This window comes from Lytechinus pictus, chromosome 6 (assembly GCF_037042905.1).
Source record: "Lytechinus pictus isolate F3 Inbred chromosome 6, Lp3.0, whole genome shotgun sequence".
Lineage (NCBI taxonomy): Eukaryota > Metazoa > Echinodermata > Echinoidea > Temnopleuroida > Toxopneustidae > Lytechinus > Lytechinus pictus.
Window position 1 is genome coordinate 16,085,759 of NC_087250.1, and position 144,179 is coordinate 16,229,937.

Consider the following 144,179-nt stretch of genomic DNA (forward strand, 5'->3'; position numbering starts at 1 on the left):
ATATCACTGAGTTGTGCATATACCTGTTTTATGAAAAATAATCAAAAGTTTGAATTATCACAACTTTCTTATTTTCAACCGATTTTGATGAAATTTTCAGCGGTGTGCTTGTTTGATTTTTCTCTATTAACAGACTGATTAAAACCATCATTTTTCTGGTGGTGAACTTGGCATTTAAGTTTTCAGAGCGATTCATTAAAAAAGTATGTATATAGGCCTATACAACCCTTCCTCTTCCTTCCTATTAAATGCTAGGTGCATCCCAAAACAATTGATTTGGAGGAAAAGAAAACGAGTTAACATTCATAACGAGGAAAATTCAAATCAAAAGCCGCTGGAAGGCCTAAAGATCTTAAATAAGGAACTTTTTAAACCTTTTTTTTCTCAATTTCACTCAATATTAATGGACACCTCATGCAGTATATCGACGACGTCGGTCACTCAGGATTTCTTATGTATGAAAAATTGAAAAAAATATTTCAACAAAACATTCTTTGGTTCTTTTAGTCATGTTCGTGGACAGGTGGGATTAATCAAATAATAATAATAATAACAAGTGGAACGCCTCTGGCAGTCTCGCCTGCATTACTCGATTCAATATAGCAGCAGTGCTGACTTTGAAAACAGCTGTAGAATAATTATTCACAAAAGAAAACTCTCATATGATAATTAAATACTATGTCCATTGACCCAATATGACCTTGACCATGATCATGTGACTTAAGACATGTGCAAAACATACTTGATTACCCTTATGTCTATGTTTCATGAACTACATCTGTAGATCCATAAACTTTCTACGTTATGATGCCAATTCAACAAATACCCCCAACACGGCCAAAGATCATTGACCTTAAATGACCTTTGATCTTGTTCATGTGACCTGAAAGGCGCATAGGATATTCAGGAATACATGGTTACTCTTGTATGTCAAAGTTTCATGAACTAGAGCCTATGACAATTAATTCCACAAATACCCCCAACATTATCAAAGTTCGTTGACCCTAAATGACCTTTGATTATGTGACCTGAAACTTGCACAGGATGTCTAAGTCTAAGTTTTATGAACTAGATCCATACATTTTCAAAATTATGATGACAATTCCACAAATACCCCCAAAATGGTCAAAGTTCGTTGACCCTAAGTGACCTTTTACCTGGGTCATGTGACCTAAAACTCGGGCAAGATGTCCAGTGATACACTATTACCCTTATGTCTAAGTTTCATGAACTACGTTCATATACCTTCCAAGTTATGACAACATTTCAAAAACTTAACCTTGGTTAAGATTTCAATATTGATTCCCCCAACATGGTCAAAGTTCGTTGACCCTAAGTGACCTTTGACCTTGGTCTTGAGACCTGAAACTCAGGCAGGATGGTTAGTAATACTTGATTAAACTTATGTCCAAGTTTCATGAACTAGGTCCATATACTTGCTAAGTTCTGATGACATTTAAACAACTTAACCTTGATTAAGATTTAAATGTTGACGACGCCGCCATCGCCGCCGCCGCCGTCGGAAAAGTGGCGCCTATATTATCGCTCTGCTATGCAGGCGAGACAAAAATGATAATAATAATTATAATGATAATAATCATAATAATAATAACAATAATAATATTAATAGTAATAAAAAATATTATAAAATAATAATAATAATAACGGTATATTTACCCAGGGTAGCCACTTCAGTTCCGAAAACTTTTCTCCCATCGGGGCCTGCTATTATTACCACGGCTTTAGCTTGGCTACCTATAGGCGCTCAAGCATTCGAAGAATTTCTTCCTATCGGGTACCTAATCGCCTCTCATGGGTTGAGTGCAGCACAATGTGGGTAAATATCTTGCTGAAGGAAAACACGCCATGGCTATAGTAATCGAACTCACGTCCCCGGATTGGAAGACGAGAGTCATAACCAATAGACCCCACGTTATTCCTTATTGTTAAATCTATTGAGAAAGACCAATCAGTTTAATTCGCAAAATATCAATTAGGGGGTATTTTTAACTAGAGAACAGTTAGAAGCCTCGGTCATGCTTTGGGAGCGCTGCGCCATTTCTTTCCTTTTCACTGTTGTTTGCATATTGGGCGCTTATAAGATAATATAAGTTTGAATGAGAGAAAATACAGTATGAATTGTGTCCGTGGTAGATCTATCTACATTCTCGTTATGATGTTGGGCTCACGTAGTGATAGAAATCACCACCTGCTCGAAACATTAATGGTTCCTCCCCTCCCCCCCCCCTCATGCAATTTGCTAACTTTGATTTTGAAATGGGCGTCGAGGGACGTGCCCTTGCCGTACCCCTTGCCTACCCCCCCCCCCCTCCTGCCCAACCTCCCCCGTGGACATGTCGCATGATTGACTTGCATAGTATAAAGACCATGGATGACGTGAGCTTGAGTTTGTGTGGCGTATCAGGAAAAAAGAGGAGGACGTGGCAAGCGCTCCTTCAAACTTTTCCATTCGGTGCAGGGGTCGCATCCCTTCACAGCAAAAACTGTGGTGTTAACCGGTGTACATAGAGGACCACACCAGTCATTTTACTCCGGTGTTAAATTGATGGTGTTAGTTTAACACCTATAGGTGTTATTACAACACATTTGGTTGTTACACTTACACTCTTTGGTGTTATATTCAATCTCTCGGGTGTAATCTTAACACCTCGGGGTGTGGTCCTCTATTAACACCAACTGGTGTCAGTTTTAACACCACAGTTTTTACAGTGTTCCACGGTTCTTGAGATTATAATTTCGAGCCGGGGGAGGGTGGGAGGGGAGCTAATTTTATCCCCATTTTTTCGACACGTTTACCCTTTTGCGCCCCCTTATAGCGAGCTCCCCCGGGGCATGTGCCCCTTAACAACCTGATATACGGTGAGCTGAACCGAACACGTATATATTATTTACACGTTTATTGTGAAAGGGATACTGGAGGGAGCGTATGTGTATTGAGATTGACCTTCAAAGGTCAACGGACTTTCTTCCATGGTCAAGACACAGACAGGAAAGAAACAAGAAATAGGTGTGCACATCATGTCTCCTCTTATTCTAAAATCACGTGCATCGATTCACAACATTGAACAGACTTGAGCGAGGATATCGGAAAGAAAAATAATCTCAGACAGGGGCCCGCGCAGAACGTACGGCTTTGAAAGTTGGTGGGGGCTGACTGTTCGATCCCCCCCCCCCCCGAATAAAAATAACACACACACAATCCGATCGTCATTTTCATGTTTTTGTACACGTTTATTGAAAAAGTTGGGGACTGAAGCCCTCCGACCCCCCCCCCCCCCGCGCGAAATACAAATAAACTATGCGGTTACGTTTGAATTTCGAGTAATAGGCCTACTGGATTAAAGTTTTTTTTTGTTTGTTTATTTGTATTTATTTCCATATAGAATAATAAAATATGTTCAAATTAAACAAATCGTATAAATCATATAAATATGGAGGATGGCCCGCTTACAGTGGTATATTTATAAAATTTATCATTTTTTTTCCATTGGTCCTTTAAACGTAAATCTTTTTTAAAGTTTGCAGCACTGCAATAATTTAGGCACCGCATATAATTTATATCAACATGTTGAACCATATTTTAAGCTAATCGAGATATAAAGACGATTTGATAGTATAGATACGAAGACAATTAATTAACCAATATGACGTTCAACATAATAAAATGTACAGAAACTTTTTTTAATAGTTTTGTTTTATTGAAAACTGATTAATAAAACAATATATGTTTACAACATCGTCATATATATGGTGTCATCCCGGCTGCTATTGTTTAAAGGAGAATCCCTCCTTATAATAAGCCAGTTCACGGTTAGCTCATGATCAACTTTTCTCAAATGACCTTTGTGATTTTTCATTAGGATAAGCACTATCATTTTCAAATGTAGATGTTGCGTAAGCTTTACCGGTAGAGTATTCAAATTCTAAGAACAAAAGGCATTTTATAGACCAGGTGACTAGAATAACTAGTACATCAGGGATAAAGTTTAGTCTGCCTTTGGCACATTTGACTATTGTTTAGGCTACTGTCAAATACCAGTGATTATGAAGGCTCTATTTATTACTCTTCAGCTTGGATGCATGTGAATGAATATTGTGAAAGGAATACATGAATAATCATCAAATCACAAATGTCTATGTCAGTGAATTTGAAAGCCACCTTCATGGTTTACCTCCAATGACCTTTTTCTGCTCGTGCGCGGATTACAACCGTGAACAGGCTTATAGCTGGCCCCTGCATTTTTACCAAACTCAAATGTTTTACATGCTTTATTTATAATACGGTCTTATACATCTTTTCGATCGTCACAGTCAGTCACACACAAAATGTATTTATTTATATGAATTTGTCATTGATTTATGAATAAAATTCAGAAACTCCTGGGGAAAAAATGTTGATATATAAGATACAACATAATAGCACAGAACAAGACAGAACCCATGTAAAGAATGCAATAGAACACCGCACAACATACAGAAATTATATTGTGAATATTAATATTATATCTACCTGCAAAAAGTGTTCGGTGAGTCTCTCATCCAACTAAATATTTTTTTCTTGGGCTGTAGGCAGCTTGAGTGAGCTGACGGGTCTTCTAAGTTCTATTCCTGTAAATTTGCCCGGTAAATTTGACTCCTTAATTCACTCAATGACAGCATGCAGACCTGAACATCTCTATAACTTCTAGTCATTCAGTCTGCATTTGAATCCAATCTTGCCAAAATACGACATCCTTTTTCCAGTGGAAAAATTCTGGTTCACGACCTACATGTATTGTGTACAAGGATGCACTGGCCGTCGGATAGTTCCTTGGTCGGATTACAGCTCAGTGAGCGATCAGCTGTTTTCTATTCAGAATCCCGCGCCTGTTGACCTCCCCTCGTTTTTTAACAGGTAACAGTACACAGCGTGTGCTGCTGATCTATTATTGTGGGCGGCAATGGCTTTGAATGTTGCAATGAGTGAGGCCCGCGGCGCGCGCTTTATTGAACTCGGTCGTTTTCTGCCAGGGTGAACTGAAATAACGAAAGGCTAGCTTTTGTATTCAGCCCAAATAGCGACATTAGCGAAAAACTCACGATAACAATGATTACTCCCGTGACTTCCTTACATATATTACACTGACATATCTCTTTCTATGTAAGAGAAAATTATCTGTGAGAGTAAATGAGAGAAAATATGATAGAATAGAGTCAATAGACAATTACTCACCGAAAAAAATGACAGTTACAGTCCGCAAATCTAGACTACTGTTTCCAAGGGTCGGAAGTACCGGTATTACGATCAGCTGTGAAGCGGTGAATATCAACTGATATTGCCCTTGGAGTTGTCGTCTATTTCCTCTATGATGTGAAATCAGAAACAATCAAACCCCGCTATTGAATTATATTGGGGAAAATTATATGAGAGCACACGTGTGTAAAAGACGTTTAATTTTAGAGGGGAACCTGCGCGCACTTTGAACATAGCGTATAATATTGCGTAAATACTATAGGCGCTTAAAAGGAACCAATTACCGTGTTTACACTTAATCGGCATTTGGTTCTGAACCAAATGCCGATGCAGAATCGGCATTTGGATTGCGTTTACACGTTGTTACAGCTCGCGGTTCAGAACCGCGAGCCGATGCAAAAACTTGAAATGGTACGCATACCTACAATATACGTCATAATAAAGACAACACTGGATCAGTGCGCTAACAATTACGTCACAATGGTAAAGTAATTGAAATGCGCACAAATTGCCGGTGCAGAATCGGCTTTCTGTTTACACGTAGTAAAAAAGCCGATTCTGCATCGGCTCGCGGTTCAGAACCTACTACTTTGGTGGTGCAAATTGCCGGTTCTGAACCGCGAGCCGATTCAAGTTACTCGCGTTTACACGCTATGAAAAAGCCGATGCTGCATCGGCTCGCGGTTCAGAACCGCGAGCCGATTCAAATGCCGATTAAGTGTAAACACGGTAAATATTACCGGGCGCGGCCGGAGGAATAATGAGGTCATTGCTCATTATTGCATTGAAAATGATTGCAGTTATCAATCCCCCATTCATCTTGAATATGATATTTGATAGACCATAAAATGAACTTTGAAAAAAAAACAGATTAGGTCGGCATTTCAGTTTCCCTGAAATCGGCCAAGCAAGCAATAGGCAGGGGCGGATCCAGCCTTCGCCAATGGGGGGGGGGGGGGCAGTTTATAATCACTCGCGTCGCGTTCTGGTTCGTAATCACTCGCGTTTTGAATTTTTGGCGATTTTTTTTATTTCGGTGCGATTTTTTTTTAACGGTGTCTTCAATGGGACAGACATGCAGGGAAATTTGAGTTTCGTTTTAAGCCGGCAATTAAGTGCCTTAAAATAAAATGTACTCGACTACTGTTCTAAGTACCAAGAATAGAAAACAAGCTTGATCCGCCCCAGACAGCTGGCAGCAGTCTGTTTCGAGGAGTTCTTTTCAAACATTTTAATTTTTTTTTTAATTTCTCTGTATTTGGTGATTGTACAACTCATCCCCCATCTGTATGCTTTGTACTGTTTCTAGTGGAAAGTCCCCTAAAGTACATGTATTTCATACCTTGAATTTAATGTAACTTGCCTGAATGCGATAAGCTTTGTTATTAACGTGTGTGCTCTCAGATTTTAACAAAAGTTATAAGATATTAAAAAAAAATGTTTTCAAGAAATCATTAAATTTCTCTAATGATGAATATCTAGTCTTGTTTATCCATTGCAATGTTCATATGTGTGATATGATAGGTGGTTTACTTTTGCCAGTAACTACTTGCAGTAGGCTGGATACATAAACATAAATAAAACATTGTGATCAACAACAAATATACACTTGTAAATACATTACAATACAAATTACAATACAGTGTAGATTTCTTGTCCTTGATAACCCCCAAATTTTTTCATATTTTTCACCCTGCAACGTCCTGCAAGATTAATGAAAATCCATTTTTAAATTTTGTTCAGTGCACCATCATTATATATAAAAAAAAACTAATTTTGTTGGTCCCTCGGACTTCTTTATAACCAGAGTGCACTTTACTCCCCCTCCTACTTCTCTTTCTTCTCAGTCTTCTTTTTATTCCCATTATTATGTCATCTTATTCTTCTCCCTGTTCTTCTACTTCTCAATTTCTTCCCTTTCTCCTTATTGTTCATCTCCCTTCTCACTTCTTCCTTCTCTCTTCTCAGTCTTCCCCTTATTTTATCTTCTCTTTCTCTTCTTCTACATCCTCCCCTCAATTTTCTCTTTTTTGTTTCATTTTTACCCCCTTATGTCCTCCATCTTCTTTTTTCTTCTTCTACTTCTCCTCCTCCTTCCTTCTTGCTTTTCTTCTTCAGCACTTTTTTCCTCCCTGATTTTTACGTTAGTGTAGAATAATTCACGAAGAAAGGGAGAAGCAAATAAATAGTGATATTATGAAATTGTAGCACCTCACTATGCTTTATAAAGAATACCACAGACTTCAGGAAAATCCTCCAAAGGCAAAGCTAAATCGAGAGTAGCCTTTCCTCCTTTTTCTTCTTTATTCCTTTTCTCCTTTCTTTCTCCTTTTTTCCTTGCTTCTTTCTTTCTGTCTGTCTTTTTTTTTCTTTCTCTTTTCTCCCTCTTTCCCTTCCTTTCTCCCCCCTCTCTCTTTTTTTAGGGGGAGCCCCCCCCCCCCGCTTCCGCCGCCTATGGCTCTAAGATTTAAGATGTGGAATGTGATTATGTTAAAACAGTAGTCAAAATTTGCTTGTTATCTTAAAACAGTGGTCGAGAACGTTTTATTTAAGGCACTTACCAGCTTAAAATAAAACGAAACTCGAATTTCAATTTCATTTTATTTTTCCAGTACGTTTGTCCCATTGAAGACACCGTTAGAAAAAAAATCGCACCGAAAAAAAAAAATCGCCAAAAATCAAAAACGCGTGTGATTACCAACCCGACGCGAGTGATTACGAACGCGAGTGAATATAATAAGCCGGGGGGGGGGGCGGAATTTTTTTCAGCCACATTTTCCCCGATCGGCCGCTCGAAGTAATTTTTTGTTTGTTTCTTTGAAGTTTAAATGGGTCGTCCTAATAGTCACTTTTAAGCTTTATAATATATATATATATATACATAATATCATAAGTCTTATTCAAAAAGTGCTAGCGCGAAGCGCGAGCTTTTTGTTTATTTTATGTATTTTGTCTTTAAATTTAAACATTTTGGGCAATAATTATGATCCTAAACGAGATGTCTATCCAACCAAATAATTACTGCGAGCGCGAAGCGCGAGCAAAAATTTTTAATATACGTTTTGATCTGATAAAAAAAGGATCTGTTAACGGCTGCTTGTTGAATTGAATTGAATTGAATTTATTTTCATACTTCACAAGATAGCAAAATAATAACATAATACATGAAATACATTTGATTACATACAACATAGAAAAGATAATGGCAGTAAATAAAATGAAATATGAAGGAACCTGCATAAAAAGCAGAGCTTGTAATGTCTGCAGGTTCGTAATCAAGGAGAAAATTTGACACTAAAAAAAAAAAACACTGCAAAGGAAAAGCCATGTGAGCCATGAGGAAATTACATATTTTAACTATCAAGTAATGCGAGTACGAAGCGCGAGCTGAAAATGTTACATTTTTCCTGAAGAATTGAAAAGGATAAGTATATAACTAAAATAATTATACAAGCGCGAAGCGCGAGCGAAAAAAAAATTCGAGATTTAAACCTAAAAATGTGACACTCTATTCATACTTTGTAAATCATGAAAAGGATGAGTAATTGGAAATCTTCCTAAATTGATAATGCGAGCGCAAAGCGCGAGCAGAATTTTTTTTATTCATTTTAATATACGTTTTGATCTGATAAAAAAAGGATATGTTTGCTTGTTAGCCATGAAGACGTTACATATTTCAACTATCAAATAGCAAACTTTGACATTTCTCCCTGAAGAATGGAAATCTTAAGCACTTTTTGTAATCGTCAAAATGATAAGTTTTGATGCGTTTTAATCTGATCAAAAAATGATTTGTCTAACAATTGCTTAATAGCCATTCCCATGAAGATGTTACATATTTCAAATACTAAATAATGCGAGCGCGAAGCGCGAGCTTAAAATTTTGACATTTCTAACTGAAAAATGGAATTTATAAGCACTTTTTGTAATCGTGAAAAGGATCAGTATATAACTAAACAATTGATGCGAGCGCGAAGCGAGAGCAGAAGAATTCTGGACACTCTATTCATGTTTTGTAAATCATGAAAAGGATGAGTAATTTGAATTTTTCCTACATTAATAATGCGAACGCAAAGCGCGAGCAGACAATTTTTTATATTGTGATCTGAAACTGGATAATGATTTAAATAGAGAACAAACTGCGTATCTGAATAAACATGCGCCCGTGTGTTTCAGATTTCGACCTAGAACCTTTCTAATCATGAAAATCAAAGAAGCGAGCGCAAAGCGCGAGCTAAATTACATGCTATTCCGATCTGAAAGAGGGTCAATTTAAGCTCTGTATTTTAAGCACTTTGTAGGAATATTGTGAGGTAGATATGGATCACCGTTAAAAAGAGCTGATATGTTTCATTATTATTACTTTGAGTTTTAACAAAGGACTGGGATATGGACATTATGTCATCATATGAAAATGATGAATATCTTCCTATTACTCTTCCAAAGCATGAGAGCGTGAAATCTCTTAATATTATGGCCTGAAAACCGGACATTTAAAGCACTTTTGTAATTATGAATAAGATGCATGAGTTAATATCTTTCAACAATCAATGCGAGCGCAAATCGCGAGCGCAAATTTTTCATAAACTGTCATGAAATGGGGATTTTAAGTAGTTTGTTTTAGAATTAAAAGGATGATCCGGGCTGAAAATATATATATCTAAATACATAGAATAGAATTCACTGAGCAAAATGCCGAAAATTTCATCAAAATCGGATCACAAATAATAAAGTTATTGAAGTTTAAATTTTAGCAATATTTTGTGAAAACAGTCGTCATGAATATACATTAGGTGGGCTGATGATGTCACATCTCCACTTTCCGTTTTCTTATGTTATTACATAAAATCATATTTTTTTCATTATTTCATACTTGTGTGAATAATATGTCTCCCTTTTAATAAAACAAGTTCCAGCAATAAATATCTAATGCACTAAATCAGTTGTCAATCAAATTTTTCTAGTTCTTGGAGGAAAGAAAATGAATAAACCTAATTTCATATAATAAAATACAAAAGAACAAATGGGGATGTGACATCATCAGCCCACCTAATGAATATTCATGATGACTGTTTTCACAAAATATTGCTAAACTTAAAAATTCAATAACTTTGTTATTTGTTAATCGATTTTGATGAAATTTTCGGCATATTGCTCAATGAATTCTACTCTATTTATTAAGCTATAAATACTTTCAGCCCGGACCATCCCTTTAATATTAAGATATACATAACTCACCAATCAATATGCGAGCGTGCAGCGCTAGCTGATACGTTTTGACAATCTGACCTGAATAGGGATATTTTGATAACTTTATCTGATCGTTTATGGAATACAGGAAAATAATAGGTATCTAACAAATCAAATTTTGCGAACGCGCAGCGCGAGTAGAAAATGTTAATATTCGGACCATAAAACGGAAATTTTTACAGAGCACTTTTTAAAAATCAATTTGTAAATCAAACAAAATAATGAAAGTTCAGTTACCGAGCTGAAACATGTTTTGTATGTTGACTTCAAAATTTGATATTTCAAGCTCCATATTGAGCAAGATATGTAAATCACCTTAAAAAGCAAAGCGAGAGCGAAGCGCGAGCAAAAATTTTATATCCCGACATGAAAGATTTTTAACATTATTTTCCAAGTCTTCCCCTCATCTTATTTCATTCACTCGTCTTCTTCCTCTTATGTTTCCCCTTCTTTTTTTCTCCTCTCTTTTCCCTTTTTTTTTCTTTTTTTTGCTCCGCCAATAGGGGGGGGGGGCGGGCCCCTCGCCCCCCTGGATCCGCCTATGATAGGGGAGGGGTTATCAATTCGAAAAATGCTCGAGCCGCTTTTAAAACTTTTTTTCTCAAGCGAATTAAAATATCCTCATCTTTTTTTCATAACCTTTTCTGCGGATATGCGGCATTTTGATTACTTTAGAATGAATAGGGATTTTTAATTCTAATATGCAAAGGACCGTACGGCGAACTACGTTGCAGATCCATTTTCGGATGACTTTGACCGCTTCAGAAAACTAGCAATTTCAAAGTGTTTTTTATTTTGTTCTTTTTTGGAGCAGAATTCGGCGATATATATATCATCTATTTACTTATTTTTATTTTTTTCTTCGGGGTATTTAGGAGTTAGAAAAATAGCAAAACTATTAATAGGCGTATTTCAAAAGTAATAATTAATCTGTGGAATAATGAATTTTTAACTCCACTGGGCGTGAGAAAAGTTGCACCATGAAATGGTTATTGATCATTCTTATCATGGATAATAACAAAAGTGTCATCTAGCCGCCCATAACATAAATAGAGGCTTTACTTCTCATTATGAAGTATTTTCCTAGTTTTGTTTTTCATCAGTTATCGTTTCTTATTCTTGCGATTGTCCGATCAGCGGGTTTCCTATTATGCTCTGGGATTCGGAACATCCATTGTGAAGTTTGTGAGTCAAGGTTATTAAATTCGATTGTATAATAATCGCCTTATCATCTCTATTACTTCCTTTGGAATAAAAACAAAGTGGGCTTTAAACCAATTAAGAACCCAAGACAAAAAAAATATGATTCAATGCTAATCCGTTAAAGCGTTTAAACAATTCTGTTTATTGATGAACCTTACATTAAAATGTAAGGTTCATAGTGCAGCATTTTGAATACATTTCTTAAACAGCGTTTTTAGTGTGTATATTGGGGAATTGCTATATAGCGGCGCCACGGTGTGGGGGCGTGGGGGCAGCGGGCCACCCGCCCCCATGATTTTTGAAGAGTGAAAATAATGAAAGCAAAGGAAGAGTGAAAGAGGTCGAATAAGGAAGAGAGAGGGAGGAAGACAGTGCATACATTGAAGCATGCATGGATCACGCAACATAGTGAACATGACCCAAGCGAAAAGCATACCTCTGTTTGAAAAAAAAGTGATGTATGAATATAATCATTTTTAATGGAACATAATTTTATGCTAATCATTATATCTGTATGTAAATGATTGTGTTGATATACGACTTACGATAGAACGTTTTTAATCTCTCAGACTGAGCGATTATCTTATCCTTCTCCTGTGACAGTTGCCATGGCAATGCATTTCTCGGATAACCTGATATTGAGGACAACTTGGATTAAGTTCATAATCTGAAGATTAGAGTCAAGCTTGTATCATATTTATCGTTGATGTTCGATCTCTGAAAGCTAATTGTGATCAATGGTTTATGAAGTTTATGGAATGAACAGCAGACGGGGGCAATAAAGGAAAAAAAGGAACAAAAGGGAGGAAAAGGAGAAAAGGGAAGCATAAGAAAAGGGAAATAGAAGAAGAAGAAGGAGAAGAAGAAGAAAGGAAAGAAGAAAATAGAAGAAGAAGGAGTAGAAGAAGAAGAAAAAGGAGAAGGAGAAGAAGAAGAAGAAGAAAAAGGAGGAGAAGAAGAAGAAGAAGAAGAAGAAAGGAAGGAAGAAGAGGGAGAAGAAGAAGAAGGGAGAAGAAGAAGAAGAATGAGAAGAAGAAAACAAAAGAAGAAGAAGGAGTAAAATAAGAAAAAGAAGAAGAAACCGAAAAGAAATGGGAGGAAATAAAATGAAGAAGAAAAAGAAAGAGAAGGAAGAGACAGGAACTGAAAAATACAAAAAAAAATATCTCGGGAGAGAAGTCAGATTGCTTGAGTTTATGATTTTAGGATAACAAAAATGACTACATGATCTTATATAGTCCACAAGATTACGGAAATCTTTTAATCTATCATTCCACTTTCTGTCTGTCTGGATTAGTTTGAAAGCCTTATAAATATTATCAAGTAATCTCGCCCACTAAACCGAGGATATGTGGCCTGGTCAATTAGGGACAGGTACAGTTAGAATAGAATAGATGAAGTAAATAAAAACTAACTAAATGAATAAGTAAATAAAACACGTCAATTAATCGATTAATTAATAAAACAAATCGATAAACAAACAAACAAATAGATAAATGAATAAACAAATGAATAAATAGATAGATAAATATATAAATAAATTAATAACAAAACATGAAATTTTCCTTGAAGAATCGAAGCACGGCGGATAAACTGCAAGGGTATGACATCACATCATCATGCTTTATTTAACATCTTCTTAAGACTTCGGAGTATGCATGGATACAGGAACATTGTATACCTCATGTATTATAAGTTTCTCTCCACGTATAGATCGTTTCACTGATACTTCGATAATGTTTGCCCTCCATATTTTCATTGGGGTCGCCCCCTCCCCCGGGCCCCTCCACCAAAGGTCGTTGCCTCTGGCTGGATGGGCCCCCTTTCCCCTTGCTCTTATCTAGTGACTATAGATCAGATGTAACTAATTCAATTACTATCAGGCCTTTTATGATAAACTTGGAAACATAATTATAGGCCTACATGCATATTGTAAATCCTTTCTTTTCAATTTATGAGAGCCCCTCATGGATGGTAGGTGGCGCCCTGTAAGAAAGATGAATGCCCAATAGAAATGATGACTGTTAAGGGCTGTTTGCAGTCAGCCGTGTAGACGATATATATTTCAAAAATCAAATTATGCGAGCACGAAGCGCGAGCTGAAAATGTTTGAAACATCGACCTAAAATGGACATTCTAAGCACTTTTTATAGGTATAGGTATATAACTAAACAATGCGAGCGCGAAGAGAGTTAGACTTAAAAGTCATGGAACACTGGCTATTAATGTTTTGTAAATCATGATGATGGGTAATTGGGTATCTTCCTACATTAATAATGCGAGCGCGAAACGCGCCGCAGAATTTTTTTTATATTCTGATCTGAAGTTGGATAATTTCAGCATATTGTTTTTGATAAAGAACCAGATGAGAATCTCAACAAACATGCGTGCGCGTGTATTAGATTTAGTCCTATAGAATCTGGGCATTCTAAATAATTTTTATCATGAAAATTCATAATGCGAGAGCGAAGCGTACGTGAGCTGAAAATATTTGATATTTCAATCTGAAAAGGGGTTAATATAAGCACTGATTCAAGCACTGTGTTGGAAAATTGTGAAGAGGATATGGATCGCACTTAATGATGCGAGCGCGAGCTGTTTTTTTAATTAGTGTCATTATTATTGCTTTGACCTAGAACCGCGGGACTCTCATCACATGAAAAATGATGACAATTATATTCATCTTCCTTGGCGCGAGATGATACTTGTCGAAATCCCTTTTAAAAAAGGGACAATTTGATTATTAGGAATTCATGAAAAAAATATCTTATTTACTGATGTAATAAACCTAATGAGAGCGCTTAAATTGTTGATATTAAGGCCTGAAAAGCTGAACATATTAAGCGCTTTTTTCTATTATGAATAGGATGCATGGGTTAATATATATTTTAAGAATTAAGGCGAGCACAAATCGCGAGCCGAAATTTTTGATAAAATTGTTATGAAAAGAGAATTTTAATTAGTTTGTTATAAAAATACTATAGAAGTATGCATTACTCAACGATGAAAATGCGAGTGCGCAGCGCTAGCTGATAAGGTTTGACAAGCAACCCTGAAAAGGGGTATTTAGAGAACTTAAAGGTCAAGTCCACCCCAGAAAATTGTTTATTTGAATTGATAGAGAAAAATCAAACAAACATAATGCTGCAAATTTCATCGAAATCGGATGTAAAATAAGAAAGTTATGACATATTTAAGTTTCGCTTATTTTTCACAAAACAGTTAAATGCACAACTCAGCTATATGCAAATGAGTGAGTCGATGATGTCCATCACTCACTATTTCTTATGTTTTTTATTGTTTGAATAATGCAATATTTCAATTTTTACAGATTTGACAATTAGGACCAACTTAACTTATCCATAAACTGTTAAAATATTGGTAATTTCACATGTTCGGGAAGAAATAAAACTTTGTTTCACTTGACAAGGAGGGAAAATTAAGAATATTTCATGTTTCATATAATAAAATACAAAAGAAATAGTTAGTGGGTGACGTCATTTGCATACCGACCAGGATGTGCATGTAACTGTTTTGTGAATTTAAGCGAAACTTTAAAATATCATAACTTTCTTATTTTACATCCGATTTTGATAAAATTTTCAGTGTTTTGCTTGTTAGATTTTCACCTTTTTTTCAAATTAACTTTTTGTTGAGGTGGACTTGTCCTTTAATGGTGTGTACGGAAAGAACAGGTAGGCCTACTTGACAAATCAAATAATGTGATCGCGCATGCAGCCCGAGCTGTAAATGTTGATATATATAAAACGGACATTTTAAAGAGCACTTGTTCAAAATCAATTTGTAAATCAAACAAAATAATGAAAGCTCGAAATAAAAGTTGAAAAATAATTTGTACATTGGCTTAAAATATGATATTTTAAGCTCTATATTAGCCTATTTAGTTGAGCAAGATATGTATCTCATCGAACATGCAATGCGAGCGCGAAGCGCGAGCGAAAATATTGTTCAGTGATATGAAATATATATTTCTTATTTTCTAAGTCTTCCCCTCACCATATTTTTATTCACTCGTCTTCCTCCTCTTTTTCCCTCTTCTTTATTTCTCCTCTCTTTTCCCTTCTTATTCTTTTTTCTTCCCATTTTTTGGGCTCCGCCAATAGGAGGGGGGGGGGGGGGGGGGGGGGGAGGCAACCCCTCGCGCCCCCCTGAATCCACCTATGCATTATTAACAATGATTGTAAGTCTTTGTGAATTGACATACACACCTCTTACTTCTTTATAAACCAATAAGAAAAAGGAGATAAGATTTCAGGATGAGAGCAGCTGTTTGCATGTAACTAACTTCCGAAATCATCATAAAAAGTATGAATGTCGTCATTCTTTGACGACTCTCATCGGTCTTGTTTATTTTCCTACATTTTGTTTCAATCCCCCTACCCTACCCCCACCCCCTCCCCCCAAAAAAAAACGAAAATAAAAAATTAGGAACGCTTCACGATTGTGCGTGTCATCTTTGTGCAAGGGGCCATGCTAATCTTCTCTGTATCGTTCCAATTTTAATATGTGTCAACAATTTCTTGTCGACGTATCTTTTCCTATATCGTTAGGTATTTATAAACATATTCTTTTAAGTCAATCAAAATCTAGTTAGTATTTTTAGCCACCCTATCAAACGTTTGCAAAACGTTCTTGATGACCTTTCTCACTTTCAACGCGAGGTGGCAGCAGCACAAGAGCTGTGGAAAATGACATTCCGACCGTCTAAATTTGTTTCACCGAACTACGGATAAATGCTTCATGATATGGGCAGGAATTTCATAGTTTTCGTTGTTTTTCAATGATCTCAATTAAGGTAAGTGTGAAGTAGATAATTTAAAAGGAGAAATTTATGTTTTGAAGCATCAAGATGTTATTTAAGCTGCGAAATAATGCCTAAAGTATCGCATATTTTTGGAATTAATGTTTGCTCAGTCCTGTTCATTGGAAAAAATGTTGGTTTATCTGCCAGTCAAAACTCGGAATAAGAATTGAGAAGAATAGTCATGACATAGAATCTAACTGTTACTGTTAGATCTACCTGACTGAGGCTGAGCATGAAGGAGAAAAAGGTGGTAAATGGACAAAGGAGAAGGGTGAAACGAGTATTATGAAGGAGAAGGAATGGAAGGAGCAGCAAAATAAAAAAGAGGAGGAAGAGAAGCCAGAAAAAACAAGGCAGAACTTGAACTGTCTTGGTCTTGAAATATAAAGAACTACAGAACAGAACTAAGGACATGAAGGAGGGGGAATTCAATTGGAAGGAGCACGAGCACTGCAGTGCCAGAATAATAAAATTTTGTTTAAATTTGCTAGTGTTCTTTTGTTGGGGTCGGGACAACTCGGACCAAGGGGACATCTCGGACCGCGGGCCGAGTTGTCCCACCCTTTTCGAGATTTTTTTTCTCACAAATTTGCGTCTATTTTTCCCTCATTTTGAAATTTCTTGTAAAGATTTTCTAGAAATATGGTCTGTTGGTAATGTTCTTCACTTTCTATTACTTTTTTTTTCGCTGAAATTAAAAAAAAAGGTGTAATTTTAGGCGTTTTTCGACAGCTCGCGATTCCCATAGGCACGCGTGTATTAACTGTGTTGGTGCTCGGCTCGGCCCCGCTCAACAACTAACTTGATTTTGTGATCATTTCTCCTCAAGTTACCTTTTTTATCGCAGAAGATGGACTTTCTTGTATTCCATTAATTCCATTTTTTCATCACAAGGATAAAATTCGGTGTATACATATGCACGATTCTGTTAAAGTTTTTCACCTTTTCTCTCTGGTCGTAAGAAGCGAACAACCGATGAACGGTCCGCTGCTCTTCATCGCAATTCTACGTAGCTCGGCCGCCGAACTGGCGGGGTGGGATTCAGCCCGAATCCCCAATGGAAGTGGGCGTGCACAGTCAAAGAGCTGAGCTTGACTGAGTGAGAGAGAGTGAACTAGAGCTTGAAGAATGGGGTCGGGACGTGACCTATAGGCTCTGCTCCTTTTTTTGTAAATATATAGGTATGTATTTTTTTATTTTGTCTATATTCATTTTCCCTGGTGTAGAGCTTTAAGATTGTAATAATTTAATATGCTTCAATTTCTTCGACTGATTGTGACTGTGGTGTGGATATTTGAGTAGCACAAAAAATACTTAACGTGGCGCGTGGATGGGGGCTCGGGGCGATTTCACTCCATTCCCCCGAAAAAAATATTCGCGGTGTAGATGTGTGGGCATGCGGGGCTGAGGGTAGCCATCAATAAAAAAAAAATTATTTGGGGGCTTAATTTTTAATCAAATTGATTATTTTTAGGCCTTTTTATTTGTTTTATACATTTTATTTTCATTTTTTATATTGAGTTTCCCTGGTGTAGAGAGCTGAGTTTTAAGTTGCAATAATTAATACCCTTCAATTTCTTTGACTCTGAGTGTGACTGTGGTGTGGATGTTTGAGTCGCACAAAAATATTTTTACCTGGGTGGGGGCTCGGGGCGATTTCACTCCTGCCCCAAAATGTGAAAAAATATTCGCGGTGTAGATGTGTGGGCATGCCGGGCTGAGGGTAGCCATCAATAAAAAATGTTTCCTTTGGGGGCTTGATTTTTAATTAAACTTAATATTTTTAGGCCTATTTATTTTGTATATAAATTTCATTTTTATTTTCTTGAAAGGGATGCTCCTCCCATTCGCCTCATTCTCTCCCATCACCTCCATTCCTCTCATTATCTCCACCCCTCGATCCTACCATCATCTTCATCCCTCCTCTCATGTCCATCTCCTCCCATCCGCCTAATTACCTCCACCCCTCTTCCCATCATCTCGGGCTGAATCCCACCCCGCCAGTTCAATTCATTTCAAATTCAATTAAAAAATGGTCTTTATTGATAATCAAACATGTTAACAATCATACATGAGAAAACAGCAAGAGCTGGAAAAATCATGTTTACAAGTTGGTGTTGGCACATTATTAAATACATAGTAAAAACCACAGTAAAATGCACTCAAAAAGCTATACATTTAAAAGTTAATGCAATTTAAATAAAGCATAAAAGGTAATGAAAGAATGAATGTAATATGATAATTGCATACTTGAAGGAGAGGAGACTGACACTTATTTAAATGACAAAAATAACTGTATGGTGGGGTGGGGATGACCATTTTGCATTGCCTTTCCTAGTCTACACACTCATCTTTTGTTGAGTATGTCAACCAAAAAAGGCAATGGACTGTTTTTAAATCGTGTTGTTCTTATTGGAAATTGTTGGTAGTTGTTTATACGACGAAGATATATGTTTGTATGTTTTTTTTTAGGTAGCCATGTCTTACACAAAGGATGAGTTGAAAGTGATTTTGCAAATTTTTTACACAGTGTCAGTCTTCTCTCCTCAAGTGTTGGTATATTACATACCTGACATGCATTTGTGTATGTGATGTAGTTATGTCCTAAGATAATTTTACAAACTCTCCGTTGTATTCTTTCAATAGTATTATTTTGTTTTGCTGTAAGACTGCTATGAAAAACTGGAGCACAATATTCTAAAATTGGTCGTATATAACCCATATATATTGTCACTAAATCCTTCAAAGGTAAGTTGAACTTTTTCAGTTTCCTTAACATATATAATTTTCTATTGCACCTTTTAACCAAGTCATCGACATGTAAATTCCATTTCAAATTAGATTGTATAATAACTCCAAGAATTTTGATACTTTCTAAATTACATAAGGCAGAGTTATTAATGGCAAGAACCTCAGGAGTGATGGGGTTTTTCATAAAAGTAATATGTAAGGTAAAACACTTTGAAGGATTGAGTGACATATTATTTGATTGTGACCAGGATTGCACTGAATTAAGTACTGGTTGTAATTGCGAAGTGTCGGTTGATTTACGGCTGCCGAGCTACGTAGAATTGCGATAAAGAGCAGCGGACCGTTCATCGGTTGTTCGCTTCTTACGACCAGAGAGAAAAGGTGAAAAACTTTAACAGAATCGTGCATATACACCAAATTTTATCCTTGTGATGAAAAAATGGAATTAATGGAATACAAGAAAGTCCATCTTCTGCGATAAAAGTGGTAACTTGAGGAGAAATGATCACAAAATCAAGTCAGTTGTTGAGCGGGGCCGAGCCGAGCACCAACACAGTTAATACACGCGCGCCTATGGGAATCGCGAGCTGTCGAAAAACTCCAAAAATTACACTTTTTTTTAATTTCAGCGAAAAAAAAGTAATAGAAAGTGAAGAACATTACCAACAGACCATATTTCTAGAAAATCTTTACAAGAAATTTGGAAATGACGGAAAAATAGACTCAAGTTTGTGGAAAAAAAATCACGAAACGGGTGGGACAACTCGGCCCACGGTCTGAGATGTCCCGTGGTCCGAGTTGTCCCTGATTCCTTTTGTTTAGCTTATATATATGTGCAGCTGGTCGTATTTTATCAGTTTTGATTTTAGATGTACATTACCTCGGCCTCGAGCGATGTTCGTGCAGGCTCCACTCCACTTCACTACTGCTACACTACGCTCCACCTGCCCAAACATCGGGACGGTGAACCAGTTCGGATATACCGAGTGACAAAGGTGGGATCAAATGGTGGTTTATTGTAAAAATTATAGATAAAAAATATAACGAGAAAGAAAAATAGTTTTATTTCTTACTCTTCACCTTTATTTCACGCTGTGTCCATCCTCCGGTCATCCTCAAATTTGTGATTTTGGGCCAGTATCTAATTCCTCACATGTAATTATTCACGGCCGATTTCAAAACATCGCGTCGCTGGTCAAACAGCATGAATATTTATATTATATTGGATGGCTCAGAAAATACCAGAAATATTCCAAGAGTTTGGGAAATATTTTACGAATCAGTGGAATATTTTCCCATTTGATCCCACCTTTGTTACTCGGTATATCCGAACTGGTTCACCGTCCCGATGTTCGGGCAGGTGGAGCGTAGTGTAGCAGCCAGTAGTGAAGTGGAGTGGAGCCTGCATGAACATCGCTCGAGGTAGATGTGTATGTATATTTGATTAAGCTCAGGATCTATAAAAACAGTGTATTTAATAATATGAAGTGCCCAAATATCGGACGTGCCCAAATATGAAGTGCCCAAATATCAGCAAAAAGACAATCATTGAATCATATAAAAAATAGAGTGTATTTCCGTAGTACAAACGTTGAATACTAACGTCTTGAAAAAATTAAATTGAAAAATATGGTAAACGGAAATTATTTACTTTTTACCCAAAGCTTGTTTATGCCAAATATGTTGATTGTTGTTTTTCGTTTTGAGCCTGTTTCACGCACTAGTAGTCTTTTCAGTAGACAAATATCGGACGCAGTTTCCAAATGTCTGCCGCGTAGAGTTAACTTGTGCGATTTTGGCGATTTAAATCAGGCTCCAAACCTCAAAATAAATAAGTGCGTGCTCATCAACAGCACGCCTTTCCAATTCAATCGGCCAATGTTTAGGAGAGTGCCATATTTGGAAGGGTTTCGAATTTCCCGCCGTGATAGATCGAACATGTACGATGTCGGTATTTCTGGCGAAAATCACTTCCTGCTTACAAGATTTTTTTTGGTCATCGATCTTTTGGACTGTAATGTTGTAACCCGCACCCGTTGCGGTACGGGTTAACCTGCCGGTATGCCCCCGATCGCGGGTTGCAGGCCGGGCCGAGTTCATTCTCAAACCCGCAGACCGTCATACGAAAAAAAGGGAGAAGTAATGACGCATAATAAAAACATTAACAATGAAAATTGAGTTAGGATCATGTGCTTCTTTACATGGCGGATTCTTTTAGAGACGTAGATATTTCCTTTTAAAAAATGCCGGCGTATTTTTGTCTTGTGAACAGTAAACAGGACTGAGACAGTTCGACATAATACATCGAGTTGCTCTTTCAAAGGAGCGCCAGTGCAGCGCAGTCAGAGAAAGGAATGTTTTACGACTGGGAGAGGGGGAGAGAGAGAAAGAGAGATAGAGAGAGAGGGGATGTGTTCGGAGATTGTAAACAGAAGCCAGAATACATTGCGTAATCATGTCTGGCAAGGAGCGAGTGATAGGCCACGTGGCAGAGAGTGGGGCGAGTCGAGCCTGTTTCCACGGCAACGCTCGCTGTTTGAGCTCGAGGGATTTGCGGTGCACGGCAGTGAGACAGTTGTTTGCCAAATTAGGTCATGACCTGATAGAGCGTGCGGTCAGGTGAGAGTGTTAGCTGCCCTTTTTTGAAGATATGCTAAGCTGGTCTAGTCTAGTGGCTAACTAACCCTCCTTTTCGTTATTTCATACATTTTCTGATGAAAACTTACGCCCCCGCACCCTGAATGCCCAGATCTCTTAATTTTTCCGATGTACAATTGATTGAAAGTCTTTAAGATTTCTGAAGATGTAAAATTGGATTGCAATGGATTGCAAGTTTCTTGCAAATACCTCTCTCTTGACCGATCGATCGAGAGAGATGAAAAATAAATAAAAGCCTAGCTAAGCTAGCTAAGCACTAGTAACATGAGCTGTTTACGAAAGTTCATCGGCGCCCTCGTGCACGTTTGTATTAGTTTACAAATATTTGGAAGAAATACAAAAACAGAAGGAAATAATATGGAGACATACAAGAAGAAAAAATTGACTGTATCATTATCCTGGTATTTATTTCAATTTCGATTACTTTATAGACGAGGTCCCATAGAATTGAATATTGTAATTATGATTGTTGTGAGTCGCTGTGTCGACCGACCTGGACTGAAAAACAACATTGCCGATCTTTGCTGGGCAGCCTGGGCTAGCTAGCGCGCGCTGAGCTGCGGCTCCAATAAGAGGATTTAATTGCGTAATGCTTTCAATTTCGAGATCAGAGCGTACCCATTTCGTGGTACAAAGTCACCCCAAAAAACATTTTCTCTCCGGAATAAAAGGCGAATTTGCAAATTGTAAGTAAATTCACTCTAGGCTAGGTTAGTAGTTAGTATTTTCCTGATTTGAGCCTGTATAGTGTGGGGATTGCAGAAATAATATTTTTCATTTTTCAAAGCTAAATTGACTTGCGGGTTAAAACCCGACGGGTCAGCGGGTCCCGCTTGCAAATTATTGGATTATACGGGACGGTACGGTTCGGGTTTTCACTTGCGGGTTACAACATTTGGAGTCCATAATTAGCAAGGGTCATAGGAATCTTTGGAAGTCAAAATCATGGATTTTACCCCTGGAATATTTTTTTTTAGCAGTAACCTGGATCTACATTGTGTGCAGTTCAATAGCAGGTACATTTTTCACATGCATGCAAGTCCCCCGCCAGTGTGGGTCCCTGTACTTGTCGGGAGGGAGTTTAAGTCATTTTCGTCCGATATTTCGAACGTCCGATGTTAGGGGGTTTTACACTACTCCGTCTACTGATCTTGTGTTCAGTGTTCTGAATAAAGACGAAATCTCTACAGAAAAAAAAAATAAATAAAAAATAAGAAGCCTTGGCTTGAGCCTTGACTTGTCTTGAGAAGGAGGAGAAGAACCCCTTCTCAACACAAGTCAAGCCAAGGCTCCTGTTTTTTTTTCTGTTTTTTTTGTCTGTAGAGTTCCTCTGTCTCTGAGTTCTGTTTCTGACTCTTCTACTGGAATTTTTATTTGGAATAATGAAGAAAACACTTGTAAACAAGGACGATCCTTATTTTCAGACAGACGTGTCTACTGAGAACTGTTGAAAAGAGAGAAGATGACGGAGGAGGAGGAACACGCAAACACTTAACGAGTTCGCCATTGCCATCGGCGGTCTTCAACTTTCAATTACATGTAAACTATACTGAATTGTATGCGAAAAGGTTGATAAACAATTTACCAACAGATTTCATTCAGCATCTCATAATATCTCTTTATACAGTATGCACAGCCTTTGCAACTTCCATTGAAATGGGCCCATTACAGCAAGAGAACATACCGGTACACAAAGCAGTAGGCCCTATAACAAAAAAAAAATATCAGACTCAAGTCCTAAATACATGCTTCTATTAATTGGTTAAGAATTCAGTTGCGTTTGATTTTTGAGTTGGGTTTCATTACAATTCTGTTTGCATTGGACCTACATGTATTGTGCAACCTACATGTATGTGCATGCATGTCAAGTGCATTGTATCTTATCGCAATATTTACACTAATAACAGTATATTTCTTTTATCTTGCAGAATGCCTTGCTCCGTTATGCAATGTTATACAGGATAGAAGATTGCATTTTTATTTGGATCTATTTTCATTGAAATCTGACTAGCAGACATCATGGTAAGTACATTTACATTGTACACACTGTCTAACCTGGGTAACCATAGAATCATATTGAATTTTGACATCTTTCAACCTTCCCAATTTTGTAAATGATAGTGAGATACATTGCAAGACAATAATAATTATAATCATGACTTAACCCCTATCTAGGCCGGGGTGTTTTGGAAGTTCATATGGCGGGGGGTGGGGGGCCTCCCAGTCTAACTAAGCATCGCGGCCGTTGGCCGCGCGATCGCGCCGAAAATTGGCGCGCAGGTTGTCTGGGACATAATCTACAAAATTGTTTAGTAATTTATTTCATGCAAATTGCTATTTAGTGATTAAGTAATTTATGCGTGATTAGTATGCAAAATCATACTTATCAATAAATTTCTATGTATTCTATTGTTTTTTGCAATTTCTTAAATTAAAAGGCAAAACCCCTGCATGATGGTAATGTATTTGTTTGATTTTTTTTTACAGTCAAAGAAGAATGCAGAATCAGTGAAGGTGGTGGTGCGATGTCGACCTTTGAACTCTAAGGAGATATCTCAAGGTCATAGGAGGATCGTTGAAATGGATAATAAGAGAGGTTTGGTAGAGGTCACCAACCCTAAAGGAGCTCCGGGAGAACCGAAGAAATCTTTCACCTTTGATACCGTCTACGATTGGAAGTAAGTGCATTTGATCCCTATTATGTACATATTCATTGAAATTTTGTAGGTCTCTGGGAAAATTTACAATAACAGGGTGCTACATAACTTTCTAGAAGCACTTTCCCAGTTGGGCAAGTAAATTCTTAAATAGTTGGAATATACTTGCCCGAAAAAATCCTTGAAATTTTTTTTTACCTCTTCAAAAGAAAGTATTGTGGATTTATGAACCATTGAACTTCTTTTCTCTCTTTTGACATGAACTGATGTACCTTGTTACTGCATGTCTTTTTCCAAAGTGATTTTATCTTGCCCGCTATGACCAAAATTAGGGTCCATATCATATCAACCCTAATTTTGGTCATTCCACTGTGAGAATTTTGCTTTCTCTATTCGGGCAAGTGGTTTTGGTGTTTACTTCAAAACGCTTGCCCGACTCTAACTTTTACTTGCCCCGGGCAATCGGGCAAGTGCTTATGTAGCACCCTGCAATAATAATATAGGTATTTACCCAGGGAAGCCACGGGGCACTTTAGTTCTGAAAACTGTTCTCCCAGTGGGTCTTGCTATTATTACCCCGGCTTTAGCTGGGCTGCCTACGCGCTCAAGCATTCAAGGAATTTCTTCCTACCGGGTACTCACTCACCTCACCTGGGTTGAGTGCAGCACAATGTGGATAAATTTCTTGCTGAAGGAAATTACGCCATGGCTGGGATTCAAACCCACGACCCTCTGTTTAAAAAACAGAAGACTAATCTACTGGGCCACAACGCTCCACATAGGGGCTCTGGGCAATTTCGCCCCCAAAATGCTTGAAAGAGCCCTTGAAAATACAAAATGAGCCCTCAAAATTCTCTGTTCTCTGCAATGTTTATGCTTATCCATTGTTGCAGATTTTTTTTAGGCAATCAGTTGTGAAAACTAGCTCCTAAAAAAAAAAATATATTTTTTGCCTGGTAGGCGTACATTTATATGCTGGCCTGTTCGTTATTGACGTGTTGAGATGATTAAGAAAAGATGGTGCGAGGATTTGAATTCTAACATTTTGAATGTCTGATCATCTGCGTCTGTTATTGTTTATAAATATGGAGTGGTATCATGCTACTTGCGCAGTGCCCTTAATAATCTCTGCATACACGTATGCATCCACGTATGCATCATGTACATTTATCTGCACAATTCTGATATTAACCCTATAAGTAGACTGTGCTATTTCGATGCCTTAGAAGACTGGGGGGGGGGGGGGGGGGGTGGGGTGCTTGATCTCGGCCATCAGTTGTGTGATCGCGACAAAAATCGGCACACACATTGCCCATGGCATACAGTGTGATCCAAAATTGATCGAGGTTTTTCTCAGTACAAGGAGAATGAAGTTTAGCTAAAAACACTATTTAAATTGGATTTGCACACAAATTCACATTTTTGAGGAATTTTGGGTCTGCATGCACTAATACGAAATGTTGCATAATTTCGGAACCGCATACTCGTGGGTTGCAATTTTGGTCTCAAAAGTTGCACGAGACTACATGTAGAAAGTAAAAAACTCACGGGCGACACGGTGAAAAAAAATTTGCACGGCGTATTTAACATGAAAAATGTTGAGGGGGATGAATCATATTGACACATTTTTTCCTCACAGTTTAATACATTGTACATGTATAATTTTAATGTAACTTTTGAAAAAAACACAGGAAACGTATGCACAGGTAGTATGAAAGTAATACTTGGTTTTGTTTTAAAAATACATTATAAAGTTCAAATGGCACAGGTCAGAGACATTCAGACCATCAATACCATGTATGTGAAGAATCAATGGAAGTATTATTCGGTTTAATTTTATTATAATTCAATAATCAATAACACAGCAGATATACTGTACTGGTAATGCAGGTAAAAAATAGCACACACAATATACATTTTCTTGAAAAAACATTGCAGATTTTGAAGTAATTTCTTGACCATAACCCGAATAAAATTTTGAAAGGTCTGACTCTGTACTGTACAGAAATATGATTATTTTGGTCATAGGGGGACTGTATATATTATGATCACAAATATGAGATTGAAAAAATGTTGATATTTTTCTATTTAACACAATATAACGCTAATACACTGTATACCTTTACACCTAATGTTATTTCTGAGTGCGTATATCTGGATTCATTGTTTGTTTGTATTCATTTCCATATAAAAATAATAAAATATATACATTCAAATTAAAAACATGGAGGATGGCCCATTTCAGCGGTATTAACAAAATACCACGGTTCTTCTATGGGGTCCTTGAGGAATTTCCTTTCAGAAAATATACTTTTACTCCCATATCATAGGGTGTATAGATAGAGACTTTTGAAGTTAAAAAGGCGATGCAAAAGCAGAAATCATCATGTACATGTACATTTAACAAGTACATGTAGGCAATCTCATGACATGTATGTAACCACAGCTGAAATGCTATTGAAACTGTTCAATCTGATTGGATGGTGTTTGTTATTATTGCGCATTTGTTAAATTACAAACTACATGTACATTGTAGATGTACGTGTATCATGGTTCCCAGCCCATCAGGGAAATCAGGGAAATTTCTTTTTCTTTTTACCAGTCACAGAAAAATCAAGGAATTTGATAAAAAAATACCAGACTCTGTTTTGTTGCATATAAAAACAACATCCATTGAATGACTGGTTATGGTATTTCTTTTAGTGTTTTTATTTTACAAGAAATTCACTGGAGCAACTTACATGAGAAACTGGGAATGTATTTAAATAATTATCAGGGAATTTTTAAACTTCATCAGGGAGAAATCAGGGAATTTTGTTTTCTTGAAAAGCTGGGAACCCTGATGTATTTATATCAAACATGACCAGAAGAACATTCATTGTGTTATTGGAATATATGCCCTTTAAATTGTTTTCCCATTTGTACTGTGATATAGAAATAAGCCCTCCAATATGTACAAATGTAGATCTATAGAAAAGTGACATTGCCCTAAAATATCAAAATTTAGGGCCTGTTTCAGTGTACATTAGTTTGACCTAGGAAGGAAAGGTCAATATTGGGTGTATGAATCTAGTCATATTTTAGGTTGAATGTCAGTTGTAATTTGACTGGTAAAGTGAGAAGCACATTTCAAAATTTGCTGTTTAATTTCCAAATTTTTATGAATTTTGATTTTGAGATATATATACATACTATAAAAACACATGTATGCATTGATGAATGCAACTGGATTTGAACTAAATTGACTGTACATAGAAAAATCATACATGTTCTTTGGCTCCCTGGAAAGAAAGTGTTGATTAAGAGAAGCTTCACTATTGTACAATTAGGTGAATCATCTTTTATTTAGGTTTTTATGTCAAAATTTCATGAAGATTGACAAATCCTAAAATCCTGGAATATGCTATTTTATCCATGGTGGTGCTGTGTACCTCTGTGTACCTCTCATTATGGACCGGTGGACATCTTATTAAAAGCTACATGTATGGTCGGGGGTCCTAAAGCTGCGCGGGTCCTAAAGCTACGCACCACTCATAGCGCATGCAGTTTTTATGGCAAATGTGTGTGGAACTGTGACTGCAGAGTGACTAACGATTCCTAATCAATTTTTTCTACAGAGGTTGCAGTAAATCTCTAAATGCAGAGAAAACAAACAACTATTTGGATTTTTGGAGTTATATTCACTTTAATTTCATTTTATCCTATAATAATGTGAATATATTTTAGAAATTGAGGCACAGGAAATACTATTTTTTTGCAAGATAAATCGAGTGCGTAGCTTTAGGACCCCTTCTACATCGGGCGGCGAAATCAAGAGGTGTTCGGAAAACACGGCGGGATTTTCGTGTTAGTGAGTTTCGCGATATTTTCTTCTTGGTTAATGATCTTTATAATGTTTGCCACAAATTAGTGAAAGATAATTTGTTGAAATATTAAAATTGGGATAGTTTTTGTTGTTTGAAAACAGAGTGCGTAGCTTTAGGTCCCCCCATCATAGTAGTTGCAGTAAAACACTGATTTCATGAGAAAGCCTGTAAAACCAATAAGTATTACTATATCATCGTGGATCTAGATCTGGTACAGTTACATAAACTGAACTTTGTGAAATCATAAAATCTAAGCTGAAAAACAATCACACTGAAGATCGCCAACACAGATAGGCACATGTGGGACAGTGTACATGTATATTATTATTGCTGGAATAAAAACCCCATCAGAAGTTCCAGAATCCGCGCTTATTTTGCTTATTTCTCAGCAATTACACAATTTCTTCCAGAATCCTTGGCTTTAGCACATATTTTTGTTTCATACAAACAGGCACTTGGATGGTCATTATATTGGATTCTGTAAAAAATCATTTTGAGATCGTTACCACAACTGGCATTATCTTTAAGATTTTATTATTTGTTTTACTCAATTTGAATTTACTGTACAGTTTACATGTATATGATACAGGGTTCACCTATTTCTAGCAAGCAATGTGTTACATTCAGTTCAGTGATCATGGTAGAACATACATGAGGGTGACGGGGGATATCGCCCCCAAGACAGCCAGAATTGCCCCTAAAATCCCCCCTCCCCTTAAAGCATACTTTATCAAAAACTGCAAGATCTGTCACAAACAATATTCAAATCATAATAGAAAATCAGTATTCTAACTATGCCAGAATGATGGTATTTGCTTTTACTGCATTAATTGCTTGTTACCCCTAAAAGTAGCCCTTAAAATGAAAAAAAAGAAAGAAATTACCCCCAAAATTTCTGTGAGTCGTTCCAATATAGAGACAAAATTCCAGGGCTATGAAATTAAATTTTCTACAGTGTATCCTGTTTAAAGGTCAAGTCCACCCCAGAAAATTGTTGATTTGAATCGATAGAGAAAAATCAAACAGAATAATGCTGCAAATTTCATCGAAATTGGATGTAAAATGAGAAAGTTATGACATTTTAAAGTTTCGCTTATTTTTCACAAAACAGTTCAATGTGCACAACTCAGCGATATATGCAAATGAGAGAGTCGATGATGTCCATCACTCACTATTTCTTTTGTTTTTTATTGTTTGAATAATACAATATTACAATTTTTACAAATTTGACAATAAGGATTAACTTAACTTTAACCATAAACTGTTAAAATAATGGTAATTCCACATGTTCAGGGAGAAATAAAACTTTGTATCACTTGACAAGGAGGAGAAAATTAGGATATAAATTTATATTTCATATAATAAAATACAAAAGAAATAGTGAGTGGGTGACGTCATCAGTCTGCCAATCTGCATACCGACCAGGATGTGCATATAATAACTGATGAAGTTAAGCGAAACTTTAAAATGTCATAACTGTCTTATTTTACATCCGATTTTGATGAAATTTTCAGTGTTTTGCTTGTTGGATTTTTCTCCTTTTTTTCAAATCAACTTTTTGTTGGGGTGGACTTGTCCTTTAATATAGTATGTATGTCATGTCTGTGAAGCAAAAACCAAGAATACCACATGGAAGAAACGAAGAACATGGAGGCCGACGCAATGTCGTCATAGAATCGTGATAGAAATTTTTTTTCGAAAGTGATCGACGCAGAACGTCTTTCCAAACACCCCCTTTTCCGTGTTTCATGTTTCCATGATCCTGCAGAAATGTCTTTAAACGTGTTTCATATCATTTTTCTAGGGAAAAAAAGTGGTGTATGGACGCACCCTTGGATGAATTTCAGTGTGTCTGTACATTAATTTCATTCTATGAAACTTGTTTGAACTCTCCCTGTAATAATTACTCACTGCTACATGATTGATGTGTGAACATACACTAGAGCTGATTGATATTGAGATTTGCTCAGTCTACCAATCGTCTCATTATGTCACAAATGTACAGTGTACTTCATATAATGAGAGATACAATGAGAGAGAGAGAGAGAGTGAGAGGGAGGAGGCGGGGAGGGGGTTAAAGTGAAAATCCAAAATCCAATGTTTAATGACCCAAATTAAAGGGGAAGTTCACCCTGAGGACAAGTTTGTGTTAATAAGGGCATAAAAAATATTAATGATAATGTATCAAGATGAATATTGGTGATGGTTAGATGGAATAAAGAGAGATAATGAAATTTTAAAGATTTAAATTTGTGACATGATAATGCGAGTAGCTCCCCATATACAGTACATGTACTGTACAGCTGCTGTACCAACTACATGTACCATGCCCGGAGGGCCACTTACATTGACGAGTGGATACCATGCGCGACCAAAAAACAAGTAAAAATTATGTCTTTTTCAAGATAGGGCGTGTTACACACAGGTACGTAACGTAATAAGGGTGTAAAAACACTAAAATAATGAAAAAAGGGTATCTATTTCGCTACCTAAGCTACTTGTTTAGGGTCAAATTTTCGGGGGTTTAAAAAAATTAAAATGTTTTATAGAGGTACTTTTTGCAACATCAGTCAAAACTACGTGTTCGGAGTATCGGCTTTGCGCGAGGTGTGGGAGGTGGGCCGTACTTGACCCAATTATGTAGGTAAAAGTAAAGCCGACGACCGATGTCCGTGACATGACAATTAAAATATCGCTGTACTTTAATAGGGTTCAATTCAGGGAATACTTGCCAAGAGTATTGTTTTGTTTCCAATACTTGTGAAGGGTAGGGTTTCACACGTCAATACTTTAGGGGTGCATTTTCAGGATATGGAAAATACTTGTTTAGGGTGCTTTTTGAGACCCCATGGTCGCGCATGGTATCCACCCGTAAATGGAAGTGGCCTACCCCCCCCCCCCACGGCTACCATGTAACATACATGTACAATTCATATCACTTTTTTGTTTGAACAAGTATGAGAAATCTTTTTAAAGGAGGGGGTATTGGAATGATGTGTCTGATCATGGACCTACTAGGTCTCTGATGATATCCAACACTACAGTATATAATACCGAGGTTGTTATACCGAGGTTGTTTTACCTGACTGCTAAAAAAGCATGAATGCCTGTGAGCAAGCAACCAGGGGACCAACGGCTTAAGGTCCTCTCAGAGGGACCTGGTAATGAGGATAAATGCCTTACCAAAGGGCAATAGCGCACCACTTGGGAATCGAACCCGGGTCACCGGAATCCGAAACCCCCGCTCTACCGACTGAGCTATCGCGCCTTCCTAATCACTTTCATTTTTTTTTTAAATTGGCATTTTGGGGAATTTATATCGCACAACATATGGAAGAGCAGCCCATCCGTGACATCAAATCAAAATTGTAAAAAAAGGTCAATTTTCCCCAACCCATTTTCACCAAACCTTCACCGACATTTTTGTCTAATTTTTTCTGCTTTTGTTAAAATCAACTTTCACCAGAACAAACGTCCTACAAAAATGATTTAGATAATTATAAGGTTTTGAAGCAGTTAGGACTATGATCCAATATATTTGTCTCTTCATTTTCCAACCTGAATTCATGTCGAAAGAGCTAGGCCAACACAGTGAATATTAATAGCCTCATCAAATAATGATCGCCTAATGTACACCCCCATAGCACGTACATGTATATATTGTAGTACATGTATGCAACGATGACCCATATCATAGCAGTAAATGTATATTTATAGGCCTTCAAGGACTGATAACCACGAACCAAAACATGCCCCCCTCTTGATTTTGAGCTTGAACGCATCCCATCACATCCCAGCTGATAGCAGCGCTGTATTAAAGTGTAATCATAGCAAGCGTGTGTGTATAAGGTATGACTCACGAAGAAATGCGGGGCCAGAAAACCCATTAAACTCAGAATATTAACCAGCCGGTAAATTAACCTTCCAAACGAAAAAAAAATGTAGGGCAATGAATACCAAGATGAAGAACGGATGTGGGGGGTTTTGGCTGCAGGGGAAAAGATGAAGAGATTTATTGATGGAGAAAGATGAGTAATATTTCGGATTGAATTTGTTTTTGGGAAGATGATACAAAAGGTCTCAATATGAGATGGAAGTGAAGAAACTGTGTCAGACTTTCATAAACATCATGTTGATTAATATACATGTACAGTGTATAAAACAAAATACTGAGTCACTGCATTCACTTCACTTGTAGTGTACAGCTGTACATGTATGCATGTTTTTTAATTGAATAGAATTGAATCCATTTATTTCCATTAAATACAAACAAACATGCAAAATCAAGTATATTACAAACATTATAATATTATAGTATAAAAATGATACATTATGATTATACAAATGACATATAATGTACTTTTAAAAATAAATGCTGAATAGTTCGTTTTACGTATTATTAGGAAAATTGGATGCCCATGGAAGCAGTATGCTTGTAGGGTTGGGTCACCCAGAAAATATATGAATCAGTAAATGATAGAATACATAATACAGTTAACAGATAAAACTTTATCAACGATAATGCTATAAAAACTTTAAAACTAATAACCCGACCCACCCACCCACCATGCATGTACATGTATACATATAAAAGAAGAGTTATTTAATAAGCTTATTTAAAGTTTATTTTATTATACAGTGTAAGTTTCTTTATAATTTGTTTGTTTATCATTGTAGAGACTTTATTGGTATTTCATGCTTCATAACAAAATGATATGAAATGAAGTAAAAAAGAAAGCATATGCTGTAACATTTATTCACCAAAATTTATTAGAATTATATACTGGTTAGAGTAACATGCAATACATCTTATGGTTCCATGACATTTGATCCGGCGACAATTGCTCTGCTGTGAATTCCACACACAAATGTCATTTAAAAAAATTGAAAGATAATTTTACTGTACCTTCAGTATATCAACAAATTATTTCACACCCGCTCCTAAAATAAGAAACAAAATTTAGTTATTATCATGGACCATAAAAAATTGAAATCAGGCTTTTTATATTAAATAAAGGGCAGCTGGTTGTCTATATGACGTCACAAATAAAAATATTTACATTGTTATAACTTTCTTAATCTTTGATGGATTTTCCTCAAACCTTTGCCATATTTTAAAATGATTTTTTCTGCTATTTTTACAATAAACTTGTCAGGGTGAACTTTCTCTTTAATTCCTTGTGAAGTGTGACCCCCCCCCTCCTGGTTTGCTCTGGCCATGGTTGTAGTAGGTCCATGCTCTGGTAGGCAGCTTAGAGATGAAGATGAGGGATTAAGGAGAGGAAAATTACATTCTATAAATAATTATTCTCAATCCTTTCATCTGTCTGTATGTACATTTCACACCCGCTCCTAGAAGAAAAAACAAAATTTAGTTATTATCATGGACCATAAAAAATTGAAATCAGGCTTTTTATATTAAATAAACTAATAAAGGGCAGCTGCTTGTCTATATGACGTCACAAATCAAAATATTGACATTGTTATAACTTCCTCAATATTTGATGGATTTTCCTCAAACCTTCGCCATGTTTTAAAATAATTTTTTCTGCTATTTTTACAATAAACTTGTTGTCAGGGTGAACTTTCTCTTTAATTCCTTGTGAAGTGTGACCCCCCCCCTCTCCTGGTTTGCTCTGGCCATGGTTGTAGTAGGTCCATGCTCTGGCAGGCAGCTTAGAGATGAAGATGAGGGATCAAGGAGAGGAAAATTACATTCTATAAATAATTATTCTCAATCCTTTCATCTGTCTGTATGTACATTTCACACCCGCTCCTAGAAGAAAAAACAAAATTTAGTTATTATCATGGACCATAAAAAATTGAAATCAGGCTTTTTATATTAAATAAAGGGCAGCTGGTTGTCTATATGACGTCACAAATCAAAATATTGACATTGTAATAACTTCCTTAATCTTTGATGGATTTTCCTCAAACCTTCGCCATATTTTAAAATTATTTTTTCTGCTATTTTTACAATAAACTTGTTGTCAGGGTGAACTTTCTCTTTAATTCCTTGTGAAGTGTGACCCCCCCCCCCTCCTGGTTTGCTCTGGCCATGGTTGTAGTAGGTCCATGCTCTGGTAGGCAGCTTAGAGATGAAGATGAGGGATTAAGGAGAGGAAAATTACATTCTATAAATAATTATTCTCAATCCTTTCATCTGTCTGTATGTACATTTCACACCCGCTCCTAGAAGAAAAAACAAAATTTAGTTATTATCATGGACCATAAAAAATTGAAATCAGGCTTTTTATATTAAATAAACTAATAAAGGGCAGCTGCTTGTCTATATGACGTCACAAATCAAAATATTGACATTGTTATAACTTCCTCAATATTTGATGGATTTTCCTCAAACCTTCGCCATGTTTTAAAATAATTTTTTCTGCTATTTTTACAATAAACTTGTTGTCAGGGTGAACTTTCTCTTTAATTCTTTGTGAAGTATGACCCCCCTCTCCTGGTTTGCTCTGGCCATGGTTGTAGTAGGTCCATGCTCTGGTAGGCAGCTTAGAGATGAAGATGAGGGATTATGGAGAGGAAAATTACATTCTATAAATAATTCTTCTCAATCCTTTCATCTGTCTGTACGTACATGTATGCAGCCTGATTATTCATCTATTGGCTCTTTCAGCAACTGATGCTATTCTCCCCAGAGGCCCTGAAAAATAATAGAAATGGGAAAAATATGAGATCCTGCACATGTAAGATTGATCATTATCAGTATTAAATCTTTTGCTTATCATCAAAAACATGCGAAATGGACATACATGTTTATGATTGAATATTAGACAAATAAAGGAATGTTCATGAGTAAATGGAATACGTTCTCATACATACATATGATGTTATGTAGTATGATGAATAATTACTCTATTTTATAAATAATACTAAAAATGTATGCATATATATGAACAATAAAAAGAAGAGCAAAAATATGTAAGTCCCCAGACCAGGGGAAAAAAATCACACACGGATTCTGGTAGATTTCACATCCAAAATGCTCCAAAGAGCCCTGGCAAATGTAAAAAGAGACCTGACAGTCCCAGTCCCTGCAATGTAAAAGGTTAAAGAAAGTACTGTAGTTGCAGCCAACAATTATTTCATGAGAAAGTCTTTAAAATCAATGTTAATTGCTACAATATGAGAGATCTAGATCTCGTACATTGAAATATCACTTTACATTGTATCTTTGTGAAATCATGAAATTTTAGTTGAAAACCAATTCTAGTTTAATATCACTGACACAAAGAGGCATACATACGTGTATGTGGGACAGTGTATTGATATTGTTTGGAAAAAGTACCTGACATTTTATGGAATTCCTTATTTCGCTCATCTCTCAGCAATTACACATATTTTCCCACAGTCACTTGCCACATACATGTATTTTTTTTATTTTTCCATAATTAGGCAATCTTTGGTGGTCATTGTATTCTGCTCCAACTTATTTTGAGACCGTTACCACAACTGGTATTTATAATAATGGGAAAAGGAGAGTTTTTCCATTTGTGTTTGTGGTACTAAAAGACCCAGGTTCGTACTGCAGGATGGTATTGAAAAAGGCAAGAGTGCCTGTTACACTTTTCAACCAAACTTGGATTGTAGATGTACTTTACAGGGGACCTGCATGTTATGCTGCAGTCGCAGGTCACATGGTAAGGTCAAAGGTCATTTTGAGGTCAGGGTTAAAGTTTACATGCAAGACTCTTATGATACATAGCTCCACATCCGTAAGTCACTTTTCAACCAAACTTGGATTGTAGATGTACTTTATAGGGGACCTGCATGTTATGCTGCAGTCGCAGGTCACATGGTAAGGTCAAAGGTCATTTTGAGGTCAGGGTTAAAGTTTACGTTCAGGTCAATGTTAGAGTTTAGGTGCAAGACTGTATGACACATAACTCCGCAACCACAAGTCACGTTCCAGCCAAAACTTGGGTTGTAGATATACAGTGTACTTAGGAGACCTGCATGTTATGATGCAGTTGGAGGTCACATGGTAAAGTTCAAAGGTCATTTTGAGGTCAAAGTTAAAGTTTACATGCAAGACTCTCTTATGACACATAACTCTGCAATCGTAAGTCACTTTTCATCCAAACTTGGGTTTTAGATGTAATAGTAGACCTGCATGTGAATATTGTGTAGTCTTTTCAGTTCAAAACAGAAAGACCTTTACAATGAAACAAAGATCATATTAAAAAAAATAGTCTGTATTCCTTTAAATAATCGTTTGTTTTCTCCTATCTTTTCAGTTCTAAACAGATAGACCTTTACGATGAGACGTTTAGATCATTAGTTGAGTCTGTGCTACAAGGATTCAATGGAACTATATTTGCTTATGGGCAAACAGGAACCGGCAAGACATTCACGATGGAAGGTAAAGATATGGGTTAAGTCTCACAAAGAGCTGTAATTGATCCAATCAAACTTTAAAATGGCCCGTTTTCTCAATAGAGGTTTCATTTGTACATGTACTGGTTCCATGACATTTGCTCCGATGGAAAATCTGCATGTTATTATAAAAGCGAAATATAAAACCTAACCTCCAAAACTAAATAAACCCCAATTCTTATCTTTACATTATTCTGAACAAAAAACTCTATTACAATCCTAACTCTAATCCTATCCCTCAAAGATAATAAGACAGATCCCTCAAAGATAATAAGACAGGAGCAAATGTCGTGTCACCTTTGTACTATGGTACAAAACCATAGACTATCCAGTTTTTGTCTCACCTGCATAGCAGATTGAGACTATAGGCACCGCTTTTCCGACGGCGGCGGCGGCGGCGGCGACAGCGGCGTCGACACCAAATCGTAACCTAAGGTTAAGTTTTTGAAATGACAGCATAACTTAGAAGGTATATGGACCTAGTTCATGAAACTTGGCCATACAGTGTAAGGTTAATCAAGTATTACTTAACATCCTGTCTGAGATTCAGGTCACATGACCAAGGTCAAAGGTCATTTAGGGTCAATGAACTTAGACCATGTTGGGGGAATCAACATACAAAACTAACCTAAGGTTAAGTTTTTGAAATGTCATCATAACTTAGAAAATATATAGACCTAGTTCGTGAAACTTAGACATAAGATTAATCAAGTATTACTGAACATCCTGCTTGAGTTTCACGTCACATGACCAAGGTCAAAGGTCATTTAGGTTCAATGAACTTTGGCCAAATTGGGGTACCTGTTGAATTACCATCATAACTTTGAAAGTTTATGGATATGATTCATGAAACTTGGACATAAGAGTAATCAAGTATCACTGAACATCCTGTGCAAGTTACAGGTCACATGATTAAGGTCAAAGGTCATTTAAGGTCAATGAACTTTGGCCAAGTTGGGGGTAATTATTAGATTGCTGTCATAATTTTCAAAGTTTATAGATATAGTGTATAAAATGTGGATATAGGGGTAATCAAGTTTCACTGACAAGTTTTAGGTCACATGATCAAGGTCAAATGTCGATGAACGTAGTATTGTATCATTATATGAATGGTGTTTTTGTGAATAATGATTTGATAGTAGTTTTTAAAGTCAGCACTGCTGCTATATTGAATCGCGTGATGCAGGTGAGACCGCCAGAGGCATTCCACTTGTTTATTATAGCGCTTCATTGAGACACCCTTTGTTAAAATACCTATTTTTAATTGGACTTTTCTCAGTGTATAAATAAGCATAATTGTGTACTGTTCAGATATACGATGGTGCAATTGAAACCTTTTGAGAATACACTAGGCTTGTGGTTTGTATTTTGTTGGCCTGCTACTTGTAGGAGATGGTCTAATGCTAGTAAATAATAATATAGGATTTGTATAGTGCACATATCCACCTTCCTAGGTGCTCTAGGCGCTCCTATATCACCCTGGCTAAGCTACATGTAGTCTACTGATTCTGGTGCGCACAACTTTTTTGAGGAATTACTTCCTGCCTTTACCCATTTACCTCACCTGGGTCGAGTGCAGCAGTGTGGATAAATTTCTTGCTGAAGGACAACACGCCATGGCTAGGATTCGAACCCACGACCCTCTGTTTGAAAGGCGAGAGTCAGAACCACTAGACCATGACGCGCCCACAGTGTACACCACAGAGGTACAGTGAACACCCACTTGGTCTACTATCACTGTGGTCTAATTACTGTTTGGTCTAACTATCGCTCGGTTTAATACTTACTGGCCCGTATTCTCAAAAGAGATTTCAATTGTACCATGGTACAAACCATAGACTTTGCAGATTTATTTCATTAACGCGCTTCATTTTAAGCACACTTTGTCGAAAGCGCGCATTTAATTGGATTTAACTTTGTGTACGCGATGAAATAAGCGTAATTATGTTGGAAAATCTGCATAGTCCATGGCTTTGTACCATGGTACAATTGAAACCTCTTTTGAGAATACGGGCCACTGTGTCTAATTCATTTTAGTCCAATGTCCAAATGGTACAATTTTCACTTCATCTACATGTACATGTAATTTTTTTTTTTGCACTTTTTCATTACAGGTGTGAGATCCAACCCAGAGCTTAGGGGGGTCATTCCCAATTCATTTGAGCACATCTTCACTCACATAGCAAGGACACAAAACCAGCAGTTCCTTGTTAGGGCTTCATATCTAGAAATTTATCAGGTAAATATTACAAGAAGTAAAAGTAGCAGTAGAAGTAAAAGAAAGAGAAGAAGTAGCAGTAGCAGAAAGAGAAGAAGAAGTAGTAGTAGTAGTAGAAGTAGTAGTATTGTAGTAGGTAGTAGTAGTAGTAGTAGAAGTAGTAGTAGTAGTAGTAGTAGTAGTAGTAGTAGTAGTAGTAGTAGTAGTAGTAGTAGTGGTAATAGTAGTAGTAGTAGTAATAGTAGTAGAAGTAGTAGTAGTAGAAATAGTAGTAGTAGTAGTAGTAGTAGTAGTAGTAGCAGCAGCAGCGGCAGCAGCAGCGGCAGAAGTAGTGGTAGAATGTTATTGATGTTGCTATTATTGATATTATTATTAATATCATTATTATTATTATTGTTCTTCCTTTTATTATTTATTGCTGTTATTGTTGTTGTGCTAAAGGTGAATGGAAAGTTAATAAGAAGGCGAAAAAAGGTTTTGACCAGATTTGGAGGCCCGTTTGATATCTCAGCAGTTGTGATCACAGCTCAGACTCTTCCTCATGCTGTAAATGTATTTCTTAATTTTTTGTTAACAGGAAGAGATCCGTGACCTTCTAGCCAAAGATCAGAACAAGAGACTTGACCTTAAGGAAAGACCAGATACGGGCGTCTATGTCAAGGTAATCATCAGAACATCTTGTAGTTTCCAACTCAAAAGTCTGTTATAAGTTTCTGGTAACTCGTTGAGAGCGCCAGTACATTGCTACATTAAGCCTAAAAGAAATATTGTTATACTAGCAGAGCCCGTGGAAATTCCACGGGTTTTGGGGGTGTGATTAAGTTAAATAGAATTTGTTGTAGATTGACAGGTTTATTCAAGATAGGGAAAGAAATAAACATTTGAATTTTTTAAGAGAACATTTTAGAAGGTTGTGGTTGTGGTTTGAAAGGAATGTGAAAGTTAGGTTTTTATTTGAAGTCGTAATTTGTTTTGAAAAATATATGATTGATTGAAGGTAATAGTGAGAAAGTAAAAAGTGATAAAGAGTATATAGGATTATGGTTAATAAAAGAAATACAGATAAGAGAATTAAAATGCTATTGAAGTTGGACGAATATGATATTTAGTTAAAGTAGCGTTTAAAAATATTGCCCCTCATTTAAACTATAAAAAGGGAAGTTAAAAAAGTATTTGGTTTTGGAGGATTTACATTAACCCTTTTATTTACTTGTTCAACGTATTTCATTGCATTAGCTGATATTCATTTTATCGCCCCCGCGTTTTATATTTTTTTATTTAATTTTTTTTTACTGTTTTTTATTTCTATTGGTCCCAAAAAGTAAAGAAGGAAGAAAACATTTTAAAATGACGCAAGTTTATTTTTTTTTATTTATTATTATTTTTTGTCCCCTTAATCACAAAAAAAAGGATTGAAGAAAGAAAATAATAAGGAAGTATAAAGGAAAGGAAGGACGAAAGAAAAGAAAGAAGAAGTGAAAGGTAAAGAAAGGATAAATAAAAGGGAAAAAAGAAAGAAAGTGAAAGGAGTCAAAGGAAAAAAAATGTAAAATAAAAAGAAAAAGAAAAAAAGTATGAAAGCAATGGGGAAAAAACAAAGAAGCCGTAGTTGCGATATGGACTGAAGTTAGCGATCATAATGATGTGAACCTGCCGCGCGGACACACAGGCAGCACGGCGCAAACTGCCCCATCCTTAGCGAGGCAGGTTCACATTATTATAATCGCTAACTTTAGTCCATATCGTAACTACGGCGAAGGCGAAGTCCAACTGAGAATTCAAACGAAGGCGTCGAGATTGGCTGAAATTCAGGTTATGGATTGATTAGACATTTGGGAATAAAATTATTATATTGTGCCAAAATTAATTGGCGAAAATCGCCCGGTGCGAAAGTGCATTTCAGTTGTGACAGAATGCCAAAATCTCATTTCACGTTCACTTTGAATTCTACACATGATTCAAATAAAAGATCTCGCCATGTTTTATATATTTGTCCTTTTAAACGGTATTCGAATGTGGTTACGCCTTGTTTTTGTTTTCCACAGTAATTATTGCATGTATGAACAGAAGTGAAATATTTGTTGTGAAGCACTGTGTGAATGTTGTGTGATCATGGAGCAATGGTGTGATGGTATTCTAATTAATTCATCATTTTTGTTATAAGACTATAAACCTGGCGGATGTGAGGGAGTGGCCTGGATGAAAGGAAAGTGAACATGTGTCCAATTACTGATTTGCATATGTGCATTCCCTACATTCCATGCAAAGAGTAAAGGAGAAGCCCACCCCACCAAAAAATTAATTTGAATTTAAGGACAAATAAAGTATTGCAGAAAATTTCATAAAAACTATGATTCAAAATTAAAAAAATTACTATTTTGACATTGAGAAATTTGCCTAATTTTACAAAACAATTATATGCTCATCTTGGTCAATGTGCAAATTACAGAACCGATTAAGTCACACACACACTCTAATTTCTTGTGTAATTTTTTTTTGATACATGTACATGACATGTATATTTTAATTTTCTCATTTTCTTTAACAAATTTTGAGAGGGATTTTAATTCCTCCATTAACATTCGTAGTTTCCATGAATGTAACATATTGTGATTCGATGAAGAGTTTTTATATCAAATTTGCTAACATTGATATAATAAAATGCGACCAAAATTTAGAAAGTAATGTGATGTGAGTGACATAATCAACTCTATTTGCATACCATTGTTTTGTGTATATAAATGTTTTGTGTTAAAAAAGGGAAATTTCTCTATTAATTCAAAGATTTTTTGTTGATGTGCACTTGACCTTTAACTCACTTCCCTTCCCACCCCTGCCCAAATAAGTGTAATCAAGAACTTGAAAATGAAAAGTGATTAAGAAGAAGTAAGATTTAATCATAGTTATTAATAGCTCCATGATTTAATAATACAGGCCTAAATAGAAATTCACATGAAAGTAAAAAGAGAATAAAGCTGGGTAGAAACGGGGAAGGAATATGATTGAAAGAAAAAGCAAAAATATATCCACACCACCCCCCGAAAAAAAAAAAAAAAAAAAACACATTCCGGCGGGTTCGATCCAGGGTCCCTGCACCGTCAAAACATTGTGCTTACGTAAGTCGCCACAGATCACTTTCATACTTTTCTCGGGTTTTTAATGCTATATGAAATGTTGTAAGTCTGTGCGCCGCTGTTGACCAATCAGAACGCGGCGTTCGGAGCGAGACGACCCACGTGACGCGTCTGTCGTCTGTAATGGTTGAATGTCGGGCTACAACACGCGTGTCTACGGCAAATTTTGGTGGAAGAATCGGACGACGACTTCGTCGTCATGGGCTGAGAGTGCGGCGAGACCGTGAAGAGTGGCAGGCCCGACACGCGGTGCGATTTTGAAGCCCGGGCGTAGCGGATCCTGGGAGGAGATACGGTACAACCGATCACCCCCCTCCGGGCTTAAGAGTATTCATGTATTAGATTGCCGTCATCCGGCCTTCTGTAAAATGCGAAAAGCAGGGTCGCTGTTAAAAAATAAAAAAATTCAGTGGACCAAAAATATATAATTGCAATGTTTTTGTCAGTTTTGGGCCAAGATTTTTCTCAAATTTGTATTCAGTGGCTTGAAAATGTACTCATGCGTTGTGATTGGCAAAATAAGCAGGGGATTTGTGCGAAATATTGGTTAACCCACATTTGGTTATCTGGGTTTTCAATCTAGAACTTGGTTGTTTTTCTCAGTACATTTCATGATTTTTCACAAATTTAGCTTATGTACATGTAACTCTACCAGGGCCCCATCTTACAAAGAGCTACGATTGATCCAATCAACCGTAACTCTATGGAAATCCATCAGTGTCATTATTTTTTCTACAGGAAATTTGCCAAATGTCCTTTGTAAACAAAGGAGATAACACCAATTTGTCAAGAAATCAATGAATTTATGTATATACATTCATATCTAGAATTTTTTCAAAATAAACATGCATTTTATATGTTGACTTTGCTGGCTTTCCATAGTTGCGATTGATTGGATCAAATGCAACTCTTTGTAAGACGGGGCCTGATCTAGATCTGCGATGAATTTACTTCGGATTTACAGTCGTTCTCATGAAAATCATGTCTGTTAACTGCAAGTACAAGACAAAAGTTAACAAAAAATGTTTGTTTTTTCCCTCTTATTCAAGGATTTGTCTTCGTTTGTGACGAAAAGTGTGAAGGAGATTGAGCACGTCATGACAGTGGGGAATAATAATAGATCAGTAGGGTAAGTGCATCATTCATCAACGATACAAGCAATCTTGTAATTGATATATCAATTTCTATTCCGTGAAAGCCATCTATAAAGTTACAATTGGTTAAAATCTTTACATGTGATTTCATAGGTCTTATCTTAAAAATGAAGGTTACAAGAAATCTAATGAAACATGTAGATATCAATAGCAAAACCTATTGCAAACTATGAACAATAAAGTTACAATTGATTTTGATCTTCTATACTAGAAAGATACAATCAGTGTAATGATCTATTTCAATTCAAAGTTTGTGGCAAACCATGTACTAATGAAGTTATGAGTAATCATGAGACAAATTGTACCCCTGATACAAGTCAAAGAGGAGATGATCCATTCGATGAGGCGTAGCCGAGTTGAATGGATTATTCATTTCATCTTTTACCGAATAGAATTATTCTGTCCATTGCACGAATGAAAATAACACTCATTTGTTTTATACGATACCTAAAAAATAGATCCTTGGCATTTAATCAAAGTTTGAATGCAAAAGTGATTCAGTGTGAACATGCTTTTTTTCATTGTCTCATACATACACACACGCTCACTGTAAAACTTGAGTGTGCTGTAATGTGTACTGCCAGTGGTCTTGGCATGCGGGTGCAATGGACTAAAATCGTATGAATCCAGAATCGCACTATGAATGGATCCAAAATTGCACGGATGATGACGTCATTGTAAAATGGGCTGAATAATCAATATCAAACAACCGATCAAAGGACAGGGATCTATCTAGGTTTCATATAATCAGGGGTCCTTTGCAGAAAGAGTTGTGTTTAAACGCAAGTCAAAAAATGAATCTTAAGTGCCAATTGCGCGCTGTTGATTGGTTGAAAATCAAGTCGCGAATGATTTTTAGAGTGGCGATTGATTGCAACTCTTTCTGCAATGGGCCCCAGGTCTATTAACATGAAATATACAATCTTACGATCAATATTCTTTGTCAGTCCCTGAAAAACTTTGCATGATTATACTTTTTATGCATCCTTACTATCACACTTACGATTGATATCAATAGCAACTTGAAGTAAGTTATAACTGGTGGATGTTTCATAAAGCTGTTCGTAAGTTAAGAGTGACTTAAAGAACGACTGGTGATCCTTTCTTGTGGTAAATGGTATATTCATTGGCAATGGTTAAGAGCATAAAAAAGGATCACCAGTCATTCTTAAAGTCGCTCCTAACTTACTAACAGCTTTATGAAACGGCCCCCTGATCATAACCAATGGCATATCATGCATACATGTACATGTACATGCATCTCACTTTAATCTCCCATTTCACTTTTGTCATAGAGCAACTAATATGAATGAGCACAGCTCAAGATCACACGCAATCTTCATCATCACCATTGAGTGTAGTGAGGTAAGTCAACTAGATAGGTCACCAATACAATTCAGCCATTTTGATGTGTGCAGTTTGAAGTTGTGCTACACCCTTCAGCAATTCTATTTTCAGCAAGCCATCTCATAATGAAATTTTTTATTAAATGACAGACTCAAATTTTTGTTCTTGCCAAATCAAGGTGCTCCATTATAGTAGTTTATATCAGAAGCTTCTAATAATTAAACATCACTTACAAGTTTTTGTACAATGGAGCTAGGTACAGGTAGTTTGAAAAGTCTGTTAGTAGGATTCCTGCTCAGCATTTATTCGCACCCTCCCCCCTTTATTCAGCAATGACAAAATTGGGTGCGATGTGTTGTGATAGAGATGCCCCATTATTAAAAAAAATTACTAAAATCAGCCGAATTCTTGGAATTGAATATTTTGTATGTTGTCCCATACACACATTTCTCTGTGCAGTTCAAGCAATCTGGGTATGAAATGTTGTTGCATTGTTGGAAAGAATCTGTGATTGTTTCAGTAGTTGAGGGCTTGATAATTTAGATTACTTACTTTATATCTGTAGCTTGGTCCTCGTAGATCTAGCATATACAATGGTGCATTCATGGAAGAGAAGGACTTGATATATTTTGCTATGTATTTTATCTCAATAGCTTGGACCTGATGGTGAGAATCATATACGAGTTGGTAAACTGAATCTTGTAGATCTAGCGGGAAGTGAGAGACAAGCTAAGACCGGTGCAACGGTAAGACCTTAAACCATCGATCAGTTTCTGGGTCCCTATTCATAAGATTTTTTATTGTAACCAATGCTCATTTAAATAACAAATTTACTATCAACCGATCGAGTGAAAGATTTCAGCAGCTTTTAATTATTGCACATTTGTTATTATAACAAGTTTTCATGAAATTTTCCCTTATCCAAATATATTTTTTTCCCAATTTGAGTTCAGAGTTTGTGCAGATTAATAGAGTAGCTATTTACAATCCATATACCATTAAACTTTGGATGAATTAAGTATTCACTCAAGTCAAAGCAATTTTTAGATCAATGCCCCCGTAACACAAAGGTAAACGATCAATGGCTAATATGAAAGAACAATTCTGATTGGTTCCTAGTCAATCTACTGAACAAAATATGCATGCAACGATGATCTTGATAGGACATTCCATTTAACAATTAATTGCTAACCTTTGTGTTATGGGGCCCTGATCAAGCAAAACTCTATGTAAGATGGGAGCCTGCTGTGCTTTATGTCTTTGTTAATCACCGCCTTTGATTTTTATCACGTGCTATAATAATGTTCTCATGTATCTGTTACATCTATGATGAAGTATTTTTATGTTATGCAGGGCCCCATACTGTAGTACTGATGGGGCAACCCCTGTTGAATGAAAGCCAAATAGATAAAATAAAAATCATGCAGGTACTCAGTTTTAAGGGGAGTGATCACTCGCTACCGCTCTCCTTAATCCATTTTTGGTAGAGCGATTTATCACTCGCCTCAGCAATTGCTTAACAAGAGTGTCAGTCAATTATCAAACTGTTCGAGTCATCCTTGAAAACTTCATTCGCTGTCAAGGTTGTGTAAATACTACACAATTATATTGTAAGCAATTAAACACACTTGCAAGAATGACATTAAAAAGTTCAATGAGATAAATATTGCATATATCTATATCTGATTGTTTGTCTCCTTTGGTTGTGGGTTGTAACTTAGCGTATGTTCCTCCATCCATTTTGAAATCGGACAAGAGAGCTCCCCTTGTACGTGTATGTCAAAGAAGAGCTTTTTGTAGTGCTCCGCTATTAAATGCTCCCCTTAAAAAGTTTTAGGAGTGCTTTTTATTGCTACCCTCATAATTATGAAACTGAGTCCCTGATCATGAACCCTTTTCTTTGTAGGGTGATCGTTTGAAGGAAGCAACAAAGATCAACCTGTCGTTGTCTGCTCTCGGGAATGTCATCTCAGCATTAGTTGATGGTAGGTTGACAAAAACCCTCATTCTTTAATTCCTTGTCACATTGTTCCGTGAAAGCCTTGCGGGTGAGTTGCTGGTGATTGCCCGCAATTCACCCGCAACAAAGTTTTGAGCATGTTCAAAACTTTCCTGCATGCTAATCAGACCTGCGGGCAACTGAGTGCGAAACACGTGCGAGATACTGTCAATGCGGGCGACTTGCGGGTGACCTGTGGGTTGCAAAAAAAGATAAACCACAAGTCACACGCATGGCTTGCATGGAGCGTTGTGACAGGGCCTTCTTTCTTTTCATTATAATTACAGTATATTTGCTGTGGAGTTAAATACAGTGGCCCGTATTCTGAAGTCGGGTTTAACTTAAACTCAGGTTTAAAGTTGTGGTTTAAGTATGGCGAGCCAATTGTTACATAAATCACTAACAGTAGAGATATCATACTTCAGCTCATTTGGCTCTCAAATCATTCATAATTGTCTAGGAAGTATAAATAGATGATTGTCTTCACCATCGATGAATCAGGAAAGAGCACAGCAAGCATAAGAAACATACAACTTAATAACAAATTTGATACTTTTGGCTTCCCATACTTAAACCACAACTTTAAACCTGAGTTTAACTTAAACCCGACTTCAGAATACGGGCCAGTGTGTCTCACAAAAATGGAGACCATTAAATGAAGTTACTTCATCTGAAAGATTTAGCGATTTGTCAGGCAAAGTTTGTAACGTTAGAGAATTTGATTTATCCTCCATTTTCACTCCAGTTGCAATCTGGATAGCATGGCCAAATTTGGTCTATTTCAAATAACGATGTCAAATTGTTTCGGGCACAGTATGAATTTTAAGGCTGGACAAATTCTGCAATGATTAACCCTAAAAGGACTGGGGTATTTGAAATTATTAAAGGTCAAGTCCACCCCAGGAAAATACTGACTTGAATCAATAGAGAAAAATCAAACTAGCATAGTGCTGAAAATTTCATCAAAATCGGATGTAAAATAAGAAAGTTATGACATTTTAAATTTTGGCTTATTTTTCACAAAACAGTGATATGCACAACTAGGTGAGTCAGTCGATGATGTCCATCACTCACTATTTCTTATGTTTTTTATTGTTTGAATTATACAATACAGTATGTCATTTTTTATAGATTTGACAATAAGGACCAACTTGACTGTACCATATAGTATTAAACAATGCTAATTCCGCATGTTCAGGGAGGAATTAATACAAAAGAAATAGTGAGTGGATGATGTCATCAGTCTCCTCATTTGCATATCGACCAGGATGTGCATATAACTGTTTTGTGAAATTAAGCGAAACTTTAAAATGTCATATCTTTCTTATTTTACATCCGATTTTGATGAAATTTTCAGTGTTATGCTTGTTTGATTTTTCTCTTTTTATTCAAATCAATTTTTTGTTGGGGTGGACTTCTCCTTTAAGGACTTGTGGGGAGATCCTGGGCCGCCTTCTGATCTCAGCTCTTATTGATAAATAATTTGTTTTCAGCCATTGATTTCCACTGTGTTTTCCCTCTCTTGATATTATTCTCCATCCAGGTAGAAGCACTCATATACCATACCGTGATTCTAAACTAACAAGGTTACTACAGGACTCCCTCGGTGGCAACGCAAGGACAGTCATGGTCGCTAACATGGGTCCCGCTAGCTATAACTTTGATGAAACCATTACAACGTTACGGTAAGTTTAGTTCTATCTTTGCAGTGTTCTCGGTTTGTTATAGCACTTCCTCTGTGGCAACGCATGGACAGTCCAGGGGCCCATTTCATAAAGAATTACAACTGATGTAACTTTGCCATTATGGCAACTACCATGGTAACCTTGATTCTGATTGGCTGCTGAGCCTTGTTACCATGGTAGTTGCCATAATGGCAAAGTTACAACAGTTGTAATTCTTTATGAAATGGGCCCCTGGTTACTAACGTTGTTCCGGCTAGCTATAACTTTGTTGAAACCATTGCAAGATTAAGGCGAGTTATTTGCTTATTCCCTTTATCTAACTAGTGCCCCACATATTGAAATCTATGTTCTTAGCATTTTTTATCACTGTCACATACATGTATGTATTGCAATCTATGGTAAGCATTTACCGTAAGTAACGGACTATAAACCGCACCCGTGGATTAACCGCACCCCCAACTTTGGAATTAAAAAAAAAAAAAAATCCTCACATTATATTTGAGGTACGAAGAAACAAAAACTAAGTTAAAGATTTCAAAGTATCCAAAGAGATTACCGGTATGCGAAAATCTGCTGTTCTTGATCAATTCATCTACAATGTTTGCAAGAAAGAAAGGTCCCGACAATATTGGCCACTTACACACTCACTCACCTCACAGTCAGTGTACACACACACAGCACTGCCGTTCTTGTACATTGCAAACTACGATACGGTACCAGTACATCTTATCAAATAATGATCTGTGTCTTTCCCGCCGTAGGAGGAAGAAACATTCACATTTCTTGCATCACAAACTCACAATCACTTTCAGAATTTGTCTAGCATTCGATGTCTTAGCATGAATTTTGGATACGGGATTACAGGAAGGTTCAAGAGATAAAGAAATTGGCATTTTTTACAGTTGTTTTGACGGCTTCGTGCCGTCTCTCTCGTTGCGTGATGTTCATGGTATCTTATGAAAAGCAAACGGGAAAGAAAAAAAAAGCTGGCGCGAAACGGGACTTTGGAGGGGATTGAGGGTTAAAATGAATAGCGCCAGCTTAAGTCGCACTATAACCACAATACAACGCAAGCTAGCTCAGCTAACTCAACTCTCGCGCTCGCTCAGCTGTGACAAAATATTACCGAGTATGCTTGGCTTCTCTTTGAACTTAGCCAGGGAACTTCGCTGCTTTGAACCGAGAATAAAGTCGAAATTAGTGTCATGAAGGTGGGTGCGTTTGTTATAATCGCTTCTCATTACCCGCGGCTCATACCCCTCTAAACGACATTGCCCTGGGCGGCTACGCCCGGCCACTCGATGTGTTGTGAACTGGCAGACGTCTTACACGTTCGGGAGGGGTTACGACGGCCTGGCTCAGACCCGTCACCGTGGATAAACCGCACCCCCGACTTTTGCTTCTATCCCGCCGAGAAAAAGGTGCGGTTAATAAACCGTTACTTACGGTAAACTACTCATTGATCCCCCTTTTGATAATGAAGTCTGAAAACTTATTCAGCCATAGAGAACACATTGTTTGTGTACAAAATGGCACATACCTACCAACTAATTTTCAGACTATTTCATCCGTTTGAGTGGTATCCCTTACTACTGCCCCATATGTTGAAATCTATGTTGTATTTAAAGCATTCTTTAGCTACTGCCTATTATGTACACGTAAATGTACATGGTAATATATGTTTTAAGCATTCTCTAACTAGTGCTCCATATTTAAAATCCACTTCTGTCCATCTTTGTTTTAAGCATTCCCTAACCACTGCCCAATAATATTAAAATCTGTTCTGTAAAAAAAATAAAAAAATCAACCTTTAATTACTGCTCCATTTATTGAAATCCATGTTATAAGTATCCTTTATACGTAATTCTGTGTCGTCATAGGTATGCTAACAGAGCCAAGAAGAAAACACATTTTCAGCCACAGAAAACACATTGTGTACAAAATGGCACATTTTTTCAGACTTTTTCATCTCTTTTGATTGGCATCCCTTACTACTGTCCCATATGATGAAATCCATGCTGTAGGCATTCTTTGTAAGGAATTCTGTGTTGCTGTAGGTACGCTAACAGAGCCAAGAACATCAAGTACAAACCAAAGATCAACGAACCTCTAATTAATTTGTAACTTCCTTGTGTAGCCTAGAATACAGGTGCTCACCACAGTACCCAGATCCCCCAAATTTTAAGTGGCATGCCTGACTACTGCCCCCATATGCAATCATTCTCTAACTGTTACCCCATATATTGAAATCCATGCTGTAGACATTCTTTATATGGAATTCTGTGTTGCTGTAGGTACGCTAACAGAGCCAAGAACATCAAGTACAAACCAAAGATCAATGAACCTCTAATTAATTTGTAACTTCCTTGTGTAGCCTAGAATACAGGTGCTCACCACAGTACCCAGATCCCCCAAATTTTAAGTGGCATGCCTGACTACTGCCCCCATATGCAATCATTCTCTAACTGTTACCCCATATATTGAAATCCATGCTGTAGGCATTCTTTATATGGAATTCTGTGTTGCTGTACAGTGTAGGTACGCTAACAGAGCCAAGAACATCAATTACAAACCAAAGATCAATGAACCTCTAATTAATTTGTAACTTCCCTGTGTAGCCTGGAATACAGGTGCTCACCACAGTACCCAGATCCCTCCAAATTTTAAGTGGCATGCCTGACTTCTGCCCTCTATGTTGAAATTCATGTTGTAATCATTCTCCAATTATTGCCCCATATATTTCATGAAATCCATGCTGTAGGCATTCTTTATATGGATTTCTGTGTTGCTGTAGGTACGCTAACAGAGCCAAGAACATCAAGTACATGTACAAACCAAAGATCAATGAACCTCTAATTAATTTGTAACTTCCTTGTGTAGCCTGGGGGGCGTTTCATGAAAGGACTTGTCAGACAATTTATCCGACAAGTCCTGTTTTATCCGACAGTTACCATAGTAACATTACCTCTCAGCCAATCAACATCAGAGAAAGATGTCAGATCTGACAACTTGTCGGATGAAAATGTTGATGAAACACTCCCCAGGAATACAGGTGCTCACCACAGTACCCAGATCCCCCCAAATTTTAAGTGGCATGCCTGACTGCTGCCCCCATATGTAATCATTCTCTAACTGTTACCCCATATATTGAAATCCATGCTGTAGAAATTCTTTATATGGAATTCTGTGTTGCTGTAGGTACGCTAACAGAGCCAAGAACATCAAGAACAAACCAAAGATCAATGAAGATCCAAAGGATGCCTTGCTGAGGGAATTCCAGGAAGAGATACAGAGGTTGAAACAAGCTTTAGATAAGAAAGGACCGGGAGGAGGAAGGAAGAAGCGAAAGAGAAGAAAACCCGGAGAAGAAGGTATGCTGTTATTGTAATAAATAGAAGAAGAGCTTCCAAGTAGAACAGATCTTCCGTATTTAGTACTGAAAATGAGAAGAATACTGATGGTTTCATGCAATATATTGATTTCTAAAGTTTCAGTGTTATGTGTTGCCCTATGGTATACTGATTTCCTCACCGAAATACTGATTTTCAGCTTTAAAAATTTTCTCATTCCAGTGGTAGCTCGGTAAATAGATGTATTGTCTTTCAATGCGGTCTGCAGGGTATCTTAACATTTCTATTGAAGTTCTTTATTTACATCAATCAGATTCAGATGTATTACTGGTGTCGTAGCCATATTTTTAGGATCCATTTTTCTTCTTATGTTACTGTATCTGGGCAAAGAGTTGCAATTGATCCAACGACAACTATTGAAAGCCAGCAACGTCAACATGATGTGATGTATATTCATTCTGATTGATTGATTGATTGATTGATTGATTGATCGTTTATTCCATTCTCATAAAAACATATTTACACAATTATTACAAACAATGCATATGTATATACAAATATTAAAATCGAAACAATAATGCATAAAGAATGTTCATCATTTACAAAGATTGATAATGGAAAAGGAGAACCTTTGGAAAAGCCTGATATGGCTTTGCAAATTAAAAGTTCTCACAAAAATATGTATAATTTACATTAATATCTTAGGACATAGATTATACATCAGAAAGTTAAAGAGAAAAAAAATACAACAACGAGACCAGAAAAAAAAAAAAAAAAAATCATCATGTATATATATGATGTATATTAATTCATTCATCATTTTCTTGACAATTCAGTGTGCTTTTCTTTGTTGACAACGTACATTGTGCAAATTTCCTGTAGAAAAAAATATGACATTGATGGATTTCCAAATAGGTGATGTTGATCGGAGTAATCGTAATTCTTTCAAGACGAGGCCCTTCTGTATTTCAATTTTTCAACTTAAATTTGTATCAGTTTTTCAGGTAAAGGTAGGGATCCAGTAGAGGGCTGTAGTATCAGACTGCATGTCTCAACATGTGACTGGAATAGTGCATACACTCTGGTTTTGGGCTACATGTACATTATTGAAAACTTTTGTGATGAAATAAAATAAAATAAGATGGAATAAAACAATGGCCTTCTCTAAATTAAGTTAAAATAAAATGTAAGTCATACCTTTTAAATAGTTATACTTCTACGTATTCTTGATGAATAAGCTTGCCTTTTTTATGTTTTTGGTTCTTTATTTTTGTTGTTGGTGTTTATTCAAATTCTTACCAGTTATGTCTTATGTTTCTTGCAATGTAAAAAAGTTAATTGCAAATTTTCAGAAATTAATGTTAATCAGGGAGTTGCCTAGAAAGGCTTATAATTGTCTTTTTGCTACTTCCTCACATCCCATTCATTACCTGGTTTGTTATTTTGTACAAATTTTGCAATTTTTATTGTTATTTTACTCTATCATTATGAAATCATTTGATTGTTTTGATCCCGATGTACTGTATCTTGTTTGTTTGTTGTTAGAGATGTGAAAATAAATGAATATGGAATTAAATTTGTTTCCCTTGATCTCAGGAGGAGATGATGATATCGAAGACGAAACCGAAGAGGAAGGAGATGAGATGGATGAGGAGGAGATGTATAAAGAATCTCAACGGAAACTGGAAGAGGAAAAAGAGAGAATCATGGCTAATCAGAGTATGATTGCTGAGGTAGGTTTGGAGTGAGGTGGTAGGTAGTTGATGATGATGAAGATGCTAATGATACAGGTGGTGGTAGTGATGATGCTGCTGTTTATGATGATGATTATTATGATGGTGATGGTAATGTTCATACTGATTGTGATGATGATGATGATGGTGGTGGTGGTGATAATGGTGATGATGATGGTTATGGTGGTGGTGATAATGGTGATGATGATGGTTATGGTGATGATGATGGTGATGAAGATGCTAAGGATAAGGTGGTGGTAGTAATGATGGTGATGATGATGATGATGGTGATGATGATGATGGTGATGATGATGATGATGGTGATGAAGATGCTAAGGATAAGGTGGTGGTAGTGATGATGGTGATGGTGATGATGATGGTGATGATGATGATGATGAATATGCTAAGTATAAGGTGGTGGTCGTAATGATGATGATGATGGTGCTGCTGCTGCTGATGATGATGTTGATGACCATGATGATGATGGTAATGTTCATGATGATGGTGATGATGATGATGGTGATGATGATGATGCTAATGATAAAGGTGGTGGTAGTGATGATGCTGCTGCTTATGATGATGATGTTGATGATTATGATGGTGATGGTAATGTTTATCCTGATAGTGATGATGATGATGATTGTATTGGTGATTGTGATGATGATGGTGATGATGATGATAATGAGATGCAGATGATGGTTATGGAGATGCTAATGGTAAAGGTGGTGGTAGTAATGATGCTGCTGCTGCTTATGATGATGATATTGATGATGACCATGACGATGATGATAATGTTTGTGCTGATAGTGCTGAATATGATGGTGATGATGATGATTATGATTTTGATGATGACCATGATGATGATGGTGATGATGCTGCCCCTGATGATGATGTTGATGACCATGATGATGATAGTGATGTTCATGGTGATAGTAGTGAAGATGATGATGATGATGATGATGATGATGTTGATGACCATGATGATGACGGTAATGTTCATGCTGATAGTATGATAGTGATGATGATGGTGATGGTAATGTTCATACTGATAGTGATAATGATGATGATTTTGATGATGATGATGATGGTGCTGGTGATGATGATGCTGCAGCCGCTGATAAGGATGATGTTGATGACCATGTTGATAATAGTACTGTTCATGGTGATAGTAGTGAAGATCATCATTACGGCTGCCAAGCTACAGCTGGGGTAATAATATCCAAGTCCATTGGAAGCGCGTAGAGACATTATTCATAATTGTGATATGCGCTATACAAGAACTGTATATTATTATTATTATCATGATGGTGATGATGATTCTGGTGAAGATGGTGATAATGATGATGATGATAATGATGCAGCAGCAGCTGATGATGATGATGATGATTTTTAGTGATGATAATGATGATTATGGAGATGATGATAACAAAAACCTTGTTCTATTAAAAAAATATTGCTCATATATCTGTTGCGTGAGGTTGCAAGTATGAACATATTAGCTGAACATCACCCCCCCTACCCCTACCCCCTATTTGGCATCTCTCAGAAAAGATTTAAAATTAGAATTATTGTAGATTCATAGTATTAACAATATAAGTTACACTGAACTATTCTAACAGGAGAAGCAGAAGCTGTTGAGTGAGGTACAGAGCCGTCAACAAGAAATAAAGAAACAACATCAACAAAAGGAGATGCTTGAAGGGAAGATCAAGGCGATGGAGAGCAAGCTCCTCGTCGGAGGGAAGAGCATCGTTGATCATACCAACGAACAACAGAGAAGGATTGAAGAGCAGAGATTGCTGCTCGCAGAGGAAAAGGTCAGTGAGCCGTTCTGCATGTGATCTTTTTATACAATTCATGAAGTATAAAGAAACGCATGAATGAAAGTGTTTTGAAGTGCATTTGAGGGTAAAGACATGATGAGGAAATCAAAGCCTGGAAATTGAAGCTGTTAATGATTATCATTTTGTTTCTTTGTTTTATGGAGTAAAGAAAATTACAGAAAGAGAGTGAGAGGTTAAAGTACTAATGGGCCATTTTTTATCAGTTCTTGTTTTAGAGAATACATGTAGAGACATATAGATAGTGGAAGGGGGGGGGGGAAGGAATGGGGAGTGATGTAAAGTGTGTTCATTAACATAATTTTAATCAGGACTTTTTATTACAATGGAACTTGGGGAGATATAGATAGATGGATGGGTAGGGAACTAAAGAATTGGTAATGAGCATGTTCATGTTCACTATTTTGATTGTTTCATTCTTTGATGGAATCGTGAGAAGGAGGTAGAGAGGAAACTAAAGAATTGGTGATGAGCATGTTCATGATCGCTATTTTGATTGTTTCTTTCTTTAATAGAATAGTGAGAGGGGAAATAGAGAGAAACCTAACAAATTGGTAATGAGCATGTTCATGTTCACCATTTTGATTGTTTCTTTGATAGAATCGTGAGAGGGAGATAGAGAGAAACCTAACAAATTGGTAATGAGCATGTTCATGTTCACCATTTTGATCGTTTCTTTGATAGAATCGTGAGAGGGAGATAGAGAGAAACCTAACAAATTGGTAATGAGCATATTCATGTTCACCATTTTGATCGTTTCTTTGATAGAATCGTGAGAGGGAGATAGAGAGGAAGCTAACAAATTGGTAATGAGTGTGTTCATGTTCACCATTTTGATCGTTTCTTTGATAGAATCGTGAGAGGGAGATAGAGAGGAAACTAACGAATTGGTAATGAGCATGTTCATGTTCACCATTTGATCGTTTCTTTCTTTCATAGAATCGTGAGAGGGATATGGAGAGGAAATTGAAGGAGCAAGACGATAAGACAGTGGAGATTGAAGGAACGTTTTCATCACTCCAACAAGAAGTGGAAGTCAAGACAAAGAAACTCAAAAAGGTGAGTGAAATAGAGTCTCATCCTGTTATTAAAAACATCCTTGTCAAGGCATTTATCATCATTAGACCATCTTCATCAATGGCACTCACAGCTGATGAATTTGCTATCTTATTTATCGTGATTATGATTGGGTAAATTGTAGATGTGTATAACAATGTGGATAAACGATGATACTGATGGGCCGTCGTCATTTAGCGATTGTTTCAAACATAAGTTACTGGGCCCTTTGTATCCAAATTGGTGTTGTAGGAATGATATTACTTTTATCCTTTGGTAGTTTGATGTTCATGATAATAATTATAATAGTCAGTTCTTGTATAGCGCATAACACATTATGAATAACGTCTCCATGCGCTTCCAAAGGACTTGGATATTATTACCCCGGCTGTAGCTCAAGCAGCTTTTACGCACTCCGCATTTCAAGGAATAAATTTCTGTTTGGTACCCATTCACCTCACCTGGGTTGAGTGCAGCATGATGTGGATTAATTTCTTGCTAATGGAAACTATGCCATGGCTGGGATTTGAACCCACGACCCTCTGTTTCAAAGTCCGGAGAATAATCCACTGGGTCACAACGCTCCACAGCACAGTGTGGATTCCCCACATAGTGAAACTTTATAGTCCGAGTAGTCTCACATGAGCTTTCTTGCATTTTCTCATTGTTGTCTGTGAAGGAAAGATGCTACGTGGGACTTTGCAGATGGACATTACTCAGACTTTAATATTGACTCAATTTTTTTTTTCAAAGGAAGCCTTGATTTTTTTTTTAACCAGAGGTAAACTACCACTTCCTCTGCAAGCTGGATGTACTCGCTGTCTTTCCTAGGTTTCGCTTCGGAACGACAGCTACATCCAGCTTGCCTCCATAGTGTTAGTTTGCCCATCACCTTTACTGATTATTTGATTATTTTTTCAGTTATTTGCCAAGCTTCAGTCATATAAGAGTGATATACAAGATCTACAAGATGAACATGCTAGAGAAAGACAAGAACTAGAACAGACTCAAAATGAACTCATTAGAGAACTCAAACTCAAGTAAGTCATGGTAATTAAGAAGGGAGAGAGAGAGATAGATAGAATAACTAGAACAGACTCAAAATGAACTCATTAGAGAACTCAAACTCAAGTAAGTCGTGGTAATTAAGAAGGGAGAGAGAGAGATAGATAGAATAACTTGAACAGACTAAAAATGAACTCATTAGAAAACTCAAACTTAAGTAAGTCGTGGTAATTAAGAAGGGAGAGAGAGAGATAGATATAATAACTAGAACAGACTCAAAATGAACTCATTAGAGAACTCAAACTCAAGTAAGTCGTGGTAATTAAGAAGGGAGATAGTGAGAGAGAGAATAACTTGAACAGACTAAAAATGAACTCGTCAAAGAACTCAAACTCGGGTAAGGTCACAAGAATTAAGAGAGAGAGAACTAGAATAGACTAAAAATTAAGTCATGGGGGAACTCAAAAAGTCATAGTAATGAAGGAGAGAGAAAGATAATAAGAACACACTCAAAATGAACTCAGAGAACTCAAACTCAAGTAAGTCTTGATCTATGAAAAAGGAGTTAGCGACGAAGAGAACTAGAACAAACTCAGAATGAACTTATTAGAGAACTCAAACTCAAGTAAGTCGTGGTAATTAAGAAGGGAGAGAGAGAGATAGAATAACTTGAACGGACTAAAAATGAACTCGTCAAAGAACTCAAACTCAAAGTCATAAATATTAAGAGAGAGAGAGAAGAACTAGAACAGACTAAAGATCAAGTCATGGGAGAACTCAAAAAGTCATAGTAATTAAGATGGAGAGAGAGAATAAGAACACACTCAAAATAAACTCAGAGAACTCAAACTCAAGTAAGTCTTGATCTATGAAAAAGGAGATAGCGAGGAAGAGAACTAGACCAAACTCAGAATGAACTCATTAGAGAACTCAAGCTCAAGTAAGTCATGGTAATTAAGAAGGGGGGAACTAGAAAAGACTCAAAATGAACTCATTACAGATTTTAAACTCAAGTAAGTAATGGTAATTAAGAGAGTGAAGTAGAGTGAGAGGAAGAGAGAGGGAGATAACTAGAACAAACTTGAGATGAACTCATTAGAGAACTCAAACTCAAGTAAGTCATGGTAATTAAGAAGGTAGAGAGAGAGAGAATAACTTGAACAGACTAAAAATGAACTCGTCATAGAACTCAAACTCGGGTAAGGTCATAAGAATTAAGAGAGAGAGAACTAGAATAGACTGAAATTTAAGTCATGGGAGAACTCAAAAAGTCATGGTAATTAAGATGGAGAGAGATAATAAGAATACACTCAAAATGAACTCAGAGAACTCAAGGAGATAGCGAGGAAGAGAACTAGAACAAACTCAGAATGAACTCATTAGAGAACTCAAACTCAAGTAAGTCATGGTAATTAAGAAGGGGGGAACTAGAAAAGACTCAAAATGAACTCATTACAGATCTTAAACTCAAGTAAGTAATGGTAATTAAGAAAGTAAAGTAGAGTGAGAGGGAGAGAGAGGGAGATAACTAGAACAAACTCGAGATGAACTTGTTAGAGAATTAAAACTCAAGTAAGTCTTGGTAATTAAGAAGGGGGGGGGGGACTAGAACAGACTCAAGATGAACTCATTACAGATCTTAAACTCAAGTAAGTAATGGTAATTAAGAAAGTAAAGTAGAGTGAGAGGGAGAGAGAGGGAGATAACTAGAACAAACTCGAGATGAACTCATTAGAGAACTCAAACTCAAGTACAAATGTAAGTCATGGTAATTAAGAAGGGGGGGGGAACTAGAACAGACTCAAAATGAACTCATTACAGATCTTAAACTTGAGTCATGGTAATACAGAGAGTGAAGTAGAGTGAGAGGGACATAACTAGAACAGACTCGAGATGAACTCATTAGAGAACTCAAACTCAAGTAAGTCATAATAGAGAGTGAGAGGGAGAGAGAGAGAATAACTAGAACAGACTCAAGATGAACCAGTAAGAGAACTTAAACTCAAGTAAGACATCAGAATTAAGGAAGGGGAGAGAAAATGAGAGTGAATGAAAGAGGTATAGAGAGAGAAATAGGGTGGGGGATATTATATTAAGTCAGGAAGCTAAGTAAGTTGATCTTTTTTCATGTACATGTACATGCAAGTGAGGTGTAGGAAAAGATTCCACCACCATTCGGTCTAGAGAGAGAAAAATCTTTACAATAGAAAATGAAAATTGAATAAGAAATGTAGTATTTTTAGATTGCTCTGTTTGAATAATTATTGACAAAAATAAGCTCCGAATGTTGAAAATATGACCGTTCCATCAGTTATTTTCATGATTTTTTTTCTTCTATTTTTTCATGAACAGGAAGCTGATAGCTGATAATTTCATCCCATTAGAAGAGAGAACAAAGATCACAACAAGAGCTGTGTTTGATGAAGAGAGTGAAGAATGGTTACTCACCCCATTAGCAAAGGCCGAAGGGTATGTACTCTTATAGATCTTTATGTTGGAACATTGATAACATTCTTCTTTTACTGACCCCATTAGCAGAAGGCTGAAAGTGTGTATCCTATATGTATCTTTCTGTTTGAAAATTAATAACTTTCTTCTTTTAGACAGTATAGGAATGGTTTCGGACACCACTTGCAAAGGCTGAAGTGTGTGTCATATATATGTATGTTTGAAAATTGATAACATACTTATTTTAGCCGTTGTATAAGAATGGTTAGTATAAAACCAAATAGCAAAGTCTGAAGGGTGCATGTCCTATTCAGATCTTTTGTGTTTAAAAAATGGTAACTGTCTTCTTTGAGGCAGAGTATAGGAATGGTTACTTACCACATTAGGAAAGGCTAAATAAATTGGTAACTGTCTTTTTTTAGACAGAAAATATGAATTGTTACTGACCTCATTAGCAAAGGCTGAATGGTATGTCCTTAAGATCTTTATGTAGAAAATTGGCAACTTTCTTTTTTGTAAAATGGCAGTTTTGTTACTGACCCCTCTCCTGTCGCAAGGATAGGTGTTTGCAATGCAGAAATAACATTTGAAACATAGGTGTGCTAAGTGTTAAATGTCCTTTTTGGTGCCGTAACACAAGGGTTAGCGATTAATCGTATGCTTGATTTTCACAATTGCATGTTTTTTAGTCAATGTAATCAATCGTAAATAAAAACTAAAATGTTATATGATGAATGCTAAGCTTTGTGTTATTGTCCCCTGGAGAGTGTTTCATGAAAGGATCGTTTCAGATGTTTTCCCCAGTTTCATAAAGCTGTTTTTAAGTTAAGAGTGACTTAAAGAACGACAGGTGATCCTTTCTTGAACGCTAAACCATATCGCCAATGAACGATTTGGTGTATACATTTACCACAAGATAAGGATCACCAGTCGTTCTTAAAGTCGCTTTTAACTTACGAATATCTTTATGAAATGGCTCCCAGTTATCATAGTCAGACATATCTCCTTCTCTACCAATCAAACCAAGGGAATTTGTCACATCAGGTGTCCCTCTTACAAAGAGTTAGGTTTGATCCAATCTATCGTAACTCTGGAAATCCATCAGTGTCATAATTTTTTCTACAGAGAATTTTCAACAAAACAATGAATGCATGAATATATACATTATAGTTAGAAAATATTTTGAACAAACATGCATAATAGAAGTTGACGTTGCTGGCCGTCCATAGTTGTGATTGATCGGATCAATCGTAACTCTTTGTAAGACGGGGCCCAGAAAAATGTTATGATAAGGTCATGTTAAGGTTTCCTAGAGCTCTACTGTCAGATGACAAATGTTGATGAAAGCTTGTGATAATACTGCTTAACCTCAATTTGTTTCTCCCATTTTGGTTTCAGACCTCAACAGATGGCAAAGAGGCCAGTATCCGCAGTGGGCAACCGCCGACCCATCGCTGACTACGCTCGTATGGCAGCTCAGATGGGAGGAAATCCAAGATATAAGGTAGGGGGACCTACCTCTTCAACCCAGAACTATTTACTAGATCATGGCTGGGAATCAAATCCATGTCCCTCAGATTGAAAGACGAGAGTCATAACCACTAGACCTTGAGGCCTCCATAATATAGGAAATTCATATCGCATTCAGTATTCAATAATTAGAACTTCATTCCTTGAAATGCCCAGGAAATATTCTAAAGACAGGGGATCTTGTTCACTTCTGTATCCATTTACATGTATACGGGATACCAGCCAAAGCTGTCCTGCAAGAGTTAGCATAACAGAAACAGAAACAGTACTACATTCTGTATGCCTAGGAACGCCCGGAACATATTCTAAATGCTTTTGTATGTCTCTGTATTTAGTTCTAGATTTTACCTCACTCCCAATATATCAGAGGAAACAGAGTTATATGAACTTTATCATGTGGTGCCAATAAGCAGCTAAAACTTATTAAGAAGTAAGTAGCATGTTCGCTTCCACTGCATTTTTGGCTCTTTCCACCAGCGTTTATCTGAAGCAATTAAGAACTGTTTACACTAATTTATGAAAATGTTGTCATGATTTGTGCTATCCTCTCTTTGTAGGCTGAGAACATTCTTGCTGTTGACCTTGACATGCCGAACAGGACGACACGAGACTACGAGGGTCCGTCGGTAGCACCAAGGGTTCAGGCTGCATTGGATGCAGCTCTACAAGATGAAGATGATCTTGATCTAGAAGTACAGTAAGTATTAGATAAGATTAAATGAGAGAAATAGAGAGGGTCCGTCGTTTGCACCGAGGGTACAGGCTGCTTTAGATGCACCTCTACAAGATGAAGATGATCTTGATTTAGAAGTACAGTAAGTATTAGAGAAAGAGAGTGAGAGAGGGGGGTCTATCGGTAGCACCGAGGGTCCAGGCTGCATTGGATGCAGCTCTACAAGATGAAAATGACCTTGATCGAGAAGTAGAGAACGTATTATAGACGATTAGTTGAGAGAGCGGTAGAGGGTCCACTGGTGGCACCGAAGGATCAGGCTGCTTTTGATGCAGCTCTACAAGATGAGGATGATCTTGATCTAGAAGTACAGTAAGTATTAGATAAGATTAAATGAGAGAAATAGGGAGGGTCCGTCGTTTGCACCGAGGGTACAGGCTGCTTTAGATGTACATGTACCTCTACAAGATGAGGATAATCTTGATCTAGAAGTACAGTAAGTATTAGAGAAGATTAAATGAGAGAGAGAGAGGGTCTGTCGGTAGCAACGAGGGTCCTGGCTGCCTTGGATGCAGCTCTGTAATATGAAGACTATCTTGATCTAGAAGTAGAACAAGTATTAGAGAAGATTAATTGAGAGAGAGAGAGTGAGAGGTAGAGGGTCCGCTGGTGGCACCGAAGGGTCAGGATGCTTTTGATGCAGCTCTACAAGATCTAGAAGCACAGTACGTATTAGAGAAGATTAAATGAGAGAGGGAAACAGAAAGAGACAAACAGAGGTAAACATGCAGAGAGATAGACAAAGATAGTGAAAGAAGCTGGCCAATACACTCATTGAAGATTATTGCTACTTTAGATACTGCTTTAAAATAATCTGGATCGAGGAGTACAGTACATAATATTAGAGGAGATTGGGGAGAGAGAGAGAGATAAAGCGACAGAGAGAAACATAGAGATAATGATAATGATTGCAATGTTAATAATGACAACAACAGCATTGTCAATATTTAATTTTCCAATAGCACCGAGGATTATTGCTGCTTTAGCATGTAACAAGAAGATGCAATCCAATTTCGAATTCAATTTATTTATTAGGAAACAATCGCATGAGTAGATATATACTTTGTAAAATGTGAGGATCAAACCCCTTATGAAAGCCAGTTTCTTGAAAAGTAAGAAGATCCATAACATTAAAATATAGCAAATAAATACAGTGAATAAAAAAAAAGCATAAAGATGATCTTGATCTAGACATGCATTCAGTATGACGTTTGCAATCCCTCGCTAAATGACAATAGTCATTCAATTTCATTGTTGTAAGTTAATTATTGTTATGGGGCCCATGTACATTCCATAGACTCCCAACTAGGAATACCATTATATTTCCTAGAAGGTTAAAGTGAGTTTTTTTTTCCTTTTTCTTCCAGACCTGAAGTTTTTAAGGCCAAGACGAAGCTGAAGAAAGACAAAGTCAGATCAAAGTAAGCTATCTTCTTTAATTTGTAAGCACGATATGAATATTCATGGATCTGTGGACTGTTTCTAAATTGGAGCATAGGAGGTGTTTTATTCATGAAATCAAAACATACATGTAGCTGAAAGTCTCAATTGCAATAAATTTCTTTTTTTTATTTAAAGGACAAGTCCACCCCAACAAAAAGTTGATTTGAAGACAAAGAGAAAAATCCAACAAGCATAACACTGAAAATTTCATCAAAATTGGATGTAAAATAAGAAAGTTAAGACACTTAAGTTTCGCTTAATTTCACAAATCAGTTATATGCACATCCTGGTTGGTATGCAAATGAGGAGACTGATGACATCATTCACTCACTATTTCTTATGTATTTTATTATATGAAATGTGAAATATTCTAATTTTCTCATTGTCAAGAGAAACAATGATTTATTCCTCTCTGAACACGTGAAATTTGCATTGTCTAATATTACAGTATATGATTCAGTCAAGTTAGTCCTTATTGTCAAATCTGTAAAAAATGAAATATTGTATAATTCAAACAATAAAAAACAAAATAAATAGTGATTGAGGGACATCACCGACTGTCTCATTTGCGTGTAAGTGATTAGTGCATATCACTGTTTTGTGCAAAATAAGGGAAAATTTAAAATGTACTAATTATGTGATAAACCTGGCCTTTTAATTCATTAATACATAAATAATAATATCAAAACAAAATGAAATAAATTAAAATAAGGCCTATGGATAAACTGTGTATTGATAGGCTGCTCTAGCAAAAGGGTATTGTTTATGAATTTCATGAAATGAATCGGAAGTTCTTGGTAATTCTATTTTCAATTTTTCCTTCAACTGTGATATGCCTTTATTACTGAATTTGTCTTTGATGTTTTTTTATTTTTATTTGCAGGCATAAAGCAGTGAGTAAACCTGGCTCAAATTCCCAGCTGTACCCACAAGCAAGAGGTCTGATCCAGAAATAATACAACCAATAGTGTCTTCATTTCTTATTGAGATACTACCTTATTGTGTCAAGAAAGGCATATCTCTTCATCTTCAAAGCCTTTAATATGAGTTTAGAGTACTGTGGCTTTACATTCATTATTTCATATCAAGACGGTTGTATCTCCTTTCGCTGTATTTTAAGTCTTAAGTAAGTCCTTGTACTATCGGGTCTTCATACTTCACTAGCTGACAAAAGGAAGTGACAAATAAAAAAAGAGTTTTTGATGTGTTGATGTTGTAAAACTTTTTTTTAATTCCAGGCTGAGTCTCATAAAAAAGACACTGATCCTGTTTTAATATATGCCTGGTTAACCACCATGCTATTATATTGTCAGCTACATGTATGCATAGCGATACAAATGACAGACACATTTGCCTTTAACTGGAAATAACAGGAAATTTAACCTTAATGTTACTTCCTTCCTTTTGTCAAAGTAGGGTTATATGGTACATTGCATTCATCTGGTAGATTCATAATGGTGATATCGCACCTGGCTCTCTTTAACACAAAGTTTTCAGGTTTGAATTTAGACCATGGACTAGCACAGATTTAGTCAAATTTTGCTTAAATGTTGGTTATTTTCCATGGTCTTGATTCAAACAATCTTTGTCAATTCCACCGCTTTGTGATTTGAGGTGCGTCTTAATACTGACCATTTGTACAAAAGGTCGAGTCTTTTCTCATAGTCTTCAAACTCTACAACCCCCCCTGAGTTTGGCAAGTGTCTTCATCAGTTCTCATCAAAGATGGGACCTTTTTTAGTCAAGAAGGCCATCTCTTGTATGCCGTCATTATATGCCTACGGTAATTCGTGATTTTAATGATTTTGTATTAGTATACTTTACGTGTGGGTTGCGTCTCCTATCAGTTTTGTGTTTTCTATGTGGATTTTCAAAATCTTTTCCATTATCTGTGATAATTAAGAGGCTACATGTAGCATCTCATTCAATGTGTTTGTATCAAATACGTAATTTATTTTGTGACGAGTATGGGTTTCCATTCAGTATATGAATATAAGAATGACCCAAGTTCACCTCTTGGCTAACTTGAGTGGAACATGTGATATTGATGCATATAGATGAGCAGCTCATGTTTAGTTTACATCACAAAATTCCAACAAGAAGTTTCTCCATTATGATTTGGAAACTGACCAAATTGCCCATTTGACAAAGCAAAAATGATTTCATTTTACTTGATTTGAATTTTTGAAATAAACACTCATGACCCTGGCTCATTGTTATAAACACCGGTGGATCCGGGGGGGGGGGGGGGGGGCACAGCCGGCCTGTGCCCCCCCCCCCCTTGAGAGGCACAATTAAGATATGTAATGTAAAAATGTCGTTCAAACAGAAGTGTGAAGACCTTTGGTTTTTTTTTTTCTGCTTTTTTCGTGGACGAAGTCCACTTAATTTTGGGTTAAAACCCTTGTTTGTTTTTTTTGCTTGTCAAATTTTTCCATGGACAAAATCCCCTTAATTTTTGGTCAAAGCCTTATTTTTGCTTGTCAAATTTTTCCATTAGAAAATGTGCCCCCCTCCCTTCGAAAAATCCTGGATCCGCCCCTGGTTATAAACATATAAATTACATGGAAAGGCTTTTTTTTGTCTTGTCTTTTTTTCTTTCATTTGTTTCCCCAGTTTTCCACTTTCTCTTTGGCTCTTTTCAACAGTATTGCACATGTGTAATTCAAAACAATGCAGGGATGTGTCATAACTCTACAAATCATACAAAGCTTGATTTTCAGCTTACCCGAATCATGCACATTCTGGGTCCCGTCTTACAAAGACTTGAAATTGATCCGATCAATCACAAATGTGGATAGCCAGCAACGTCAACATCTAAAGTACATTTTTGTTCAAAATATTTTCTAGAAATGCCTTGCCGGTATATTCATGCATTTACTGGTTTCTTGACAATTCAGTGTGCTTCTCTTTGTTTTCAAAGGGCATTTAGGAAATTTCCAAAAGAAAACAATGATGACATTGATGGATTTCCATATACTTTAGATTGATGATGGATTTCCATATACTTGTGATTGATCGGATCAATCGTAACTCTTTGTAAGACGGGGCCCATGACTCGCGCTTGATTTTTAAAGTTGCATTTAAACGGAGGTCTTTCAGCTACGGGCTCTAAGAATGTTTATAACTATCTCCCTCCATCTTAGTTCACCTCATTTTTTTCTTCAGTATTTCTGATTCCATCTCTCCTCAATGTTCAAGAAAATTCTCCATAATCTACTCTTGTGTCTCTTTTCAGTGATGCCGATCTTCAGACTTCTGCCTGAGTTCAGGCCCTCACAACATATCATTTCACTCTTTTCAGACTATACATGTATTTTGTACAGCAACAATGGGCCTTTCATTTGTTTTTGCTTCTTTTCAGGCCAAGGGAGTCAAATAAACTGGCATCCCTACCTATTTCACTCTTTCTTTACTTTAACCCGTCTAGAAACAAGTTACTGTGTATCGTTTCTTTGAAACTGAGAATGTCCATTCACTTGTTTGTGTTTCTTTCTATGCAATTTGTATTCTATTATGTATTATTGCAATACTGTATGTATAATCTCTCAACCGCTTCTTGACCCATTTTACCAGTAATTTTCATGAACGACTCGAAGCTTTATTCTAATAATTATGAAAATGGTACACGTATACAATAAGTGATTTAAAAGATGCATTAATTTTGTGAGTCAAGCATGAAATACAGACATTGTACTTAGGTCCGTAGTTTGAAGTCTGGTTTAAGATTATGGGAAGCCAAATGTCAACATTTTCTTTATATTTGTGTTAAGATTATGGGAAGCCAAAAATGTCAACAATTTCTTTACATTGCATGTTCACTCCTACAATTCCAAAGAACACTAATTCAGTCGTCATTCTCAGACGGTTATGAATAATCCGAGTTATAGTTGAGCTGAGAAATATTGAATCTGTCCTGTTGAATATTTGTGTCACAACTGGCTTTCCATAGTTTAACAACTTTGCACCAGAGTTTTAACCAAACCTCAGTTGAGAATACTAGTCTGTTTAATAGGCATTACCATGTGCACTTGATTGGAGTATGACACGCAGATAAATAAAAAGAAGACATGACATAGGGAGAGTACAGTGTATGGTGGTAACAAAATAGAGGGTGCTGATTGGCTAACGAACATGATGAGTTAGACTCTATTACCAGTCTGCTTAAGCAAAATTATAATATTAGAGTGCAACATGAAACTGTTTCTCATTGCTACACACAGTTTGGGAAATAATTATTAGACCACTTACACACTAAGTATACATATGGTTTAAAGGGGAAGTTCACCCTGAAAAAAAGTTTATTGTAAAAATAGCAGAAAAAATAATAAAAAATATTGCCGAAGGTTTGAGAAAAACTCATCAAATAATTAAAAAGCTATTAGAATTTCAATTATTTGATTTGTGACATCATATGCGAGCAGCATTCCTACATAGCGAATGGTAAAAAATCAATGAAATGTCATTTTCTCCGAAAATTGAAAATGGTTTTCACTATACCTTTTGTTAATCAATAGACAAATCATTTCACACCCGATCATGAATAGAAAAAAAATTAAGTCATCAGGAACCATACAAAATTTGAAATTCATGCATTTTATATTACATAACACATGGGGCAGCTGCTCGTCTATGACGTCACAAATCCACAACTTCGAACTCTAATAACTTTCTTACTCTTTAACGGATTTTCCTCAAATCTTCACCAATATTTTTTACTATTTTTTCTGCTATTTTTACAACAAAGTTTTCTTCAGGGTGAACTTCCCCTTTAATAATATTTTCATGGTTTAATAATATTTTCATGGTTTAATAATATTTTCATGATTTAATAATATTTTCATGGCTTAATAATATTTTCATGATTTAATAATATTTTCATGGTTTAATAATATTTTCATGGTTTAATAATATTTTCATGGTTTAATAATATTTTCATGGTTTAATAATATTTTCATGGTTTAATAATATTTTCATGGTTTAATAATATTTTCATGGTTTAATAATATTTTCATGGTTTAATAATATTTTCCAAGACAATTCTTACCCTTGATTTAGCATGGTTACCCTTTTTAGGTGTTCAAGCATTCAAGGAATTCATTCCATCCGGGTAGACATTTACTAAACCTGGGTGGGGGGTGGGAAATGTGAATAAATGCCTTTATAAGGATGCTGCAGTGAACCTTGAATCAGGATCTAGCAGCGTGCACCGTACTTTCCATTTGTCTTGCTCTTGCTTACATCATTTAGTGTGTGCCATTCCCATCGTGTGCACATTGCAATGCATATCCGTGTCTGTATCCTATGCTTGATTTGTTTTTAATCTATTTCTCTGTATATAGGCCAAATGATATTGTACATAATGAAGACATTAAAAAGCTATGTATATATTGTGTGTTGTGTAGCAGAGCAGAGCCATATACTATGAACATTTTAGAACTAAATTATTCAAAGTTTAGTGGAACTGTATTCCCTTTTGAGCCAAATATGTATGGTCAGTATTGTGCAAATGTCAGTATGTAGGTGATCGATGTTTCATGCTTACTCAATTTAACTCTTTGCATGCTACAGACAGGTAATCCCTCCTGTTTCACTTGCATTGCCTATGCTATTACACAAATGATGCATGCACATGAGTTCATTAGGCGATCTATCCTCACACGAGTTGAGGCTCTGTGCAATGGGGTGAACACAGCCTCAACGAGAGTGGATAGGTCGCATTTTGGAGGAATGAAGACATGCATCATTTGGTTTATACAACAATTTTTTTAGATTTTGTTATTTGACAATAGAGAAGAAAAAAAATAACAAAAGCAAATGGGATTGAGACATATTTTGCCTTTGTCCGACAATTCATTTCTCTGAAAATATTATCCGTGTATGAAAGCAGTTAATTGTGTTCTTTCTTTTGTGACGCACTTTGATTCATGAATCTGAGTCGAGGGCGCACAGTCAGCCTTGTTGATGTGCTTACTTTGATGCAAACCTCAAGAAGGGTTCTGCATCAATATCAAAATAACTTTTGATTGTTGGACAACACTTAAGAAAAGCTTTGTTTGTACTCCGAATTATGCAATGCATACATCAACGTTGTGTATTAAAGGAGAATAGACTTAATACACTTAATGTGTATTAATAGGTTGAAGTTGACAGCCCTCCTCTATGCTACTTTAGTCAAAAGGGCAAAGGTTCAATCTGGGGTTGGCCACTAGTCATACGCTTGACTTCATTATTAATTGTACATTATATGACTCCTAGATAGATCCTTGTCATTTGATTGGTTGGTCGATATCGAGAATTCAGCCCATTTTACAATGACGTCATCAACCGTGCAATGTTAGATCCATTCTTTGTGCAATTTTGGATCCATACGATGTTGTCCATTGCACGTGCGCACCCAGACTGCAGGCACCACTCGTGTTTGCGGTGGGCATGTTGTATATGTACGCGATAATCAACAGACCGCGCTCCTCGCACTGCATGAGCATATTTTGCATCGAACTTCACAAATCTCATATGAAAAAGGATCTATTTCTAGGTGTCATATAAACCAAACAATGAATGTTCTTTTTATTCGTGCAATGGACAGAATACTTCATTCGTTGAAAGATGAAATGAATGATCGCCTCGTTGAATGGATCATTTCATCTTTCACCTTATGAAGTATTCTGTCCATTGCACTCATAAACATTCATTAATTGTTCATTGTAGTCAATGCAATAAATCATGAAAAAACAGTTCCATGATGATTGCTGAGGTCATGGCCCCAGAACTCGACTGAATACTGCTTCTGCTTTAATAGTTGATTATCCAACTTAGAGGTTGACCTTTGTAAAAAGGTGTGCACAAAAATGCATGCTCCAGCAGACCTAAATTTGAAAAGAATGATTCCCCGAGCTCATAATACAGATATAAAAATCCAAATATGTCCAATGAAAACAGAATCTGAGGAGTAAATATATTTGCAGCCACTCAATGTATTTCTTTTTTAATCAACAACAGCAGAAGAAAAGTAAGGTATAATCAAACAGACAGAATAAGAATATAAATGATGATCTTTGTATGTTTGCATGGTGAAGTTTATGACGTGGAGAAGGTTTACGGTTCACCATGTGTAATATGAAGAAGGAAAGCAAATATAGCCAGAAAGATTGAAATGGAAAGACGAGAAAGGATCTAAAAAGGAATTAGAAGTATTCGTTTTTTTCTTCATCCTGCTACTACTCAAACCATCGCTACTCGAGCCATATTCAGCTCATCCCATCTGGTTTACATATCCTTTTCAGGACTTAACTCACTTTCAAGAAAATACTTCTAATTTCCTCTTTTCATCGTATCTCGTCTTTCCATTTCAATATTTCTGCCTGTATTTCCTCCCCTTCTTCATATTACACATGGTGAACCGTAAACCTTCTCCACGTAATATAAATTATCTACATGATTGCACACATTCTTACAATAAAATGACAAAATCTAAAATACAATTGTATGGCATGACTAGATCACAACATTTATAAGGTGCTGAAGAAAAATGTTTCTATTAAAGCATTGGCAAAATTTATATAATTGAGACATGAACATGCAATTTTTTTTCAGCCACTCGGTTCACGAACTGAAACATCAAATTCATGCAGCATAATAAGCTCAATTTCATAGAGATTTAATTTTTTTTTACGATCGTATATGAACAAAGTTTAACCTAATGAAATTATACACATGCATTGATTACTCTACATGGATGTTAATCATACAGAAGCTTAAGATATCTACTTGGTAAAATAAGGATATATTTCATCTTGCCATGTCAACTTAATGGCTTTTTAATAAGGTTTCTTTCCCAGTTGACTTGTTAGAATTTATATATTGTCAACATAAGTTGACTTGGAAAGATATAATGTATGTAACCATGTCAAAGTAAGTCAGATTGGAAAGATATAATGTATCTCAACATGCCAACATAAGTCGACTTGGAAAGATATAATGAATCTCACTTTGTCAGCATAAGTCGATTTGGAAAGATATAATGTATGTAACCATGACAACATGAGTCAACCTGGAAAGATATAATGTATCTCAATATGTCAACATAAGTCAACTTGGAAAGATATAATGTATCTCAAAATGTCAACACCAGTCAACTTGGAAAGATAAAATGTATCTGACTTGCCAACATTTGTTGACCTGGAAAGATATAATGTATCTTAATATGTCAACATTAATCGACTTGGAAAGATATAATGTATCTCAAAATGTCAAAACCAGTCAACTTGGAAAGATAAAATGTATCTGACTTGCCAACATTTGTTGACCTGGAAAGATATAATGTATCTTAATAATATGTCAACATTAATCGACTTGGAAAGATATAATGAGTCTCAATATGTCAACATAAGTCGACTTGGAAAGATATAATGTATCTCAATATGTCAACATAAGTCAACCTGGAAAGGTATGATGTATCTCACCATGTCAACACAAGTCAACCTGGAAAGATATAATGTATCTCACCATGTCAACACAAGTCAACCTGGAAAGATATAATGTATCTCACCATGTCAACACAAGTCAACCTGGAAAGATATAATGTATCTCACCATGTCAACACAAGTCAACCTGGAAAGATATAATGTATCTCACCATGACAACACGAGTCAACTTGGAAAGATATGATGAATCTCACTTGCCAACATTTGTTGACCTGGAAAGATGTAACGTAACTCTGTCAACATAAGTCGACTTGGAAAAATAAAATGTATCTCACCATGACAACATGAGTTGATTTGGAAAGGTATGATGTATGTAACCATGTCAACATAGGTCAAATTGGAAAGTTAAAATGTATCTCACCATGTTGACTTAATAAGGCTGTTTCCAATATATCTCATGATCTTCTCCTAAAGTAGATCACCATGTTCCAGCCATGAACATTGGGAAGGAGTCAAATCAATGTATAGGTCTCTCAATATGCCCCTATTCCATTACATACAATGTCTGGTTTACTGCTAATTAGTTTCATTAATTAAAAAAAGAGAAAGGATTTACATTCTTCATTCAATGGCTGAGTAAAATTTGTCATTATGATTCCTAGAAATAGTTTCAAAATTTTTGGTCAATTCTTGTTAAAAGTAACCTACCTAACAATACATAAAAATATCACAATGATTATATGTATAGAGTGTACATAAAATATATAAGGATATGACCACTATTATATTGGACCATGTACTTTGTGATGGTATAAGATAATTGACAAATGAAATTATCAATAGTATTCAATATACAATTATTTTGTAGCAAGTTTTGTGTAAGTCAGTAAAATTACAATTAAAAAATTATCTATTCATTATGAACTTTCTATTTATTTCAACAGTCCCACATGTGCATTCTGATATTCTATCTAATGAACATATTAATAATATTCAATATAAAATTATTTTGTAGCAGTGGCAAATGTGTAAGTCAGTCGATTTACAATCACAGAAAAGTACATCTATTCATTACGAACTTCATTATATCAACAGTCCCAAATGTGGATTTTGATATTTTATGCAATGAACATTATCAGAACATACATGTACCTTATTGAATAGTCCCATGTGGGCACTTGGATGTCCAATACTTACATGATTTGTACATTAAGTTGTACATTGTACATGAAGTTGATATACATTAATTTGTCAGTATACATTTGATTACAGTATATTCTATTTATTTCATCAGTCCCACATTTGAACTAAACATACTTGTATTTCAAGGCACAGTTCCTTGTAGGGATTTGAATGTATTTCCTAGAATAATCCCCTATGTGCATTATGGTATTGTATTAATTTGTCCGTCCAGTGCATTCTACTACATTCCTGTATTATTAATTTATTGATCGGTATGCTGAGCGTATAATTTACCCTTGTGCATACAATCCCATCAAACCTACTGGTACCAATTAGTCTCTGTACAAGCCTAATCAGTAGTCGGCAGGGTAAGACATAGCTGTATCTATTAAAGCTAATATATATTTCAGTACATATTGAAGTTAAAACGTGAATGAAAAATTATTGGGATAATTAAGCATCTTGGCATGATTCTGTTCAGTTTGCATTTTATGATTTTCAAGACCATAATTTTGATAGACCATGATTGATGAAACCTACACACACACTCACACCAAATTTGACTTGGGTAGCTTTGTGTGGTTCATATTCAACTGATTGGAACCAGTCCAATCAACACCATTATCAATGGGGCTATGTACATGTATATAGGTATGTATCCATATTGCATGCCAGCATTAATCCATTCCCACCAAATCTAGGTTAGGCAATCATATATAATTTGAATGCACATCTAGCCCAATCACAGAGCTCAACATTCAGTGTTTCCATCATAGTTTATTGAAAGCTGGCTCCTGATTGGTCAAGTGTATGGAAAGTTGCAATCAAAATATAAAATGTATTCAATATAAATTAATTATATGTATTCAATATGAATTTATTTCATGTTCATGATTTTGCTAATATCTTGATGAAATATGTGTTCATTATAGAATTTGATCTCTTATGTGGCATTAAATTCAATATGTTATGTAATAGATATTACTATTACCCTGTTATTAGATTGACCTTTAACCTTGAATGATATACATGCATAGGATAATTGGTACTATGTACATATCCAATAAGTTTTTGTTTTCCTCTCTGTTTGAGTTACTATTCAGTTTGTTGTACATGTCTAAATAATTTATGAAAATATATAATGATGTTGTATCAATATTATTTGTTTGTCATGAATGTAAAAAAATGGTTTGGATTGGATTATTGTTATTATATTGGTTTACTAAGAATAGCACAGGAAATACCAGCCAAAAGGCTGAATTACATTCAGTTTACAATAGACATGATATATGCAGACATATAAAACATACAGCATAACAATATAATAATCTTGGAAATTCTTACAACTACAAAAGTAGTTATGCAAATGATTCAAAGATAAATTGAATGGTTTTGATTGGCTGAAATAGGTGACGTACTTTGACCACAGAGACAGCCACAGAGCTGCCAACTTTAATATTTACCTATCGGGAAGAATTTACAAAGGAAGGAGGGAGATCTTTTTCAATTACACACAAACCAATAAAAGAAATCAATGCATGAATCAGGGAGATGATGAAAATCTGCAGTTTTTCCTTAAAAAATCAGTCAATATACAAGGATTAACCCTGACAATCGGGGAGACCTGGCAGCCCTGCAATTAAACAATTATGACTTGTAAGCTGTTGATCGGGAAAACCTGCCGGTCTTTCCGATCTTTGATTTTTAGCAGGAATCCGGCGAAAGAGGGCGCTATGCATATTTTCATAGTGGCTTTTCTGCATTTTATTTTCCCATTGGTTTGCCTATGATAAAAGTATAGACTTGGTATTGATAAACCACTTGTGAGTTCCCCACTGAGAAAAAGGCAGCTCCCGCATTTGACAAAATTTTTTATTTCTTGTTGTCTATGAGAGAATTCCAGACATCCTTATGATTAGGGGTAGAGCCTTTGCTAAGATTGTTCATGATGTTGGTGATCTCTGGAGCAGATTTCACTGCTCCTCTCAGGTCCAAAGAATTAAGACCATCAATAAGCGAAGGCATGCTCTGGAAATCAGTGCTGACAGACTGCAATGCATCTCCTGCAGAGGCATCCTGTCTCGGTGGCACCATTGCTCCTGCATCACTATGAGAAGAATTTACAGGAGTGGCCTTTGACAGTTCCTCAAGCACTATGTCCGTGATCTGATCGGTGAGATCTGGGATGAGCTGCATCAGGTATCGCTGTAAAATAGAGGAGCATACCTTGGCGATATGCATCTTGAGCTGTTCACTACCAGGATTAACGACAGAAGCAAAGCCCTTTGGAGGATGGCTTCCTGATTGCTGGAGACTTCTTCCAGAGGTTCCAAGGTTGGATTGAGCTCTCGGTGCTTCTGCTTGATGCTGACGCTGGTTCAAAGCTCCATCTGGAACAGAATCATTCAATAACAAAACCTGTTGGCTAGCTCTTGGAGATGCTGGAATGCTTCCAGCTTCCCTAGTTACAGGTCCCAACCCTGTAACTCCTGATGGGACCGTGCCACCTTGACCTTGATTCTGCGCCCAGAACGCTGCACCTTGCACCGCAGTCTTGTGCTTGCTGCTCTCATAGTGCTGCTTTGCAGAAGACGGTCCTGTAAACTTCTTCTGGCAGATCTTGCATTCCAAGGGGAGGGGTAATCCGTCTCCTGCAGATCGTCCAGATTCTTGAGCCTGGACTGCCTTCCGATGTTGCTTACCAGTGTAATGCTGCTTGGCTGGCTCCAATCCTGACAGATCAACCCTACAAACCTTACAGAAGAACTGATCCTCTCTGCTGATTGTGCCACCTGGCCCTGAAAAACGGGGGAGTGTAAAATTAACACCATGACCAAAGTCTATCGCTTTACCTTTAAGTTTAAATCCTGTTCATGCCTCCTTTCTCTTTTGACTACCCTGCCTCTCTTATGCAGTAATCTTCAAAGGGGTCTGCACCCTATCTCATAATAATGATAATAGTCAGTTCTTGTATAGCGCATAACACATTATGAATAACGTCTCTACGCGCTTCCAAAGGACTTGGATATTATTACCCTGGCTGTAGCTCAAGCAGCTTTTACGCACTCGGCATTTCAAGGAATAAATTCCTGCCAGGTACCCATTCACCTCACCTGGGTTGAGTGCAGCACAATGTGGATTAATTTCTTGCTGAAGGAAACTACGCCATGGCCGGGATTTGAACCCACGACCCTCTGTTTCAAAGTCCAGAGACTTAATCCACTGGGCCACAACGCTCCACGATTGGATCTCCAACGCTCCATTTATTGCATCTCAAAGATGATATTAAACCTGGATGCACTTTATTCAGAATGAAGAAAATATTCTAAGTGGTATTGAAGGAGAATGTGGAAGCTGTCAAGTGAAGATGCTTCTCCTAATTGATTTGGGAGTTTATTGCATTCAGGGACCGATCACCTATATATCTATAACAAAACAAAATATCGACAGGACTAAAAAGCCACTTAAAGGTAAATGCCAGTTGTGGTAACGATATCAAAATGGGTTCGTACAGAATCCAATGAAATGACCACCAAAGTGTCTGTTTGTATAAATAAAAAATATGTGCCAAAGGATTCTGGAAGAAATTGTGTAATTGCTGAGAAATTAGCAAATAAGCACAGGATTCGGGTCAAGCATTGGGCCGACATTCAAAGCAATGATAATAAACTGTCCCACGTGCGCTTATCTGTGTTGGTGATCTTCAGTGTGAACATTTTTCAGCATAGATTTCAAGATTTCACAAAGTTCAGTTTATGTAACTGTACCAGATCTAGATCCTCGATGATATACTGACAATTAAGCCTGGTTTTACAGACTTTCTCATGAAATCAGTGTTTACTGCAACTACTGGCATTTCTCTTTAAGAAAAGTTGGCAATAAAAAAGAACAATGCTACAGCTAGTCCTAACTACATTGAATGTATTGACCACTGGGTGATATGCATTCTTCAGTAAGTTCTTATTTTGTTGAAACACTAGTCTCCCATGAGCACCAGGTTATGCAAGATGAAAATGTTAAAAGAGTTTGCCAATTCAAGAAAACCCTTCTAGAAATTTGACAAGGTGATTTTAAAAAGACTTGGTGGAACCAGTAAAAGTACCATGGCCTTTTACCTCGCCCTTTTGTTTAAACTAAAAAAAAGGGAAATATTTTTTTAAAGTCCTCTACATTTTTTCACTCCTCTGAACTTGATTTTTTAAATTCAGTTTAATTTTTAGTAAGCACTTTTTTTCATGTCTGCCTCTGAACCCAGCATTTGTTATCGCCTGCCACTTTGATGACCCTTATCTATGAATCTTGGTGGGTGTTTCATAAAGCTGTTTGTAAGATATGAATGACTTTATGCATGATCCTGGTGACCCTTTTCTTGTGCTAAATGATATATCCCTGCATATTTGATTTAGTACATAAGGCACATGTTTCAGTCATGCATGACAAATTTTTACCTGTAGGAGACTGGTAAAGAGTGTTTCTGAGTAATCCAAACTGGGATGACGATGATGACGAGGAATCACCGCTTCCTGATGATGATAATGATGGTACTGTCGAAGCTCCACCTACAGCAGGGTCAAAACCAGTAGGAGAGGTACTGCCACCTCCAACATCTGATATGAATAGAAACAATAGAAAGTATGTAATACCAAGTGAGTGAAGAGTATTATTTTTCCTAGCTCAGAATGGAAAAAAACCATCAACAATGGTGACACAACATTCATGACATTTGCTCCGATCTTGATATCAAGGAGAGCATAGGGCGAGATTTAGGATTGAAATAAAGTTTTTGGTTCAGAATAATGTAAAAATAGGATTAGGGTTTATATAGTTTTGGAGGTTAGATCTAATGTTTTACTTAACATGCAGATTTTCCATGGGAGCAATTGTCGCCGGAGCAAATGTCATGGAACCTCAACAATATCTAATGAGTTGGACGTATTCATTATTTATTAAACCCAGTAAGACAGATATGAACACAACCATCAGTGTCTGGTAGGGATAAGTGTAAATAGAATTCATGGGACATGTGGGAAAGGAAGGAATGAAACAAGAACAAGACAGCAACAAAAAGAGGATCAGCAAAAGGATGAAGTATAAGAATAGGAGGAGGAAGACATGATACAGAATTGAATGGAGAATAGTTATTAGTATAACAGCTAACAGATGGCAAAACAGAAGAAAATGGGGTAAAGAAAGGGAAATGAGATATAGGTGGATAACAATAAACAAGATGAGGAGAAAAATAAGTAGAAAAATGAGAACAGAAGAGGAGGAGGAGGAATAAGAAGAATGAGAAGAATATTAATGTGAAAAATAAAACGAAGGGGAGGGAAAGAAAAAAGGGAAACAAAGTAAAAGATAATAAAGAAAACAAGAAGGGGTGAAGGAGAAGAAAAAGAAAAGAGAACAAGAATGAACATGAGACAAAGGGGTAAGACGAAAATGGGAAGAATTGCATGAAAAAAAAATGAGAAGAACATTCAAGAGAGGGAGAGAGAAGAGAGAGACGATAGGGCAAGAGACTAGAGAGAACCTATAAAAAACATGCAGTTCACATTTTACATAATAAAAAGAAGAAAACAATGGAGTTGAAAGAGAGAAAAAAAAAGAGTAGTACTCACTTTCTTGGTTGTTAGATGTTGACATCCAGTGTACGTTGTCACCACTCTTGATGCTATTAAATAAAGCCATTATGGTCGGAGATAAGAATCACACCCTCTCAGAATCCTACAAGAGAATTAGTGGTGCTCAAAAGTTAGTGAACCATAATATTGACATTTTTAAAGTATTCAAGTTCGGCCATGTTTCAGATATAATTTTAATTATGAAGTCAGGTGATGAAATAAAGTTTGTTTCTCTAGGCTCGCAGAACATTATAGTGTTGTTGTTGTCTATATTCAAGACTCAGTATGAATTATGTTACCGTCAGGCTTGAAACTACAAACAAATGTAAAAAAAAGTACGCCTTTATTTTTTCTCTAATAGCTATTAGGGATCTTTTCTACATCGAGGTTTCTCCATTAATAATTCCCAAACTTATTATTTCAGTTAGATTTCTCACTTAGAAAAAAATATATATTGTGTTGTTTGAGAATAGCAATCCCATAGTTCCATACTGCTATATCAAAGGGGAGCAATATTAAATAGGTGACATATGTTAGGCTTGCAAGCAAATATTTTTTTGGGGATGTCAGTCTGTTGAAACTTGCAATTTTTGCAGTGGCCGTTTCAATTTTCATATTAAATTTTCAATAAAATTAATTGACTGTAACAGGTTTACAAACACTTATTGTGCTATTTGTTATTCTTCTAAAAAGAAGACTTATCTATATATTCCATAATAATACCCATGGAAAGTATTTCTTTAAAGAAAATCTAATTCACAGATGTTTATCCTAAAGTAATGCCCTTTATACTATGTACATGAATATAAGTTTTCTGTTATGTTTATGGTCAATAAATGATAATTAAAATTCAATCCAATTAGATTATCCCATTTCAAAAACAATGTAAAAATCATACAGTATATATAAGACTACATATTAACAGTAAGCGTAAAATAATAAATGGCTTATTTAAATAACCCCTATGTGAAATTCAATACAATTAGTAGCATGAAAAAAATGAAATTACATAAATCATTAGAGCGGAATAAAAATACTTGTGGCAAGAAAAACAGGAAAATTTGATTTTAAGAGATAGTATCCAAGCTGGACCATATTTTTCTAATAATAATAACAACATTAATAATAACAACATCAATGATTAACAACATCAATTAATAATGATAATAATGCTAATGATAATAATTTAGAATAGGTCTTTTGCTTCACCATGTAAGCACCATGGGTTCACAAACAACTTGCAAATATATAAACTTTACAGGATTAAATTAATGTAGGATATAGATGTACCTTTGCTAGTATTCCTGGCAACAGTACAGTGGATAGAACTGATCCGGGCAACGGCCGCTAAACTGCTGTGGGGAAGTCCGGTGTGCTGCGTACGCAGAACTCGTTCTTGTATTTGTAATAAGCAGACCGTATTGAATTGGGCCAGGGACTCCGGAGTCTGGAATTGACTTCAAAAGCCTCGAACTCATTCACAGAAGTAGTAATGAAAATGTTTCTTCTCCTTAATTTTTCTACAATGAAGTCTGCTTCCTTCAATCTTGAAATTCTCACAGTCTTCGGCAAGTACCCGTTGTATATTTAGGCGTGTACATATGTTTTGCTTTTTTATTTGCTGTACGGAGTTGTAAGCGCAATTTCACCCAGACTGTTTACAATCTGGGCGGACGCGTCTGGGGATTCCCCGAGTGCTAGTCTAAATACAGTCGCGGAAAACTATTGCGCTTTTTTATTCGTCATTGAGAAACGTAATGCTTTAATTTGAACTTATAGTATTAGTCTGAAAACGTATATAGCCTAATTATCCTACACCGCCTCAAACACGCTCTTTATAATCATGCACACACAAAAGCACCCCCATGCAACCTAGCTCCTTCCCTCTGTTTTCTTTTTTCTTCTCTTAATTTCTTTCACTCCCGAACCCCCACACAGAGTGACTTGAGGACAACTACATAATTTTTACATAATGGACAATGTGAAAACACGATTTCCATGCACATTATAAGTGCCACGGACCTACTGCGACACAGTATATTTTCCCGGTTTATTTCCAATTGGTCCAATTAAAATTTGTCTTATTGCCAAATCGTCTACTATCATTTGATCTATCATCAATTCGTCCACTATCCACATGGTCGAATAGCCATTTCGTCCACTCACCACTTCGTCTAAGAACCAGTTTATTTATTAGTCCATAAACGTACATTTGGTCTAATTGAATCAGCGTTAAATGGCCAAAATCAATTAAAATAAAATGGATATTAGACCGACTGGTTATTAGATGAAATGGTCATAGACGACCTGGTGATATTAGACGAAGTGATTATTGGACCAAATGGTTATTGCACCAAATGGTTGATAGACGGAATGGCACTAGACTAAAAGAAAGTAGACCATGTGATGAGTGGACAAGTAATAGACGAATCGGCATGGTAAACAATTTCCCCCTGGGATTGCCCCGTTCCTCCTAGAAACGATTTTCATTAAAGGAGAATGAAACTCTTGGAGCAAGTTAGCTTTTGTGAAAGCAGAAAAATCAAAGAATAAGATCAACAAAAGTTTGAGTAAAATAGGACTAGCAATAGAATAGTTATGAGCATTTGAATGTCGAGATCACTAATGCTATGAAGATCCTCATATTGGCAATGCGACCAAGATCTATGATGTCACAGATGAACAGCTCTCCCCTTTTGGACACTGAAAATATACCCCAAAACATCTCTTTTTGCTCATTCTAATCATATGACAAACGATTCATCAATGATATAATGTTGTGAAACCTCTGTACTTGTCCTCTCATAAAGAGAACACCTCACCTTGTGATAGACTCTATAAAAGTGAGAATATAAGTGAAATAAGTACTAAAGTAATGAGGGAGTTGTACGTGTGTGACATCACAGATCTTGGTCGCATTGCCAATTGGAGGATCTATATGGCATTAGTGATCTCAATATTCAAATGCTAATAACTTTCTTATTATTCATTCAATCTTCCTCAAACTTTCAACAATATGTTTCTTTGATTTTTCTCTTTGATATGGATTCAGCTGGTTTCAAGGGTTTCATTCTCCTTTAACATTAAAATGAATATCCTAATTTGAGTCAAAGTAGTTCATATCCAATAAACACTAGTGAAGAATTCTGATATGATTATAAGAAACTGTGTTTTATTCATCATCAACAGCAGATTAACGCAGAGATATGAATTATATAGTTTGAGTCAAATAATGCATTGGACAACATGAAAAAAGTAAATAGATTGAGTAAATACTTTCATCAGTTGGTTCGCTATTAATTGTGTGTTAATTTATCACTTAATATTTAAACCAGATCATAATGTCTAAACATAAAACTAAATCTTAGGCCTAAGACAAGAAGACAAGTCTATAGTTTGAAAGTATACACAGTACGACAATTATACGAGATGACTTGCAACATGTTAAAAGTCAAGTCCACCCCAGAAAATTGTTGATTTGAATCGATAGAGAAAAATGAAACAAACATAACGCTACAAATTTCATCGAAATCGAATGTAAAATAAGAAAGTTATGATATTTTAAAGTTTCGCTTATTTTTCACAAAACAGTTAAATGCACAATTCAATGATATGCAAATGAGAGATTCGATGATGTCCATCACTCACTATTTCTTTTGTTTTTTATTGTTTGAATATATTTCAATTTTTACAGATTTGACAAGAAGGACCAACCTAACTTAACCATAAACTGTTAAAATAATGGTAATTCCAAATGTTCAGGGAGAAATAAAACTTTGTTTCACTTGACAAGGAGGAGAAAATTAAAATATTTCATATTTCATATAATAAAATGCAAAAGAAATAGTGAGTGGGTGACGTCATCAGTCTGCCAATTTCCATACCTACCAGGATGTGCATATAACTGTTTTGTGAAATTAAGCGAATCTTTTAAATGTCATAACTTTCTTATTTTACACCCGATGTTGATGAAATTTTCAGTGTTATGCTTTTTGGATTTTTCTCATTTTATTCAAATCAACTTTTTGTTTGGGTGGACTTGTCCTTTAACCATGTTAACTTTTTTAAGAGAGCGCTTTCAATGATGTTCGTGTATGATTTGCACTGATATGTAAATAGGCAGATGAATCAAAGGTTTTATTGAGTAAAAATCACAAAAACAGGCATGTCAGTTTTAAAAACTAAATTGAACCATGAAGTTACATTAAAGGTAGAATACAATTGACAGTATATTAATTATTAGAAAATATGAATTTGAAAAAGATAGGAAACATTCACAAGCCAGGACACACTCATTATTAACATTCATACTCACGCACACCCTCACACACATCATTCATCCCGCGCCCATACACACACACGCCAACACTCACATATTTCCACGGGGGTGCATGACACCGAATCAATATTATTAGTACAGTTGTTATACACTGAGATGGGGAAGGGGGGTGGGCGATAGTTCTTTATAAAAAAAGCAGAACATGGCTGGAATTCAATTCACTTCAAATAAAACATTTATTTTCTTCCATTTCATCACATATTTTTCTTGTAAACATAAGTTCATACATAAATCAATTTGTTATGAAAAAATATAAATATATACATGTTGGGTTTAAGGAAGAAGGCGTATACCCTAAAAGCTGAGGCTTGTGGCGGGATACGCCTATAGACATAAATACAATACAATAAGCAATACAAATGGAAGGGCAGAGAAAAGAAGAAAAGGAAAGGGAACAAGAGAGGGAGACGTGAGCGGGGAGGCGGGCATGAATTACAAAATAAAATAGAATGCTCAACAAAATATCAGTGGGGGGGGGGGGGGGGCAAAATATAAATGCCGCAACAACAATTGTCCATGGTTCGTGTTATCATGTTCAAAGTCAAAAGGAAACGTAAGATGGGAAATATTTATATATAAAACGACAGAAGCAATTTTTTTTTATTCTTAAAGCTGGTTGTCGAGAGAGATTTTTTTATGTAATCCGGAATTTCGTTCCATATTTTGGGGCCAGTATAACGAATGTTATGTTGGAAGATTATTTTTCTATGTTTGGGAATGAATGTTTGATTATTTGAGCGGGTATCAAAATGATGTATGTTGGAAACATATGTAAATGAATCACGAAATTCTTGTGGAATTTGGGAATTTAAACACCTGTAGAGAAAATGACATTGTTGAAGTTTGTTCATGTCTTCTAATTTCAACAATTTTAGGGAATGAAATAAATGGAATAATAACTAAATGCACTGCGTATGATGAAAAGTATCGGCATATTTAACAAACTAATGAAGGATGGGTGAGGAGGCTCATGAATAATTATACAGATAATAAACAACTATATAAACAGTTGAAACACAAACAAAGAAAAATAGGAATCCCAGAAATACTATACACGTTAAAATGTGGATCTAAAATATACATCACAAATAAAGTCATGGTAATAAGACATGAATTTTCAATTTGTAGGCCCCCATCATCATGAACATGTATACATTAATTTTATTCCGAGTTCAACACATTGTCATGAAGGGCACTGGACTTTTTTTGAATCGGTCAGTGCGACACTTAGCTTCTTTAAACCGTTTCGCTTGTCTCTATCAGCAAATCAAATTCAATGATTTCAGTACTTAATAACCTAAGTAGGACATCGATTCATGAAACACTCGCTTAATTACCTGTTCAAAACTGCACTTGTAATTTAAAGTATAATTAATCTTAAAACAGTACTTACGCAAGTATATATATATTTTAAAGCTAAATGTAAATCATAATAAGCACAATAAAATTGATGAAACAGACTATTATTTATCAGTATACATCTATCTTCGAGCAGTTCTCCCTGGGAGAGAACCGTGATTTGCTACAAAATAAAACAAATGTGAAAAGGAAATACAAATAAGAGTAGTGAATTTAAATAATACATGGATCGAGCCTGCGAAAAATCAATTTAACAATTAGTAATATTTTGTAAAAAACAGTTATGTGCACTTTGTCAGGAACCTTGATTAATGATAAAAATCAGAGTAATCAAGTATTACTAGATATATATATATTGCCTGATATTCAGGTTACACGACCAGGGTCAAACTACATTTAAGGTCAGTGAACTTTTGCCATGTTGGGGGAATCGACATATAGAAATCATAACGATGTTAACCAAGGTTAGTTTGTGAAATATCATCATAACTTTGACAGTACATAAGAGAAATCAAGTATCAGTGAAAATCTTGCGTGAGTTTCAGGTGACATAAACATGGCCAAAGTTCATTTAACTTTGGCCATTTTGGGGGTTGTTGAATTGCCATCGTAGAAACTTCATGGACATATTATAGTTTCTGAAAGGTGGACATGAGCATGGGCGTCAATCGGTGGGGGACGGGGGGGAAGTGTCCCCCCCATGATTTTTTCAGGGGGGACACAATATCAAATGTCCCCCCATGTTTTTGTCACAAAAGAAGTGTGACCATCTGGGGGGGAATATGTGCATACCTTCTCAAGGAAATGAGAGTTGATTCCCCTTAAAAAAAAAAAAAAAAAAAAAAAAACTTTCATGTAACTTTTCGATGCAATTAACGGTGGATACATTCGCATTCAAAAGCAGCGCAGCTAGCCGTCTATGAGCCGTTCTTGTACGTATATACGACGCCGGGGTACACGCGAGCACCCACATGGAGACCCGCACGTGCGTGGTGGATTTTTTTCATGTGGGTATGCACGGCATGACAGCATAGGCGGATCCAGGGGGGCCCGAGAGGCCCGCCCCCCCACCTATTGGCGGAGCAAAAAAAAGAAAAAAAGGGAAAGAAAGTAAAAAAGAGAAGAAGAAGGGAAAAGAGAGGAGAAAAAGGGAAACATAAAAGGAGAAAGACGAGTTAACATGAAAAGGGGAAGACTTGGAAAGTAATGATAACAAATCTTTCATGCCGGGATATAAAATTTTTGCTCGCGCTTCGCGCTCGCATCGCCTTTTAGGTGATTTACATATCTTGCTCAATATGGAGCTTAAATATCAAATCTTAAAGTCAATATACAAAACATATTTCAGCTCGAAAATTTAACTTTCCTTATTTTGTTTGATTTGCAAATTTGATTTTTAAAAAGTGTTCTGTAAAAATGTTTGTTTTATGGTCTGAATATTAACATTTTCTGCTTGCGCTGCGCGCTCGCAAAATTGATTTGTCAGGTACCTATTATTTTCGTGTATTCCATAAAGTTATCAAAATATCCCTATTCAGGTCAGATTGTGAAAACGTATCAGCTAGCGATGCATGCTCGCATTTTGATTGGTGAGTTATGTTTATCTCAATATTAATTCTAAAACAAACTACTTAAAATCCCCATTTGATCACATGCAGTTTATCAGAAATTTCGGCTCGCGATTTCCGCTCGCATTGATTGTTGAAATATATCAACTCATGCATCTCATTCATAATTACAAAAATGCTTAAATGTCCAGTTTTCAGGCCATAATATAAAGAGATTTCGCGCTCTCATGCTAGGAAGAGAAATAGGAAGATAGTCATCATTTTCATATGATGACATATAATGTCCCGGTCCTATGTCAAAACTCAAAGTAATAATAATAAAACTTATCAGCTCTTTTTAACTGTGATCCATATCCACCTCACAATTTTCCCACAAAGTGCTTGAAAAACAGAGCTTAAATTGACCCTTTTCAGAGCGGAATATCATATATTTTTAGCTCGCGCTTTGCGCTCGCTTTATTGATTTTCATGATAAGAAATGTATTTAAATTACCCTAATTCTACATGTTCTAGGTCGAAATCTGAAACACGCGTTTATTTAGATACGCAGCTTGTTCTCTATTTAAATCATTATCCAGTTTCAGATCACAATATAAAAAATTGTCTGCTCGCGCTTTGTGCTCGCATTATTAATGTAGGATTACACATTTTCATGATTTACAAATCATGAATAGAGTGTCCAGAATTTTCCCGCTCGCTTCGCGCTCGCATCAATTGTTTAGTTATATAATTATCCTTTTCACGATTACAAAAAGTGCTTAGAATGTCCATTCATTTTCAGCTCGCGCTTCGCATTATTTGATAGTTGAAATATGTAACGTCTTCATGGCGAACAAGCTGCCGGTAACAGATCCTTTTTTATCAGATGAAAACGTATATTAAAAATTTCTGCTCGCGCTTCGCGCTCGCAGCAATTATTTAGTTAGATACACATCTCGTTTAGGATCATAAACATTGCCCAAAATGTTTGAATTTTAAAACAAAATACATAAAATAAACAAAAAGCTTGCACTTTTAAAATAAGGCTTATGATATTATATATCATATATATAAATATATTACCCCTTCAAAGAAACAAACAAAAATTAACTTCGAGCGGCCGATCGGGGGAAATGTGGGTGAATAAAAATTCCGCCCCCCCCCCCTATTGGCGAAGGCTGGATCCGCCCCTGTGACATACGGTACATGTAGCAACGGTGGAGTATGACGAAAGTGTAATGGATCTGGAAAGTATATACCTATAAAAGTGACATGCTTGCATGTTGCTATTGTGTCCCCCCCATGCTCAAGTTTGGATTGACGCCCATGGCTGTAACTGACACCTCAACGACATCTTTGAGTTCTTCAACTTCTTCGTCGACCTCATATGCCAGCAAGTTAACACCGTCACCATCTACCTTGAACAGGGATCGTCTTCATCATAGAGCAATAATAGTCAAGCTCACCTCGTATCGTGCTCGCCAAACCATTCTCCTTTCTCGACGGAAGCTGAAAGCTGAATTCAACGATGGTTTCTTGTCAATAAACTTTTTATTAATTTCGAAAAAACAAATTTTGTTATTTTTAAAACACACAATAAACATATTGATAACAGTGCAATACGAATAACAATTGCCAATAAAGCAATAAAGCAGGTTAATCAAGTAAAATTCTTAGGAGTAATTCTTGATGAAAATATGACATGGAAATATCATATATCATTTGTAAAAAGATTTCTAGAGTAATTGGAGCATTGAACAGAGTAAAAAAAAATTTACCATTACGCATCCTTGTAAATATATATAATCTTGCCACATTTGAATTATTGTCTGATTATCTGGGGCGGCTGTGCCTCATATTTATTCCAAAGGATATATGTGATTAAAAAACGTGCAATAAGGGTAATAACAAATTCATTTTTTAGAGCTCATACACAGATTTTATTTTTTAAGCTAAAAATTTTAAAGCTAAATGAACTTTATGAATCGCAAATTATTTCATTTATGTACAAATATTTCAACTTGAATTCTACTTTTCCATCTAGTTTTAATACTTATTTTATATTTAATAGCAGTATAAATAATTATGTAACGAGAAATTCAAACAAATTGAATATACCGTTCTTTCGTTATACGCTTTCTAAATCTACAATTCGTTATAAAGGACCAAACCTGTGGAATAATTTACCCGATACTTTAAAATTATATGTTACATTCACTGGCGTAAATCCCGGGGGGGATGGGGGGGGGGGATATATCCCCCCCACTTTTCGAGGAGGGGGGGATGGCCTGTACAAACATCCCCCCCCCCCACTTTTTACGAAAGAAATGAAAAAAAATCACAAGAGATAATTGTTTTATTGGTGAAAATTCTTCCTAAAATACCGCTTAACAAATAAAACAATATTATTGAATATGATAAAATGCAAATAAAGAGCCAGTTCACCATTTCCAAACGAAATACTTATGTCCTTATTATAACATTGAAGAGAAACCCCCGTTTCTTCCAATTCATCAATGTTGGGGTCTTTGGGAAGGGATTAAGATGGAATGTCAACAAATTTTTAATGTAATCTCTAATAAAACCATTAAACCATCATGGGGTAAAAACGATACTAATATTGGAGGGGTATTTGCCATATGGACATACAGTGGCGTAACTACGGGGGGCATGGGGGGCACATTCCCCCCCCCCCCATCGGCTGACCAAAAAAAAAAAACGGGGAAAGGGGAAAAGGAGAAAAGAGGGAGAAAGGAAGAGAAACGTAGTGGGAAAGAAGAAAATATTATTCATTATAATGTTATATTATAATTATATTATAATTATGTTATGTTACATTACATAAGAAACATATTTATCATAACTTTATGAAACATAATTTGCCCAGGGCCTACGTCTTCATTGTTCCTGGTGCTCGCATGTCTGTTTAACGTGATGTATAATCCTGTTGTAATAAAACATCCCGTTTTCAAGTCAATATAAACCAAATATATTTCCTAGCATTTGAGTTATCATTGTTTTATTTAGTGATATATGCTTCTTTTTCACGACTCAAAAACTGATTGCCCCATGTTAAGGTCTTTGTATATATGAAACATTTCCTGTCCGTGGTAACGTTCGCATTAGTGGATTGGTGAGATATGTCTGCTTTTCATAAATTCCTAAAATCAGTCCTTAAAATGTCCCTTCTGATCTGTATATCAAAAATTTTCAGCTCGCGCTTCGCGCTCGCATCATTTGGTTAATGAAATACGTATGGTCCTAGTTAATTCTTACAAAAAAACCTTAGAATGCCCCACTTCAGGTCTGAATTATCTAAATTTTCAGCTCGCACTTCGCGCTCGCATTGTTTAGCGAGACAGGTACCTATCATGATTACACAAATTTGATTATAATGTCCCTTTTTAGGTGTGAATATAAAAAAATTTCAGCTCGCGCTTCGCGCTCGCATTATTTGATCGGTGAGATACATATCGGTTTAATGACATTGTCCTTAAAATGTCTCTATTAGGTCAGTATAACTGGCAACTGAGCGCGCTTCGCGCGCTCACTAGCGCACTCACTCAGTGATTCAAAATATTTGCTGGTGCCCCCCCCCCCAATGCCATGACCCACGGTACGCCACTGTGGACATGTCAATGGCAATTCCTTGCATATCTAAAACATGATTGCAAAAAAATGCCAAAATATTTCAGTCATCCCCCCCACCCATCAACACGGATTTACGCCAGTGGTTACATTCTCATCATTGAAACGTAGATTGAAACAAAACCAACTGTCTACTTATAGTTAAAGGAGAATGAAACTCTTGGAGCAAGTTAGCTTTTGTGAAAGCAGAAAAATCAAAGAATAAGATCAACAAAACTTTGAGTAAAATAGGACTAGCAATAAAAGAGTTATGAGCATTTGAATGTCGAGATCACTAATGCTATGGAGATCCTCCCAATGGCAATGCGACCAAGATCTGTGATGTCACACACGTACAACTCTCCCATTCGGACACTGAAAATATACCCCAAAACATCTCTTTTTGCTCATTCTAATCATATGACAAACGATTCATCAATGATATAATGTTGTGAAACCTCTGTACTTGTCATCTCATAAAGAAAATACCTAACCTTGTGATAGACTCTATAAAAGTGAGAATATAAGTGAAATAAGTACTAAAGTAATGAGGGAGTTGTACGTGTGTGATATCACAGATCTTGGTCGCATTGCCGATGGGAGGATCTACATGGCACTAGTGATCTCAATATTCAAATGCTCATAACTTTCTTATTATTCATTCAATCTTCCTCAAACTTTCAACAATATGTTTCTTTGATTTTTCTCTTTGATATGGATTCAGCGAGTTTCAAGGGTTTCATTTTCCTTTAATAATTCCAACTGCCTATCTAATGGGGGGGGGGGGTTGATGTCAATATGTTCGTGTCTCTTTTTTTTTTTTTTTTTTTTTTTTTTTTGCCACTATTCTATTTGTGTTTTTAATCGTATAATGTAGTAATCAAGGGAGTCGGCTTTGACAGGTCAATGGCCTTTCTGACTTCCTACATCCGCTACATTTTATTTTCATTTCTTTTATATTTCTACCATTTTTATTGCTTGTACTGTGATTTAATTTATTTTACTCCTTTGTTATTGTATACTGTACATATATGTTTGTATGTTTTTAAAGGATGTTAAATAAATGAATTGAAATTGAAATTGAAATAAGAAAAAAGTCAAAATGGGGAAAGGCTGACCACAGACCAGCTTGATCTGGTGAAATAACCCCCCCCAAAAAAATGATGAAACTGGACAATATAAGATACAAAAAAAAATAAAACAATAAAAATGAAAAATATAAGGATGATAATCAAAATAATTAGAATGAAATGTTAATTCCGTTGCGAAGAATTATAGGAATAAAGTTTAAGTTAACGTTTGAATTCATTTTAAGAGACACTGTCTTTAACATTATTAGGAAGGGAATTCCAAAATTTAGGATTGTTGAATATGAATGAATCTTTGGCCAGTAAAGTTCTGAAAAGTAGTAATATGTGAAATTCGTCACAGTGTCTCGTAATGTAGCTATGACAAAAATTGTTTTTAGGCAACATGGTATGAAACAATATGGGGAAGTGCGTTATTATTGTTACTATACATGAATTGCCCTAACTGGAACAAATACAGGATTTTGACTTTCAACAGTTTACTTTCATGAAAAAGTGGGTCCGTATGCGAACGGAAAGCTGTACTAATACGAAGTGCTTTCTTTTTTGTGTGCAAATGTAAAAATTTCAGGGTTAAACCAGGGGCGGATCCAGCCTTCGCCAATAAGTGGGGGGGGGGGGGGGGGGCCCGGATTTTTTTTTCAGCCATATTTTTCCCCGATCGACCGCTCGAAGATGATTTTTGTTTGTTCCTTTGAAGGGGTAGTCCTAATAGTCACTTCTTAGCTTTATTCTTATAAAGCAACATATATACATATATTATCATAATCCTTATTCATGTTATGCGAGCGCGAAGCGCGAGCGAATTTTTTGTTATGTATTTTGTCTTAAAATTTGAACATTCTGGGCAATGTTTATTTTCTTGAAAAAGACGTGTATGCAACTAAATATTTACTACGAACGCGAAGGGCGAGCAGAAATTTTGATACATGTTTTAAACTGATCGAATAGGAACCTGTTAAGAACCGCTTGCAGTTAGTCATGAAGACGTGACATATTTTAACAATCAAATAATGCGAGCGCGAAGCGCGAGCTGAACATTTTTGACATTTTTACCTAAAGAATGGAAATTCTAAGCACTTTTGTAACTTAAACAGGATAGTTATATATTTAAAACAATTGATGCGAGCGCGCAGTGCGAGTGGAAAATTTCGAGATTTAGACCTAAACGAGACACTCTATTCATGTTTTGTAAATCATGCAAAGGATGAGTAATTGGGGACCTTCCTTACAATAATAATTTGAGCGCAAAGCGCGAGCACAAAATTTTTATATACATTTTGAACTGATAAAAAAGAAACTTGTTAAGGACTGTTTGCAGTTAGCCATGAAGACGTTACATATTTCAACAATCAAATAATGCGAGCGCGAAGCGCGAGCTGAAAACTGTTGACATTTCTACCTTAAGAATGGAAATTCTAAGCACTTTTTGTAACTTAAACAGAATAGCTATATATATAAACAATTGATGCAAGCGCGTAGCGCGAGCAGAAAATTTCGTGATTTAGACCTAAAACCGAGGCACTCTATTCATGTTTTGTAAATCACGAAAAGGATGACTAATTGAGGATCTTCTTTACAATAATAATTCGAGCGCAAAGCGCGAGCTGAAAATTTTTGACATTTCTCCATAAAGAATGGAAAATTTAATCAATTTTTGTAATCGTGAACAGGATAGCTATATAACCAAACAATTGATGCGAGCGCGAAGCGCGAGCGGAAAAATCGAGATTTAGACCTAAAAACGGGACACTCTATTCATGTTTTGTAAATCATGAAAAAGATTAGTAATAGGGGATCTTCCTACATTAATAATTAATTAATAAAGCACGAGCAGAGTCTTTTTTTATATTGTGATCTGAAACTGGATAATGATACAAATAGAGAAAAAGTTGCGTATCTGAATAAACATGCAAGGAAGTGTTTCAGATTTAGACTTAGAATGTAGGCATTCTAAATACATCTTTTATCATGAAAATCAATAAAGCGAGCGCGAAGCGCGAGTTTAAAATATTTGATATTCCGATCTGAAAAAGGGTTAATTTATGGATCGCTCCTAATAAAGAGCTGGGGTCCGTTTCATAAAGAGTTATAACTGTGTAACTTTGCCGTTATGTCAACTACCATGGCAACATGGCTCAGCAGCCAATCACAATCAATGTTACCATGGTAGTTGCCATAATGGCGAAGTTACAATAGTTGTAACTCTATATGAAATGGGCCCCTGATATTTTTCATTATTATTACTTTGAGTTTTTAAATATAGGACCGGGACATTCTAAGGACATTTTGTCATCATATTTCTATTCTTATTCATAAGCGCGAGATGAAACTTGTCGATATTCCATTCTGAACAAAGGGAAATTTAATTATTAATCAATAACTCATTCATTATTCTAATAAGCATATTGACAACGCGAAATTCGTTAATATTATTGCCTGAAAACTGGACATTTCAAGCATTTTTGAAATTATGAATAGGATGCATGAGTTAATACATATTTTTAACAATTAATGCCAGCGCAAATCGGAGCCGAATTTTTCGATAAACTGTCATGAAATGGGGATTTCAAGTAATTTGTTAAAGAGTTAATATTGAGGTGATTATAAATAACATAAAATGTGAGCGTATAGCGCTAGCTGATAATATTTGACAATCAGACCTGAATGGGGATATTTTGATAACTTTATAGAATACACGCAGGGCCGTAGCCAGAAGCATTTTGTTGGGGGGTGTACCAGCTGAATTTGCCAACTAAATTGGGCATGATCGCACCAGGGGGAGTCTGATGGGGGATTTGACCCCCCCCCCCTACAATAATCACATGCTAAAAGATTTTGAATTTTTAGAATTGAATTAATGGCATTTGGTGAATACTTTAAGGTAAACAAAGATATACAACGATATTTGCACTGTAAAAATAAACATTTTGGATCAAAATAGAAAGGCTAGTGTGCCGTAGTTGCTAACTTGCAGTATAATAATATAGCATATGCATTAATAACATCAAAATTAAAGATTTGTTAATTTTTAATTGACCTTCTGTGCAAGATGTCTCAACTAAAAGAGTGCTACTGCTAACAGAGGCGTACCTTGGGTCACAGTAATGGTTGGGGGCACCAACAAAAATTTTGAGTCATTGTGGGTGCGTGAAGCGCGCTCAATTGCCAGGTATACTGACCTAATAGAGACATTTTAAGGACTGTGCCATTAAACGGATATGTATCTTAGTGATCAAATAATGCGAGCGCGAGCTGAAAATGTTTGATATTCAGTCCTAAAAAGGGACATTATAAGCAAAGTTTTGTAATCATGATACATACCTGTCTCACAAAACAAACAATGCGAGCGCGAAGCGCGAGCTGAATTTTTTTGTATAACTTGACCCTAAAAAGGAACATTTTAAGGACTATCTTTGGGAATTCATGAAGTGCGTACGTATCTCATCATAGTCATCTAATGCGAGCGCCAAGCGCTTGCTTATTTTGTTAGAATAACACCTAAGCACATGAAGCACTTTTTGTGGTCATTGTAATCATAAACATGATACGTATTTCACTAATGAAATATTGCGGCCCAGAAGCGCGAGTAGACAATTTTTGAAATTCAGAGCTGAAGAGGGGCATTCTATGGCTTGTTTGTAGGAATTTACTATTTCACTAATCAAGTGATGCAAGCGCAAAGCGCGAGCTGAAAATTGGTTATAATTAGATCAGAAAATTTTAAGGACTGTCTTTAGGAATTCGTGCACTGCAAAGACGCCGGTGTTGATTTAACACCAGCCCGGTATCTATATCGGTCCACACCAATGCGAACGTAAGCACAGACTGGAAATGTTTTATATTAAGGCCTTAAAAGGGGGCAATCACTTTAAGTATACAGTCATGAAAAAAGCATAATTATGTCACTACATTGGTTGATCTATAAAAGTTCTGCATAAACTTCATATGGCTGAAGGTGCGTTCATCCTTTGCAACACTTATTGGTGCTGTCATGAGAAGCTTGTAAGCATTCCAAGTGAGAGAAAGAATAGACTTCTTGAATTGTCAAATCTTCGGTGACAGAATTTAGTAAAAATAACTTAGTTTGCCAACTGCAAACTTGTAGACAAGTCTACAAGTTGTAGACTTGTCTTCATGAATTTGCCAACTGCAGAGTTACCAGTTAAGTCTTGTGTTCTGTTCTTTTCAGATCTGAAACGGCGCAGTATATACTTGTCCATCACTTTGCTGACTGGTAGAGCGTTTAGTGTTCTGCCACTTTAATAGGCCCACTTTATAATTTGCCAACTATACTTTGGCTTTGATTATACAACTTAAACCTTGGAAATTCATCCCACCCCATATTTCTTTACCTAGTCTTTCCTCTAATTTTACAAAACTAATGTGTTTGTTAAATCGTCAATAATTGTGGTACAATTTGCAAACTCACAAGCTTGTTTATATTTGGGGAGGGCCAGGGGCTTACTTTATGTGGTATTATAGCTCCATCTGTTTTGTCCTTTGTATTTTGCTGACTAGTAGGGCTCTAAGCCTGGCTACATGGACTTGGATTTGCCAATTAACTGGTTGTCTTTACTCTATAAGTCGTAACCTTCTTCGAAGTTAGTACCCCTATTTTTCTTTCCTTTTCTTTCTTTCTTTCTTTCTTTCTTTCTTTCTTTCTTTCTTTCTTTCTTTCTTTCTTTCTTTCTTTCTTTCTTTCTTTCTTTCTTTCTTTCTTTCTTTCTTTCTTTCTTTCTTTCTTTCTTTCTTTCTTTCTTTCTTTCTTTCCTTCTTTCCTTCCTTCCTTCCTTCCTTCCTTCCTTCCTTCCTTCCTTCCTTCCTTCCTTCCTTCCTTCCTTCCTTCCTTCCTTCCTTCCTTCCTTCCTTCCTTCTTTCTTTTCTTTCTTTTCTTTCTTTCCCTCTTTCTTTTTCTCCCCTATCCTCCATTTTGCCAACTGGTACATGATTTTGCCGACTGCCATGAATATTGGGGGGGGGGGGGGTGTCACACCCCCCATACCCCCCCTCTAGCTACGGCCCTGAATACACGAAAATGACAGGTATCTGACAATCAAACAGCGCGAGCAATAAATGTTAATATAACATTTTTACAGAGCACTTAAAAAAAATAAATTTGTAAATCAAACAAAATAATGAAAGTTCGATTTCCGAGGAGAAATATGTTTTGTATAATGACTTCAAAACTTGATATTTTAAGCTCCATATTGAGCAAGATATGTAAATCATCTAACAGACAATGCTAGCGCGAAGCGCGAGCAAAAATCTTATAGTGACATGAATTTTTTTCCCAAGTCTTCCCCTCATCTTATTTTTATCACTTGTTTTCCTCATCTTATCTTTCCTCTTTTTTTTTTCTCCTCTCTTTTCTTTTTCTTTTTTTTTCTTTTTTTTGCTCCGCCAATAGGGGGGCGGGGGGGGGGGGGGGGTGGCAGGGCCCCTCGGGCCTGCCTGGATCCGCCTATGGTTAAACCAGGGTTAAAGTTATGGTCAACAGGTGCAGTCTGAAATTCCTGGCTTGAAACCATCCAGGACTGTCACATTTTAACTGCCCCTTTTTAGGGTTGATAGGCTGATGTTAATTGTACTGATATTGGTATCTACGCTTAAGTGAATTTAGGTAAAGGAGTGATATGTGTATTGTAAGTGTATGGGAGGAGTAGTTTGTGCAGGAAAGGAGTGCATGGGACACACCCAAGTTTCCTTTAAAGGACAAGTCCACCCAAACAAAAAGTTGATTTGAATAAAGAGAGAAAATTCCAACAAGCATAACACTAAAAAATTCATCAAGATCGGATGTAAAATAAGAAAGTTTTGACATTTTAAAATTTTGCTTAATTTCACAAAACAGTTATAAGCACATAAGCACATCCTGGTCAGTATGCAAATGAGGAGACTGATGACGTCATCCACTCACTATTTCTTTTGTATTTTATTTGTATGAAGTATGAAATATTCTAATTATCTACTCATTGTCATGGGGTGGACTCGATTTTTAATGTGCTTAGCCATGAGAGCTGGTCAGTGGAACATGGAATTTGTTTTCTGCCATGCAGCATCGGAATCTCTTGACTCTAGACTACGACATATTTGCAATTGTTAGTCCGGTGCAAATTTTCGGATGCTCTGCTGTCCCAGTCCACCAACTTTCGACAAAAGCCTCTCGGCTCTCAATTGTGGTTGTAATTGCTTTTTCAAAGGAATCGATGCGTTGTAGAGAGTGTCTCCCTAGTAAATGCGAAAATGTCTATTATTGACAGAGAAGAACACAATTCAATTTGTTGATCTGGCACTATGCAAGTTACATTTACGAGGCCGTAATACTCGAACATGTTTTTGAGATAAAAACTCATTAGCCTACATTCAAATCAATGCTTTCAAGTTGTTAGGCCTACGTCATCACCCATCTGTTCTGTATTGTCCAATCAAAGCGTAGATCATCAAAGATAAGATGCTACGCATGCGCACTACAAGAATTTCATCAAGAAGACGTCCACAATGAGAAAGAAGGATATTTGAGAGGTATAGATATGGGTGACTAAGGCAGAGAGAAAGAGAGAGAGAGAGAGAGAGAGAGGGGAGGAGTGGGAGTGGGATAAGTGGTGGTCGAAATAAAAAAAAGCTGGGAAATGGGAACGTACAGTAGTGATTGTATAAAAGCCTGATAGAAATTTGTGGTGTATTATCATTCGACATAAGAATTCAATATGTTCTGTTGCAATCTCAAAGGTTTCATCAATTGAATTAGATTTGTTTCCCTATTGCTGAGAGGACAGCTTTTATCTGAAGAAATTATATGATTATTAAAACTGAATCCTATCTGCGCTAAATCAAGTGAAGTTTTTACCGCTAATTCTACAGAATGAGTGATGTCTGGATGATAGATTCTATTACGATGAATGTGGTGAGTTTTTGCTCTTATATTACTGAGACTAACGGAGTATTTTAATTTCAAATGTTGTTATTTTTTCAATAAAACATATGACGTATATTCTACATATATATGATTTTCCATTCTTAGCAAAAGAAACAATAGATCACTTTCCTCATTTTAATATTCATTTGAAAAAAAAAGTTGTTCTCTTATTGGCAATTGGTAAAATAAAACTAACTCGAAAAAAAAAAACTTTAATTAATCGTATTCATATAGATTGAGAAGTAATATGGTGAAATTATGGGCTACATTTTACTGCGAAAAAAAAATCGGTGGTTGATTTGAAAAGCATAAATATTGATCTAACAAAACCGAACAAAGATATTTTTTCATAACTTTCCTTAATGAATAGAGCTATTGGTGAACATTTTAGACCCATTTCATTTCATGCTTTTGACCTGATTGAAAAGAGTTTTGATTAAAGAATAAGACCCCAAGAAAAAAAAAGAAAACAAGAAGTAGAAAATGAATAAGAAAGAGGAGGAAAAGAAATGACAAAGAAAAAAAAATAGCAAAAGAAAAGGAAGGAGAGGCAGAGGAAGAAGAAGAAGAAGAAATAGAAGAAAAAGAAGAAGAAGAAAAAGAAGGTGAAGAAAAGGAGGAGGAGGAGGATAAGAAGTAGTAATAGTAGAAGATGAAGAAAAAGAAGAAGGAGCAGAAAAAGAAGAAGAAAGGTAAAGAAGACAAAAGAGAAGAAGAAGGAGAAGAGGAAGAGGAGAAGGAGAGGAATAATATTAATGATAATAATAATGATAATAATAATAAGAAGAAGAATGAGAAGAAGAAGAACAAGAACAAGTTCAAGGAGAAGAATCAGAAGAAGAAGAAAAAGAGGAAGAGAGAAGAAAGAAGAAGACGAAAAAAGAAACAAATATTCCTGATGAAAAGACAATTCAAATTAATGATGACAAGTAAAACAGTTATAGGCTAGATGTGTGGGTGTCATGAAGAAGTTGTTAAACTACTGATGGAAAACATGACCCTTGGTGCTGGGGGCGTTGTGTATGCAATACACCACAGGCAACATTTTGTTAATTCGGAACGATTTCTTGTTTTACGATAAAAAAGTGAAATATTAATTGAAAAGGTCAACATTCTTTCACAGTTAGTTGTCCAATGCACCATGTCTGACATTATCAGGGAACATGATAAATGTCACAATGAACTGGTCAATATAAGGCAACATCTAGATGGTCACCACAAGATCAATTTTTCAAAATATAATACTTTGCTTGTCGTGATAAATATCGTTGTTCAGAGCTAATGTGGTTGTCATAGGTGAAAGATTAATAATATATTAATCGCAGGATTCTGTGAAACATCATCAATCATCACCTTCATCAATAATGTAAGCGAGTCTGTAGACCTATGTATGTTACCTCGATAACCTAAATTAAAATCAATTTGAACTAGATCACTCATTGTAATCGAAATGTGAGGAGGATTTGTGTCGTGAATAGCCTCATAGAATTACTCGATATCATAAATTACATGCTCTATTGTCGTAAAATTATTCTAAAAACGAACCTGAGCTAATCTATTCACCCAAAGTATTCGCCTTATTGGTTAAAGAAAGAGAACCTGATGGTTCGGGTGAAAAAGCTAAGTTAATGTTGTTGTTTGGTTTACATATCGTATCTTATATGTAATATAAGAACTCCATGAAAGTTAAATTCGATGAGATCTTGAAAATTAAAATGATTTGTCCATAGAGGGTTTTGGTATCTTTTTTATTTATTTTTCTTATTCAATACTTCCATTAAAAACATGTATATACACACATATAAATGAGAAAAGACATAAGGATAAAGAAAACCTATGAAACAAAGCAGGGGCGGAGATCTCTTCCAAAAGGTAGGGGGGACACAGGGGCGGATCCAGCCTTCGCCAATAGGAGGGGGGGCGGAAATTTGTTTCAGCCATATTTTCCCCGATCGGCAGCTCGAAGATGATTTGTGTTTGTTTCTTTTAAGGGGTAGTCCTCATTAGTCAGTTTTTAGCTTTATTCTTATACATTCATATATAATATCATAATCCTTATTTATATGATGCGAGCGCGAAGCGCGAGCTAATTTTTGGAAATTTTATGTATTTTTTCCTAAAATTTGAACATTCTGGGCAATGTTTGATATCCTGAAAAAAATCTGTATGCAACTTAATAATTACTACAAATGCAAAGCGCGAGCAGAAATGAACTGATGGAAAAGATACCTGTTAAAGACTGCGTGCAGTTAGCATTTAACAATCAAATAATGCGAGCGCGAGCTGTTTTTTTTGTGGACATTTTTACCTAAAGAATGGAAATTCTAAGCACTTTTGTATCTCAAGCAGAATAGGTATATAAGAAGAAAATTGATGCGAGCGCGAAGCGCGAACGGAAAATTTCGAGATTTAGTCCTATAATATTTACTGAACGAGACACTCTATTCATGTTTTGTAAATCATGAAAAAGATGAGTATTAATCATGCGAGCGCATAGCGCGAGCAAAAATTTGTTATATACGTACCTGTTGAAAAGGTACCTGTTAAGGACTGCTTGCACTTAGCCATGAAGGCGTTACATATTTCAACAATCAAAAAATGCGAGCGCGAAGCGCGAGCTGAAAATTTCAAAAGAAAGAATGGAAAATTTTAATCAATTTTTGTAATCGTGAACAGGATAGATATATAATTCAACAATTGATGCGAGCGCGAAGCGCGAGCAGAAAAAAAAATCGAGATTTAGACCTAACAAGTGGAATGCCTCTGGCCGTCTCACCTGCATCACGCGATTCAATATAGCAGCAGTGCTGATTTTGAAAACTACTATAACTCGCACAAGATGTTCAGTGATACTTGGTTACTCTTATTTCCACGTTTTATGAACTAGACCAATACACTTATAGAGATATGATGGCAATTCAAAAAATACCCCCAACGTGGCCAAAGTTCTTTGACCTTACATGACCTTTGACCTTGATCATGTGACCTGAAACTTGCACAGGATGTTCAGTAATACTTGATTACTATTATGTCCAAGTTTCATGAATCAGATCCATAAACTTTCAAAGTTATGAGGGTAATTCAACAGATACCCCCAATTCGGCCAAAGTTCATTGACCCTAAATGACCTTTGACCTTGATCATGTGATCTGAAACTTGCACAGGATGTTCAGTAATACTTGATTACTATTATGTCCAAGTTTCATGAATCAGATCCATAAACTTTCAAAGTTATGATGGTAATTCAACAGATACCCCCAATTCGGCCAAAGTTCATTGACCCTAAATGACCTTTGACCTTGGTCATGTGACGTGAAACTCATGCAGGATGTTCAGTGATACTTGATTAACCTTATGTATAAGTTTCATGAACTAGGTCCATATATTTTCTAAGTTATGATGACATTTCAAAAACTTAACCTTAGGTTAAGATTTTGATGTTGATTCCCCCAACATGGTCTAAGTTCATTGACCCTAAATGACCTTTGACCTTAGTCATGTGACATGAAACTCAGGCAGGATGTTCAGTTATACTTGATTAACCTTATGGCCAAGTTTCATGAACTAGGTCCATATACTTTCTAAGTTATGCTGTCATTTCAAAAACTTAACCTCAGGTTAAGATTTGGTGTTGACGCCGCCGCCGCCGTCGGAAAAGCGGCGCCTATAGTCTCACTCTGCTATGCAGGTGAGACAAAAATGGGCCACTCTGTTCGTGTTTTGTAAACAGCCATAGGCTGATCGAGGGCTTTTTACCGTGTTTAAATAAAATAAATCAATTGAAATTAATGTTTTGTAAATCATGAAAAGGATGAGTAATAGGGGGTCTTCCTACATTAATAATGTGAGCACAAAGCGCGAGCAGAAAAATTTTGATATTGTGATCTGAAACTGGATAATGATTTAAATATAGAACAAGTTGAGTATTTGAATAAACATGCGCGCGCGTGTTTCATATTTAGACCTAGAATCTAGGCATTCTAAATACATCTTTAATCATGAAAATCATGAAACTTTGATATTCCGATCTGAAAAAAGAGTCAATTACCGCTTTATATTTCAAGCACTTTGTAGGAAAATTGTAAGGTGGATATGGATTGCACTTTAAAAAAAAGAGCTAAAATTGTCATTATTATTACTTTGAGTTTTGACATAGGACCGGGACATCCTTACGACATGTTATGAAAATGATGACTATCTTCCTATTCCTCTTGCTAAGTGCGAGATGAAACAAAAGGGACAATTTAATTATTAAATTAATATCATATTTATTAATGCCTAAAGAGGGCGCGAAATCTGATGATATTATGGCATAAAAACTGGAAATTTCACTTTTGTAATTATGAATAGGATGCATCAGTTAATATGATTTATTTTTAACCATTAATGCGAGCGCAAATCGCGAGCAAAAATTTTTGATAAACCGTCATGAAAAGAGGATTTTAAGTAGTTTGTTGTATAATCAATATTGAAACATACATAACTCGCCAATCAAAATGCCAGCGTGCAGCGCTAGCTGATACGTCTTGACAATCAGACCTGAAAAGGGATATTTTGAAAACTTTATGGAATACACGAAAATAATAGGTACCTGATAAATCAAAATTTGCGAGCGCGCAGCGCAAGCAGCAAATGTTGATAAAATTATTCAGACCATAAAACTGACATTTTTACAGAGCACTTTTTAAAAATCAATTTGTAAATCACACAAAATAATGAAAGTTCGATCTCCGAGGTGAAATATGTTTTGTATATTTACTTCTAAACTTGATATTTGAGCTCCATATTGAACAAGATATGTAAATCACCTAACAGGCAATGCGAGCGCGAAGCGCGAGCGAAAATTTTATATAGTGGCACGAAAGATTCTTTTTATTTTCCAAGTCTTCCCTTCATCTTATTTTATGCACTCGTCGCCTTCTCTTCTTTTTCTCCTCTCTTTTCCCTCTTTTTTTCCTTTTTCCTTCTTTCTTTCCCTTTTGTTTTCTCTTGTTGCTCCGCCAATAGGGGGGGGGGGGCTCGGCCTCCGGGATCCGCCTATGGGGACAAGGGGCGGGAAAATTTGAAAAGCAAAAAAAAGGTTATCATCCAAAAAGTACGGTCATCTCGTCCCAACTCGTCCCAAAATACATGTTTTATTTCGATTTAGAATGATGTATTTCTTACCATCATAAAAGACAAAAAATAGTAGGGGGGACATTTGATATTGTGTCCCCCCTACTATTTTGAGTAGGGGGGACACGTCCCCCCTGTCCCCCCTGGGATTTCCGCCCATGAAACAAAGTAATACGAATGACTTTTTGTACAATATAAAGTATTAGGAGAGCCAGAAGGCAGAGCCTTATAATTATTAAAAGCCAATCTCCATAACATTAAGTAAATTTTTGATGTTTAAATTGTTGATTAAAAGTAGTAAAGTAAAGTTATTTAAAATACATACACATATACATTAAAATCAGTACACACACACACACACACACACACACACACACACACACACACACAAACCCACTCAAACCATTTGCTTTCAAACACCCGCATACATATTTTATCTAAAATTCCAGACTGTTACACTGAAAGGTAATTCTGTAGTAAATAAGATTCCATTTTTTTCTTTTAAAACTATTCAGCGTTAGGCTCTGTTTTATTGTGATTGGTAATCCATTCCAAATCAAAGGACTTAAATAAATGAAATAGTATTTTGGTAGGTTGAAGTTTTTGTAAAAAGAAAGTGAAAATTATTGGAATGCCTAGTTTGATTCCATGAACATTTCTGTTCATTTAGAATTATTAAACATTAGAAGTTGGTAATAATATATGGATACATATCTACATGAATATTGCTCATTAGTATACATAATATGTATCTGGTACTTTCAGAGTCTTTAGATAAAAAAACATCAGTCATGTTAGTCTGATGAGAAAACCCTTCACTCGAGTTAAGTGTCTGAATTTGCAGCCTACTTATGTCTTGTGTACTGAAGGCCTCAATTGAAACAGCATGTTTTGTATGTGCTAGTCTTTGCGTGGAGACACACTTGTTGATCAAAGTTTTAATCAGGGTCTGTGCCTGCAGACTAAAAGAATACAGGATTGGCATGGCAAGGTATTGGCTATGGTAAACACTATGAGTCTATTAGTATTTTGCATACTAAAGCATGTCAATGTAAGAATACAGTAATATATTATATGGCAATATTAATGTGTTGTGTAAAATCATTAGAGTTTCTTTGGGAAAAAAAATCAATTAAAAAAATAAACCAATGCGCTTGGCTATCCTATTGCAGATGACACTAGTGTGTTCATTCCATGTTAATTTACTATCAATAGTTACACCTAAACAAGTTTTTCGTTGACTTGATCTATAAAAGAGTCATTAATTCTTAATTTTATCTGGGTTGCATCAATATGTTTTTCTTTTTTTTTAAAAGTCATGTAATAATTTTTTCATATCGCGTACAATTTTACTAAAAAATAATCATGTCATGGTGGGAAATAAAAACACTAGTATGTCATCCGCAAATAATATTTAATATTTAAGTTCGAAATATTGCACATGTCATTTACAAATAAAATAAATAATAATGGGCCTAATAAAGAACCTTGGGGCACTCCGCATCTTACTGCCATCATCTGAGATTCACATTCATCTACTATTACGTATACTATTTACGATTACATAGACAGTTTTTAAACTATTAGAATACATCATCTCTAAATCCATATCTCTCTAACTTATTTAAATAAATTACTATGGTCAAGGGAATCAAGTCCACACTAAGGTCTAAGAACAGCTAATTATCACCTTTTTTCAAAAGGCAATTGATACTTTGTGTATTAACTCAATAATGGAAAAGATGTAACCTGCACAAAACCCGAATGATATTGTCCAATAATGTATATACACGAATATACACAAATTGCTCTAAAATTTTGGAAAAAATAGAAATAGATATAGGTCTGTAATCAGTTGAACTTTCTTTGGATCCCTGTTTATCAACTGGAATGACTTTAGCAATTTTCAATTTATCACACTCTTAAAAATATAAGGCAAAAATGCTCCTCGAGGGTAGTTATGTGTCCAACCAACATTGAGCATTTCTTTTGGGCATTTTATATCCAGTCTGATGAAAATTTTGCCCATTCTAAAGTAATTGCTGCTTATTTTTTTTAACCTTACTGGACAATAAGCTTCCCGCAGTGGGTAAAATATTGCCCCAAAATCGTTGGACACATAATTAACCTCGTGCTGGTTAAAATTTTTCCCAATGTTTTTTTTTTACAATGCAGATACAATACCAGTATTTAGGGATAAATCGATTATCTCACATAAGGGATGGCATCAAATATATAACACTTTTAACCAATTGACCACATACACCATCAAAACCAGGGCTCTCACCATTCTTAAAATTCAAAACAATAGTAATGACTTATTTGTACGTGCATTGAGCAAAAGACTTAGTTGATTCATTTCCATTGACATATTGCATAAAGTACCCAAAATCAGTGAAGGAATAGTGAATAGTGAATGACATACATGTAGCTTTACAAATATATATTGAAGGCATTGCATATTGCACGTGTCTCATTTATAGTTCCATCATTACATTGAATTGCACTTGGTATAACATTCTTTTTCACACCCATTCCTAACACATTATTAATGTCTTTCCATGTATTTTTTAATTTCATCTGGAGCATTTTCAAATTTGCATTTATAATATACTCTTTTTGCCTTTTTGATATCATGCTTTACCATATTTCTGATTTGTTGTATACTTTACAAATCTTTCTTGATTATTTTTTTCTTTTATATACTTTAAATCAAAATTATTATTACATATCTTTCTAAACGATTTACTAAGCCATGGTTTATCTTTGAATCTCCTTTTCACAAACCGTTTTAGTGGAAAACATGATTCGTAAGTGGTTTGGAACTTTAGCAAAACTATATTGTATTCTTCATTGTGATCACGGCCTTCAAGACTCCAATATAGACTACTCATTTTCTGAATAAAAAGATTTTTGTTTTCTACACTGAAAGTACGTTTCTGTAGCTTCAGATTTGAAATGGGAAAAACTAGAAAGTGACCGCTTAAATAATACCAGCAGATATTTCGTCTACATGTAAATCATTGGTAAAAATATTGTCTCACAATGAAGCTGAATGATTAGTTGACCATGTAGGAGTATGAGTCATTGGATATTTTTCATAGGACATGCAATGATCAAGAAATTCTTGAAACTATTGGCAAGTTGTGGCTTCAAATAAATTCAAATTTAAGTTCCACAGTTTAAATGAAATCCTTGTCATTTCCACCAAATTTTGCACGGAGCTTCTTTAACGCCTAAGTATTCCAAATATATAAAACCTAACATGGATTCATACGCTTGATTTTTTGCTATCGAGTCTTGAAGTTCACCCATTTGAAAGGTCTTGAGAAATGAAGAGTTTGGTTGCAAAAAGGGTTAGGTCCACTTTGGACCATTCAGAGAAAAATCACGTTTTTTATTCTCACTTTATTCTTATGAGAAACTATAGTGTCATGATGTACTACAGATAGGACTGCTCACAAACATAACTAAGGAACGTCCTTAAAGCGATACTTAAATAAAATAACTAATTGTCTCTATTAATTTAGAATATTTAAAATTTCATCAAACTATTACATAAAACATTGCACTGGTTGATTTGGTGGACAATATATTACTCCAACAATAATCGTAATTTTTTAAAAATCAATTTCAATTAATAAAGATTCAAAATATGCAGTATTCAAACCTAATTCATCTCTACATTTAAAAGTCAAATCATTTTTAAGATAGAATTCAAATACACCACCTCTTGTAGATTCCCTAAAATAGAGCTAAATATGAATAATTATCATGTCATAAAAAGAATTGGCCTCTTTGAGCAATGTTTCTGTGATGCCCATAACTGAGAATTGTACATATGGAATAAAAAAGTAAAACTATAAAACTTCTTGGTAATACTTATACAATTGAAACATAATACACTAAATGTACATGATATTTTACCATCTAAATTATTACTGTATTCATTAAATTCATCGAGGGCATAAAAAAAGACTGAGTAGGTCCAAAACTGAACATGTGTTCGTTATCATTAATGTCAGGTGACAGGTATTTAGTAACAGTTTATAAATCAATATTACAAAACAAATCATAACATTGTTTCACATACATATTCACACCACACACACAAGAACATCTTAATTATAAAAAAATATGGGTATAAGAAAAGGTACAATTTTTTAAATATGTTAATGCGTCTTTTAAGAAATGCCACTACGTGACTACCCCATATATCATTACAAAAATGAACAATACCCCATCCTACCACCCTATTCCCTTCTTCCAAAAATATAATAGTATAATGATAACAACGTGTATTTGATTACATTTGTTACAGGTCTTTTTCTGGATACTGCTCTCTGTATGCATGGTAATACAAATGACGAATGGTTAGTATACATCTAAAAAAATAGATAATGTTCCTTATATAATTTCATAAATTGTAAAACGTCAACGTTTATACAATTACGGTGCTTCATTAAAACTTAAAAGCATTTAACTAGCAAAGTTTAAACAACAACGTTCGTATTTTTTGGATACGCATTGTTTGAAAACTAGAACATGGTTAATACGTGTAAACAGTTTGATTTAAAGCGATGCCTTATAAGACAGCATCATTAATTATATATGATTTAAGTAGATTGTTTATTGTAGTTTTGGTGTGTTTTAGAATGATGCTCCATGGCATTCAATTGTTATATTTTCCCTTTTCAGGATCCTCATCATCTAACCTGAATGATATATGTCCCTCTGTTCCTCCTGACATGATGGAAGCATGTCCTTATACCTTCTCTGAGCACACACACGATATGATCAAAGAGATTCCTAAGATAGTACCACTAGATCACCCTGACTATCATCAACTCGTACCCCCACAGGCACGGGGAAGGACCAATCTATACTGTGCTCACCCAGGTAATAAGAGAAGCACTGGCATTTTTTTTGCAGGAGGGGGGGGGGGGGGTAAGACGTCCTAAATTGACTCCTTCTCGTCTTTTAAGGAGTTAGACCTCATAAATTATGACCTTTTTTGCAAGTTGTGCCATTTTATTTCCCCTTTCTCCCTTCAGGGTCTTCCCCTTTCTCTCTCCTTTTTTTCAAGTAGATAAAGGACAAGTCCACCCCAACAAAAAGTTGATTTGAATAAAAAGAGAAAAAATCAAACCAGCATAACACTGAAAATGTCATCAAAATCGGATGTAAGATAAGAAAGTTATGACATTTTAAATTTTCACTTAATTTCACAAAACAGTTATTTGCATATCCTGGCAAGTATGCAAATGAGAAACTGATGACGTCGTCTACTCACTATTTCTTTTGTACTATATTATGTGAAATATGAAATTTTCTATTTTTCCTCTCATTGTCAAGTGAAACGACGATTAATTCCCCCCTGAACACGTGGAATTAGCATTGTTTACTACTATACGGTTCAGTCAAGTTGATCCTTATTGTCCAATTGGTAAGAAATGAAATATTGTATAATTCAAACAATAAAAAACAAAAGAAATAGTGAGTGATGGACATCATTGACTGACTCATTTGCATGCCATTGAGTTGTGCATATCACTGTTTTGTAAAAGATAAGCGAACCTTTAAAATGCCATAATTCTCTTATTTTACATCCGATTTTGATGAAACTTTCAGTGTTATGCTAGTTTGATTTTTCTCTATTTATTCAAATCAACACTTTTCTAGAGTGGGGGCGATCTTAAGGGCGGTGTACGTTTATCATTAACAAGTTGATTTAGTTTTTACCAAACGGAAATTGCCTTCACTCTAAAAAGACTACATGATTGAAATATGTTTATCGTTACAGCATGCATACCGAATCCTTGTCTACATGGAGGCTCTTGTCAGGAAACATTTGCTGACTTCGATTGTAACTGTACAGCCTTCTACGTCGGGAAACGGTGTGAAAAGCGTAGGTACCCCTTGCGTTCATACACTTTAGAATTTACCCCTGATTCGGACTTCGATTTGTTTAAGCCTTTAATAATTTAAGAATAAAATCTTACATTCTGATAGGTTTTGAAAATTAAAGAAAAGATAACAACAAAAGAAAAGCCAGACATTAAAATGTATAATCACTTGTATTATAAAGTTAAACTTATTCATATACGAATGGAAGCATGTAAGCGTAAACATGATACTATATTTTAGTGATTCCTCAGTCACAATTGCTCTACCGCGGCTGTACGGCGAGTCGAAAACAGCCGTTTTATTCATTTTTTTTAAACCACCTATATGTAGCCGGTCCAAAAAATGTTGAAGCGGCTTTTTTCGACTCGCCGTACGGCCGCCGTAGAGCAAATGTGACCGAGGTATAACTATGATGCCAAATATGCTGAAGATTTTCAGAATTAAATTCGACTTCAGATTTGAAAAATCGTTCAGATCTTAAAAAAAAAAGGATTTATTTATTTCAACCATAATTTATTTCTGAAAGTACGGAATGAATGTGTTTATTTAAAAAAGACCTAAACATCGATTGGTTGTGTAAAAAAGAGTGACACTTAATTTCTTTTAATGTATATGTGTGCTCTATGTATAAATGTGCTAATTACAAGAAAACCAAACGTGTATAGAAACAATGACGAAACATATAAAAGACGAAGAAATCATCAATCAAATTCTCACTGATGTAAATTCAATGAAATATTAGAATAAAAACTGTCTGTATAGCACCCAACGAGCCATCCCCATCTAATTTTTTTTTTTTTTTACTGTTGGTTGTCACAGGGAACACAATCACTGATGTCAAATTCCTTGATACCGGATCTCGCCAGGGAGTAGTCTCCTTCAAGCCAATTAAAGAAGAATCTCCATGGGAGATTATGAGCTTCTGGGGCTGGGAACCTTCGACTTCTGACCTCATATGCAAATACCTTGGCTTTCCTGGAGCATACTCGACCGTAGATGGCGTCGTATTAAATAGTTTACCAGAGAGCGCCATCCTCGGTGCGAAGGTTATAGTGTGTCCTGGTGATGCAATGAACATCACGGATTGCTGGCTTAGTGATGACGTTCAACTGGAGGGAACCGGAGTGGTCGGCGTAATATGCTGTGAAGGTATAAATGCATATTTTTTTGTATATTTATTGTCCTCCCAAAACGACACTACACGTCATCAAGCATGGATGGTAATTTTTCCTTAGGGATGATGACCTTAAAATTCCTTAAATCCTGAGTGCATATACTTTGTTCAAGTTTAACCTTGATTTGATATCACATGCTTGAATGACAACCTAACTTAGTTCTTACACTCGACAAAGCCTGGAGTTAAAGAGTCGAAGTCGATAAAATACATAAACAAGTAAAGCAAGGTGATAAAAAGAGGGAGATAAAGAGAGACAGACAGAAAGTTGGTGGATGGAAATACGGACTCGGGGAGGATAAATATATATATATTATTATTTATATCTATATTAAAGAAAAATAACGAAGAACAAGTATAAAGAAATAAATTCTTGGTAGTGAGGAAAATATTTCAAAGCAACGCACACTGATCAATTCCTTATTCATGTGAGGAAGCTATGATTATAATAATTTCTCAAATCGAGGACTACCTTTTTCAGGTTGGATACGCATATATATTCTTACAACATTAATTATGATATCATTCATAGATTATGAGTGTACCAGTCCAGGAATTCCCCTTGGCCTTGAGAATGGTGACGTCATAGATACACAGATCACAGCATCCAGTGAGGATCAGACGTACAAGACGGCCACTGCAAGATTACACGGACCACAGTGCTGGCAGCCCTTAATACACGATAAATTGCAGTGGTTACAAGTCGACCTACTCGACGCACACCTTCTTACTGGTCTCTCCGTGCAAGGAAGGGTTGATGAAGATTATTACGTCACAGCTTTTACTTTGAAGTACTCCCTCATTGACACAGTATGGTCAGTTTACAAAGATGAACTTAAACAAGTTAAGGTGATACATTTATCTTCTGTCTACTTTTGATCCTTATATCAGCTGTCCTTATATACCTGGCTACTATGTAGTTATTTTGGCTATGATCATAAAAGCTTTAATGAAGGTTGAAAACCCTCAAACATTCAACAATCAATTAACAATATCCACGCTTTACGTGTTTGGTTGGTGCTTGACTTTAATATTGTTTTTATTAATGAGAATAATTACACACCATTACACAATGTTCGGTATTTCCAACTTCACTCTAGTTACTGCCACAGAGAAATAACCGTGATCTAACAGCTATCGTATCTCTATCAACCAGCTCCGTTTACTCGTATTTCTGTGATATAACGGTGGACGCTATGAAACTATGACGTCATAATCATAAGGTACACTACATAGATGTGCCACACTCCCAATATCACTTCTTCTGTTCTGAATGAAACCCAAGTATTTCCCAGGTAACGTCGATGGCTCCTCTGTGCAGACTCACTCCTTATACCCCGGTGTAGTGACCCGTTACGTTCGTATCCAGCCGTGGGCCTGGGAAGGGCAGATAGCTATCAGACTAGAACTCATCGGTGTTGGACCAATTGCAGTGTGGGATGGTAAGTTGATAGTACTTTTATATTGAGTGTTTTGAATTGACAAGTTACTGTAAAACATGTTAAAAAGAACACCCGCCCTTTATGATTAAACTGGACAGTTCTTAAAAGAGAAATATAATTTGGAAAAGTAGGGAGTGCTCAATAGATGTGTTTGCATGTTTATGGGAGGTAATGAGGATGAGGGGGGTAATATCGAGCGAGAGGGAGAGAGACGGAGAAAGGTACGGGTGAGATTAAATCCATCGAAATAGGCAAACCGAACCAGGCCTTAGAATTAATGAAAGAAAGTATATGTATTCCTCTTTTCAGATGTAATGAAGAGCAACTGCAGCTTTGATATCGATCTTTGTGGCTGGCAACAAGCCTTGGATGACGATTCTGATTGGCTACACCAGGGATCACGTGTGCCATCACATGACTCCTATCCTGCGCATGATCACATGAATTCGTGTGAGTAATGAGCAAGATATAGATCTGTATTCAACTCTACTTCATTTCTGATTAGTATCCCTCGAGAAACAATGTTGTCATTAGACACAGTGGTTCTAATGAATCCCCCCCCCCAAAAAAAAATATATATAGAAAATAAATATAAATTAAAAAGATTGCCCTATTGAAAAAAAAATCCACGTGGAAAAAAGTGGAATACACAGCGAAGTTTGTCATGCCGGAGTCAACACTGGACTCCAATTATCTATTCGATTGCAATCTACATTATATATTATTATTCTATTATTATTTAACAGAGCAATATACCTATATATCTATATCACTTTAGATGGCGCCTACGTCGTTATGACATCTAACCCTTCAATCAACCAAACGGCTAAACTACAGAGTCCACCAATTAAAAGTCGGGAAAGTTCTAACTCAAGTTGTCTTCGATTCTGGACTTACATGAATGGGGGTAGTGTTGGGAACCTCCGTGTTTATGTTTCTAACAACAAGACCGTCGTGACATCAGAGCATTTAGTGTTTGCTAGGTCAGGCAATCAAGGTGATCGCTGGATCTCTGCTGAGGTAAGTAATCTTGAACACTTTGGAAAAGAATTTCAGATGCTGCCTATATTGTGCTTGGGGTCCCTGCATTAGTGAAACACAGATCTTTCATTTCATTGCTTTAACAGTGCTGTTCCCTCATTTTTGTCATTAATTTGTACAGCATGGATATATTACAATATCATATAAAAAAGAACAACTCGCAATGAACATAGGACGATCAGATTGTACGAAAATGAGTTTATTTACCTATGTAGGCCAATAATTGCAGTTTATTGTCAAGATACACATAACAAGTAGGTTAAAATTTACACTATCAATCAATCGAAATTACAATGCGAAAGCTTACAACTATGTGTTTCGCTCTTCATTCTCCGTGTAAATTTATGAGTTTATGATGCAAATTCAAAATCTTGGAAAAAGAGTTTTGTTTACAATTTTCAGTCTAATCGCATTGTTTTTGTTTGATACAAAAAGACTCCTAAATAAATACTGCAACCCCTTAAAGGGGTACACCGGACTAGAAACAACATGGTTTCGAACATATAAAAATCAGACAAACAAAACACTGACAATTTTATGGAAATCGGACTCTATGCAAAACACGGACATGTTTACCTTGATATGAAAAAAAAAATCGAACTTTGAATCTCACAGACGTGAGAAGGATAAAGTAACTTATTCTCTAGAACCTCATTTTCCTGGCCTACGGAACATGATGTTATTGTCTCAAAGTAGAACTACTAGCAAGGAACTGTATTTGCTATTATTAATCAAAAGATAATAATGATAATAAACATGGCGTAAAACCAAACAACATAGATTATTGGTGAATCTTATAACAATTGGCCAGCAACGTTCATTATTGTGTAACTGCCCTTTCACATGGTAAAACAAATCGCAATTTGAATGATTCCAGTGAAAAATAAGGCTAATGACGAATATTTAGCACGTGTAAAACCAAACTAGGACATAATTAGAATCACGAACGCCAATCACAGTTACGATTACAATAGCAACCATCGTTACACCGATGATCCAAGATTCACGTGTGAAAGGCCCTAAGTCTTGTGGGCCGATCACCAAAGCTGTCTTAGGCTGGCATTTGCTATTTTAGATATAAATATATACATATATATATATATACATATATATATATATATATTCAAAATAGATCGTTCTCTCATATCATTCTCGAATTCAGCAGGAATCTGCTCAAATAGGAGTATCCGTATCAAACTACACTCTTAAAACTGTTGGGCATCATACTGTCCACACAGTTAAAACTTTATCCGATTCTGCTAAGTTTGAAACCAATAATGTGTGCTTTGGGTGAAAACTACACATTGTTGGTTAAAAACTGCCCATACTTGGATACATTTTTAAACCAATTGAAGAGTGCAAAGTAAGTGTTGGAGATTAGCAAACTGTCGATATGCCATTGTTCTTTCTAGAAGCATCTAATCCATGAACATGCAATTTTTTGTGAATCCCAGTACAAGACCGATGATTGTGGGGCTTTTATTTAATCTTTCTCATTAGGTTGAATTCATAATGCCCCATGATGCACCATTCTACATCACATTTGAAGGCAGGCTCAAATCATGGGACATTGGCTCTATAGCACTAGATGACGTCACAATCACTCCAGGCAATTGCCCTGCAAGTAAGTGTAATGGGTCTGAAGCATGTATTTAAAAACCTCACAACCAAAACCACAAACACAGCAGCAAGAATCACACAGAGCGTTATAAGTTGCAATGTTTATCAAAATCTAATAAGTTTCTAATGTGTGCGAATCAATAAAAACATTTACACATGTATTAATGATTTTGCTACTTAAACGATGATATCAATTATGCCTGTATAACCTAAAAAATGAAAGAATAAACTTCGCGTTACTTATAATAAGCATCTTAAATATATAACCGATGCATTTATTTTGTTGTTTTATATGGTTATATTGCCAATTTAGGGATTAGATCAATAGAATGTGATTACGATGTCACTGATTGTGGATGGTATCAAGAGGATTCAGATGACACAGATTGGATGTTCATATCAGGAAGCCCTCCTACCAGCTCCAAGATGCCTCAGCACGATCATTCTATGTCACGTGGTAATTTGTTGCTATTGCATAGAAAGATAATCCAACACACACATACACACACCCAGACACACGCGCGCCCCCTCACACACTTCCGTGCACACACACTAGGGAGCGACGCCCATCCGACTAGTCCCCCAACCAAGGGTTTTATATAAGTCACCCCCCCTCGAGGACGGCGTTTGGATATGGTAACTGCATGGTGACACACCCTCGAAAATTTTTACTTGTTTTAATTGAAATAGGTAGGGAGCAAATCTGGGTCTTAATATCAAGGAGATTATGGTTAAAACACATTTTATTTGGTGAATTCACACCTTCTTACCCGCAAGTAACACACAAGGCATCCCCGGGAAGGTGTGACTCGTTATAGTCTGCCCTCCACAAATAAATAAAAGTTTTTAGAGCTGACTAAGTTATAAATAGTGATATTTTGTCCATTCAATTATTATTTCATTTGTTATATAACGAACAACTGAAAAACTACTAGACATGGTTTACCCACTCAATACGAAAAGCTTACACGTGATTGTAAACGCAACACCATGTGATGTGAATCCAATAAGGCCTATCATTTAATGTCAGTTTTGAATTACACATTCATCTTAATTGTAATACATAAGTACTGGCTTCAATATCGCTCTTAAAATCATTAATTGTCACCCAAGACACATTTTACCAGAGTACTTAGTCAAGGGGTTTTATCGTATTCATCTGACTTCTTATTTGTATTCAAATGTAATCTTCACCGAGTCCCTTACAAGATAATCGAAGCAAATACCAAAGTCACTACTACGCCTCTTAACTATCGATTTTTATCATCTAGTGTGAAATATCAAAACTATGAATAATTTGTTACGCTTTTTTTTTTTTTTTTTAACTTGGCAAAATAAAGAAGAAAGGTGTATTGTACATGGATATATTACGGATAATACTGTGTGAAAACTAATATTTTCCTTCCTTCAGTGTACGTATTCGGAAGGGTTTATAGTATTGATTATTGCTGATTTACCCCAAACCAGATGGAAGATACCTGTACATTCTGGGATCGGGGAATGATGAATTTCACGAAGCTCGAATAGCAAGCCCTGTCATAACGATAGACGACTCTCCAGACAAAATCTGCTTCAGTTTCTGGTATTACGCCCTCAGCGATGGAACCAGTGAATTGAGTGTGGAGTTTGTGGAAGACGGGCCTGTCACAAACGTTGCTCTCACAGAAAAGATAACTATTGTATACAACAATGAAAAAGTTTGGCGACAGTCAAGGGTATGAAAATTGCATTTTTTTAATGAACTTTGTATTTTCTCATCATAATGATACATACAGTCAGTTATTGATTGAAACTGATTTGAAAGATTCCACGTGTTGCAACTCTTCGTCCAATGGCCGTTCATTATTTTCTTTTATCCTGAAGTTTGTGCCGGAGCAATGGATAGATAAATGGTTCTTAAGAAACCTTCATTTGATGTTTAGTATCAATGGTGCAATGGGAAAATCAAGATTCGCAGAAAATACATATAGATAGACACCCAAAAGAAATAATTATATTTCCTTGGACATCATTTAGTGTACAGAATGATTTACTTTCCCTTATATTTCTCATGTTAATAAGATACTGGGTGACTTTGCATGTAGCTGATTGGACGTGTCAAAGTGTGTCTCGGGCTGCCGCATTCGGAAATATTGAGTCACTAGAAACTATTCAAATTTATGTAAAATCTATGAAAAAGTAGTAAGTAAAAGTGCGAATTGATTGATTTTTTTTTCGTACATTAGATCACCGTCTACTATCCGCCTCCTACTCCATTTTACATGGTCATAGTAGGCAAGGTCAAAGGTCATCATATTCTAGCTATTGATGACAGCACCCTCTATTACGGTCAATGTCTGGATGGTAAGTAAATAGTAGAGTATTAAAAACGTTCTGATTGCAAAGTTACAAACGGAAATACGAGCGTCTTAAATAATGAATATAAAAAGCCTGCACTGGATTTTCGATGAATTACAAGGATTTTCTAGATTCATTATTTTCTTAGAATTTTAGATTTGCAGGTGCTGATAGTAGTTAAATATTGAATTTAATATTAGTGAAGACAGGGGCGGATCCAGGATTTTCCAAAGGGGGGGGGGCATTTTGCCGAAAAAAAATTGGACAAGCAAAAAAAACAGGATCTCAACAAACAAATAAGGACATTTCGTCCACGAAGAATGTGAAGTCTTCCCTTTCAAGGGGGGGGGGGGGCACACTTCTGTTTAACGGCATTTTTACATTACAAATTTTAATTGTGCCTCTCAAAAAGGAGGCCCGTGCCCCCTCCCCCTTGCTATTCGCCAGTGAGTGCAGAGAATGAAAAAGGCTATATTTGAAAGGAAATAACGTTCAGCATAGTTAAAATTGATTAATTTACCATAAATATCTTCGGGCTTTCATTTTCGTAGTTTCTAGTTGTGTTAAAAGTATTGAAACACAACCGGATGAAAAGAGAGACATAAAATCAGATATGGATACAACTGATTTCAGAAACGTGTATGCATTCTCCTTTTTAATGAATGCATTATAATAGATCAAATAGGGTCATGTGGCCCGGTGGTTAGAGTATTAGACTCCAGATGCCGAGATTTTGAATTCGAATCTCCGCTTTGCCATTGCATCCACTAAAAGACCCGATAGTAATTTCTGTCATCTATAAGGTCAGCCACTATACCTGATTAAATTAGACGTAAGAATATGATAATTATTATCAAGGCCAATTGCAGCGGGTCGTAACTGTTGTATGTAATCATTTATAAATGATATCAATAGCCTGGTAACTTGTATTTATTATATTGTTTAATTAGTAAATGCTTATTTTTCCAATACATAGGTTAGAATATTAGATAAAACAAAAATGGAGTTATTTCACATCTACCTTAGATGAAATACGATCTTTGCTTTAATTCGTTATATCAGACCCGTCATCGCTTCCTCAATCTGGGTACATCGATGGCTATCAAACATTACCAGGTAAGCCGTGACGTCTTAGGTCAAGGGTCATGAATGAGTGGTAAACATATTGTTCAGTTCAGACGTGGGATCAGAATAATGAAGAAATTACATCATTGAAAATAAAGCAGCTTCTGTTCTTCAATTAATTTAACGATTATTACACTTATGCTTATAGAAATGATGATGATAATAATAATAACAACAATAATAATGATAAAAATTATGATGAGGAGGATTTGATGATAAATTACGATAATTCAGTCACTTTTTTACTAGGTCATGACAGACAATAAATGCATATTCAGCTTGTTCATTAAAACAAATTAATTATCAAACACTACATTACGGAAGTTACACGAAAATACAAAACAATTGAACAATATAATTAACCATACCACAACATTGCTTACTTGCACTCGTTAATGATTTTATGCAACGAGGTATGGGAAATTAATGTTCAGTAAACGCGACAAATTTAATATTGAAATAGAGATAGGAAATATAAAACTTTAAGTCATTGTCTAGGTCTGATGTTCATTATTTCTAATCTATCTGATGATTTAAATCCACTACCTTTTAATAGCATCATGCGCTGTCTGGAAGCGACGCGGGCAGACATCAGATGGTCATTACACAATAGATCCTGACGGTCCAGGGAACGGCGTTCATCCATTCAGAGTGTACTGTGATATGACGACTGATGAACATACAGGTAAGGAATTATAGTGGGGAATATAACAAAATATACCATGGTGACCCCTGGCCTAATTCGAGGTTATCCAGTGCATATACTACTGATTTTGGAAAGAATATGGGAAAATAGACACCAAAGGGTCCCGGAATGTTGTCAACCTTATTTATTTTATTTGTATTACTAATCATCATGAAGCAGAAACGATAAGTTTACAATTCATAACATAATTCTTGACATTAATATGCATGCCTATTATTGAAAAAGGTAAATGATAACATCAAATTATAGCTATAGATATGATAGTTGATAATGAAACGAATATGTGATTGATCATACCGAAATGAGAGACAAGTCGGAATTTTTCAAATCCAATTTTTTTAGTGATTATTATTCCCCGTTTCTTTACCTTTAATTTGATATATCACTCGACCCTTAAGAGTAAATATTAGTGGAGATATTAGCCTTAGAATGCAAGAAGAATTGGGATCTTGAAAATAAAAATCAAGAGAAAAACGCCTTCGAAGTTTGACTTCCGTTTTGACCCTGCTCCATGAAAAAAATCTATTTTGCCACCGTCGAGCTAACCGAAATGCCCTAGTAACCGCTTGCCAAAAAAGGCGAAACGATTAACCAATGAGGAGGCTGCATTGAGAACAATAGTCAACTTGCAAGTCACGCGCGACTGCAAGACGAAACAACGTTCCATGTCAATCAATTATCTTCTCCGCATTACTGGTTAAACCGGGGTTTTATAATAATCTTCGTGAAGAATGCCATGATCTCCCTTATTAATGAAATAAAAGGCGGAGATAAAAGGTTGGACCTAAAACCATGGAGGAGGGAGTATTCCAATGATTTTCATTGTGCCATCGGCTTGTTTGAATGTCGATGGCGTTTACTCTCACCCGGACTCTTGACATGTAATCTAGCAAGCGAGTCATTATGACCTGAACTTTAACCGCATGTCAAAAAAAACTATCCCTGATAAAATGGTAAGATGGACCATCAAATTAATTTGTACCTCACCTTTACTAATGGCTTGTGTGCTCATGTTTTATTAATGCTTATGTTAGATTGAGAAAGTGATGACAAAAACGCGAATAATTTGTCCAATATCGTCTATTACCGATCATTTGGGGGGGTATAATTTACAACATTGGAATGATTCAAAATAAAGGTATATTAAAGGTCAAGTCCACCTCAGAAAAATGTTGATTTGAATGAATAGAGAAAAATCAGACAAGCATAATGCTGAAAATTTCATCAAAATCGGATGTAAAATAAGAAAGTTATGACATTTCAAAGTTTTGCTTATTTTTAACAAAATAGTTATATGAACGAGCCAGTTACATCCAGATGAGAGAGTCGATGATGTCACTCACTCACTATTTATTTTGTTTTTTATTGTTTGAATTATACAATATTTCAATTTTTACGAATTTGATGATTAGGACCTCCTTGCCTGAAGAACAAAATGTTAAAATAATGGAATTCCACTTGTTCAGGGAGGAATGAAACTTCATTTCACATGGCAATGACGAGAAAATCAAAATATTTCATATTTCATATAATAAAATACAAAAGAAATAGTGAGTGAGTGACGTCATCGACTCTCTCATCTGGCTCGTTCATATAACTATTTTGTAAAAAATAAGCGAAACTTTAAAATGTCATTACTTTCTTATTTTACATCCGATTTTGATGAAATTTTCAGTGTAATGCTTGTTGATTTTTTCTCTTTTTATTCAAATCAAGTTTTTGTTGGGGTGGACTTGTCCTTTAATGAAAAAGGTAATAGAAAAAGGGTTATAGCGATTCTAAAAGTTATGCAGAAAAACTTGACATAAACGTTTTAATTCTACAACAAAAATAGCGAGGAGGTACCCTGCGTAAAGTCCCGTCGTAATTATTTCCAACAGAGGATAGATTAGGGGAGATACGCTTTTTATTTTTTAAACAAACAAGCGCACACCTAGTTACAAATAATACGTAATGCATTTCCATTTATCTGAATGTAGTATATAAGAGCAAAGGTGTCGTAGCCGCGGAGATCGATCCCGGACTCTCCATGTATAGCCAGGCACCTTAGACCACTCGGCCACGGCACCTTCAATATGAATAATGATTCGGATCGATATCAAGCACAACCAATATTTTATTGATTTGATTTGATTTATTGATTTCCGTTTCACAACATGATAAGTATAACAAAACAAGGTAGAAAATAACGCAAGACGTAATAAAATATATATAACATAATCTTAGATTTAAGGAGCACAATTCAATAAAAAAAAATTACCTAGTATGACAATTGTATTTTAAAGTAAAACGGAGGGTCTTGCCGGAAAAAGCAAAGCTTGTACAAAAGGCAATGCCCTAAATAAACTTAGTTTCATTACAAAAAAAACCCACAGTATTCGAACACAGTAACAGAATAGAATGAGAACATGCAAATGTCCTGTGCAACAAGTCTTTGTAAGATTGGATGATTAAATTTGGAAGAGAGAGAACCTCTCCCCCCCCCCCTCAAAAAAATAGGAAAAAAACATAATAATCATAATAGATTTAAAATCAAACGATGAAATGAAACAAAAATCCGAGACCAAAACATGACAGGACGGTGTCCTGGATGCTACGCTTGATTGTAACATTAATTATCTAGTTAAGTTTAAAATGAGTGTAAAATTAATGTTCTTTTCATTACAAGTTCATATGAGACATACTGAGTTATCAAATAATGATTGATATACATTATTTGATTTTATATTTATTGCGATTTTTTTCTTCCTCGAAATTTATCAAACAAATGATTAAGAAATAGTTTTCTTCATTATAGCTATCATTCTCATACTGGCAATGATCGAGTTAAGCGAAGGATGTGGTTTGTTGAAAGAAAGTTCAAAGGACACAAAACGCCAAAGATCCCCTGTTAGTTATCCCTCGAAAATGGGATAACCCCCTCCCCCCATACACACACAGGTCAGGCCCTGTTTACAATCTCGCCGTTGGAATCGACTTGACCCTCACCTGTTCACTGTCAATAGGCCTACACTGCTTTGCGAAGAATGAAAGGTAAACAACGGGGATTTCTCCCTCTTCTTTCTTTTGTTGCCATAAGAAAGCGCTAGAATGAAAAGAACTATTATTGATTTTTTTTATTTCTTTTAAATGCGTATCCGCCAAGCGACGTTGCCAAGATCGATACAAAGGTGTATCTTATCGATACAAAGGTGTATCCTTAAAAAAAAAATCTTGACTGGCGACTCCGATTCTATCCTCATTTCCCACGAAGAAATGAACTCGAAGAATTTGCTTTTATATTACCAAAGATTTTTGAAATAAATATCAATAAATGAAAGAATTGACACAATGTTTATTGTTGTCAGTTAACTTCATTTCAAGAAAGCTTCTGATAGAAAGATTGATTGAAGAGCCTTTGTATGTCTATTTTTATTGTTATTATTATTACCAAGTTCCATTTTAACCCTAGTTCTCCCGGGGTTGGGGGACAATAATGCTTCCCCCCCCCTCGACAATTTTCTCGATATAAAATTATCTGCTGCTCAAAATGTTTTCACCTCGCCGCTCACTAACTGTTTAATTTCAAGTCTCGCTCAAATTTTGAGACCAGATTTGTGACGCCGGGTACACGGTTACATTGCGCAACATTATGTAAGTGCATGTCAGACCCCAAATTGCTCATAAACGTGATTTGATGTACAAATCCAATGCAAATTGTATATTTAGCCAAAATTCACAAACGAATCATTATTTCTACTTTACTGATTAAACCCAAATTAATTCTGCCTTGTTTATGATCAGAATTAAGTCTGGAACAATTTCCATTGAAAAAAATTTGAAAAAACAAAGAAATACACAAGAAATAAAAAACAATAAAATACATAAGAAATCGGCCTTGGTACCAGATTATTTTTCATTCACAATTGTTAGGAATGCTATAAAGAATATTTCCACCAAAAATAGCATTCTAGGAGCTTTATTTAGTGAATAAGGGTAAAAAGTATGATTTCATGTAAATTAGCATAACTAATTCATATAAAATAAAAATATATGAATTCAGTGAAATTTACCAATGCAACTGCGTAGACTACGTCATTCTCTACCATCATGCAAATTTTCGTTCTGATTGCGCGATCCGCGGCTGAGATCTTAAGGGGGGGTCATAATGCCCCCCCCCCCGGGAATGACAAGAATAAAAATACCCCGGGAGATTTATGGTTAAACCTTAAAACTAGCCGCCATTTTAAATCGAATTGCAGGTATGATTAAAATGTAATGTGTTTATAGTTCTCTGTTTTGTCTTGTCCGTTTTCTTAATTTTCCAATCGAACTTTCGACTCATTCCATTCTACCTTAATTTCCCGCTGTTAATTGTTTGCTATTTTGTCATCGTTGTTGTTAATTTCCCTTTCTTACTAATCACGCTAGCATAGTGTTTTGGAGTGACGTTCTTTCTCACAATGTTCTTCTTTCCTTCCTTTCCCGCTTTGTATGTTTTTATTACTTTTTAATAGGCGGATCCAGCTCTTGACGAAAGGGGGGGGGGGGGGGCATACTGCCGAGCGGCGCTCATAATTTTGTACTTCAACGGCGCCATAAAAGAACATTTAAAAAAAGGGGTAAAGTCTGACCCTGTTAAATGCTCTTTTATTTTATTTTATTTCCTTTATTTGTATTTTTTAAGCAGCGCCTTTTCTTTCTTTTACTTTTCTTTTCTTTTTTTTGAGCGGCGCCTTAGGGGGTTGGGGGCGTGCGCCCCCTCTGCCCCCTGGATCTGCTAGCATAGTATTTTGGAGTGACGTTCTTTCTCACAATGTTCTTCTTTCCTTCCTTTCCCGCTTTGTATGTTTTTATTACTTTTTAACAGGCGGATCCAGCTTTTGACGAAGGGGGGGGGGGGGGCATACTGCCGAGCGGCGCACATAAAAGAACATTTTGAAAAAGGGGGGTAAAGTCTGACCCTGTCAAATGCTCTTTTATTTTATTTGAATGCACGGCCCCCGGGTAGATACGAAAAATGGCACTTGCTAACACATTTAAAAGAGAAGATCAAACTGGGAAAGAATGATAAACCGAAATATGAAGAGGATAAAACAAAGATAAGAACAAGAAGAAAAGGGGAATGGAGGAAAAGGCGGTAGGTGTGGCAAGGAAGAATAAAGAACGGCTGTGATAAAAAAAAATAGAAGATCGAATGGGGAGAACAAGCCTTATATAGAACAAAAAAATAAGAGGGAAAGGAAGAGGAATAAGACGTTGGGATGAGCAAGGGAGAGAGAAAGTAGAAGAAAAAGGAAAAGAAATTAGATTTTAAGAAAAAAATAGAGCAAATCGACGAGGTAGGAGAAAACGAAATGGAGGAGGAGGAATAAGATCGTGGGGATGAGCAGGTGAGAGGAAGAAGGAAAACAGAAGTATAGTAAAGACTGGGAACGAAATTAAAAAAAAAGAATGAGGCGGTGGGTGAGGGAGGGAGAAAAGAGTGAAGGAGAGAAGAAAGAAAACCGGCAAAAAGAGAGGAGATCGAATGGTGAGAAGAACGAAAAACAGAATTATGTAAATAGAAACGAAAAAGAAGAAAAGGGGAGAATAGGTTAAAAAGGTGGAGGGTGAATAAAGGGGGAGAGAAGAAGGAAAGAGGGAGAAAATAATCGACATGGAAAAAAAAGAGAAGATCGAAAGGGGAGAAGAACGGAAAACAAGAGGAATTAACGAATTAGAATTAAAGAAGAAAAAGGGGTCGAGGAAAAACAAGGGGGAAAGAGACAGAATGGCCTGAATGAAAAGAGCGAACGAAAAGGGGGAGAAAGGAAGAAAAGAAGAAATAAAACACAAGAAAGACGAAGGAAGAAGGTAAGAGAATAAGAAAGAGAATAGATCTGGGCACAGTCAAATGAGACAACATGGCAATGACTTATAGGAAATGGAAATTTCAATAGCTGTATTTTAAATGACTTATTTTTTAAATCAATATCGTAAGACCCGTATACCATTATCAAAAAATAAAAATACAGGCCTACTGCATGGTCCTTTCGGGCCATATTTCATTGGGAGCGGATCTAGAATTTTCCCAAAAAAGGTTTTCAACTATAATTATTAAGGATATTTCGTACCCGACAAAAAATTGACAAGCAAGAAAAAAAATAGGTCTTCAGTTTCAAAAGGGGGTACATCCCGGGGTACATCTCGGCTTCAATGGCATTTTTACATTACAATTTTTAATTTTTCTTCTCAAGGGGGGGGGGGGGGTTACCCCCCTGGATCCGCGCCTCAATTGTCGAAGTTAATATTCTACTGTCTCTGAATTCCTGTTATTTCTGACAGTTATTTCTTTCTCTATCGTTCATTCAAACATGATAAAAAATTGAATGTAAAAATAATTGGAAATAATGAATCCCACTACGCTTTTATGATAAACTTTTTTTCTTTTGTTAATGACACTGCAGATCAATTAACCCACATTCGCGAACATACAATACTTTTGTGGATTTTAAACCCTTTCTTTTGAAAATAAAGTTTTATCTTCGAAACATCCCGATCACTTGCAAATAATAGAGATTCTTCAACATGTCCATGTTATGTTTCATGAAATTAATCCTCGCCAACAAACCGTGTTATGATTACTTTGCGTTTATGCATGACTTTTTTCGCGATTATAGACAAGGCCTACACTCTAAATCAGGGAGGCCTATTAATCTATTGCTAACGCCCCCGCCTGGTACCAACTACAATTACCACAAAAATAACCCTTTAGAATTTGAATCCCGTTTGTTAACTTTTGCCAAGAAGCCCCCTTTTCAATTCCAAAATACGTATTGAAAGCGATGCTTTTGATCTTTCTTTTGAAGCTCATTGAACCATGGGTCCATGATTGAACCGACCGATCGATCGAGCGGCCGGTCGGACGCCGCCAGCTGAACACGAGTTTAATGAATAGCCAATCAACAATGGCGTACGTTGCTAGGGGCGGGGCTTAGAATGAAGCGAAATTCGATAAGTCGAGCGTGCCAAGAATCAAAAAAATTTCGAACTGACCGAAAAAAAACACTCGCAGAAAAACTGTTTTTTTATCACTTTCCCGTCATCAAATTCACTCATTATTTTTACAGAGTAATTATGAAACATGGAAGAATCAGAAAATGAAAAAAAAGAAAATCTTCAAAATCTTGACTTTTTTATTAGTTTGTCGAATTTCTAGGAATTTTGATTTGCGACTTGTCTCTCATTTCGGTATGATCAATCACATATATAAAAAAGTGACAGGTTTGACAGAGGAATATCACTAAATATCATCATCTTCTTTAAGGGTCTGTCGCGTCGTTTCGTAAAAGCCTTGAGGATGAGTAGCAGCTGATTGCCAACAACTCAGCCGCAAAAATGTTTTGAGCATGTTCGAAAATTTTCTGAATGGAAATGAGACCTGCGTGCGAGATACACGCGATATATTGTCAATGCAGCCGACCTGCGGGTAGCAAAAATAGTTACACGCAAGGCTTGCACGGAACGATGTGATAGGGCCTTCATATTCTATGCAAGTATATAATGTTTACAGGGGCGTCGATCCATTTTTCAGATGGGGGGTGTTACACCCACAAATGTAATAATCGCCCACACATGTAATAACGCCCACAAATGTAATAACACTTTACCCACAAATGTAATAACGCCCACAAATGTAATAACACTTTACCCACAAATGTAATAATTTTTGATCGCCCACAAATGTAATAATGACTTTACCCACAAATGTAATAAATTTGAAGGGATTTTTGGCGAATCCGTTCTGAAATCCTATAGTAATACGCTCATATAGCACAAAAGTGCAAAGTCTTTATTTCCAGACCCGGTTAATAAAGAAAGTATAATATAATCCAAAGTCTTTTCTTCCAGACCCGGTTGTTTCAATTATTATAATACAAGTTCAAAGTCTTTTTTCCAGACCAAGTTGTTAAAAAAAATTATAATATAAGTCCAAAGTCTTTTTTTCAGACCTGGTTGTTTAAAAAATTATAATATAAGTTCAGTCTTTTTTTCCAGAGACGGTTGTTTAAAAAATTATAATATAAGTCCAAAGTCTTTTTCCAGACCCGGTTGTTTAAAAAATTATAATATAAGTTCAAAGTCTTTTTTCCAGACCCGGATGTTAAAAAAAAGTTATAATATAATATAAGTCAAAAGTCTTTTTTCCAGACCCGGTTATTTCAAAAATTATGATATAAGTCCAAACTAAGATATGATAATGATATTCCAGTGGAATAAAAATGAGAATCGAGCTTAGTCTTTTTCCAGACCCAGTTAAGTAAAACTGGTGGAATTAGTGTCTTTGTTGTTGTTTTCACTTATACGGCGCATATTGTGAATATATGCGCTAAGGGTAAATTGAGAATCAAGCATAGTCTTTTCTCCAGACCCGGTAACTAAAACTAAAACCCTATAGTAATGTGTTCGTATAGCACAAATGTGCAAAGTCTTTTTTCCAGACCCGGTTAATTCAAAAATTATTATAAGTCCAATGTCTTTTTTCCAGACCCGGTTGTTAAAAAAATTATACTGTAAGTTCAAAGTCTTTTTTCCAGACCCGGTTGTTTCAAAAATTATAATATAATTTCAAAGTCTTTTTTCCAGATCCGGTTGCTTTAAAAATTATAATATAAGTCCAAACTAAAACAACAAAACAAAGACCTATGATGTAGTCTTTTCTCCAGACTCAGTTGTTTCAAAATAGGAAATAATAAGAAACAATAAAAAAAAAACTATATCAACTAAGACCCCACAATATCAATGATGTAGAATAACGTTGTTATTGTTATCTTGGGTTTTGAGGTGCGTATCATTCAGATATGAACATTTACGCCTATGATTAATTTGTCGTTTTTGTGGTATGCTTTATCACAGGGTTTTAATAGTTTAGAAGATGCTGGGGTTAAGTCTTAAGATTAAAGTTTCGCTTAATTTGTATTTTTTCAGAAAACTGGGTGTGGGGTACAGACAACACTCTAAACCCAAGCATTTTAACTGGGCTTAATTTTGAAATTTGGTCTTATTTTTTTTTTCTCAATATTTCTTTATTTTTTAAATAACCGGGTCTAGACGAAAGACTATGCATAATACTCGTGTGTTATTCCACAGGAATAAGAATATGACAAAGTCTTGTGTTTTTAAGACTGTTTGAATTATTTTTTAAATGACTGGGTCTGGAATAAAGACAACGCTCTAAACATGTGCTTTTCTACATGGTCTTAATTTGGAGGATTGTTGGTTCTTAGATTCGTTGTTGGGGTTGGGTTTTATTGCTTTTTTATTCTTGAAATAACTGTGTCTGGAGGAAAGTCTACAATCGATCTTCATGTTATTCCACAGTAATTAGATTATTGGGTATTCATTTTAGAATATTTGTAAAAACTATTTTTTTTTTCAAATAATAACCAAGTCTGGAGAAAGGATGTTTGCTTTACCCATGCATTATTACAATGTTTTGTAAGGGTCTTAGTATTATAAAAAAAAAACTGGGTGCGGGGTAAATACATATTTTTACACCCAGTTACACCCAGTAAGGGTGTAACTTTTGAAGATTGGTCTTAGATTTGAACTGTTGAAGTTTTTTTAATTCATTTTTTTTAAATAACCGGGTCTGGTGAAAGGAGTACGTTTTAAAACTCGTGTTATTCCAGAAGAATAAGAATATGATATAGTCTTACGTTAGAAGATTTTTTTGGTAATTTTGTTGATGATTAGGTCTGGAACAAAGACAATGCTCTAAACCTCTTTTTAAAACAGGTTCTTAGGTTGAAGGATTGTTTGGTCTTAGATTTGGAATTTTCTTATTATTACTGTTAGCGTTGTTTTGAAAAAAAAATGGGTCTGGCTGAAAGACTATGCTATATGTCCATGTTATCCAGCATTAATAGGATTATGGGGTCTTTATACTGTTTTGTTGTTGTTGTATTGTTATTTATAATTTTCGAATAACAGGGTTTGGAGAAAAGACTGAGCTCGATTTTTATTTTTATTCCACTGGAATATCATTATGGTATCTTAGTTTGGACTTATATTACAATTTTTGAAATAACTGGGTCTGGAAAAAAGACTTTGGACTTATGTTGTAATGTTTGAAACAACCGGGTCTGGAAAAAGACTTTGGACTTATATTACAATTTTGGAAACAACCGGGTCTTGAAAAAAAACTTAATTTAGACTTATGTCATAAATATTTAATTAACCAGGTCTGGAAAAAAGACTTTACACTTTTGTGCTATATGAATGCATTACTATAGGATTTCAGTTTAGAACGGATTCGCCAAAAATCCCTTCAAATTTATTACATTTGTGGGTAAAGTCATTATTACATTTGTGGGCGATCAAAAATTATTACATTTGTGGGTAAAGTAATGAGTTAGTCAGTAGTGGGTTAGTCATGACTTCGTAGGAGACGGACGTGTTTCAGCGAGCTCCTCAAACTCTACAGTTATGTGAGGAATACACCGAACAATCTTCAATGAATTTTTAGACATGAGCCAAGGAAAAAATAGCTACAACCTACGGAAACAAACTGATCCAAAGAAATCCGCAAAAATCTCAAAATTTTCGAGCAAAATGGAATCAACTCCCACCCCATCGGTCAAGAGAAAGCCCCCAAAGCTCCCATCTTTGACGCCAGACCCGCGAAATAACGATCACGTGACGAATGACCCGCCGAATGCTGACCGATCGCCAATCATCGAAGCCATTGGGGAGCTAAAAACCATGTTCACTGGATTGTCTGTAGAAGTAAACAAAGTGAACGCTAAACTTGATTGTGTGATTGACGAACTTAATGCCATCAAACGTGACCTTTCTTCTACCAAGGAGTCCGTCTCCGAGCTTAAAGTAAGTGTATCTCTTGCTCATGATAAAATAACTGACATTGAAAATGATGCCATTCCATTACTCAAAAGTGAGATCGACAAAAACAAGGAAGACATGGAAACTAAACTGAATTTACTAGAGATACATGATAGAAAACAGAATTTACTGTGCTACGGAATCCCAGAAAGCAAACCTGAAAATATCTTTGCTGTCGTTCAAGACATATTTTGTCATTTTCTAAGGGTATCCCGAGAAGAAGCAGCTAAGATTCCTATCTCAAATGCTCATAGGATACCATCGACGAACCGCCCTAAACAGTTCGGTGGAAACCGCAACGTACCCATGGCCGCTACGCCAGATCCCATCATCATCCGCTTCGTGAGGATACCGGACCGTGATCGCCTCCTCAACGCTTTCGAACGCCAACCAAGACGACCTCGATCAGATCACACCGATATACAGACGCCGGCGGACACCCCGACCGACGCCCATGCCACACCCCCTTTTGGATACGCCGCCGCAGCATCCGCCACCACTCCCGAAGACAACCCTGCCTTCTCCCGCGTCACCATTCGCACAGACCTCCCGCCCAACCTGAAGAGGGAGAGGGGTCGCTTAGCTTCCATAGCCTATAATCTTCGGCGCGAGAAGAATGTTTCGACCAGAATAAGACTTATAGGAGCCAAGCTATTCCTACAAACACGAAAGATAAGCAGAAACGGAAACCCCCATCAAACTACATGGAGCAACTGGTCACCCGCAACGTAAATCAGACTGGGGAGTTATCATAGACAGAGTTATCACAGCAACCGACCAAAAAAACACCTCCCATCACAAGGTCCACCTATATGCGTAAGTTCTACATACAATGAAATATCATGTTTATTATACAGTTTATCTCCCCTCCCTAGAAAGTTAAATATATCTTTATTTGAAGCGGTAACCATTTTACCCCAATAACACATTTCTAATGTCCCCAAATCTGTCTTAAAACCGTTTCAACCATTACAAGTTTAATAAAATAATTCACGAAAGTAAAATGCATTTGTAAATCGGGCTTTTCTGCCCCCCCCCCCGAACCCATCAATACAGGTTGAATTAGCGTATTCTATTGTTAACAGAATGTTTTTGCTACTTGTCATCAAAAGGGGAAATGTGTATTAAGTAACATGTAGTGCGTGCTCTGTTCCAAAATATCTTTTTTTGAAAGAAAAACAATAATTAACAAAAACTGAACAAGAAATGAAACGTCTAAGTGCAGTTTTTATGCCAAAGTTGCTGTAAAATGCAAAGCGTTAATCATTTCGTTGACATAGCAATACGTTCGACCATCCATGGGTATTTTCGTTGTTGACAATACTTAAAATAGATCAAATGGTATAAAGCACGAAATATATGTAAATATTCAAGAAGACCGAATAGAAAAAATGTGCATATTCTCAAAAATTGTGACAGATAATATAGCCATTTTGTGTGGATTAAATCGTTTGTGCGTTAGAGTTTTAACGATGTATTTCCTCAAACAATCTAATTCACCCACCCTTAAAAGGGGAGAAAATCGGTATTTTTCTCGAAAATATTTAAATCAACGATAGAAATACGATTGGAAATAAATTTTGTTGACAACCATGTATGACTTATCTTTCGTCAAAGTTTATTTAATAAGCCAACATGCAAGACACGCATTACATGCATGAAACAGGTCAAGAGCAGAACAGAGAAATATCGTTTTGTTTTTTTGGAAGCATGCTCAATTGACTTACTAGTAATATCTTTTGATTTGATTGAAATCGTTCCTGAATGATAATTGAGCGATTTTACTCAATGTTTTAAAACAGACTGAATTGCTCAAAGAACTAATCGGTATTGTTCTTTTACATTACACCAACGTTGTTTTCAATAGAAAAACGGGTATGCAATTATCTTGACAATCGTGCATGTAATGCTTCCTCCCAAAAGTTTCGTATTTTTCTTATTGTTTCTTTTGCTTTATCGTTGTGAATGAAATCGTTCCCAGCAAAAGTTGAACGATCTTTACTCGAAAAGAGTTAAATTGTCCATGACCTAAAAGGGGCAATCGGCATTTTTTTTTTTTTTTTTTTTTTTCCATTTACTTTTCAAGACAGTGTTGCATTGAAAATAAACACGGCAATCCAAAGATTTGTTAACGATTGTTTGTTTTCCCGCCAACATGCTGTCTGTGTTGTAACAATATGAATCAGGTCAAGAATTATAGTGTTATGTTTTGTTTTTTGTTTTTATTTTTACAATAAGACTATCAGGGTTACGCATTTATCTTTACAACCATGACTGGTAATGCGTGTTATCCCTCTCAAAAAAGGGGGAAATCGGTATTTTCCTGGAAAGTATTTAATTCATCGTTAAGAAATTTATTTTGTTGACAACTATGTATTACTCTGAATTCTCGTCAAAGTTTATTTAATAAGCCAACATGCAGGACACGCATTACATGCATGAAACAGGTCAAGAGCAGATCAGAAAAATATCGTGTTTTTTTTTTTTTCTTTTGGAGCATGCTCAATTGACTTACTGGTAATAACTTTTGGTTTGATTGAAATCGTTCCTGAATGACAATTGAGCGATTTACTCAATGTTTTAAAACAGACTGAATTGCTCACAGAAGTAATCGGTATTGTTCTTTTACATTACGCCAACGTTGCTTTCAATAGAAAAACGGGTATGCAATTATCTGGACAATCGTGCATGTAATCCTTCCTCCCAAAAGTTTCGTATTTTTGTTTGTTTCTTTGCTCTATCGTTGTGAATGAAACCGTTCCCAGCTAGAGTTGAACGATCTTTACCTGCAAAGAGTTAAATTGTTCATTATCAAAAAGAGCCAAACGGTATTTTTTTCCTTTTACTTTTCAAGCAAGTCTTGCATTGATAATTAACACGGCAATCAAAAGATCTATTAGATCGTTTTCGATTGCTTGTTTTCCCGCCAACCGGCTGTCTGTGTTGTAACAATATGAAGAAGGTCAAGAATTGTAGTGCTTTCTTACAATAATACTCAATGTTAATGCTTTGAAAAGAAATCAGGGTTGCACATTAATCTGACAACCATGTCTGGTAATGGGTTTTTTCCCGCCAAAATGTTGTGAATGAAATCGTTCCAGCTATAGAGTTGAACAATCTATACTCGAAAAGAGTTAAGTTGCTCATTACCCTAAAAAGCCCATCGTTATTTTTCCATACAAATTTCAAGCCAGTGTTGCATTGATAATTAACACGGCAATTCAAAGATCCAACTCGTTAATGATTGTTTTTCCCCGCCAAAATGCTTTCTGTGTTGTAACAATATGAATAAGGTCAAGAAGTGTTTTTCTTACAATAAGACTCAATGTTAATGCTTTGAAAAGAAATCAGGGTCGCACATTAATCTGACAACCATGTCTGGTATTGCTTTTTTTTTTTTTCCCGCCAAAATGTTGTGAATGAAATCGTTCCAGCTATAGAGTTGAACAATCTATACTCGAAAAGAGTTAAGTTGCTCATTACCCTAAAAAGCCCATCGTTATTTTTTCCATACAAATTTCAAGCCAGTGTTGCATTGATAATTAACACGGCAATTCAAAGATCCAACTCGTTAATGATTGTTTTTCCCCGCCAAAATGCTTTCTGTGTTGTAACAATATGAATAAGGTCAAGAAGTGTTTTTCTTACAATAAGACTCAATGTTAATGCTTTGAAAAGAAATCAGGGTCGCACATTAATCTGACAACCATGTCTGGTATTGCTTTTTTTTTTCCCGCCAAAATGTTGTGAATGAAATCGTTCCAGCTATAGAGTTGAACGATCTTTACTCGAAAAGAGTTAAATTGCTCATTACCCTAAAAAGCCCATCGTTATTTTTCCATACAAATTTCAAGCCAGTGTTGCATTTATAATTAACACGGCAATTCAAAGATCTAACTCGTTAATGATTGTTTTTCCCCGCCAAAATGATTTCTGTGTTGTAACAATATGAATAAGGTCAATGATTATAGTGTTTTCTTACAATAAGACTCAAATGTTAATGCTTCGTAAAGAAAAAGGGTTACACATTTATCTTGACAATCATGCATGTCTGGTAATGTGTTTTTTTCCCGCCAAAGTGTTGTGAATGAAATCGTTCCAGCTATAGAGTTGACATGGTTGAACGATCTTTACTCGAAAAGAATTTAATTGCACATTACCCAAAAGAGCTAAACGGTATTTTTCCTTTTAAATCTCTTTTGTTCTATTTGATCTCTTCTGTTAATATATATTCTAGGAGCTGAAAAGTAAAACAGTTGATATCAATGCTTTGTTAGTTTGCCCCCCCCCCCATGCATATCTTCGCTTTTTCTCTCTGTTTTTGTCCCCCCCCCCCCCGTTTATTCTTACTTTGGTCTCTAAATTTGATTTGATTGTCTGGTGTCCCTTCACCCGCACGTAGTGAGTATATATACTTTGACACACCGTATAGTTTCCCCTTGAAAAACAAAACTGGTGTATTCTATCATTCTGTAATTTAATCCTTTCTCAACTGCTCGCTGATTGATGCATGGTCACGGCTTTGTCTTATATTCTTTATTTTCTGAGACTCGTTTGAGTTTATTTGAATTATCTTCTGTTTGTTTGTTGATCTTTTGTTTGTTTGTTTGTTTTTCCCCCTTTCAAGTCATTACTCATTGTATGCTTGTATTTGCTTTATCTACGTTGTTTATACGTTTAGTCGTACTGACAAGCTTTCTCCCAGCCCCCACAGCTATTATATCCTTTTCCCCTTAGGTGGCCAATGATTACCCTTTATGGCAAATAATGTCACCCCTGGTACTGACCTAACTAATGACGATTTCTTGAATGTCTTTCAATCATTAATGCATTCCCACTCTAACGATCGCGACAGTGATTTTGTTAATAATATGATCTCTACTCTCAACTCAAATAATTTGGATTTTGTAGCCCCTTTTGATGAAAATGAGCAAGAACAGGTTAACCCTTCCTCTTACTACACTGAAAATCAACTTGTTTCTCACTTTTCAAATCTAGATAAGACTGTATTTTCAATGTTCCACACTAACATTAGGAGTATGAATAGCAATTTCGAGTGCCTACGTAACCTTCTTGACCATAGGCTTAATCTAAATTGTTCTGTGATCGGCTTAACCGAAACTTGGCTTTCAGATACACCACACTCATTATATTCCCTACAAGGTTATGACTTAATAGTGAACAATAGACCTAACAGACAGGGAGGTGGCGTTGCGTTATACATTAAAACTGACTTTAATTATACTAAAAAAAATGTCTTAAACCATGTCAATGACTCCATAGAAACAATTTTCGTAGAAATTGAATTCGTCGGTAGAAAAAATATTGTAATTGGAATAATATATCGACCTCCTAATTCCAGTCATAATGATTTTTTGTTAAATCTCGAAAACATTCTTTCTAATCCAATTTTACGGAGTAAGGATTGCTTTTTAATGGGTGATTTTAATGCTAATCTACTGAAATATGATTCTGATTCCTTTGTTCAGGAGTTCTATGGAACATTCCTTACGTCATCATTTATTCCACTTATATCTAAACCAACTCGTATTTCGGAACACTCCTCCACTCTAATAGACAACATATTTACCAATATGCATCCTTTTCCACACGCTGGAGTGGTCATCTCTGATATCACTGATCACTTCCCAATATTTGCAAATTTCCAAATTTTACAGCAGACTCAACAACCTTCTAAAATATACACACGATTTTTTTCTGAGGGCAATATTAACACATTCAAAGAAAGACTTGATGAACTAGACTGGGGTAATATTTATAATATGACTGACGTAAATAATTGTTTTAACGATTTTATGGATAAATTGACTAATTTATTTAATGAATGTCTCCCGGTAAGACAATCTAATCAGCGTAGTAGGAAAAGAAGCCCCAGATCCCCATGGATCACAACTAGCTTACTCAGATGTATAAATAGGAAGAATAATCTTTATCTGAAACATAAAGCAAAGCCAACTGTGAATAATAAATCAAGATATTTAAATTACAAAAACACACTGACAGGGCTATTACGAAGAGAAAAAAAGAATTATTTTTCTTGCCAGTTCACGAAATGTAAAAGAGATGCAAGAAATACATGGAAAATTATAAATGAAGTATTGAATAAACATGAAAAGAAAAATGCTGTATCTAAGATAAAAATCGATAATAGAATTATTGATAATGTACAAGAAATTTCCGATCACTTTAATAACTTTTTTGTAGAGATTGGCCCAAATTTAGCCAGTAAGATACCAGACAGTAACAAAAGTTTTCATGAATATTTACCTAATCCTAACCCAAATTCTATGTTTTTTGCCCCGGTGGATGAAAGTGAAATTCTTGATATAGTTAATAATTTACATAGCAAACGGAGTTGTGGACATGACGGTTTTGATAATGCCATAACGAAAAATATTATTTCTTGTATTATTGAACCTTTTACTTATATTTGTAATTTGTCTTTGAGAACTGGTGTTTTTCCAAATAGAATGAAATTAGCCAAGATAATACCGATTTTTAAAAAAGGTGATCCTCTTTTAATATCAAACTACAGACCCATATCATTATTATCAACTTTTTCAAAAATATTAGAAAAGATAGTTTTTTCACGTACAATTGACTTTTTGAATAATAACGAAATTCTAACTTGTTGTCAGTTTGGTTTTAGAAAACATCATAATACATCTCATGCTATCTTGTCCCTAATCAACAAAGTAGCTAACTCTTTTGACAAAGGCTCCCATACGATAGGAATGTTTTTAGATTTTTCTAAAGCGTTCGACACAATAGATCACCAAATTCTTTTATATAAACTGTCACATTATGGTATTAGAGGTATTGTGTTAGACTGGTTCCGTAATTATTTACACGAACGCCAACAATATGTTAGCATTGAAAATCATGCGTCACAATTGAGAAATATTAATTGTGGTGTCCCTCAGGGTTCCATACTTGGCCCGCTGCTTTTCATACTTTATATCAACGACTTTAACAGATCCTCGGACTTATTTTCATTTATTATGTATGCAGATGATACCAATCTTTTTCTTTCACACTCAAACATAGAAACTCTTTATCAGATAGTCAACTCCGAATTAAACTTTGTGTCAACATGGGTTAAGGCCAACAAATTATCCCTAAATCTAGAGAAAACTAATTTCATGCTATTTAGCAACACATTTAATGAACTACCTTATCCAATTCTAATAGATAACATACAAATAAAACAGGCAACTACAACAAAATTTTTAGGAACATTCATTGATGACAAACTTTCATGGAAATATCACATTAATAATATATGTAAGGTAATATCTAGAAATGTTGGTGTAATAAATAAGCTCAAATGGGTATTCCCCCCTAACATTCTGAAATCTTTATATTCAACATTAGTTTTACCCCACTTGAATTACGGAATACTCGCCTGGGGAAATAGTGCAACATATATGTTAAATAAAGTATTACTCTTACAAAAAAAAGCTATGCGGATCATAAATCAGGTTGATTTTAGACATCATACAGACGGTCTTTTCCAATCAAACAATACTCTAAAAATTTACGATATTTATCGATTGAATCTTGCGATTCTTATGTATCAGTATAACAACCAAGGGTTACCCTCCATTTTTAACAACATATTTCGAGTAAATAATGAAATTCACCGTTACCCAACTAGACAAATCAATTTGTATCATCTGCCAAGGACTCGTACAGCATTTACACAAAACACTTTTATATTTACTGCCCCCAAATTTTGGAATTCCCTTCCCCTAAATACGAGAGAGAGCTTAAGTATAGGTACATTTAAATTTAAGGTTAAAAAATCACTACTTGCCCCCTACTCACAACAAACCTCAATTACTTGATAATCATACAGATCCCACCTCCCCCCGACCCCTTTCCCCTACTCGCTCTTTCTTATTTGTCTTTTCCTTATCGTTTTTCTTGTCCCCCGTCCATTGTTCTGTTTGTTTTGTTTTGTTTTGTTTGTTTGTTTTTTGTTATATCATCCATGACCATGACCATGCATTTATCTTCCATATGTTCAGCGATTTTCCTACTATTTATGTTCCCTTATTTCGAATGATCATTTACCAAGTTTACATTATATTACGTTATTTACATTATTTACGAATTCGAGAGATCAGCGTCCAACAAGCCTAGCTTCTCAGCTGGTCTCTCTTTTCATTTCACCCCTTTCTTTTTTTTTTAACATACACAAGAATACCCAAGCTTTTAAGAATGTTAAGTTTTATAAAATGAGGATATATAAGTATCGTATTTTGTTCGTATAATTACCAAATCTTTGCAAATGTATAAGGTCGTTACTTATGTTCATTTTTGTAATTGTATTTATGTATTTGTATTTATGTATTTTTGACTTGTATGTGAAAAATGGAAAGAAAAGAAATGAAATAAATCAATAAATCTAAAAAAAAAAAAAAAAAAAAAAAAAAAAAAAAAAAAAAAAAAAAAAAAAAAAAAAGTGTTATTACATTTGTGGGCGTTATTACATTTGTGGGCGTTATTACATTTGTGGGTGCAACAGGGGGGGGGGGCAAAATCATGAATCAATGTTCCAAAGCCGCACTTGAATACACAAAACAAACAAACTCACTCCCACACATACACCCTCACACATATGTATATATACATATATATATGACTCATGAGAAAGGGACACATATCTCACCAACAAATTAATGCGAGCGCGAAGAGCGAGCTGAAATTTTTTAGTATACTGACCTGAAAGCAGGAAACAGGTATCTGTTAACTGTTTGTAGTAACTCATGAGGAGGATACATATCTCACTACACAGATAATTCGAGTGCCGAGAGCGAGCCGAAATTTATTTATGTTCTGAACTGAAAGCTTGATATTCTAAGGATTTTGGTACCAATGATTAAGATGGGTATTTAAAAGAACAATAGATGCGAGCGCGAAGCGCGAGCTGAAAATTTTGATATTTCGATCTGAAAAAACTTGACAGTTTCATGGACTTTTTAATAAAGAACAAGACATATATCCAACAAAAGTTTATTGCAAATCGAAGTGGGATTTATATTGAGGTTTAGAAAACTGGAACGGGACATTCTATTCACCTATTTAATCATGAAAAGTATGGGTTTCTGCCACAGAAATGATGCGAGCGCGAAGCGCGAGCTGAACTTTTTTATATTCCAATCTGAAAAGTGGACATTTTGAGCACGATATTAAATAAAGAACGCTTGCTGATTTCCATGTAACATTACAATCTTATTTTATTTTTGCACATGGAGAATTATTGGGGGCAAAACGACCTGTTTGCCCCCCAATATTTCCATTGGTGAGGCGATCGCAACCCTGCCCCCCAGGATCGACGCCTCTGAATGTTTATATTATCATAATTATATTATGTGCAGGTATATGATGTTCATATGTAGGGATATATTTTTTTATGATATATCATTTATAGTCCATGTAGGGATGTAATTTTTTATATATTATTATATTCCATGCTGTATGCAGGTATAATGGTGTTCACCCATAATTTGAATCCCGAATCGGAGGTCACTGATTACGAGCTTCCATACAGCTACCCATTCATTGTGACGTATGAGAGAGCGTCATTAACACAGATAGCTGCTGCAGCTGACATCAGTGGAGAATGCACGCAATTTATTAAGGTATGACTAGAAGAAAATAATCACCTAACCATTAAATAAATCAGCTGATAATGTAGACAAGATAGCAAAATAAATGAATAAAGATTGATTGAAGAACAAGCTTGACAAATATCTGAGCGTAAATGGTTTGCTTCAAACATTTATTTTACACACGATTATAGGTCTGAATAGTAACTTTACATGTTTCAATTTTGAAGGCCGTGCAGAAAAAATTAAGCAATTAGACTTACTTACACACACGTTCGCAAACAGAATGGCGTCTAGTCATTACAAAGATATATAATAAAGTTGAAAGACATTATTAGATACGAATGAATGGATAAATGATCGAATAAAGGATCAAAACATGAAGAGGAACCAAAGACATAAGATGAGCTAAAATGGGGGAAAAATGTACAAGAACGAAAGACGAAAAAAGAAGATACAATAGAACAGATAGCATAGAAAATAGATGAAGAGTCAGGGGAAAAATGAAGATTTCTAAATTTTTCAATGATAAAATGAATCTCTATATCATATAGGCCTACTGCTTATAAAACTACAACATAATAAATAAGTTAACAAGCCACTATTAACGATTGCACATTCAACACTCGAAATGATTTAAGTACTTTCTCTATTGTACTTACTAATAGCTTGGGTGTACGGAGGTTGCACTGACTGGCTATACAGCATGGTATGACAGGCATGGTGATCAAATGAACTACTGGGGAGGTGCCCCGGAAAACAGCAGCTCGTGTGCCTGTGGGAGCAAGGGTATGATTAACAGACTTTTCTATTTGGTACACTGTAAAAACTGTGGTGTTAAACTGACACCAGTTGGTGTTAATAGAGGACCACATCCTGAGGTGTTGAAATTACACCCTAGAGATTGAACACAACACTAAAGAGTGTAAATGTAACAACCACATGTGTTGTTATAACACATATAGGTGTTAAACTAACAACGTCAATTAACACCGGTGTAAAATAACTGGTGTGGTCCTCTATGTACACCGGTTAACACCACAGTTTTTTGCTGTGTACAATATTAAGTAGAATGGTGAGGTAAGTATGTGACTGGTCATGCGCATTTCTATTACGTAAACTAGGAATTACATGAAATTCATTGATTTGACGATGTAATAAAATAACCACTAACTTGACTACGCTATGAGTAACGTGCTATTAAAGTGCTGCTCCACTACTGTACCAACATTTTATTTCATGAATGACATGATATCGCGATTAGTCTTATATCAATAAAAATATTCAATTAACTGTCACCACATAATTTATTATGTGAAGTGAGCGAGCAAATAATTAACAATGTCAATACAAAAAATGCGATAAATTTGTCATTTTATTTACAATTTCCACATTTTTTTCCAATTGTATTTTGTTTTTCTCTCTCCTGTTGTTGGTCGTGGAACTTTTTTAGGGTCATCGCTCCTGAGCCCCCCATCATCTGTATGCCTTTGTATAATACATAACCCGTATAGCGAAAAGAATTCGATAAATTGTAGGTTTAGATGCTTTATTTGTAAATAATAATGAATAAAGAAATACATATAAAGTGAAAAAAAAATCCCACCGTTGTAGATTGAGAGAGAAAAAAGTAACCATGTTTTTCAGGTTCTTGCATAATCAGCAGTTTGCCCTGTAACTGCGATGGTAAACTCAAGTTTGTACCGTTGGAGGACAGTGGTAATATTACCCAGAAGTCATCATTACCAGTTAGTGAAATACGCGTCGGGGACACGGGAGGTAGTTTTGAAAAGGCTGACGTCACTCTAGGCCCACTGTACTGCAAAGGCGAAGACCCACAATGTAAGTATCTATGGAACGCCAGATGCAACAAAACGCGTGAAACACATAAAGTTTCACAGACTCGTGCCTAAAAGAGTACGCACGAGTAATTCAAAATCTAATTCACCTGTGTGTTTTATCGTAGCCCAGTATTTAGCAGATTTGCAACATCAATGAATATTAAAACACAAAGTAAACAGGTTTTCTTAAAGTTGCTTAATATTATTACGCTTCATGTTGAGAATCAAATGATGCGACGACGCGGATACCAAGTGTTGAGTCATACGAACAAATACGGAGGTAAAACAAATCATACCTTCTTTCATATATCATTTAGCCATCGTAATGGATCAGTTTGAATTCACTATCCTGACCAATACAAGAACTCCTGGACTTTTCATAGCAGAACTCGTAACAGCAAGCGCTCAGTTGTGTGCTGAGGCGTGCATCGCTCAGGATTCCTGCCAATCACTCTCATACAATAAAGACAATGGTACGTGTATTCTAAAGGAACGTGGAGACCCGATTACGTCACGGATTAGAGACGCCGCCTGGAATGAATACCTGCGAATATGTGAGTACATTAAAAAGCACAAAACTCAAATCGACCCGTGTTTTCAAAACTATTTCAACTTATTTATTCATTTATAGAAATACACAATATTGTGTAAACAATTTTTATAAATTTCGTGTAATCAATGCCAATGTATTATGAATCAATAATAAAGAGGGTCAGTAACAAGTCAGGGAACAATGTTCTTATGTCAGCTATTCATGTTTTAAAGAAAGAAGATTCACCGCCCTTTCACACGGTTAAAAAAAAATCGGAATTTGAATGATGATTCCAGAGAAAAATAAGGCTAATGACGATTTTTTTAGCACGTGTGAAACCAAACTCGAATCACGAACGCCAATCAAAATCACGAATTCATTTTCTACTTCGGAGGTGAATTCCAGTTCAGTTTCGATCACTCAAATTACGGTACGAATTTTACGTGTGAAAGGCTTGACCTCCAAAACACCTTTGAGGGGCGGAGCTTACGTGTTCTTTCAAGCACTTCCGTATGTAATACAATTGTCATGCACTCATTGTCGTGCACTGACAAGTCACCATTGTCATGCATTGACTAGTCACCAAGGACACATAGGGCCTACCGCCTTCGCTCTGGAATTCGAATTCAAATCAGTTTTCGAGTGAGCGTGTGAAAGGTCCGATGATTCGAAAGACGAATTGCATTCATCGTTACAATGATGATTCAAGATTCACGTGTGAAAAGACCCTAAGAGCATTTCGATACTGTACATCATATATTATGTTCGAACCTACATGTATCTTAATAAGGGCCCGCCGATGACAGGTCAGTCAACTGTGATTTCGGAAAAGATGGGTGTGGCTGGATTCAAGACTTATCCGACGATGCTGATTGGATAATATCAGACGGTAACCAAGGTAACGTGAGAAGGACTGGCCCTCTTCGTGACCACCGTGACACATCAGGTTAGTTTAACCCCACCCTGTCCCGTTACGAAAAGCGTAGCATTTTATCGTAGGAATGAATATGATATTGGTTGGTCGTAAAAATCAACTGTATAAATTCTATTGCACTATGTCAAAGGCCACATGAAGTGTATTTGCTCGTGAAATTGCTTAAAGACAAATGTTTCTTAAATTAATAGTAGATATGTATGATTTTACAACAAAACAACATGCGAGATAATAGTGTAAATTGCTGTTACATGAAATAAAAGATTATACAGAATTTGCTATTATAATAGCTTACATGGTTTACATAGCATGTAAATGAGTTTCAATTTATCTACTAGAAAACTATTATCTCTCCTTACAGTCAACCAACACAACACCATGTTTTCTTTCAGGCCGCCATTACTCTGGTATCAGATCAGTACGGCTCGTTGACGGACCAACACCGCGCGAAGGACGAGTCGAGATATTCTACAAGGGCCAATGGGCGTCCGTCTGTGGCATCACGTTGTCTCTTCCGCAGGGCAATATTTTGTGCCAATCCCTGGGATTCGGTGACGCGCGTCACGTGACTGCCAATGCATCGTACGTTCAAGGATCGGGTGAGATGGTGGTTGATCTACAGTGTAATGGCGACGAGGGTGATATCAGGGAATGCCCTATGCGAGACATAGGTCATACCGCCTGCCCACACACAGACGAAGCTGGTGTAGTATGTTCCCCAGGAGGTCAGTATGATGGATTTATATCAGTGTTTGGTGTTGACAGCTCGTGCTGAGTGTATTTTACACAAACCTAAACACCGAACTTACAAAAAAAAATATGCTCATGGGAATTTGAATAGGTATAACGGGTGGTGTTGTACCTATTCCTATATAACGGATGGTGTTAACCATATGGATTTTTTCCCCCAGTGTCACAGCTAAAAACTTAAGACGATGCTGATGCATCGTTCAGGGAGGCAGTGTAGCTCAGTCGGTTAGAGCGCCTGTTCCGGATAAGATCGTAGATCTCAACGTGCGTGGGTTCGAGTCCCGCAGCATGCCGGAAGACGTCTAACAAAAAACTGATGCTAGCGTTGTGTGTTAGCGTGCCTCACCGCTGTGTTCAGTGCGGGTGTGAATGCAGTTGGAAAACACTCCGTCCATCGGAAAGGACGCAAATGTTGGTCCCGTGTATAGGAGAGTCACAACCTATGCACGTTAAAACCAATACACTATTCGTCAAAGAGTAGGGTGTTCACCCGGTGTATTGCACCTGCCGGTCCCCGGTACTACAATACTGCAAGAATCTTCAAGATTGAAGGAGGCAGTGTAGCTTGAAGAAGAAGAAGAAGAAGAAGAAGATGCTGGACTGACTTGACCAAACGAAACTAATCAGGGTTATTAATGATAATGCCCCTGTTTAAAAGAATAAACATATACCACCATGATTAAAAAAATTGGACACTGCCTACTATCAGTTTTAAAAATAGAAAATAAATTGAAATTGAAATTGAAAAATATGGAAATTTGTAAACATGAGCGTCTCTGGAAATTCAGAGGTCAGTATGCGCAACAATGATATAATATAAACTTAAATGACACTACCAAGGAGTTTAGAATACACCTTTGCTCTTTCACAGTGAGATTGACCGGGGGTGTCACTCCTAGAGAAGGCACGGTAGAGTTACTATACAACGAATCTTGGGGTTCTATTTGCCACACCAACTGGGATATCGACGATGCCAATGTAATATGTCGAGGCTTAGGATACGACAGAGCCCTCAACGCTGTTGGATCAGCATTCTACACTGAAGGATCTGGTGAGATTCTCATAGATGATGTGTCTTGTACAGGGTCTGAAGAGAGTGTCTTTGACTGCGGACATTCACCAATCGGAGAAACAACATGTGTCCATGATGAAGATGCTGGTGTTGTTTGTTCGTACGAAGGTAAATCCATTATCATGTTAATTTGCAAGTACCTCATACGCTTATAGCGGTTTTGTGGGTCTTTGAGTTAAGAAAGAGAACCCTTGTTCAGTTTACTTTCATTATTAATACTCAAATGGCGAGGTGGAATTATATATATTCAATCTGAGACGACGTGGTTTCATTAAGCGTGGGCATTTCTTTTCTTTTCATACAATAGGACATTGACCTCCTTATTTTTTTTCAATTAGCTTCTTTGCTTCATTGACAGAGGCCTAATGTAGATACCGAGAGCAGTGTCGTGAATCTTTGAGTTGGGAAAGGGTATACCTCAATATTTTGCTGGATCCAGT

General features: G+C 35.9%; 3 protein-coding genes and 1 non-coding gene across 4 annotated transcripts in view; 2 read left to right on the forward strand and 2 right to left on the reverse strand.

Annotated features, from left to right (window-relative positions):
• Positions 1–16,147: 16,147 nt before the first annotated feature.
• LOC129264021 (U6 spliceosomal RNA) lies at positions 16,148–16,256 on the reverse strand. The gene has a single exon (XR_008584827.2). It is a non-coding gene; the product is annotated as a U6 spliceosomal RNA (small nuclear RNA).
• Positions 16,257–16,397: 141 nt separating this feature from the next.
• Positions 16,398–67,227, forward strand: LOC129263255 (kinesin-II 95 kDa subunit). The gene is made up of 21 exons (XM_064101044.1): positions 16,398–16,523; positions 23,870–23,963; positions 24,429–24,619; positions 36,723–36,847; positions 38,976–39,100; positions 39,657–39,740; positions 43,263–43,342; positions 44,663–44,732; positions 45,368–45,460; positions 46,621–46,699; positions 48,257–48,398; positions 51,597–51,769; positions 53,345–53,481; positions 55,101–55,298; positions 56,262–56,381; positions 57,300–57,418; positions 59,736–59,852; positions 61,230–61,335; positions 61,919–62,058; positions 63,462–63,515; positions 64,421–67,227. The coding sequence occupies exons 2-21, from the start codon at positions 23,961–23,963 to the stop codon at positions 64,491–64,493; spliced, it is 2,229 nt and encodes a 742-aa protein (XP_063957114.1). The 5' UTR covers positions 16,398–16,523; positions 23,870–23,960; the 3' UTR covers positions 64,494–67,227.
• A 5,579-nt stretch (positions 67,228–72,806) lies between these two features.
• Positions 72,807–80,462, reverse strand: LOC129263728 (uncharacterized). The gene is made up of 4 exons (XM_064101045.1): positions 80,057–80,462; positions 78,764–78,869; positions 77,594–77,752; positions 72,807–75,943 (listed from the first exon to the last, which is right to left on the reverse strand). The coding sequence occupies exons 2-4, from the start codon at positions 78,831–78,833 to the stop codon at positions 75,018–75,020; spliced, it is 1,155 nt and encodes a 384-aa protein (XP_063957115.1). The 5' UTR covers positions 78,834–78,869; positions 80,057–80,462; the 3' UTR covers positions 72,807–75,017.
• Positions 80,463–141,779: 61,317 nt separating this feature from the next.
• The window catches only part of LOC129262882 (MAM and LDL-receptor class A domain-containing protein 1-like), an 18,363-nt gene continuing 15,963 nt past the window's right edge, over positions 141,780–144,179 (forward strand). The window contains exons 1-3 of the mRNA XM_054900860.2: positions 141,780–141,929; positions 142,310–142,642; positions 143,539–143,847. Coding sequence (XP_054756835.2) covers positions 142,522–142,642; positions 143,539–143,847 — 430 coding nt within the window. The 5' untranslated portion in view covers positions 141,780–141,929; positions 142,310–142,521. The remainder of the gene's footprint in view (positions 141,930–142,309; positions 142,643–143,538; positions 143,848–144,179) is intronic.

What these genes read in the sequence shown, in the direction of transcription:
- LOC129263728 (XM_064101045.1), bottom strand. Translation starts at nt 78,833, where the DNA reads ATGGCTTTATTTAATAGCATCAAGAGTGGTGACAACGTACACTGGATG. An exon ending in AACATCTAACAACCAAGAAA is followed by an intron (nt 77,753 to 78,763) that starts GTGAGTACTACT and finishes TATTCATATCAG; the next exon opens with ATGTTGGAGGTGGCAGTACC. An exon ending in TCTTTACCAGTCTCCTACAG is followed by an intron (nt 75,944 to 77,593) that starts GTAAAAATTTGT and finishes CCCGTTTTTCAG; the next exon opens with GGCCAGGTGGCACAATCAGC.
- LOC129263255 (XM_064101044.1), top strand. An exon ending in GATACCGTCTACGATTGGAA is followed by an intron (nt 24,620 to 36,722) that starts GTAAGTGCATTT and finishes CTATCTTTTCAG; the next exon opens with TTCTAAACAGATAGACCTTT. An exon ending in GAAACCATTACAACGTTACG is followed by an intron (nt 48,399 to 51,596) that starts GTAAGTTTAGTT and finishes GTGTTGCTGTAG; the next exon opens with GTACGCTAACAGAGCCAAGA.